Genomic DNA, 133,386 nt, shown 5'->3' on the forward strand with positions numbered 1-133,386 from the left:
TTTCACATCACCGTAATTAACTACTAATATCTTATAAAAATGACAAATGTTAATATGTGTACAGTATTTGTTTGTTTGTTGGGGTTTAACGTCCGAGCAGCAATATTTCAGCTATATGCAGACGATGAACATGAAATTGATGATAAAATGAACATGAAATGATTATGAAATGAAAAAGGGATGGGACACAAGGAGAATGGGGTCGACAAATTTTGAATGCCACTGAAAATAAGGAGAGGTGGGTAGGGTCGGGCAATTTAGCCTCCTGTGGCGGAGCCCTATGGTTCCTACTCCGGGAGAATACCACAGTAGGGTTCTTTAACGTGCGAGGAACGTGGCATCTTTCCCAACACGGTGCACCACTATGGTTTGCGGTCAGGTTTTCCGTATTATAGCCTGACAACCCCAGCATGTAACACGCCAGGGGTACCCAATTCCACCACCTGGGGCACACATCCCAGTTGCTCTGTGGGCAGAGCGCCTAGCCCCCGGCTAGGTTTCTGAGCACTTTTACGACAAGCTTAGCGCTGCTGCAGGCCTATTCTTTTAACACCCGGACCTGCACGGGGCTTGTGTACAGTATATATACATATATATTAGTACGTCTTACCAGCATAGGCTCTGGAATTTTATTGTCTCCTTAGTGAGAAATGAACATCACCATCATTATCATAAGGTGAAGTTAGATTAGACACGTCTTATGAAAAGAGCAACAAGACCACACTAAAATAGCCCTTTTCTGGACACCAGAGAGGTAAACTGTATACAACATGGCGACGTACCATATGGAGAAGCTTACACAATTGGCCAAAGACAGGCAGACGTGACGTAGACGGAACCTTTGTTGCTGCCCTTCATGCCATTTGGGCGCAATGGTTAGTGAGTAATTGGGTAACATAATAGCTGCAAAATAGTTGAGCCCTAATAGTTGCTGGTGCATGGTTATAAAGGTTTTGACGGATTTGTAGAGGTTCCAATAATTTAATCTTTCAATAATCTAAAACTGAAACATGACAAACTGTTCGAATCGACTTGACATACTTTTTAGAAGATAATAGGGTTCAAGTTACAAGGACAACCAATATATCAGTTTGTTCAATATCTTTTGAAGGATTTGTCTTTCGAACTCTCGTTCAGTTTCGTGTTTGATCTTGAACTATGTGAAATTGTGTTTACTGAAGAACGAGTAACATATTGTCTCACTATTGTAATGCTGAAGTAGGATATCGGTTATTAAATATTCATTGAAAACTTCACCACCATTTGGTAATTTTGAATATATTTAGACGTTTGTGGCGATATAAAGGCAATTATTTCCCACAAAACCAGCACTCAAAACTCACTTAAAATTAAATCTGCATCACAATTCTTACAATAAATTTGTATATTTAATAAAACAAACAGTTGTTGTCCTGTTACATAAGTAAAGTTTTTGTACATTATTTTTTTTAAAAAAAACCTCAAAATGTTTGATCACAGCATCATAGCGAGCCATCCCAAGATGAAAGCCATACCACCATATGGCGTGATCCACCTCACGTTTTGGTTCCCTGTTAAAGCATTCACATAACAACTCCCGGAAAACACTACTATTCCAACCGAAAACAGCGTGCCTACCTAAAATAAGATTTAAAATGATCTTCACTAAAACGTCCATGTGTAAACTTTTACGCAAAGAAAACAAAACCAAACAAACAAAAAATAATAAACAAAAACAAACGAAATATAGAGCATCGCAGAGCGCAGCATGATGCGAATGAAGTGACCGAACCCTGAACAGCTGGGGCAAGTGTGGACACAATATTAGTTACTGACACTCTTAAGTATAAGGACTTACAGTTCATTATGGACACAACAACAATGTTGGACAAAATATAGCACAACATTTGATATTAAAACATATTCAAAATCGGACCAAAAAAAGTTTTTTTTTTGGAGGTTGTGGTCCCTTTGACCCTTAAAACCCGAAAATAATATGAGATATCTGAAATCTGATTGACACACGGAGGCAGGGATTTTCACAAGGAATCAAATTTATAAAAACAGTTTTTGAAATCTGACCAAAAATAATACTAGAGGCTCTAAAGATCCTGAATCAATTGGTTTGATACGCAAATTCTATTTTTTTGTAAAAGCGGCAATATTTTTTTCTTGGATACAGCGAAATATCTAACGATCATACCCAAGGACCAATCATATCAATTTTCATTGAATTCTGTCCAGTGTTTCAAAAGAGAAGATATTTGAAAGTAATAACATTAAAGATAGCGAGAATACGTAAAAAAGAGACAATAACTCCAACATGGCCAGATTTACACGAAAACTTGAAAAAGGAATAGATCTGACCATGTTGAACACTTTTATACAAGTAAGATTTGCGAAACCTAACGATTTTGGATATAAATGCAAAACACGTCTGTCTGAGCCCTATGTTCTATTTTTAGTAACGGTAGCCATGTTTTTCAACGGATCAAAAATCCCCACATCAGTCCTAAGGAACATTCATACTAAATTTGGTTCTAACTGGTCGGGAAGTGTCAGAGGAAAGGATTTTTGACAGAAATACGTTTAAAATAGCGAAAAAGTGTCGATAAAGGGCAGTAACTTCAACATGGCTTAACAGATTGACCACAGAATAATGTCAGATAAATCTCATCACGTTGAACATTTTAAACCTTTTCTCTTTCGTCAATCCAGGACGACTTTTTATGAGCAACTCGGCGGGTGTTTCTAGAAAAGCAGAGGACGCTTACCCTACCGGTGCACCTGGACGTGGTGTATGAGTTGCTCATTTACTTTGTATGTACTATTTTAGTTACTTTATATTTTTAGTTGTGTTTTTCTGTTTTCCATGTCTGGTCTTGGTCCCTGGATTACGTTCTTTTGATTTCCGCCAGCTTCTTGGTTTCCTTGATTACTCTTTTAAACCCATGTCAGAAGTTGGCTAAACGTAACGGTTTTGGAAATATATGCGAAACTTCTGTCTGACCTCTGTGTTCTATTTTTATCAACTGCGGCCAAGTTTTTTCGAGGGATCCAAAATCCCACATTAGTTCTATGAAAAACATCCAAAGAAACATTCACACCAAGTTTGGTTCTAATTGGTCTGGTAGTGTCAGAGGAGGACATTTTTAAGGGATACCAACGACGACAGGCTGATACCATTACACGACCGAAAACAAATTTGCAGTCGTATATAAACGAAAACGAAAAATAACATCAATTCTTGGTCATTTTTTTTTGGTTACATACGACACAAACAGCGTATTTAGAATCGATACTGTCAGCGTTCCGATTTCGTATTATTACATTTTGCCTCAGAATTTCAAGGAAAAAGGTGTATGTTTGACAAAGAGCTTTAACTTCCTACTAAAGGCAAGCTATATAAACCTAGATTGTATGTTATCATTGGTTGGGCATCGGTCTCTGATTTGGATTGCGCAACGCCGCCATTCTTTATCAGACACAAAAAAACATGGTTGGTAATGTCCTTGCTTATAACAATGGGTTATGCAAGCGCGAAACCGAGAACAATTCTACGTCGATTCAAACGGTACCGATATTTTCTCATTTTTACTGGTGCCACTGTAAGGACAATAAGTGCACAATCTATTTCAATTTTGATTTGCCATGTCAACAAGAAACTGATTTTTCGTGTCCGAATGTTAGTCTACCTTGTTCAACTGTTTTTCAAAGTATATTTCAAGATTATTTCTCCTTAGATCTTATTTGAAAAAGATATATCTGAATATATTTTGTTTGTTCGTTGATAATCTTTCTACCGGTCGCAAAAACGAAGGAAAATCTTTACACCCTTTCCGGTTATATTCACTGACTTTTACCGTCTTGGTTGTGGTTGTCTTTTTAATTAATTTTTGGCAATCTGAAACCAGAAATCGAGAGAAGCTAAAAAGGTGGGGCATATAAAAAAACCAAACAAACAAACAAAAACGAAAACAAATCTAAAAAAACAACTACCTATTATCTCGATTAATAAACATCACTATCCGACAAAAACTTTTCGTTGGCATGGTAAATCAAAACCATAAGTCTTCACAACACGACCTTATATTCAATGTTGCAGAAATACACTTCGTCAACAATTACAAGCATCTGCCTGTGTACTTTTTTATGGTTGTAAATGGAATGAACATACAGACTATGCATTTGTCTCGCAAAAAAAAAAAAAATCCATGTTAAATAAATTTAAAATTTTATTAAACAGATATGATTTACAGGAAATATCTTACCAAAACCACTTTGGCGATCGATACTATAATAGTACATGGAATGAAATAACCGCCGTGCAACTATCATTCATCAACCAAAATATGATTTTTAGGTAAACTAATACCTTTCATTTAATAATCGTTTTGTTGCCAAAAAATAACTTTTTATACCGGAGTAAAGCAAAAATCATTTTTAAAATATTTTTTTAATTCTTCAAACTTCTGCGTTCGCTAGAACAATATCTATCCACAAAAGCATCACCATGTAGCAAAATATTTCAGTTTTTGAATGATAGCAAAGAAGTGGCGTTTATTGTTTTCGTTTTTGGGTTTTATACAAAATATATACCCCTCTCCTATCTAAAATTAGCTGAAACACCCCTAAAGCACGTATGTATCACCAAAAATGCATTAATAAGAGTTTCTATTCAAAAAGAACTATATTTGATAACTCTAGAATCATTATAAAGACTTATGTCGATTTCAAGTTCACAACTGTAAATAAATTACCTAAAAATGGACTTTCGACATTATTTTTTTGGACAAATTCAAAGAAAATCCGTATTCTAAGTTACTGCACACTAAAGCCCTATATATTCAAGCATCATTTAAAAGTTAATTCTATTTTCTACTTAATACGATCATAAAATACCTGTTTCTATGCAAAGAAAATTGCAGATAACAGAAACAAGTAGCTCTGAAAAAATGTGGTTAGAATAGATCTAAGTGGTCAATTATTTGCTCTTTAAAAGTGTTACCAGTACTGACAGGAGATACGCAACAAAGATGATAATATATGCTTTGTTCTCATATTGAGGGAAAAGGAAAAAAGGGAAAATGATAAAAATGGGAAATTTCAGATTTTTCAACTTAATTATTGCCGTTGTTGGTCACATTTTTATATGAAACTATTGAAACATGTGGGCTGACTACAGAACTACACTTCTCTTGGTTTAGTCCCTTGCATAAAACAATTATTCAAAATAGTTCGAAAACCCCTCGGATTCTTAGAAGCTGTAGCTGACATTTTTTCCAATCCCTCAAAGGCATTTTTATAAGTTGCTACTTGTTATCATCATTGCCGAGGAACTTCTTCCAATCAGATGTTTTTTGGGGGGTTTTCTCTCCTCTAAGAATCAACACCTCTTCACCTCTAGATTTTCTTTCCTTTCCTTTCACAGAATTTTCGATGTAATATCTGTACTGAAAACTGAGTCCAACTTTTTCACTGCAACATCAAAGATTTTACTACAAATACATGTATCTTTAAATGTAGCAGGAAGTTCTTTAAAATGATAAAATTCATTTTGGTTTATACGATGGTAGCCTTTAAATTTGTAAGTTTTATTGAAAGAACCATCTGCTGTTTCAATACTGTAAGACACAGATGTTTAAGGATAACACATAAGTTCTCTGAGGCATACCTTAATGTATTCACACTGAGATCTGATAAGGAGCTGAAAAGTGATGTTACTCTGTGGTTTTTACTGTCTTTGCTAACTGAAGGACAACTCAGATGTGGTCCATGTAAGAAACCAATAGTTGAGCAGTCTTACCAAGCAACCCATCTCGAGTACACTGTTTGAAATTGAGATAATAAGTGATGTAGCCAGATATTTCATCGTGTCTATCGATGGAAACATAAGATTCTTTAGTCAGTTCATCAACAAAGGTTTTGAAGAAGTCAAATGCATTCTCTGATAGGGTTTCAAGAGGAACTTGTTCATAATGGAATCCATGAACTGACAAAAATAATTCTGTCAAGAGTTATGACAATGAATAGCTCTACTTTTTTTCTTCTAATCACCCAATTTAAGGAATCTGATCCTATCATACCAGCTTCTATAAGAATGTCAGAAAGCCAAAAAACGTCCATTTTCTATCCAATCATTTTAAAATAGACATAAACAATATGAAACGTTCCAATCCAATGATGTGATTTTCGTAATTAATAGTACTTTATAGGGTGATTTCAAATAATAGGAAAATCTTCATGCAGACACCCAAGTTAAACGTTGTTTCCACATATTGTTGTCCAACCTCTTGCTGCTTCCTCGGAAAATCTAAGACGCTCTTGTACCGCTTTGTAATTGGTGTACATGGTAGTAATCAGTAGTTGTTGGTCTCTATGGAACTCTTCCAAGAATAGTTTGAAAACCAATAAATCCGGATTCTTCCTTGGAGACAAACAAACTCAAACGAATTTAAAAGTCTAGCTTTCAACCATACCATGTTCTCTTTCATGGTAGTTTTTTTCATATTCTAATTTAGAACTAGGAACTTCCCATTCAGAGTGTGGTGGACATTTTTCAGGACATAACAATCAAGAAGGGAAGAAGTCTCTCTCTTTTTGAAGAGACCTGCGACCTGTCTTTTCACAAGTTGGAGCAGTTGGTACAAAACGTCCTAATGTGCAGGGCAGTCAAACACCTACAATATAATTCCACGTGATGAATGTACAGATACCATGCCACGTATGTCGTTTAAAAGTGGTCATACTTGTCAAAGTCGGAATGAAAAAATAAATGGAATTTCGGGATGTCGTAAAATTTGAGGAAAAAGTAGGGTTGATGTGCTTTCTACTGTTAAAGCAATGACTGTTTCCAGTTCTAAGTGATTAGAGTAGGTATCACAATGACCTAGTCGGTTACGAAGAGTAGCGAGTTCTGCACTTCGAAACCAATGTCTAAATGCAATAAAAAGAAGAATATGTTCCGGTAGATTCCAATGTTCATTAGTAACAGCTCTGTAAATATCTTGTACAACATAATCAATAAAACGACTGGACTTATTTGACGGGTCTTAGTTTGATTTACCAGTAACAAGGACACTAAAAAACTCGCCTAAATTCTTTGGCATAGCAACTGTTATCTTCTAAACATATTGAGCAGTAGGTGGCCATCGTAATTTCTCATCGGCTTCGAATGCATTGAATATTACTGTGCTGTGTCAACAAATTTGTTTACCTGTCCTAGCTAAAAGGCTATCTAGAGTCGAGCTAAATACTAAATTGGAGAGGATTTTCCCTGACTTTCATGTCAATAAAACAAAGTTCGGTGCCATACTTCTTCTGTGAAGACAATTTCAGGTTTCAGCTCTATAATTTGGATTAGCAAACTTCGTCTTGCTTAGTTCTAAAATATAAATATCACGAAGATAGCTGAGCTTTATGACCTCATTCTTCAAGAAGATGTAACTTTCAATTATTTCCTAAAGTTTGAAAAAAAACTGGATCTATAGACGGCCTCTTACTCAGATTGGTGCTTTCGTCTCTCTTCATCGTGACTCCCCCATCAATCTGGATTGCTAATATACTTACTTCGACAGCTATAATTGAACTGTGATTCACAGGCAAACAAGTCTAAGCCCATTATTCGCTTCAACAAAGCTCTGTCCATCTGCTGTTCAGCTGCCTTTAACACAGTTACTGCACCACCAGAATCAAACCTGGATAGCTTTTCCTTGAACCAAGAACCTTCTCGTCTAACAGACCTCTAAATTTTCCACAGAAAATACAATCCGATGAAAACAGTACACATTCTGGCTCCTTTGAGCACCTCCTTCGCTTTTTCACAGAGCCATCCAAAGATGATCCGACGTCTGTTTTCCAAACCCCCAGTCTATCAATGTGTGCTGTTAACTTTTTGAAACAAAATCTGTGGTAACAACAGTCATCAGAAAATGTTTCAGGAAAGGAATAGCATGCAGCATAATATATATATACAGAGTCAGCATCTTCTAATTTCATAAATAAAAAGCCTCGTCAGAATAAGAAACATCTTCGTGTGGAGACTGAGAAAAATGAATAATACGAACAGGATTCCTTCCTACTTTCTTTAAGTCATCAAAGTTTCTTTTTCTTGACATATTAAACTCAATCACAACATCCAAATATAAACAAAAGGAAGTATTCCTAAACAAATGCAAACACATACAAAATAACGTACGCATCGAATGGCAAGAAATTTGTCTATCTAATGAGACCGAATTAAATACTTTATGTTAATCAACAAGAAAGAAACTTAAACTCATGGCAGTTTAACGGAGAAATGTCACACTGCGGTTTGGTCACATCTTCCAAGAATCCGAGACTATTTTTTGGCGACAAAAAGAAATAAAAAGATGATATATTTAGTGAACGAAAAAAAAAACATGTCTCTATGATGAGTGGAGGGGTAGACAGTGGGTTCTCCCAGCCCATGGACTATAATAATACATTTATCTACGACGGCCAAATATTCTCTTAGATAATATTATCTTTCACCTGATCAAAACACTGCTATAAACTTCGTTACGGTACAACCTTTTAGCAAGCAAACTAAACAATTTATTAACGAATTGACCGTGCATTTCTCTATTTTTTTAAACAGTCTTTTTTCATTCATATCCAATATATTTAGATTTAAAAAACTGTTATTGAAATTTCTTTGATTGAGGAATAGGGGTGGGTCGATGATTTCAGGTAAGGGGGAGTTAATATAATAAAACGCCGAGTGAAGCTAGGCAAAAACATTTTTGGAGGTAGCATTTGTGAAAAATCAAGATTTAACGCACCTCCCTAAATAAAAAAAAATCAGGGGGTGCCGGGTGCATGTCTGATTAATATGTTTATTTTTTATAGTACATGTTTTTTTTTGTTATATTTGTTATGTTCAGTATGGAGAAGATAACATAAATTGGTAAAACTTTTGTCTGATCTATTTGCTTAATTTGCAATAAAATGAATTGTGTTTAAACTATCAATATTAGAACAATCTATAAGTTATCTATACTTACAGCAGTACTATAAATTGGGAAAATGATTACTCGAAAATATCACATTTTCATTTTAACATTCTTTGCATAAACTTTAACCCATTGATATGGACGGGGATATTACGCATACCGTTTGAAGCAGCAAGGAATCTTCTCGATCACATGCGGAAATTCTTCTCGGTTTCGTATTTTCTTAACCCACTGTTATTAGAATATTACCATATCAGCGAATGTTATCAGCAAGGGTGTAAACAATAACATAACAAGACTTACCAGAATAGGCCTACGTGTTAGACGACAACCAAGCAGTGCAAGACTGTGAATGAGATGCATATTGTTTCCAGAATCAAACACCTGAAATAGTGAACAGAAAATTAAATTAAACTTGTTGGCTCAGAACAAAATGTATAAAAAAAACATGTGAAGAGTTGTGCATGTTCCATGTTCAAGTTATTTTAAATAAATCATGAATAACATATGATAATTGGACCAATAAGAAATGGCATGAATTGTGGATAATAAGTTCACAGGGATTCGACTTATGAGCAACCAAATGATTTAAAAACTAGTCATAATTCATGTTTCATTGAAACTTTTCATATTTTATTGGATCATAGTATACAAAAAAAAATTCATGACAGAACAAAAATGATCATTTCAATTTGAAATAAAAAGCTTTGCCAAGCACAGCATACCCTATTATCTCAAAAATAGTAAATTATAGAGTACATTTGCTAAGCATATCTCCTAAATCCCTTGTAAAGAGGCATAATTTCCCCCCCAAAAAATCATTTAAATCAGATGAAAATATTTAAAAAATAGTTTTTCAAAAAATGATCTTTGGCCCCTTTGACCCCTTGAAACTCAAAAATGGTGAGAGATATTTCAATACAGATTGAAAAATACAGGCAGTGATTTCCATGACGAATCCAATAAAAAATCAAAGTCCGATTAAAAAGTTGATATTAAGGGTGTGGGTCCAACTTTGGTCCCCTTAAGACTGAAAATGCTATATGTTAAATCATGACCTAATAAAAAAGAAGTTAAAAAAGAATAGACAAAATTGAATCAGAAATAAAACTTTTATGTCATTTTAAATAAACACCTATTTTACCATTTTTGGCCCTAGGACCCAGCAACTCCACTTTAAATAGCAATTTTTGTAGTCCTATGAAAAAATTGAAGCAAGAGCATTCCAGACCATTTCATGTCCCTGTTGGCTTATTATCATTAGTCTGCATGCTGTTTGTGTACAAATACATGCATTAAATTTCAATACAAAGATGTAATTTATTTGTTAAACTAAATCCTACAGATCATAGTTCCCCTAGCTCTCTCTAAGTATATGAAAAGTTACAACCAATTTGTTTTATGCTCATTCACCATTCTCTTTTAAAAGGTAGATTTAATTTTGAAGGTTTTTTTTCTTATAAATACATGTAGTTACATCTGCATTTCATTGATATACATGCAGTTTTCATGTGATTTATTTTTTTTACTTTCAGAAGTCTGTACAAATGTATATATCATTGTCATATATTTACTGCAGTTAATTCAATTAATATATGACTTGGGCAATGCCTACCTTTTTCAATTTTAATGTTTCTTTGGACCCATCATCCTTAAAACCTGAGAAAGAAAAAGAATAATAATGTGCAACTTAACTTCTACAATATAACTAGTAGATGTCAATCATATATACTTAATACACAAGATTAGCAGCTTTATTTTACAATTGAGTACATGTAACTCTTATAAAACTTATCTAGTAATTTCCCACATCACAGATTCAAGTGTGAAAGTTAGGCAAATAAGGGAATAATACAGTGTTTTAAGCAGTTACACTTCTTTTTTACCGTTCAATGTCTCCCTAGAAAGACATCAGTCTTACTAAAGCCAGTCACTACCATCCACAGAGCACAGTAGGGCTAGCTTTAGTCAGACTGGAAAGACATGAGCATATTTTGGCATTGTTAACAGATTCAAGTGCAGCTGATTCGTAAAAAATTCCCTCTGGAATACTAAGCTGAATTTAAAAGAGAGCTAAAAGTCTTCTTATTTCAGACAAAAAAAAACATATAGTCATTTCAGACTTGTCTAACAAACAGCTATGATACAAACACTAACAAATTTTTCAACATATAGATCAACTGCATTCAGTATATTCAGAAGATTTATGATAACATCCATGAACATTTTACTGCTTTTTCTTATTTCAACAATTTCAAATGTTTTTTTTTAAAGCATATACCAAGATAAAATCAACTACTAGCAACCAAATATTAAAATAAACTAATTCCTTTGATTTATTTAGAAAATATTGTTTTCAATACATTCTTATATTTGTGTAAAATGCTAATGAGTAATTGATTTAGAAAACAGTCACATCAATGTATATATTACTTTATGTAATTTTGTATTTAATATAATATTTTATATACTCATAAAATTTTTTTTCAAGTTATAGAGGGCACTAATGAAAATAAGAGTTATTCTAATTGGGTAACCTTCTTTAAATAAAGAGTTTATTTCCTTAATTTTTTGAAACACTGTACATAAATAATTACAATTTTATTGAAGACATATTTCGGACTCTTTTGGAAGTAGTGAAACTAATACTGTTCTCTTCTTACATTTTTGTTGAAAATTAGAATATTTACTGAAATTTATTTCCAGTTTCAAAGTTCATACTAGTGATAGTTTTTAAAAAGACTAGCCAAAGCTTGTGTGCTACATAAATGTACTATACTTTTACACAAAACTGTTTATACTCAATGGCTAAAAATCAAATGTTTTGTTAAGATGTTCCTTAATTATATTTACTAATGTCAGTCAAAGGTGCCCTTTTTATCATTATCCTTTGATAATATCTCAAATATATCTGAAGGAGGTAGACCTAGAGTAAGGGACACAACTCTTACAAATCATTGGAACATATTCAGCATTTTACATCAATCTAATGTAGCATCATAGTAACTTGGACTGATTTCATTATGTTTCAAATGAAAGCATGAAAAACTTCAGTGCTTTCACCCTTCTAAGCTACTGAAAGGTACCTCCTAAATTTAAGATTTCCTATTATGTTTATAAAAGAAAAGAATGAACACTACCTCCTACAAAACCAAAGGTACCTGCATTGCAAAACACTAATGAAAGCATATGACTGATTTCAAGAGTTACCCTAGGTCTACCTCCTTAAGGCTCTCTTTTTCATTTTTGTTGATGTTTCTTTCACTGCGCAAGTGCCATGTATTAGGACAATAACTAAGAAGGTTGGACAATATAAAAAAAAAAATGGCATAGTGTCATTTTGAGTGTTTTGTTAGATATTATCCAACCCTTTTTATAACAGTAAGTTGTCTACTGGCTTCTTAACCCATGTAAGCTATTGATGTGAGTATTTACGCCCAGTAGTTCAACCTCATTCTTCCAGCTGATGTTGCAATTGTTGAAATTGAAAGTAATATTATGTTTATGGGTTTTAATTATAGCTATGTTCTAACTAAAAACAAGAATATTGCTAGTCTGAGATTGCTTTAATGTCCAACTCTGTGTTTCTAGATAAGCAGAAGACGCTTACCCTATCGGTGCACCTGGTCCATGTTCCCAGTATTTTTGGGGGAGTTCAAGCTGCTATTTGCTTTTTTTAATTTGTATGTATGATTTTCGTTACCTTATGTTCTTTTTCATGTATGTCTGTTTTCCATGTCTGGTCTTTGTCCATGGATTACATTCTTTTGATTACCTAGGTTCCTTTGATTACTCTTTTAAATACTTAGCTTTAGCTTTTCTAGAGCCAAAAAAGTAGTATTGTTAGTCTCAAAGCGAGCATCAAAATTGGTGAGCTAAATCCAGACGAACTCTGACGTCCCACAACCCCAGCTTGTCTGGCAAATCAGCCGTTGGACATCAGAACTATCTCGCCATTCTCGGACTAGAATAATGCAAAACCAACATGTATGAAACAAGACAGTTAATCTGCCATTTATGTGTGATAAACATTTAAAGGGTGTTCATACTAACCATGAGCTCCATAGGCTGCCATAGCGACAGCTACAGCACCAGACAAACCAGCCAGTCTGACAAAATGTCGTGACTGGCTTATAATCATTGTGGATTCTTTAATAATGACCCTTTCGACGGGTACTTCGATGATTTTTTCTGGGATCAAAGATGGCAGTCCGTTGTAAAAGTCTATGATACCACCAATGATGTTAGACATCACCTGCTTTAACGCTGAAAGACTGAAAGTTAAGCAGGATTTGTTCTGGTGAAAACGAAACAAAGATGGGAGATAATTTGACAAAGTGAAAGTAGAAAAAAAAATCCGCCACAGCTGTATTACTTAAAGGTACCAAAAGTTATCTCGATGTGCGTAGAAATGACACTTGGTCTTGACTCGGAAGGTTAAAACATACAAACATGATTAATACATATAGTCGTAGACTTATGGACAACGCAACATTGTAATTCTAACCAGTTTCAATTTTTACAAGCAAACGGTGTAAGCCCCCCTTTTTATAGTTGTTTAACCTAAATCCAGTGTATCACACATTTGATTTTTTTTTTCGTAACAAGAACAGAAACCTGTGCGTGTCGATCACACGTCATCAAGTTCAGGTCAAGAGGTGTTTACTAAGATATTCAAACTGGCAACTCAACATTCCATATATGATATATTATTCTTTAATATTAAACATATTTAAGTATGCTTTATCCCGTCTGTATCATGCACGTGTATAGGTTGTACACTTGTTGAGTTCTAGGTCTAAACAGCATTTTCCCTTCTCGGGAAATATTTGGCTTTCAAAGATTCTAAAAATTGCCAGGTGTTTCTAGAAAAGCAGAGGACGCTTTCCCTACCGATGCACCTGGTCCATGCTCTCAGTTTTTAGTGGAGTCTGAGTTGCTCATTTACTTTTGTTACTTTGTACGTATTATTTTCGTGATTTTATGTTTTTTGTTGTTGTTGTTGTTGTTGTGTGTGTGTGTGTGTGTGTGTCTGTTTCCCCATGTCTGGTCTTTGTCCCTGGATTGCATTCTTTAGATTTCCGCAACAATCTTGGTTTCCTTGGCCACTCTATTCAAGGAGTAAAATATTATAATATAAATCTATATTTTACTCCTTGCTCTATTGTACCAACACATTTACAATAAATGGTCATGACGCAAAATCAAAGAGACACAATGGTTATAAACATGGTTCAGTCCTGGAACTATATTATATATATATTATTCGGTTCGCTCCATTGCGTGTGTAGATCGTCAGTTCGTTTCTTTTTTTTTTTTTTATCTTCTGGCCATTGACGCATTTGAATCAATCAAATTAAAATTGGGTCTTAATTGCTCCCCCTTTTTTCTATATCGCATGAATTGTCCCTTGTTCACGCTTTGATATTTTACCGATATTCACAGCAGAAAACAAAGACACACGTGAATTGCAAAAAGAAGCAGACGGAAGACTACCACATGAAATAAAAATATACAATCCAAAATTCGATTGTATGATTATATAAAGTCATGGAAAATGAATGTCATGTAACTTTCTCGGACTTTAGGTATAGCTTTATTTCAAAGCCAGTGGAATATTTAAAGGTTTTATCAATTTTGAAATAAAGATGATAGTATTAATTTTCTATTTCAGCTAATAGTATAAAACCAAATTTAGCAAAATTGTGTCTCTAGTCATATTGCCCGGATACTATTATTTTGATATTACTGAGAAATGTGTAAATTTTTAAACATGTTTTTGGAATAGAAATTTCGATCATGGATTCAAATGTTGTTTAAAAATGGGATTACTGAAATTCTTAAAAATGAAACATGGGAAAACTCGAGAAATGATATTGTTTTAACTATTACAGATGGGCCACAAATTCAGGATGTAAACAGACGAGTAATATATCTAGAAAACCTTCGACTTTTAACTATTAAAAAATAATCAATAAAAAGCTTATTCCGAAATGTTGGAGCAAATGGAAAACCTTTAACATGAGTGTAATTAGGATTAAATTTGGGAAGCTTGGAAAGGTTTAATAATATATCCAAAAAGAATTTCATTGGAAATTTATACACCGCATATTATACACTGAAACTAGATGGCCAGTAATGGGTATGTCAAATGGCAAATGTAATTTTTGTCACGAAGAAAATAATATTGTATCTATAAAACACTTAATCTATGATTGTAATGTTGTCAATGAAACAGTTAAGGATTTAATTAACATTTTAGTTTATCATGGATTTTTAGATGACGACCATATAACAAGCCAATTGTATTTGCTTTATGCTTGCAGGAATCACGAATGCAGTAACCCCCTAAATTCCATTTTTTTTTTGTATTTCGAAATTTATAATATAGAAAATTCGAAACCAAAATAAATTTTTGAAGAAACTTTCCACCACATTTATTGTGCATAGGAATTGGAAGTTCAGTTTAAAAAATGAACTTCATATATTATCTCTAAGTTACAGAGGAGGACATTATAAACAGTATTATCAGGGATCTTTAAGGCAAAAGAGCGTCTATCACTGGGACTAACTACTGATTAGACAAAGTGGTAGAAAGGTGCAGGAGTACATGTTTTGCTTCATAAATATTGTGGCAAACGAAAATTTTTTTTTTTAATAACTATGCAATAGTCTTGAATGGAAGTGATGACATGCATATGTCAAAGTTTTATAGAACTATAGTTTGCTCAGAAAACACTGCTTTTAAAGTTTGATGAACTATTAATCCGAAAGCGGAAACCAACAGGAAAAGTATCCAGTTGTTTTGATACTCTTTCATTCAAGTATCCAGAAATATGTTGTGAATTTAGGTTTATTTTCTTGGGTAGCAGAATTTTTCTATGAGTCGTTACACATCCTGGCTGCCCCAAGTTGGTAAGTTTTGGGTTCGGTAGTAAAGTCATATTTTCAGTGTTACTGCTACGTAGATGGCGAGAGTAGTCGTTTCCGGTTTCAAATATTTTTGTCGGCGATGGAAGACTCAGATTGACAATTGCTGTTGTAACTTGCTCCCTGGTAACTAACGACTTTAAGGTCTTTAACTTAAGCCATCTTAGCTTGTTTTCTGTAAATTGCCTTTTTATTGTATCTGTGTCACATAAACCATACTTATGGACGTAACAACACTGCTTAGTGGGTTTTGAGTATTTGATTTCATCATTTTGGGAACACATTGGTTTAATTGATAGTTGCTTATCCATACTACAGTGAGCAAATTTATCGTACCCATGACTTAACTTGCTGTTATTGACAGAACACGAAGGGGAAAAGGTTGTCGTTGACTGAAGGATTTTGTCTTTCTTTTTAATCGATTCTCGTTCGGTCCCTTTATTGTTCCTCGAGTTTGCACATATCTGTATCAGTTTCTTTGCCCTTTCATTACGTTTCTTTTTGTGCTTATTATTAGATCCTTTCTTCTTAGATTTGTCTTTTGACGTCATCTCTTCATGATCTGTTGACAAATCGTTTGGATCGGCGGTGTCTACGGGAATGATTATATTTATGCTGTGACGGATGATCATATCTTCGTTCTGAAAAGCCTCTTCTGTTATTTGCTTCACTTGAGGAGTAAGATTGAACGTCTCCCGAGTTTGATCTGAGGGTTGTATTTCATTTGCAAGTCGTCTAAGATCATCCGACATGCAGTTCATTTTCTCCAACCGGCTATTGGTATTCTGTATAAGTGCTTTGGAAGACTCAACAAAGCTCTTGTGTGCTCCGAAGTCGAATCTTGGAGAAACATCTAAAAACAAAGCATTAAAAACTTTGATACTATTAAGACCTCATTTTTCTCTTTTCAAATGTGTAATATTCAAACAAATGCATATAGTTATAGTATTTGTTATATTTGCGATTTTATAACTCCTTAGAAAACTAAAAATACAGAGCAAGGTAATTTATTGACACAATGATTAATGAGGAAAATAATGAATTGTTATAAGAATACTCTTGTGTTTCAATTTATATAATTTAAGTGATGGCCCGGTTCCCTTCATGAAATTGATATTTTCAAAAGATGGTACGTTTTAAAATAGTCTGAAAGAGATATTGCAACGAACAATCGAGCAAGTTATGGTACAACTTAAAAATCCAATTCTAACTTTTATAAGTCGCAATTTCCAAATAGTTTAAACTTTAAATCGATAACCCCGACTTATCAATCGGTAGTTCTAACTTACTAAGTCAATAATTCTAACATTTCAGTCGGTATTAATATCCAACTTTATTTAAGTCGGAATTTCCAATATTGAAATCGACATATTTAACTTTTAAAGTTGATTCCCACTTTCAGCATTTCCTAAATTAAAGACGGAATTTCGAAAATTCCAATTTTCCAGTCGACATTATTAATTTTAAATTTTGAAAGCAGTATGAAACGACTTTTGGGTTATTAAAATATTTTTAAAGTAAATTCTTTACATGATACATGAAAAGAGAACATTTCATGGTTGTCAGTAGTCTTCATTCAAAATAGAAAATGTTTACCTGCAGCGCCAACACTGCATTTTGACCTTTTTCCCTTCCGAACATTTTGTTGTCTCGGAGATTTTTTTTTTTGAAGAATTTATGCTCGTGTTGATATACCCGACAATAGAAACGTAGAAATATTATCATTTACATGTAACAAAATGTAGATAACTCTAGAGACAACGACTGTTTATGCACTTGACCTACTAAAACATTAAACATCGTGAATTGACTTAGTACTTGTCAAGAAAACGGAGACAGATTATAAAGTAACGTGATACAGGCTAAGTAGTCTAAGTACTGTTTATGAAACAGCATCGTTAATACCAGAGTATATGGACTACTCGATTAATCAGATCAATAAAGATATTTGTTGTTGCTATAGACAACGTAATATTTCCTTGGAAACATGTCGTTGTAATTAGTTTTAAATCAAGTATGATATACAAACGTTCGGAAAAAATGTGACAATAACCGTAAAATGTTAATAAGAATTAATCTGGTTATCCCTATTTGAGCCTCACTAGAGGATGATCTCGTTATTTCTAACAGGGCAGTAAAAAGGAAGTTTGCAAGTCGACAAAATTTCCGGTCTGCCCCCTACGGCACTAATTATCTTTGGTCACTGGATGATACTGGTAAATAAAGGACATAAAAAATTTGTTCAGCGGGTTCCCATCACTTTTGGCCGGGAAGAATTTCTTGGCATGATGGTACAATAGATTCGATCATTTTTTCCTCACACTGCTTTCCTTTTTGTTCCAAACTGCACTTTATTGTTAATTTTGAAGGCAAGTCGCACCGATTCTTTAAAAACAAACAAACAAACAAACAAACAAAAAACCTAACAAATGGAAAATAGTTGACCATTTTTTCTTGTTCTGATTTTTTATCAAATAACTCATGACGAGGCTTTACAAATATAACAACAAAAAATGTGATGCCATACTATTTCACATGCAGAAATAAGAAATTATATAATTCATACTATATACATGCAAAATACTATTTAATCAAAATAAAACGCAAATACATGTACATAAAGAAATATCACTTCAAATTCTCAAATCTCAAACATCTTCGCTTAATAATATTTGTGAATATTGGAATTACTTTACTAAGAAAGAAATTGGGTACACTGACGCAGTCCACTTTTCGTCACCAACCAAAGTGAAATACGTTTAATCTTGGTTTACTAGAGTTCCTTGAAATAATAAAATATACTTTGTTTTCGACTCAAACTACATTTTTCACTAATCTGTGAATTATTTTTTAGAAAGCAAGTTTATCACAAAGAAACGTCACGCATTATACTAAGTATTTTAATTGATTAGACTTACCTCCTAAATTACTGTTAGTGGGTGCCATCTGCGAAATATATCGGTACAAATCTATCGCGGACTGAAAATCAACCTCTGTAGCAATTATTGACTTCTCAGCAAGGCACACATGTTTAATTTAGCAGCAACAGCGTACGGTAAAGGTTGTTGATAAATAATAAATAATAGCAATCAAGACCCCAAAACATGTGAATTATTGCTTTTAATTAGGTGTCAACCGACTTCGGACGTGAGACAAACATGATGACGGTTGGGGTTAAGGTGCTACCAGAAACTATCGATACTTCTTTTCTATCAGTTCCCATGTGGGTAACGATAATTGGTTTTGGCTATTGTTGTTGGTAAAAAGAAAACTTTAGGAATTTCAATTAACCGATAACTATTCGATAATTGTATATTTTAATGTGGGTTTATAATAAGTCGAGCTTGTGTGTGTGTATGTGGTTTAAAACAATTGTTAGTTGCAAAAAGAACAGTTTAACGGGGATAGGGCACAAGTTTTTTTTCAACTCAAGCGATCTTCTCTCCTTAAATGCAATTTTACAAAATAACTTGAATATAAATAGAGCATGCAACATTTAAATAGACACAAAAAAAGCAAACAAAACGTGACTAGCGCGCGTGTATGTGTTAATACAATGCATCTATACAGAAATGCATAATTAAATCCGATATCGGCGAAGTCAATTTTACATACGATCTTACCAACAAAATACACAACAAACAATAAAGAAAGAACTAGCATTTTTGGTATTACATTGATTCGCTCATAGGATCTTTACATAGAAACTAACACACTATATTCAAAAGCAGTTTTCGGCATGACATGGATTGTGTCCTTTTTGTATAATCTGTGATGTACCGTATTGTTCTCAACGAATTAGGATTGACATCGAATACGAAGAGGCCATAACTTAATATTTGTAGGTTTAAACTGGTCTGGAGCTGGTAGTCAGTGAACTGCGAGTAGTCCTTTGTGCATATGTGCAACGTATAATCAGTTTATTTATCTCGGTCAGGCTGGAGTAATCAAGCTTAAGAGAACCAAGGTTCTATTGGAAATCAAATGAATGTAATCCAGGGACAACGCCCATACATGAAAAACAGACAAACACAACAAAGAACATAAAGTAACTAAAATAATACAAACATAGTAACAAAATGAGCAACTCCACTCAGGAAATTTATATGAAAAGGGAATTTTTCATGTTTCCTCCTGTAATTTTTGCGGGACCATTTTTATGACTATTTTATGGATAGCTTTAACCAGTACATTTTTTTGACTGATCATTTTATTATTCAAAGGAGAACACATCTTAAAAACATATGTGTCTACTTTGGGTATTTGTTTCATGTTCGCGTATACATACGAATGTTAGACGTTTCGTAACATAGTCGTTTCGTACCAGGTCGATTCGTACCTGGGTAAATTTCAAAGTGGAATGTTTTGTACCGTGGTTAAATTTCATAGTGAGATGTTTCGTACCTGGGCAAACTCTTCCCGACACTGTGAAGACATGGTCATGTTTATTATATATATTGAACCATTTAATCAGCATTATAAGCAAATTTGAACATATATAACAAAATTTCTTAAACAAGGTACCAAACGCGGTAAGCAGAAGCTGTACTCCTCCGATGGGTTTTCATACACAGTAAAACGTCAGAGCAACGACAAAATATGGTGGTGGTGTAGTGTCAGAGGTAAAACCAATCGCTGTCCAGCAACAGTAAACCAGATAGGTGACCAATTTACACCGGTTAGACTACTACATAACCATCCATCAGCACCAGGCCAGGTAGTTGCAGCAACCATTTCAACACAATTAAAAGCAACCAACCAATGCATTCACCAGATCATCAGAGATCGTTAAAACAGTCCTGTCAGCAAATCCAAACACAGACTTGCCTGAGGCCAGCCGCCCCGCAATCAGCAACTTGAAAAGACAATGTAATCGTAGACGCCAGAAAGACCGTCCACCAGAACCCAGAGACCTTGACTTCGAGTTGGCGGAATACTTCATTCCAGAAGGCTTCCTACAAGCAGATGTCAAAAAGAATGGTCAACGGTACGTCATTTTGGCAACAAATCAACAGCTACAGTTACTGTCCTAGTCAAAATGTTGGTATATGGACGGCACGTTCAAAGTCACCAAAAAGCCATTCCAGCAGCTATTCACAATCAAATGCTTTTTGTCAAGTGGAGCTGGGACCAAGTAGGTGCCACTCCTTTATGCCATCATGTCACGTCGCCGCAAAAAAAAAAGATTATGTTGCAGTTTTCCGTACAGTTTTAAATCTCCTACCACGCTCATGTCCAAAAGTTTGTCGCCTATTTCGAAAGGGGTCTATGGAATGCTCTCCGCCAGCTGTTTCCGGGTATACCAGCGAAAGGTTGTGCCTTCCACTGGAGCCAGGCCATCTTCAGGAAAATTCAAAAGTCAGGATTTTCAGCAGCTTATAATGCTAAGGGCAACACCTACAGGTTTCTACGCAAGTTAATGGCGTTACCATTTTTACCAAGGGAACACATTCTTCCTGCTTTCAACAAAAAAGACAGTGCTCTAGGTCGCCTCCAGACAGTTGTACGTTATGTACAAAAACGCTGGATAAACAGTACTATTTGGCCAATTTTCAGCTGGTGCATCTTTATGTTATCAGTCCGTACCAACAACGATGTGGAGGGTTGGCACAACGACCTTAACACACAAGCAGTTATTGGCAACTCTCCATTCTACCTCTTGTGCAGATTTCTTCATAAGGAATCATCCCTGTTACCACTTCAAGTAAAGTTAGTGAGCGAGGGCAAGTTAAAGAGGTACCAACGCAAAAGCACGCGATACAAACAGGACCGCATCTTTTCCTTGTGGAAGCAGTACTCAGAGAACCAGATATCAGCCAGTACTCTGTTAAGGAGATGCTGATCCTGCTTCTTCATAATAGACTTGTCCATACTTATACCAGGATTTTTCAAATGAAAAATCAGGCTTTATGCCAGTATAAGTATGGTATATGGACCACCAGAACCCAGAGACCTTGACTTATACTATGCCAGTATAAGTATGGTATATGGACCACCAGAACCCAGAGACCTTGACTTATACTATGCCAGTATAAGTGTGGTATATGGACCACCAGAACCCAGAGACCTTGACTTATACTATGCCAGTATAAGTATGATCACCATACCAGTCATGACCTGTGAACAAAGAAGAAAATGAGATATTGCATGACATGTATATATTTATATTTATTTATTGAAAAAAAAAATTAACTCCGCCACTGCCGGTCCCCAGCTGATCAACTGATACCAATACCCGATGTAATCAAGACACACCCCAGTAACCAAATTTACCGTATATTCATTAGACTGAACATTTATAATATTACTTCAATATTGAGATCATCTTTAAGCGAATTAAAAAATATCACATGAAAAATATAGCCGTGTTTACATCTCGAAAACTTGAGTACAGATAAACCAGTACAAGGTGAAAACTTTTAAAGGGTAAATGCACCTAGATATATGAAATCTTAATGCATCGGAGGTGAATATCTTTCAGATTTTTCACAACTTTGTTTATTTTGACCACTTTTGTAACTTCGAAAAAAAAATGAATTGCAACAATACGCAAATAATTTCTATTGTCTGAAACATAAAATGTACCTTGCTTTAATATATCAGCTAACCTTTAAAAGTTTTCAAACTGCACTGGCTACGGTCGTATTTTTCAAATCATTTAGATGAATCTTAAAGGTAAGAGATAATTTGACAGAAAATAACTGTGAAGGAGCGAAAATTAACGTAGTAATCTATAAGGACCCTCTAAAAATAACAATGCTGTAAGTTAAACAATAGGTATTACACGTCTCTGTATGAGGTACGAAACATCCCTCTTTGAAATTTACCTCGGTACGAAACGACCTGGTTGATTCAGTTACAATGAAAGTTAGTATGTTACAGGATACTTATTTAGTATTTTACCCTCATCACTTGAGCTTATTTTTAATCAGAAACAGAAATCCGCAAGATTTTAAATTTTGCTCTCTGGTCAAGAAATACAGTTCTCATCAGCAGATAAACATTTTCACTGGGAAGTAAAATTTAAGTGAGCACATTGGTGAAAAGTAATTTTGTAAAGAAAATGGTGACAACTACTCTCTGAACAGTACTTTTATTTATGTAACTGCATGGATAGGTTTACACACTGAATGTAGCCCTAAAATGCAGTTTGATGATTACATAAACGTAATTTTTTGTACATAAAGGTTAAATAAGACTAGTAATTGAGTAGTTTTTTTGTCAACAAACATCATTTAATGGATTATGAATAAGTCATAGAATGAGGTGTAACTCCTCATTAGAGGTACTATTCCCTCAAATGGTGGATACTGCAATTACCTTGTCCACAAATCCATCAATCAGTTCATTACACATTTTTCGTAACAGATTTCTCAACTTCTACTGTAGGGAATGCTTAGATATTTGGTATATTTGTTTCTCATGATGACTTGTCCCATGTCTCCCTTTCCCAGTTTTGACTGAAATGGTTAAGTGGGGGTATTCTTAACATGATATGCAACATCTTGTTTCAACCAGCTTAAAAAATAAATTTTGAAATTGTGAAATATTGTTTTGTAAAGGAAATATTTATTTGGTTAAGAACAACTTTCGCATTGAAGGTACATTTCTATTTTCGTTATTGAAAAAAATTACTGACCCAGGTAAAATGCAATAATTCAGTAACTGTAACTGTTAGAAAATGAAAACAGCAATATGTTTTCTTTAGAAAAGGTGCTAGATATTCAATAAATACTCCTACTTTTAACATATGCTTAATGGAAGAAAAAACCCTATCCAAATAAGGGATAGAACTCCAAAATTATGGTGGAATGGGGTACTCCTAATTTCATGACTTGTTCTTAACTTGCTTAATCTGGATATTTATTATCATTGAACATGTAATTAATGAGGCAAAAATTACACTCAGATAAATTGGATGTCGCACTGGTAAATGCACACCAAAAAGTCTCATCTTGTTAGTTTAAATTTTTCACTTTTCAGATCTTTGAATCTTTTCAATTATCATTGGCATCAAAGTAGGTGGTGTGTAATGAGAGATGAACTCTTTTTCTTTTATACCATGCCACAAGTAGTGGCGAAGTATTATGTGATAAGCTCAGAAAAGTTTTGTGTCATCCATCCTTTTATTTGTTCCCCTGCCAACAATATCCAGGTGTCAACATTAGAAGATATTTAAGGATCATTTTCAAACTTTGTGTAATTATTAAGTATCATAAAATACAGATTTCAGTTTAAGTAGATAATTTACACAAAAGTTAAGGCCATTTCAAGTTGATTTTACCCCTAAAATTTTTGCATTGTGGCATCATTTAATGCCTATTACATGAAGATGCCCTATTTTTCAAGCCTGAATAAATTAGACTTTTGTCTAATTTTCCATTGCTGGTCCTTGATAAATTTTCTTTATTTTTGAGTTTTCTGTAGCTCTACATTTGAATGATTTGGTCAAGACTGGCAATAGAATTGGTCATTAATTCGACCCAAAGCATATTATTCAGTCATAAAACAGCTTTCCTTTATTTTACTGGTATTTTCCTTGTATCTTTTCATTTCTTTTTTTCAGAATCTTGAAGCAATGTAAATTTTAAACCTCAAGTATGAGTGCTACAGACAAAAGTTATGCCCACAGCATAGACCTACCAACTGAAGATGTTTTCAGAAACTTGAAAAATGCTTGTCACTTTGCTGTAGATATAGGTATAAACATTTCTGAAAATCAAACTTTTTAAAAAAATAATTTACCCAAAAACACACAATATATTCTACAAGATCTTATTGTAAAAAAATAATTCCACCAAAAACTGGCAATTTGATAACAATGTAATCTTCTTAAATAAAATACTTTTATTTACTGATAAATAAATGAATTACAAATACCTGGTATATCTTAAGTTGTTGGCCTCATTAAAATATTTGCATCAGAAATCAAGAAACTTCATTGTACAGATAATTCCAATTGTTTTGACAATAAAAATGAAACTAGAAATTTTCTTGCAAAATGATTTTTGATTTCTTTTCTGAAAGTCTGATCTACAAAAAATCAAACTGTTTATACTTTTTATTGTAGGTGGATCATTGGTCAAAGTTGCATACTGCTCTAAACTTCATAGAAGGACTTCTCTAGTAAAAGATGTGAGTACATTTCATTTTTTAATTTTTTTGTGGAATTTTAAAGAGACTATAATAAATAAGATCTTTTTATACCTACCTGTGAACACTTTTTCAATGGCCTTAGTATTTTTCATAGACTTCATACACTGTTATATAATGCCAATTAAAACTGAAGATATTGTATACAAGGGTAAAACCTGGCAATGGACAATAACATACATTGTAGCATCACTTAAAAACGACTCACAACACAATGTCTACCAGTATATAGAGTTTTAGACTGGTAAATTTTTGCTTGCTTTGGATTTATTGCACTTCAACAAGTCAAATAATTATCACTATCAAAATTTGATATATTTTGGTGTGTATTGTGCACACTTTTTTTTTAACCAGGAAACTAATTTCAGAACATGGGGGTGCGTATAATACACCCATACATCGTTTCAACACATTTTTACAGACCTAAGATCGGTAAAAAATTAACGACCTTGAGGGAGTCAACATCGAATCAGAGACCACTTGTGAGCTGCCAAAGCATATTTATGGATTTTCATGATTTTTTTGCTGACTTGTTACCTTCGTAAGCATAGATTGTCAATAAAATCTTCTTGAACAGAATTTGGTTTTAATTTATTTCCTTCCAAAAAGAACATGGCAGATTATGTTTACAAATAAGGTTTTTTTTTATCGTCCTTGACTACCCTGTCGGGTCTCGCACGGACGGCCCAATTTGGTGGGCTTTAACAACCGCAATACTTTCATTTTTGTGTATGATTAACTAATGTTGTCACGTGGTTGCAAAGGGTATTTAGATGTCACTGATATAGTTTCACCTGTTAATTTTACATATAACAAGCAATTGACGTGTTTATTGAGGGGATTATTAATCATGACGAGGACACAAGACAATTAGTTACCGGTATTATCAAAGGAGATTGTAAATTGTTTTGCGATGTGTATATAATTATGTCTTTGCGATGTATACAACTTGTTAACGATTTGAAAGAAGTAATTAAAATACACACAAGTCTAAACAATTTAATTACTGAATAACAAAATCTTGGGCGCATTGGTCATAGAGCCCTAAAATATTTCCATTGGACAAAGTAGTTTGTTTAAAAAAAAACAACAAATAAATATATAAATAAATAAATATCGTTATTTACGCATCGTATTGAACTCTACTTCGTAGTTATTGGATGTTCTACTTTTTGAAAATATTGGCTTCCTTTTTTCAGTGAACAAATATCAAAATCCTTATCCAACATAAAAACTATTAATTTTAAACATAAACCCTTTATGTACCCCCCGATACACATCGGAGAAAATTCCGCATCACATTATCACGCTTGGCCGAGCTATCAACACACACGCTCTGTTTGATGACCGTCTGCATGTTCGCTCAGATCCCTTAATTGATTGTAGTAAAAACAGTCCTTCAAGAATTAGCAATCTTCAGAAATTTATTACTCTCAATAGAAACCTTTCAAAGGTAATCAAAACATATGTCCAAGCTGACAATTTCAGCTATTGTCTACGTTATGCATTTCTTACCCGAATAGTAAATGAATACACATAAACACGGACAAAACAGATAAATACAAAAAAGTAATAAAAGCAATATTCTTTATTGAAATAAATACACAAAACAGACAAAATGGTCCCTTCTATTTACAAATAAATTAAAGCCAGAAATTTTTCTGGTTCAAACAAATACATACATACATCGGTAAAAAAGTTTTTTACATCAACTTTTAATGCACCCTGTGCATTATACACAAATGCGCTCTATACACACCAAAATACAATACGAAGGGAAAAAGTTACCTTAAAAAATATGTTGTCTGTATACTGCATAAACCTGTTTTAGAGGGAAGATGATGATAGTATTTATCAAGTTTCTGAAGAAGATGGATATACAAGACGACTCCACTTCATCAAGTTTGAGACCAAATACATTAATCAGTGCTTAGATTTCATCAGAGATCACCTTGTACAGTCTAAAGAATTTCTCTCAGAGAAAAGAAATATTAAGGCCACAGGTGGAGGAGCTCATAAATACAAAGACCAGATAGTAAACACACTTGGTGTAGAGTAGGTATCTTTCTACATATCTAAATCAACTGAAACAAAGTTCAAACAGTTATACCCACTGCAGTGTACCAAAGCTTATTGTACTTGTATGATACGTTATTGCAGGTCTAAACTCTGCATGTACAAAAAAAGGGGAACTTGTGATATTTGTTTGGTTTGTTTATTATTGATGCACTAAGTATAAACTTAAATCTAGGAATATCAGTGGTCATAATGATAAGAAGGTGAAACTGCAGAAATGAGATTATTGATCAAAGATAAAAGACTAGTCACTAAAATCAGTCACAGATAGATATCAGAGTAATATGAAATGTAGAAGTATACTTTTCTGTTAACCGAAATTTTGTTGTCTTTAAAATTGTAACTTGAAAGTTTTAGACTGAATGCTAGTTATCTATCTATCCAGATGTTTTTACATCCCCACTGAAAGGGTTGGGGTGTATACTGCAATTACCTTTTTCTTTCTTTGTCTGTTCCTTTGTCTAGAAGTTAATTTTTTCTAACCTCTCTGGAAAGAATGGATTTGAATCAGGTTCACTTTTTTAATATGTTTATCTAATTTTAACTCTGTTGTGTCCCAACTTCTTCGCTTATCTGGTCTTATTATTAAACTTAAGGTGTAAATATCATATGTGTAAATATCATATTGAATATAAGAATTTTCACTGCCTCTGTTGTGCAAAAGATTCATACAATTTAAAGAAACTCTTACACAATTTTCAGTTATGTCAAAACCCAATGTCCTGTTTGATAAAATTATAAAAAAATGAAAGAAGTTGAAGGATTCTTAGCATCATATTGTTTGCATACTTATTTATTCAGACTTGACAAAGAGGATGAGATGGAATGTTTGATAAACGGAAGTAATTTTCTACTGAAGAATATCCCAGATGAAGCGTTCATCTACCAGCGACATGACCAGCCAGAATATAAATTCCAGGGGATATCTCATGACATATTCCCATACTTACTTGTAAACATTGGTTCTGGAGTAAGCTTTGTTAAGGTATACTGTAAATTTTAGAATTAAAAAAAAGAAGATGCACTCCTTCCCAAATCACCAGTAGCAAGAGCACAGAATTTGTTTCATTTGAAATATTAAGTGCTTTACAATAAAGAATAACACCCTTTATAAACCAAATCCTTTAATTTATGATTCTGTGAAGAAATACAACACAATTTGACTGCTGTTAATAGTAGCACTATTACACAAATTACTAATTCGAAATGATTAAATGAGTTAAATTCAATAAACTCATTTTTTTCTTGGTATAAGCGAAATCAGTCTCATGTTTAAATAGTTACACAAATCAGATATAAGATTTAGATGTAAGTTTTTGATTTAGTTGACAATTAACTGGATGTCAACCAAAACTAAGTCCACTTGTTTTACAACTTAGACCAAATTTTATTATTTGTTAAGGTAATTGTATCCATATCAATAGATTTAAAAATCATTGAGTCTCACAAAGTTTACAATTTTAAAACAAATTATGTATAAATGATTTATTTGATTTTTTTTAATAGGTTGAATCTGAAACAAAATATGATAGGATAGGTGGGACATCTACAGGAGGTGGTACATTCTGGGGACTTGGATCACTTCTCACTAAAGCTAAGGTATTCTGATATTCTGGTATATTTCATACCTAAACAGTGATTGGGATTAAATTTTTGTGAATTGGCCATTCTTTTACATTATTTTAAGAAAATTTTTGATCTGAAAGAACATTTTCACCTGAAATGTGATCAATAGTGCATGGTCTCCACTAATCCCAATCACTGCCTAAAAAATAAATATGTAGGCGTGTCGGAAATACTATTGTTGTGCTGTTTTATTAAAATTGCAGCAACAGTTTTATAGAATAAATATTTGAAGTAGGTAGAAAGCCAGAGTTGTGGAGGAAAATTAACTTTAGACTTAATGCCCTCTAGACAGTTTGTTGATACCCAATGCATATTGTTAGTATTTGCTATATACATATTTTACAACCTTGTTGGCCTTAGGATATCCTGTTTCAAGTGTAGGATGTCGTTGGTTTGATTCCTAGCTGTGTTACATGTATGAAACAATTGTTAGTCACTAATTTTGGCTCACCTGGCTGAAGGCCATGTGAGCTATTGCCATCACTTGGCATCCGTTGTCGTCGTCAACAATTTTTCAAAACTGTTCTCCTCTGACACTACTTGACCAATTGGAACCAAACTTGGTATGAATGATTTTTGATCCGTTGGAAAACATGGCTGTCATTACTAAAAATAGAACATAGGGGTCAGACAGTAGTTTTTTGCATATATCTCCAAAGCTGTTAGGTTTATCCAGATTCTAACAATGTAAAAGTGTTCAGCATTATGAGATCTATCTGTTGATAAATTTTCATTTTAATCTGTTAAGCCATGTTGGAGTTATTGCCCTTTTTTTGTTGACATTATTTTGCTATTTCTAATGTTATTCTTTCAAAAATCTTCTCCTCTGACACTACTTGACTAATTGGTTCCAAACTTGGTATGAATGTTTCTTGGGATATCCTACATAGAAGTGATATGTGAATTTTTGATCTGTCAAAATACATGGCCACCATTACTAAAAATAGAACAAAGGGGTCAGGCAGTAGTAGTTTATATCTCCAGAACTGTTAGGTTTAGCAAAATTATTTCGAAATGACCCTTATTATAAGGCCTTCAAAAGTCATCAGGGATGAAAGTTGTCAGGCAACTCCTTGTAAGAGTTATTGCCCTTGAAAGATGAAAAATGACGTTTTTTTTTTTTACAGTTTTCAGCCAATATCTTGAAAACTATAATAGATAGAAAGAAACTTTCAATCACTGAAATGATCCTTATGATAGTCCTACTTAAGTCTCCTTGAGTCAAAATTGTTGGATAACTCTTTGTTAAATTCATTGTTTTTGAAAGACAAACTTTAACCAGGTGAGTGATTCAGGCTCCTGGGAGCCTCTTGTTTGCTAAGCATGTGGTATTAAAGGGATAGAGTGATGACTGGATGGCTCTAAGTCAGAATAATATGTCAGAGTGGGATGTCATGCCTACAGGCTGTTGCTTCTGTGAGCTAGCAAAATAAAAATCTGGCTCAGCATGTCAAAGAAGAACTACATATAGTACAAAGTAGGGTCTGTTCAATTGGTCATTCTCATTCTGAAATGCATGAAATATCTGCCATAGCACATTAAATCATGATTAATCAATCCATCAGTATTATACACATACTGCCTGTAGTAGAGGGTGTTACGCTGTAGTATCACACAAGGTAAATATATCACATGAGACGAAGTTGAGGGTGATATATTTATAGTGTGATACGATGTTCACCACCTTCTACTACAGGCAATATGTTTTATATTATACTGAATACAAGAGTGTGATATATCATGACGGCGAGGGTGATATATCCTTCTGAGGGTGATATATCATGACATCGAGGTTGATATATCCTAGAGGAGGGTGATATATCATGTGATATATCGCTGCGGTCGGGGTGATATATCAATCCACCAATCTCTGTTCAGTGGGAGAGGGGCAAGTAAGGATGTGCAGGGAATAAACTAAAATAACTCTTCATCCATTACCCAATCAGAATTCTAGATTTTTGTATGAAATATAATATAGATACATATTTCAGTCTGGCTTATGGTTTTCAAATAAATTTTATAGCACAAAATCTGCAATATTGAGTTAGATTGCCGGAGATCTCCTGCAAAGGGTTCATGAAAGTTAACGCCTGTGTCATTGCTAGCATTGGTCTTGATATATTTTAGACATTTGATGAGTTATTAGAACTAGCAGAGAGAGGGGATCACAGAAATATAGATATGTTGGTCAGAGATATATATGGTGGTGCCTATTCTACAATAGGTCTGACAGGGGATATTATAGCCAGTAGTTTTGGGAAAGCTGCCAGAACAGAAAAAGATAACGGTAATAACTATCATTTGCCATTACAAATACTTCAAAATAGCATTTACCATTTCACACCCAACTGGACTCATTTTGTTTTGCTGAACATTTCTGTATCACTTTAACAATGCTGTTATTTTGTGCTGACCAATAGTGACAAGGATAATTGATTTTGAAAAGAGGCAATATGAGATAATAATTAAATTTGGCTGTTTATTTCTCATCCGGGCAAGATAGGTTATTTTCTATCAACTAACTTAGTACTGTGACTTCATTAGCATCAGTTGGTCTGCAGTCTGCAATTTATATAATTCCAAACTAAATAAGACTTTGATGAAAGGACAAATCTTAGTTTTGACTGGAATCAGTAAGAAGTTAAACTACCGGTTTTAGGATTGTTTTTATTTTTTGACCAAGTTTTGCTTGGGTAACCCAATTTGGGACAGTTTACACTTTGCAGATCATGAAGTGTAAGCTGCCCCGAAGTTGGTTATGCAAGAGTGATGTGGTCAAATATTTTCTAAAATCCTTAAGGAGGCTTTGAGAGTTTTTATGTTATATATTTACTGATAATTTGGAAGTTATTGATGTTTTAATTATTTCAAACAAATGTGTAATTAACATACCAGTACATTTTGTACTTATGCCTGGCTTTCCAGCAAAAATTTCCCCCCCCCCCCCCCCCCCCCCCCCGGAAAAAAAAGGCAAATAAGTAAATGATTTACAAAAAAAAAAAACAGTTGAAACTTTGAATAAGGTAATTATAATTTATTTTGCAGATTTAACAGTAAAAGTATTGCACTGATACACAGGAAAATATTTTTAATATTTTTTTTTATTTAGATGTACATGTACCGGAATGTTTTTCAAATGCTTAGGACTATCATGTAAAACATATGTTTAATATTCCTTAGTAATTTCTTGGAAAACAAGTAAATAAAAATCATGAGATAATTTGTTTTCCTTAGAACTTCATGTATGAAAAGAGTGTGGTTTTAGTATGATTTTGGATTTTGTTTTTAAACCTATGTTTTCATGTATTTAATATATATATATTGACATATATATTGTAATAATGGTTCTATATTACAAATTTAGAGATCTTAATGTGCTGATATGCATCAGATCATCTCACCATGAAATTGAGAAAAACATGATTAAATTATTTTAGTGCCAGTATATAAAGATGAAGATGTTGCCAGGAGTTTACTATTGTCCATTAGTAATGACATAGGACAACTAGCATTCCTTTACTGTAGTCTGCATCAGTTGAAGAAAATCTATTTTGGTGGTTATTTCATCAGGGGACATCACCTCACCATGCATACTATTAGTTTTGCTATCAAATTTTGGTCAAAGGTAAAATATAAATATTATTGGCAGGGGTGGATCCAGACACTTTGAAAAGGAGGATGGCAGTCTGGTTTTCTCAAAATGGGGGTAGGGGGAGGGTGTGCTAGGACATCATTAACTATTTTTTGTCAATTTTACACATGAAATGACAAATTTTCCAATAAAGGAGGGGTGCCAACGTTTGCACCCCTCCATTGGATCTGCAACTGATTAGATAAGTTCTTACTGACGACTTCTATATATTAAAATTGTTCCATTTTTTGAGTACTCAACCTTGCATTTATCGAAAATTTTACTTGAAAAGACATGAACAGTAACTAGTGTAACTATTGATCGTCTTTTAAATATTAGTACATGTATATTTAAATATCAACAAATTATTCTTTACCTTAAAGTTCATACCATGTTACAAACTTCATTAACACTAATGAGATACTATGTGTTGTTCAGGGAGAGATTCAGGCTTTGTTTCTAAGACATGAAGGATATCTTGGTGCTATAGGAGCTTTCTTGAAGGGGGCAAATGAAGAAGGTGAGGGTCAATTATATTTTTTATATTTGATTTTAAAATACTTACAGAAATATGCTATTGGTTTAAATTGTAATACTTTACAAATGTTTTTAGAGCATGAAGTTGTCATTAGTGGATAAAAATCTTTCAAATAATATTCTTTCAATCCTAGACACCTATAAAATACTGTAATTACGTTTTGTCTACCAGAATTTCAAGGTTACCTGTGTTGTGTTGCTGAAAAAGTGCACATCATATCTGTACAAGTTAGCATGTTTTTCATAAGTATTTCTAACTGTCTTTAAAATCGTGGAAAGAGTGATGCACAATAGAAATTCTCTCCAGATATCACAATTTTTACAATTTTCTTCAAAAATAAGTCTAATATGTGATTTTGACCAAATTTTAGGCCTGATGGGTAAAGAAATGTGCATTTTCTGTTAGTAAGTGGTTTATGGCATTTCTAATGGTTCTTTTAATTTTTTGTAATTATATACATTAGTTTAAACAAGTTGAGGAAGACTCTAGGACTCTAGGAAGTATAAGGAGGGAAAATTTGAAAAAAATAGATTTCATATATGTGGATTAGAACGTTTGTCCAGCTCCCATATGAAGTATAAAAATTAAAAATTCTGAAAATTCTTACTCATTAAGCACTTTCTTTTGTGATATTTTAGTGTGAAAATGTGAAAACGTGAATGCCACCAGAAAATCACCCAAAACAAATCCTTCATTTACAAGTTGGTAAAAGTGTTCAAAATATTCTATTGGTTGAACAGAATGAATGCTTTTGTTTTTGAAAGCAAAAAAAAACAACATCTGTTTAGATTACACACCACTTATTCAACCGATGAGTTTTTAGAACATTTGAAAAAATAGTCCTACACAAATTTTAAAGCACTTCTGTCATGTCACTGAAAAAAATGCACATCAAATCTGTACAAGGGAGCCTGTTTTAGCAGAGAAGCACTGATTTTTTTAATTTGTACTGGTACATAAAATGATCACTGTAACTCACTGTATTTAAACATTTTTATGAGGTCTTCATACAGACCCTCATTTTGTGAAATGTAGGAGAATTCCCATTCTATTTTAAGCTCATTGTCTTTTAGGAGCCAGTGTTGCACTGCTAGGTAGAAAACCCCAAATGATATTGTCAAAGCTATTAGTGTATACATACAGCTTTTAGATGATATTTAGTCTTCTTCAGGTTAAACTTAAGTTAGAAGCTCCATAATACATTGAATTTAGTGATTTTAGCATTGGAGCCTATGGGAAGTGACATTAGTGGTCTGTAGCCTTACAAGTTATGTAGTATTTCCTTTTTTTGGAATGCCTCTCATTATCTATGCCTAATAACTTTACAGGTGTGTTTTGTATAAATTCCTTGAATATGTATCAAACCTAAGGGTACTATGACACATGATATAATAAAAATGGCTAATTCATAAATTATCATGTGATGTAAATTGAGATTTTAATTTGGCAAATGTATATAGGCTAAAAACCACTAATTCCACTTTCCATAGGCTTCTATGCTAATTTCACAATATTCAATGGCTTCTCTGGACTTTACCTTAACTTTAACCTGCAGAGGACTATATATCAGCATGATTCTACATATGTCAGCTCACAATCCTCAGAATGGCATGTGGGGTTAGCAGACTTGCAGTGCAGTACTGGTCACCGGAAGTGAAGGGTCTATAAATAGCATGGGAAATCCCAGTGTTTTCACAAGATAGGGGTATACTTAAAAATCATTATGGAGATTAGGCTTCACATCACAAGAAGTAAAATGCACCTATAAAATGTACAGAAATGTTTTTCCTTTCAGAAACCGTTTAAATTTTTTAAATAAGATGAGAACTTTTTTCACAGCACTATGAGGAACAGGGGTAATTTCTGCGTAGGACTATTTTTGCGTACGTTCCAAATGCTCATTGGTTGAATTGGTGGTCTGTAACCTAAAGAGTCACTTTTTGTCTTAGAAAAAATAAATAACTATACAGGTATCTTCCTACACACATACTGAATGCATTTGCAAAGTTTCAGTGAAATGTAACAAGCACTTTTTTAAATATTTGATTTTTAAATATAGGGTAACCAAGTTGTGCGAGCAAAAAAGTGACAATATTCTACCATACTGAAATGCATTAAATATTTGCAAAGAACTTTTTCTGACTTTTCAAATAAAAAGTATCAATCACAACTTGTTTTTTAACAATATTAATGAAGAAATAGTTTTAAAAGTAATCATTTTCTGAGAAATTGGTCTATTTTTAAAAATTTATTTCTGACATGCCTCCCCCTTTTTCTTGATCACATGTCAAAAATCCTAAATCTTTAAATTTTCACAAAAGGTGATATATTTGGCTTTAAATTTGTAAATACAGTGTTTTCACATTAAAACATGACCAGTAAAGGGCACCTAAAGCAAAAAAAGTACTCAATAATGGATTTTCCATGTTGCCATAGGGGAATGCTGATATGGCCTTAACCGCAGTAATGAAAGTGAGTTTTTCCTCATTTCTAACCTAATTTTTGCTCAAATCTACACAAAACTTGATTTCAAGTGCTTATTACCACCGTATTTAAGTAAATATAGCCCTCAAAATTTAATATTTGATATTTTTACTAAATTTTCTACACTTTTTACAAGATAGGACATAAAAATCAGCCAAAAAGACAAATTTTCCATAATTTGGACCTATAACTTAAAAAAATGCATATTTTGAAGGATTTTTGTAGTGTATTCCTCTCATGGCAAAGTTAACAAGATCTTCAAGTAGTTTAAAGCTATTTCAAGAAACTTTTCATTTTGCCATGACTTCAACTTAAGGCTAAAAACCACTAATTCCACTTTCCATAGGCTTCTATGCTAATTTCACAATATTCAATGGCTTCTCTGGACTTTACCTTAACTTTAACCTGCAGAGGACTATATATCAGCATGATTCTACATATGTCAGCTCACAATCCTCAGAATGGCATGTGGGGTTAGCAGACTTGCAGTGCAGTACTGGTCACCGGAAGTGAAGGGTCTATAAATAGCATGGGAAATCCCAGTGTTTTCACAAGATAGGGGTATACTTAAAAATCATTATGGAGATTAGGCTTCACATCACAAGAAGTAAAATGCACCTATAAAATGTACAGAAATGTTTTTCCTTTCAGAAACCGTTTAAATTTTTTAAATAAGATGAGAACTTTTTTCACAGCACTATGAGGAACAGGGGTAATTTCTGCGTAGGACTATTTTTGCGTACGTTCCAAATGCTCATTGGTTGAATTGGTGGTCTGTAACCTATAGTATAGGCATATCTAGTTTTTCAGGTACACATATTTGATAATTTTAACTATATTGTATAGGAGCTGGGAGCTGCTCTTGGGGTGAAAACTTTGCTGGCTGTTCTGGCTTGTCTAGATCACATCCCTTACTGGACAGTCGTGACAGAAGCTCTACTGTAAGTTATGATAGAATCTAAATTAACACTAACAATTTTTTGTTACTAGGGAAAATCATATTCTTAAACATGTTGTAAATGAAGACTTAAAGGAAAAAAAAATTGAGTTAATTTATGGCAACTAATGGGTTTTCTTGTCTAAATATATATCAGCCAATTAGTAGTGTTGTATTTTTAACATAAGTAGTTCATATCACACACAAGAAATTAGAAAGTTAAGAGAAAAGTAAATTTTAATGAATGTATGCAAAACTTATGTCTATTTTACAAATTGAAAACATACATTTCTACCTTGTTTTTTTTTGTAACAGTTTGATACATTAGAGCTTGATAAATCTGAGAAACTACTCCTTCCCTGCCCCCTATTATTGGATGCAAACAGTTATCTCCCAGATACTGTAGATTTAACAGAGGACACTGCAGCCAGGGAATACTGGATTGACTGTTTTTCTAAAGGAGTTGATAAGGTACAGGGTTAGTTATACTTTTAATCTAACCAATTTTATTACAGTTACACACAAATGTGACAACACTGTCCATGAGACATCAACAGCAAATTAAATAAGGGGATATCTAAGCTCTTCCTATCTAGCAATATTGTTAAAAATATCTTTCAAGGTATCAAACCAAAGAAAAAACAACAGTCATAAACCCAAAAACAATTGTTAACCTCAAATAATTTTGTACCCTCTGATTTTTAGATGTATAAAGTGATCACACTGTCCAGCCACACATTTTTTTGTTACATTTGACTCTGCAAACACTTATCACAACCACTTTGTATTTTGACAAAAGCTGAATATAGGTATGCCATGTCATGGGAATCGATAACAAACTTGCTTTGTTATTTCCTCACATTTTGCAATATTAATGATCAATCATCTTTTTATGTGAAAAGACAAGAGACTTAGCAATAAAGAGTCAAACTGGTACTGATGTAACTGAAAGAGCTGAAAACTTCAAACAGAAATATCTACAAAGACTGAAAGAACTACATGATAATCCTTAGTGAGTGATCATATTTAGATAACCCTTTATTCTACATATTTTCTTTCAATTGCTGAAGGTATTATTGACTTCTTAACAAGTATATTTACATCTTGAATTTAGCCAGAAAAACTTGAATTGCAGTCAAATACAATGATGACAATTTAGTTTTAAAAAAGTTAACATTCGACTTACAGACTTGAACTTCACTGGTTGTAATAAACTTTAAAAGACATGGTAGATTCCTGCATTTTATTTTAAGTAGCTGTCTTTGTAAGAATCATGCAAAATCTGAAAAATGTGGTGCACCCTAAAAAAGGCTACATATTTTTGTAATTAAGTTGTTTTATGGGTCTATACTATGAAATGTGTAATTATTCATTCAAATCTGCCTGCTCTTAGAAGATAATCAACATTGAAAATCCAATAGATTCTATTGTATTTGAGTGTCATTTACAGAGTTATCTGCCTTAATTTTGAAATCTACAGTGCATTCTATACAATTTTTATCTCCTAAGAGCACAGGTTATATGAAAAAACCACATGTTAATTTCTGTTTACTATGACATTTCAAACAAAATATCAAAAATAAAAATATGTAGGCTTTTTACTCATGAATCACATTTTGCATGATCCTTAGCTGGAGTTCTACTTAAATTGTAACTCATTTTAGTTTTTACACTTGTAGTGCTTATGGTTCACTTACTGTTAGAAGTATACTGGACACTAGTAGTCATTGCTTGTCTGATTGCCTATTCACAGACCCATATTCACAGGTGAGACTCGAAAGAGGTTGAGTTGATAGATAAACAAAATGTAGGATCGGTATGAAATAAAACTATCAATGTATTTTAATATCCTTATTCAACACATTCACACATGGATGTCCTAACTTATTAACAAAACGTCATATCTCTTGGACTTTTCATCACGTTGACAAACAGCCAAAAATTTCTGTGTGATGAAAATAAAATGATGATTATTTATAAAAGGAAATTGCGAATACATTTTGTATATTGATTTAAATGAATTGTTGACTTCTGTATTAAAAAGATTCAATTGATAAATTAATAATTGCAAACTACATCTGATTCATAGTTTCAGCACCATGTGCTTTTGTTACCAATGAAAGATCAGATGGAAAATGATGTATTTGTCAATTTTTTTCTTTATTGAATCAAGTACTAAATGTATGGTAATTCTCCAAGTCACTTCAATTAATTCGTATACGCAATGGTGCTGCACATGTACTGTTTATTTAATTATGCAATCAACTAATCAGGTACAGGTAATTCACAGTCGCAGGTGGCTGCACATTGGCTGATATTGACACACACCTGTCAATTAATTTCCAATAAACAATGAGGAGACAGGTAAACAGGATGTTTATCAGAATGTAGGACGGAAAGTCACAGGACAAAAATTCACGGACAAAAAGTCATGGACGAAAAGTCACAGTGGAAATTGAGGACAAAAAGTAACAGGACAAACAGTCACAAATCATAAAATGTTGATAATTTTTAAGGCAAATATGAAATAGAAATATTTTTTTTTAATTTTTGGGGGGATTAATTTTTAGTTTTGTATTTTTTTTTCAAATAGTTTTTTTTCAATTATGGTAAAATAATAAGAGTTTTGCTAAAGTTTACAGGCAAATATTTAATTTTTATGAAAAAGGTATTAAGATTGTTTTGAAGTATTATTTTTTTTTCTTTTTTGTTGGATATACATTTGTAGAAGTGAAATTTCCAGTAGTTTTTTTTATGACCAATGAATGTGCTACAAAATCTGTATGACTTTGATAGGAGGTGCATAGTGAAAGTTGTGAGTTTTGTTTGACCAATCAATGTGTGATTTTAAAGATGTATGGCTTCCAAGGAAATGCATGACATCTGGACAGACCTGCATGTACTAATTAAAACCAATCTAATTGCTAAAGAAACAATTTGGGGGTGATAGTTAGTAATTAGTTTTTACAACATTGAACAATTTATAATCAGTGGGATAATTTAGGGCTTCTCTAGAAAGGAAAACAATACAGAGGAGACAGCTAACTTTCATTTTTTCCAAAAATATATCTCTGTCCATGGTAGGGCTTTTATGAGTAAATGTCTGTCTTTTTGCAAAATTGGCATAAAAAGGACAGGCTTTCTTGCCTGGTCATTCAGTTCCAAATGGAGATCCTAAAGAGCAACAAAGGTGGTTCAAAGTTTTGCTTTGAAGGTTACACTTACACAAGACATGCTTTACGCAAGACCAAGCAGTGGTGGAAGTGCACCTTAAAGTCCAGTCAGGGGTGCAGAGGCAGCCTGTCCACAGACCTACATAATGAAAATCCAGTACCAAGTCAACCACATAACCATGCACCACAAGAAGACTCAGCAAATCTCATAAGATGTCGCAACAACATGAACCACAAAGCAGAGTCCACTTTCAACAAGCCCAGCCAGATCTTCGCAGAATGTGTATCAACTACATCCAATGCAGTAAAAGCCATGCTTCATACAGAAAACAACGTTAAAAGATCCATCAGACTTCGCAGACCTCAACTTCCTGTTCCAGCATCTCTACAAGAGCTTACAGTGCCACCTGAGTTATCAGTTACAGTAACTAAATACAGACCAACAACCTCAGCTGACGATGCGCCGTACACCGCCTATGTTCCAGCCTGCTGTTTGGAGTGTCCACAAAGCCACTATGGAATGCAACCGAAGAACCAACAACATCTGCGAAGGTTTGAATAACAAGTTCTACACACTGTTTGGTACGTTTCATCCTAGTATTTGGACCGCCCTCAAGTGGTTTGAGCGTGAGCAGTCTACTGTAACAATGATCGTTCTCCAAGACGCAATCGGTACACAGCCAGCAAAGAGAGTTCTGCAGAAGATAGTTCATCTCCAGAAACGACTCCAGAATCTGTGCCAAGACCGTGTATCAAGCAGAAAGACTGTTCCAGAATTCCTGAATGGTGTCACCTTCATCATTTGCCTGGGTAGACGTACTACAGCTGCAGGTGCAGAGTTAGACGTTTCTAACTAAATAGACTTTCAACAGTGTTTGCTAAAACAGTGACAATAGTGAAAATGAACTTATGTGTTTAAACAAAATGCTCAAAGTGATATTGTGTGTTTAAAGAAAACCTTGCAAAACTTTTTATTTATTGACTTTCTGTGCTTATATTGTTGTTTATTGTTTTGTATAAAATGTCTTATGGTGCAATATAAAGTATTTTGACTTTTTGTCCTGTGACTTTTTGTCCTATTCATGATTTGTGACTTTTGTCCTACCGAAATTGTGACTTTTTGTCCTGTGACTTTCCGTTCATTTACCGTTTATCATGATATTTATACTTTAATAAAACCATGCAGACTGTAATTTTTAAGGGTTGACAATTTTTTATGTCAGATATTGGACAATGGTTGTCGGTCATTAGCAAAATTTGTCGGTAATGACCAGCATTTTTGACCGTTTCTGGACCCTCGTTACAGATATTTTCGCCATATATATGTATCAAGTTTCTGTTAAGTAAAATTTGAAATAGTAATTTCCTTGCAGAAACTGTTGGGATTTATAGACTAAATCTCAGGAAATTACAAGAACTTAATCAAAAACACTGACTTTTTCTGTTCTTTAAGTGTACTGTATACTAATAGATTTCATTTGCTTAATCAAAATACGAAATATGCTTAATTCCTTTTAAATAAATGATTTTGAGTTTAATAATTGTAAAATAAAATTTGAATAATGATTCTAACCCTTTGATGTGACTACTTTGTGTGGTGTTTGTTTTTATCATTATTGATAGAATATTGTTTTTCAGTCAATGTGCCCATTTGTATTCTGTTACATGTGAAGGAAAAAAATTAAAAAACTCAGATGATCAGATACTTTTGGCTTTTTTTTTTTAATAATATGACAAAAAAATAAATACACGTATAGTAAAATATAGCAAAGAGTATAATATAAATCAAGATCACTGGCTCACTACAATATATTCTTGTGTGGAATATCACAGCTTGCAATAATTTTAAATTGACAAATGAAATGTTAAGTCTTTCCTTTTCATATAATGTAGTTGGAAGTTTTTTAAACAATGATGTCCATTCTGTTGTACAAGTGGCTGTATGATTATCAAAGAATCTTCTAAACATAGTAATAGTGGTAGTTATACTTAAGTTTTATAATATAAACCTATGAAGAAAAGACCTATAAATGGTCTTTTACATGTACATGTAGTAGTAAAATAAGAATTATTTCTAAGAATTTTTTCTTTGTAAAAGTAGTTAAAGCAGTTAGAGAATGAACAAGCTCTTAAAGCTCTGCCTGAATTACTGGAGAGGATAGATAACTTGTCATGGGATGAACGACAGCTTTCATTGGCCAAAGGTCTACTAGCTGGCAATGTTTTTGACTGGGGAGCCAGAGAGGTGGTAGATATTATGGAGGCTCAGGACTTTGGCTTTGCAGCAGCTCAGGAAAAATTACAGGGTAAGAGTATAGAGCATACTCCTTATTGAAAACCAATAAAATAAGTTGATGTTCTTTTTTAGTTTTAAACACCATTTGGTGAGTAATTAAAACTAAAAATGAATTTATCATACTTAAGTTGTTAGACAATTTTTTTCAATTAATTGTATTTTTTGGTCTAACATTTTACTTATATTAATGTACCTTCATTTATTTTATACTCTTTTTAAAAAGAGTAATCAAGGGAACCAAAATTCGAGTGGAAATCAAAAAAATATATTCCAAGGATAAAGACTAGACACTGAAAATAGACACACTCAAAGAACAAATAACAAACAATGTATAATAACCAAAATAACACATACTAAGGAGCAACCTGGCAAATGCTTGGCAACCAATCATACCCAATTAACATTGTTATATTACTACTCCTACAACGCAACAGGTTGGAATTCCTTTCCTCCATCCCCCAACCTCTTCTGAGCACCGTATTGTATAACTGCTCATTCTGACGTTCTTTGAAGACGGCAGAATTATAGTAAAATATTTAAAATTTAAAATATTTTATACAGTTTCTTTACCATAACACAGGAGGAAATGACTGAACTGAACAAAACAAATGACCTACCTGATGAGAAAATCCAGAAATCCTGGAAATCCTTTGTAAAAGCATTTTAAATAACTTTGGTTTTCAGCATTTTGAATGGGTACATCCAGTTGATAAAATTATAGTTTTAATTTGTGACACGAAAATGTTAAATTAGCCAGCATATTGCCATTACCAACTTTAAGTTCGTTTTGTCAAAAATATGTTGTATTCCATAAAATTAGTGACCTTATTCAAAATGGCTGGTCACTTTGATAACTGTCTTTATACAAGTGTTTAACTAGGTATTCAACAAAAAATTAGGATTTTTATCACTTGATATTCAGTCAGTTAAACTTCTTTTATGTAAATAAAAGGCTTAAAATATTTGAAAACATATTGTTAACTTATTCACATTTGTGGTGGCTTTCAACATGTCAGATGCTAGAGGTTAGGATGGTACCATTTCAGAAAATAGCTTGCCAGACAACCTCTAGCACTGCTGTAGTATTATATTAACAAAAGTCAGTCATATTTAAACCATTTAAATTGGTTCTATTGTACCCAATCAACTGTTTTGGCACACTTAGGGTCATACATATCAAGTCAACCGCATTGGGCTGGACACTCTCATAAAACTATCCTAAACTTTGGTTCAGGCTGAAAATAATCTTAGTCAAATTGGTATGGATAGTGCATAATGTTTTGTAAAATTGTGCTTTCCTTGCCAAAAAAATCTTTTCAGCAGTTCATTCATGCATAACATGGAAACCTTATTGCAAAATTAAACTTAAGTTTGAAAATTCTGTCAAATTCGGGAAAAAAGCCTTTTTCCTTACAAGAGAATTTAGCTTTAACATACTTTAATATTCAAACATAAAAAGCGTTTTGCATCAGGACAGCTATTGACAAATTAATTCAATTTGTTGAAGCATGTGGCTCAAAAAACTACCTGCAAACCTCTTAATTTTGTAAGAAATTGTTAAAAGTTGCATAGATACTTTGTGTCGTCAGTTTGACATGTTAATGTTGTAACAGCTAGTATTTCATTTTTGGCTATGCTAAGTCATCTTTTAACACAAAAATATTCCAATACATGTTTTTGACATGTTAATATTGTAACAGCTAGTATTTCATTTTTGTCTATACTTTTATGTCTTTTAACACAAAAATATGCCAATAAGTCTTTTTAGTGGGTAAAATAAAACTAGGGAACTATCAGGGCCATAAACCAGTTGAAATGAATATACCCCTATCACATTTTGCTCAACAACATAAAAATCCCTTCAACTTGGCAAGATTGATGAATGGAAGAGCCTGTACAAAAATTTTATAAAGTTTCATTTAATTAAACAAAATAAGTGCCAGAGACTAACCTCTAGGCTTCTGATTGGTTAATTTTCAAAGATCAACTTAGAGGAACCACCAGTGCCAAAAATTTGAGACTAAGTAGGGTTGTTGATCACATTGCCACCTACAAGAGATCCACATTTTGTTTGGCTCAGATGGCTGTAGCTTCTCCAAGTAGCCATTGAAAGTGCTTGATCAATTTTGGATATTTCTTTTCTTATTCTTAACCAATGTATGAATATTTTCGCTGTAAATAAGTAAGGTTTTGTTTAAATGATTTACTTTTTGTTCAACTTTTTTTAATGATATGTACACATGGTAACAATTTTTTATAGGTTCAAGCTCTTGAAAGCCTCTGGTTTCAATAACCACTAGTCAGTTATTCTCAATTAAGCTTGTTCTATTATTACTGATCAGTCATGTCATACTTAATCTTTTTCTATAACCACTAGAGAAAATTCTTTTGAGTGTGCCAAACAATTTTGTTTTCAGGACGCCCCTGGTTATGTGATAATTATGATAATTGGCTTCAAAGGTTACAAGATAAACCACATAAATGTGCTGTGATATTTGTGGATAACAGTGGTGCTGATATTATACTGGGTGTTATGCCATTTGTCAGAGAACTCATTAAAAGAAGGACCAATGTAAGCATTATTATGAAACTACAACAAATTTGCTTTGTTGTCCCCTGCGACACATCAGAGGGACATGGAAATGCCAGGCATCCGTCTGTCCACACTTTTTTTGGTTTTGCTTTTACCAAGTAAGTTTATTTTTGGTATGTGGCCTTATTATGAAGTGTTATAGATTAAGTTTGACTTTGGTTATGGTTGAATGATTTTTACTGAAGTTATGGCCCTTGGACTTCGTCGTAGTCCATCATCTTCCTTAACAATTTTTCAAAACTCTTCTCCTCTGAAACTACTTGACCAATTGGAACCAAACTTGGTATGAATGTTCCTTGGGGTATCCTGTGTAGAATTAATTTGGGGATTTTTTTATCCATCTAAAAACATGGCCGCCATTACTAAAAATAGAAAATAGAAATAGAGAGTTTTTCGCATAAATCTCCAAAACTGTTAAGTTTAGTCCAATTTTGATGGAGTAAAAATGTTCAGCATGATGAGATCTATTTGTGGTCAAATTTTCGTTTTAATCTGTGAAGCCATGTTAAGAGTTATTGCCCTTTTCAATGTTTTTTTTGCTATTTTTAATGTTTTTTCTTTCAAAAATCATCTCCTCTGACACTACATGACCAATTGAAACCAAACTCAGTACGAATGTTCCTTGGGGTATCCTGCATAGAACTGATATGGGGATTTTTGATCCGTCAAAAACATGGCTGGCGTTACTAAAAATAGAACATAGGGACTAGACAGTAGTTTTTAGCATATATCTCCAAAACCGTTAGGTTTAGCCAAAATTCTTTCATTAGCTGAAACGATCCTTATTTTTAGGACTACAAAAGTCTTCTGGCATAAAAGTTGTCAGACGCCGCCTTTTAAGAGTTATTGCCCTTGACAGGGGAAAATGACAGGGTTTTTTTTTAACAGTTTTCAGCCAATGTCTTGAAAGCTATGATAGATTTAAATCTTAATTTGCTGAAATGATCCTTATATTAAGTCCTATCAAAGTTTTCTCGAGTCAAAATTGTTGGACAACTTCTTGTTTAATGTATTGCCCTTGAAAGGCAAAATTCAACCAGGCGAGTGATTCAGGCTCCTGGGAGCCTCTTATTTTGTAATGCTTTTACCAATTGATTTTATATTGTTTGTAGTCTTACTATGAGAAGTTACATATTAAATTTAAAATTTGTTAGGGTTGAATGATTTTTACGGAAGTTATGGCCCTTGGATTTAGAAAATTTCAGTGAATTTACAGTTTTCCACATTTTTTTGTATTGCATTTACCAACTGATTTTATATTTTGTATGTAGTCACTATGAGAAGTTACAGATAAAGTTTAATTTTGGTTACAGTTGAATGATTTTTACGGAAGTTACGGCCCTTGGACTTAGAAAATTTTAGTGAATTTACAGTTTTCTGCACTTTTTTTTGTAATGCTTTTACCAATTTCATCTTTAGCTGTTCTCAAATTTATTCAAGTAGTTGTAATAATAGTGAAGAGCAGCAGAGTTGATATAACCCACTCAATGACTAGATAGTATATTGGAATCATTATTTCTGTTCTTCATGAAGTATCTCATTAATTCCATTCTGTCTGTTACATGTACATATATATCAGCTACTACATATCAAATGATATTAGAATTTGTTATGAAGCTTCATATTGGATTGGATTGGACATATTTTGCTAGCAATTTTGGTTGTTGTGTTGTTCTCAATTCTCTGTTTTCAAGATTAAGACTTTCTCTGTTCAGTGCATGTTAATGAAATTTCTGTCATAAAATTTTGGCTCTTTATAATGGGAATGGCATGAAATGTGGCTCACAGCTCAACTTAAATGATTGGTAAATAAGCAATTTTTGTTACTGCTGTATGTCAGCTTTCTACTTAGCAGTTAGCAGAGTTGGAATATACAAAGCACAATATGCAACGTCAAGTTCTGTTTCTGTATTTGCCTTTATATCGATTTGAGTGGAGTTGTAGTGGTCTTTTTTTTACAAAATAAAGTATGTTTTGTGTCTGCAAGCTGAAAAATCCATATCCAGTAATATAAACATATTTTTCACAAACTTATTGTCTTTGTATTCAATTGGGGCAAAAATGTATTACTCTTTTGATATAATGAAAGATGGTGTTTTCATTATCATCACGTATCTGAAATATTACACATTAACTTCCATATAGATGACATATTATCTTTAAACAATCCTAATTTTGGGAATTTGATACATCGCATCTACCCCAAAGAACTTGAGATAAAGGACACTATAGGCACTGTGAAGTCAGCCTCATATATCTTGACCTACACTTAGAAATTGACGGTAAAGGAAAACTATTGACCAAACTTTACAACAAACATGATGACTTTTCATTCAGAATTGTCAACTTTCCTTTCAGCTGTGGCAACATCCCTTCAGCTGATACGTTATGCCAAAGCTTGCTAAAACTATGCAGACTTTTTGCATCGTGCTAGAACTCTAACAAATAGGCTTCTGGAACAGGGTTATGTTGCTACAAGTCATCACTACAGAAGTTTTATGGTCATCATCATGAACTCGTGGATCGTTATGATGTATCCATCAGCATCATGAAAACTGATTTATTCAACGGGTCATAGTTTACCTTTCCTCGTTTGTCTACCCCGGACTTGACTTTTTATGAGCAACTTGGCGGGTGTTTCTAGAAAAGCAGAGGACACTTACCCTACTGGTGCACCTGGTCCATGCTCCCAGTTTTTAATGGAGTCCGAGTTGCTCATTGCTTTTGTTACTTTGTATGTATGATTTTAGTTACTTGATGTTGTTTGTTGTGTGTCTGTTTTCATGTCAGGTCTTTGTCCCTGAATTACATTCTTTTGATTACCGCTATAACCTTGGTTCCCTTGATTACTCTTCCATAGGTGATATTATGTGCCAATTCACGACCTGCCTTAAATGATGTGATATATAGTGAGTTAGTTATTCTGGTGAAACGTGTTGGACAGATGTGTAGTGATATACAGACTGCATTTGATGAAGGAAGACTGATGGTGAGAGAATCAGGACAGGGATCACCGTGCCTTGATTTAAGGTAATCACTTCTAGACAGGGATCACAGTGCCTTGATTTGAGGTAATTACTTCTAGACAGGGATCACCGTGCCTTGATTTAAGGTAACCACTTCTAGACAGGGATCACCGTGCCTTGATTTAAGGTAATCAATTCTAGACAGGGATCACTGTGCCTTGAATTGAGGTAATCACTTCTAGACAGGGATCACCGTGCCTTGATTTAAGGTAATCACTTCTAGACAGGGATCACCGTGCCTTGATTTAAGGTAATCACTTCTAGACAGGGATCACTGTGCCTTGATTTAAGGTAATCACTTCTAGACAGGGATCACCGTGCCTTGTTTTAAGGTAATCACTTCTAGACAGGGATCACCGTGCCTTGAATTGAGGTAATCACTTCTAGACAGGGATCACCGTGCCTTGATTTAAGGTAATCAATTCTAGACAGGGATCACTGTGCCTTGAATTGAGGTAATCACTTCTAGACAGGGATCACCATGCCTTGATTTAAGGTAATCACTTCTAGATGTGGATCACCAGCCATAATTATGTAGGGGATACAGTGCTGACTTGCTTGCTCAGAGTCAGAATAATTTGTCTAAGTGAGGTGACTTATCCACCCACAGAAGCTTGCTTACACTATCAAATATGAAGCCCAACTAGTATATAAACACTAAAAGGTTGATCCCAGATTTAGGGATGCCTCACTTAAACTCATAAGTAGAATCTAATTAAACACAGGTATTACCATCAAACACTTCTAATTCTATAAAAACAAGGAGTTGTACATTCCAACTCCATATTTCAATAATTGCTTGGACTAACAGTGAAACTACTTTGACCTTGACAGTGCTAATCATTTTGTGATCTACCATGGCCAAGAAAGCGAGGGAAAATTTGTTTTCCTAGTGTTATAGCAAACAACATGATAAGTCGAGTTTGTCTAGTAATGTCAAGGTTGCATTAGTTTCACTTTAGGTTTGATTGATAAAAATTTCTTGTCCTGAAAATTGTATCTTGATCAAAAGATGAGAGAAGAAATAATTCCTGGACTAGAGTCATTAAGAAGGATATCACTTTTTCATTGAAACACCATTTCAGGATTTTTAAGCGTGGTAGGGACTAAAATCCATGCAAGGGTGATTCATCATATCTCATGAGGATGATGAAACTGTTCAAACACATTTGTTATGTCCTAAAAACAACTCTTCCTGCATTCATTTCCTTGGATCTACTTTATATCATGTAATAAGTTTTACATGTCATAGTGTGAAAATTATGTTGGGAAATTTTCATGTACTTTTCTGTAGTAGAAGGTAACCAAAATTTAATATCTGTAGTGTCCAACTTTAATTTGTGCTCTTATTGTCAAATACAGTTGCCATGAGGCCTGCTGAAGAATTTCCAATCAAAAGATTTTTGGGAATAAGATATGTGTGAATCAGTAATCATAAGCTTCTGGCTGGATTTAAGGCTTAGTTGTACTTAAGTAAATCACTCTTGAAGATAGCTGGATAAAATGAAAAACATTCAAGTTGTAACTTTTTTTTATAATTTTGACATAGCATATACATTCATTTTAAGAGGTACTGGTGCCATTTATAAATATGTTTTATTTTTTCTTCGATGAAGGCAGGACATTGTTTCTAAACCTAATTTTTACTTCAATAAATGAATTATCATTATTTCAGACTGATTGATTGTGAGTTGGAGGCATTGATCAAGGAACAAGAGGCTGACTTGATAGTTATAGAGGGAATGGGTAGAGCCATTCATACAAACTTTAATGCTGCATTCAGCTGCGAATCATTAAAAGTAGCTGTAATAAAGAACAGATGGCTGGCCAATAGACTTGGAGGAGATATGTTTAGTGTTGTCTTTAAATATGAAAAACCTCAGAGAATTGTTGCCTCGAAGTCCTAGCACTTGTATGTATATATCTTAGCCACTCAGTTTTAATTGAATGCTGAAAATGTTGTTATGTGGTTGGTAATCCTTGATTACTTTACTTTCTCTTTTGGAACAAACAGTATGCACAGGAAAGTAGCATACACAATTATTTTCAGTTTGCTTTTGTTTCTTTCATATAAGTGGTCCTTGGATAACAAAAATGCTTCTCCTTGATTAACTTTCAGTCCTTGGTAATTTCTGCTTTCAGTCAATGGTAATCTCTACTTTATTCTTAAAAAAAAGTCCGACTGGATTGATGTGCAGTGGCATACCTGCTAGATGTATATGCATAAACTTTTTGTTTGACTTTAAGACAACAAAACACATGAGAGCCTTTAAGCCTTCTTTTAAAAACATGAGCTTTTCTTTTGTTGAAAACTAGAAAGTTTAAGTGAATTGCTGCCACCAACTATGTCACTGATTATAGTTTTTTACTTGAATGTTTAGGTGAACTAGTGATTTAGGCCTCCTCAAGTTTTATTTTTAATTCTTGCTTTAATTTTCTTTATACCAACAATGGTTCAAAAGTTGCTGGCAACATGGCTGATAATAAAATGATTTTTAATACCTCTATTTTTAATGAGTGCTTTTATTTAATAGATGTCTTATTACATGAGTAAGCAGGCCCAATAAGGAAACAAAAAACCCTGATGCCATATCTCTAAAATTAAATGCCTTAAAAAGACCAAAAAAAAAATACTGCAGTGTAAGTTTTTGGCTTTGTGTTTTCTTCACAATTAAGATAAGAACAAATCTTGACAGTCACACTTTTGTCATTTGGCAATTAAAAAAAAAGTTATTTTAAGTGTTTTTATTCGATTCAGATTTTTAAAACCCTGTTTGAAAAGCAGGAGGTATCTAGTGATCATGGTGTCCATTCCATCTCCGTCAGTTCATCTGTTGATTTGATCTAATCTGCAACTCCACTGAAATCCTTGAATGGAATTTGATGAAACTTTCACAGATTCTTCATTACATGATGCCATTGTGCACGTTCTGCTTTGTTTTTCTCACAGTTTTTCTGGTATTTTAATTACAAGCTTCAAGTTTCCATTAATCTATGATCATGAAGACTATATTTATTAGCTACCCATTGATTTTCATGGAGAATTAGGTTAAAAAAGTGTAAAATTGTAATAAAAAAGCAGGACTTAGAATTGCTTAAAAATATTGCAGCAAAATGTTCTGTTTAAAAACAAAAAGTCCAAAACACTAAATTTTCCATAATTTACTAAGTCATCATAGAAAAAAAGTACACAAAAGTGCATTAGCACTAAAATAGTAAGGATGAATAATTATGTAATTAGATGTTAAACTTGGATTTATGAGGGCAAATGGGATTAAGCTTTCTGAGGAAGTGGTTTATCACTCAGTGATCACAAAAATCACAAATATTGTCCACAGTGGACTAATCAGTACAATGAAAGGGATTACTTTAATGTTGCAATAATGACTATTTCTTTCTGGATAAAGTAATGCCAATTGGCCCATCTTGCTAAATTTAGATAATAAAACGGACCATTGCTGTTTTTCCAATTTGAAACTAATAAATAGCCTATGTCTAATTATATGAAATGAAAATATTGTTTGGCCTAGAAACTTACTCTTGGATACATAAAGTTTAGGCCTTTACGTTTAAATAAATTTGGAACACTTATTTTATTCTTTTTCTGTTGTACATATTAGTAGTATGCACAGTACCCATTTCTTTTGTGTATTTCCATTTTGAGGAAGTGATTGAATAAGAACATTTTGTTGCGCCCTTATATATATATATATCCTTCACCATTTCTAACAGTTCATTAATGATTTTATATATCTTGGTTTACTTTTCGCCTTTGAAGTCATCCAGTTAACTTATTTACTCTCCTGTGGTTTTTGCCAAGCATCGTTCGTTGTTAACAGTATGCATAATTATCAGAGGTAGACGTAGGAAATAATATCAGTGATAAGACCTATACTGCTACGACACTCTCCAAAGAAGAGATTGTGGAAAAGCATAAATCTGTGCTATCCTCTTTTGGTCTCTCTACCAAGGATGATGATTGTGATTTACCGTCTATGTACTGGATTCCTAAACTCCTAAAGCACCTGTTCTATGTTCCCAGTTTTAAGTGGAGTCCGAGTTGCTCATTTGCTTTTGTTACTTTGTATGTATGATTTTAGTTACTTTATGTTCTTTGTTGTGTATATCTGTTTTCCATGTCTGGTCTTTGTCCCTGGATTACATTCTTTTGATTACCACCATAACCTTGGTTCCCTTGATTACTCTTTCCTGAACTCAACTTTAATTGAGTTTAAATCCACCCGAGATCTATAGTTTAAGAGATAGCAAACTTGTTAATTAGTCAGTTCAAGGAGTTAAATATATATAAATCCTATGTTAGTTTATCGATAAAATTATCACGCGGTGGAGAACGAGATTCCCTGACCTTACCACTTACTTATTAAATTACTATTTCCCCTTTTGATGAAATGATCTGGAATTAAATGTAGCAGGCGTCAAGAAGACGTAAAAAATAGGAAACCGAAGAATTTATTCAGTTATCTTTAAAGTAAAAAAAAACGTTGTGATAGGTTAATGTGAAAATAAACTTAATCTTGAATTATTTTCATTTTTCATAAAAATCGGGGTAAGTAACTTGTTTTCAATACATAGTAAGTACTTTTTGAGTATAATCCGACTATCATTGTCGATTAAGAGCCAGAACTCGTCAGTTTTTTTAGTTACACAAAAGAAAACCTCGGAGGCACTAGTTGGAAGAATCTGTCCGGAATTTGACCAATGCGATTATAAAATTATAGTTTTACTAGTTGAAGTCGGTAATATTGTTAGCGGCTTCTTGAACTCGTAATTTCAGTTCTTTGCATTCTCATATGATTTGCATGTAATGCTGCAGGTCCCTGCCGTGTTTACCGCCTTAGCATCATAGTTCTACCTTCAAACGAGATAAAAATGTACCTCTTAAATATCATGCACGTGTGTTTCTTGAACGGGAATGATCAAGTAGCATTGAACATTACCCAGCTGGAAATTGCCAGTTGTTTAATCTGGTTCCTAATCTTGTTCCCTGGTCAATATCATAAGTGACCCAAAGATCGCTTTAATGTACCTCTTAAAAATATCATACATCGTCTATTTATGTGTTTTTTTTTATCCGGCGAAAACATGGCCACCGTTACTAAAATAGAACGTAGGGGCCAGACAGTTGTTTTTCGCACATATCTCCAAAATCGTTAGGTTTAGCCAAATTCTGACATAAGGTTAAAGTGTTCAGCATGATCTATCAGTGGTGAAATTTTCGTTTTTAATCTGTGAAACCATATTGGAGTTATTGCCCTTTTTTGATGTTTTTTTTTTTGCTATTGTTAATGTTATTTCTCCTCTGGCACAACTTGACCAATAGAAACCAGACTTGGCATGAATGTTCCTTAGGGTATTTTTCATAGAACTAAAGTAGGGATTTTTGATCTGTGGAAAACCATAGCTGCTGTTACAAAAAATAGAACAAAAGGTTCAGTCAGAAGTTTTTCTCATATATATATATGATATATATAAAGCCATTAAGTCAAATTCTTTCAATTGCTGAAATGATCCTTATTTTAAGACCCACAAAAGTCTCCAAAGAATCAAAGTTGTATGACGGCACCATGTAAGAGTTATTGTCCTTGAAAGGTGAAAAATGACGTTTTTTCATAGTTTTCAGCAAATATCTTGAAAACTATGATAGATAATTGAAACTTTCAGTTGGTAAAATAACCCTTATGATAACGCCAACAAAAGTTTTTAGGGATCAAATTTTTCGGACGACTCCTTGTTAGAGTAATAATTGACCTTGAAGGTAATAAAAATATATTTTATAGCAGTTTTCAGCCAATATCTTGAAAACTATAATAGATAGAATGAAAATATCATTTGATGGAATGATCCTTATGACAAGTCCTACCAAATTCTTTTAAAAATTGTCAGATAATTCCTTGTTACAGTTATTTCCCTTGAAAGGCAAACATTTAACAAAGTGAGCGATTCAAACTCCTGGGAGCCTCTTGTTATTTGAAAATCTGCCTTGTTAAATATTGGGAATATGTAGAATCAATATTTGTTTTCAATAGATGAGTAAAAACAATTCTAAAAAACTTATATATTTTTCTCCCAATCAAATTAAGCTCTCCTCGATAAGTAAATGGTCGATGCCTAATCAAGACTAAAATTTTAAAACGTGCATGTACTGAAAACGAAAGTGCGGAATCAAATGGTGAACAAGTGAGGAAATAACCGACTTGTCACATATACTCTTTCTAATATAGGATTAAACACTGTTATTTAAGATGATGTATATGCACAGTCACAAAAAAAAAAAAAAAAAAAAAAAAAAAAAAAAAAATAAATCTGAAAACGTCTACACTGTTGTTTTTTCTTGTCACGTAGCCCCTGTTTCAATGAAATAGACATTGCATTTAAATGGCTGCATCCATCCTAAAAATCGACAATTTAAAAGATTGTAATATTCGGTTTCAGTATTCGAAGTAAATAGGGTTGCAGTTCTGTCAAAATTGATGTTCTGGATATTAGAAATCGAAAATTAATGGAATAAAAAAAAAAAAAAACCAAGAAAAACCAAACAAACAAACCACACATACACCTTTAATCCGCTCTGTATTCTGTCAAATCGATTGGTATCCATGTGTTTACGATAGCTACAACATGTTTATGGAATATTCATAATTGAAAATAGTAATCATGTACCATATTTACATGCTAATAGAAATATAACACCATAACGTGGACATCAAGTATTGTGGTACAGTTACTCTAATTTAAACAAACTAAGAATAACATCTATAACACAAATCCATGTGGTAAGTAAATTAAAAAAATCACATTGAAACGAGTACTTGTACTCTACGAAATAAATGGTCACTTCCTATTTACTGTCCTTGCGTGGACATTCGGGCCATTGTCATTTCGTATGTAGGATAATTTATTTCCACGTTTCCAATGTAAATATCGTTAATGGTCAATTCTCCTTTGTGCAGCTGAACATATCCTTCCCTGAAATGTTATGACATTGTATGTTAAATGAAAATGATTGTAAATGCCCTATTTTATAAACGTTTTTATAAACGTTATCAACGTTTCTTTAAGAACAAAAATAGTCCCTTGCATCATAAAAAATATAGAACTAAGTCTGCTATTGTAAAAACGCCTTTTATCCCCACGAAGGTCAGAATTTGACGATTTTTGTTCTTTGGTTTTGAAAAGCTAAAAAGATAGAAAAAAAACTTTCAGTGAAATTATTTCATTGGCAAAGTCTTAAAACTTTTCGATAATGTAATGCCAAACCGGGTATATGACTTATTCATCTTGAAAACCCATGTATTTTTTTACGATTTTCATCGTCTTGAAAACAGTACTTGGAGTTATTGAAATGATCCATATGACAAATTCCATTCGTTTCAAGTTGTACTACTCCTCATAAGAGTTTTTGCCCCTGAAGAGGCAAAAGGTTAAAATTTTGCTGTTCTTGCTTTTTACTTGAAAACTGTAATCGATTAATGGAAAGTTAAAAAGAAAAAATAGACTTTTATGACATGGGCTGCAAAAATCTCCATTGAACGAGTAAACCTGTTGGAGTAATTCTCTTAATAACACATATATAGTTACATTTGTCGTTCTTTAAACAATCCTAATTTCGGGGATTTGATACATCGCATCTACCCAAAAGAACTTGAGATAAAGGATACTACAGACACTGTGAAGTCAGCCTCATATCTTGACCTATACTTAGAAATCGATGGTAAAGGAAAACTATTGACCAAACTTTACGACAAACGTGATGACTTTTCATTCAAAATTGTCAACTTTCCTTTCATCTGTGGCAACATCCCTTCGACTCCTGCGTATGGAGTGTTCATATCACAACTCATACGTTATGCCAGAGCTTGCAGAAGCTACGCAGACTTTTTGCATCGCGCTAGAACTCTAACAAATAGGGTTCTATGTTGCTACAAGTCATCACTACAGAAGTTTTATGGTCGTCATCATGAACTCGTGGATCGTTATGATGTATCCATCAGCATCATGAAAACTGATTTATTCAACGGGTCATAGTTTACCTTTCCTCGTTTGTTTACCCCGGACTTGACTTTTTATGAGCAACTCGGCGGGTGTTTCTAGAAAAGCAGAGGACGCTTACCCTACCGGTGCACCTGGTCCATGCTCCCAGTTTTTAGTGGAGTCTGAGTTGCTCATTTGCTTTTGTTACTTTGTATGTATGATTTTAGTTACTTCATGTTCTTTGTTGTGTGTGTCTGTTTTCCGTGTCTGGTCTTTGTCCCTGGATTATATTCTTTTGATTGCCGCTATAACCTTGGTTCCCTTGATTACTCTTCCCCATCTTGAATACCAAGAAGCATTTCTCAAAAGCAGTCTTCATTTTTATAATTTAAAATATTAATATATAATTTCGAAAGTATGTTGCATTGAACCAATAAATTGTCAATGGCAAATGTTCAAGTTCCTGTTTTTATTTGTCTTCATCTGGTTATGAATATTTTACTAGTGTGATATTTTCATTGACACTCACATCTCACCTACTTAGAGAGGCTAGGTGTTGTCGGTCACTGAGAGTCATTGTCTCATAAGGGCTTAACGATTCTCTTATACGGCGGCGACAAAAAATCTTCTTTACTGCCTTCCTAAAACATCCGCTAAGTAAAGCACAAGACAGTGGGCTTAGAACGGTGCTACTCTTAGCAAACATCGTGGGGGCTACCAGTGCCCATGCTGGAGCACGTGGGTTGAACATAACATATACACTTAGTATGGCATAAGGAGTCCAAGCTATCATGAAGGCACAAACCATTCCAATCGAGGCCTTGAAATAAAAGATTTCTTTAAATAAAACAGTACGCATTTTAAAGCATATAGAATAATTTAATACATGTGATATTTTAAATCGGTTATTGGTAACATTCTCTGTTTTTCTTAATGTTTTTTGTTAATTGTATAAATAATGGATAAGGGTTAAACAGAAAAAAAAAACAAAAACAAAAACAAAACAAATAGACATTTTGAATATTTTTTTTTATTTATAAAGTGTATCAAGCAGTAATGAACATACAGGTACATTTTGAACCCAGAAAACTACTTCGTTTCAGAAATGCGTCAACAATGTAATGATGCACATTGATATAAATTGCATTATGCAATGGGATTAACCTTGCAATCGGTATACCTTTTCTATTTTTTTTTGTCGAAATTATTTAAATTTCGTGACAAAATAATTTGTCTCCTGAAAGCAATTTAAAAAAGTTTGTAATGAAAGATCCAGAAAAAATGAAAGAGTAATTAAGCTTTTTGTGTACTACTGCCAAATTGTTTTGAAACAAACCAGACAAAATAAACCGTAATGGAAGCGGGAGGTTTATAAAACCTGGTTTAAATCTCCTTTCCTTTTAGATTTGCCTGTATCAAGTGTGGTTCATGCCATTTCGGTTTTTATCCCGATATTGCTATTTATTATTTGGGCTTTCCCTTTGATTATTACTTTTGGCCATTGCGTAGATTTTATCAGTTAGGTAATTTTGTTATTACACTTCATACCTATCTTGTTATTAAGGCTACAATTTGAAAAAAAATTAGTGTTGCTAGATTTAATCAGTATTACAAATGCAATTGTTTTGTTTTTTTTTGTTGTTGTTCTAAGCGGCATATTGAGGCAAATATTTACATTTCAAACTTTTTCTTGCATTTAAAGTTTTCTGTTTTTTTTTAGAAACAATTGATAAAATGTGTCAACTTGTGCTATTATTCAACATAGTTTTGTATTTTATTTCTTCAACATTTACAATTATTTCGTTGATTAATTTTCTTAAGCTCAACATTATACGTACCATGGTAACCTTCCTGTAAGTCATTGTTTTATGACATTTGAGGATCACTTCTAATTTCTGCGTTTCCGCATCAACTATGACTTCGTCTCTCATTCTGACAATGCATTGCGATGCAACAGTGAATTCTTTTATAACACAGTAATAACAAAATATGAAAATAACAACATGCATGCAGTAACATGTTATTACAATAATGATGTTGTAGGCGAGGATAGGAGGAGAAGTGTCGATCCAGTCTATGGTACAGGAGGTTCCGAAAGCTTCCTGTGTATATCGACTCCATCCAAACAAAGGCAACGATGTGAAAAATATCGTATGCCCCCAAACTGCTACAAATATCAGTGCAACAAACTTATTTCTCTTTAGATAGTACTCTGTAAAGACAACAAGAAAACAGAAAACAAAATCATAAAGTAGACGAAATTTCTGTTTAGCAGATAGTCCGACGCATATTAGAAAAGCGAACCAACATTTAGATGTTCTTCAGATATTTTCAGTTTACACAAGCATTTTGTTTCTTGTTGTCAAGGAGATTTTTTTAAGCCGTAACAGTTATTTGACAACTATAAAAAATCAAAGACTGAAGTTTTTGAAGTCGCTAATCGTCAAATATTCTCTACCACTGATTTTGGCTTACTTTCAACATCCGAAATGGCCCGAATGCGATATGCTCTAAAATCGGATGACTTCCGCTAGAATCTTGGTTCCCTTGATATGATTGCGTACTTTTTCGTGACCGTGATGACCCGAATGTTTTCTGGTTACCCGGAACCAGCTTAATATATAGATATCGAAGTCATGACAACGTTTATGACTTGTATAAGCAGTTGAAGCAAGCCCCTGTGTATGAATCGGAAACTTGGTAATATTACACAAATTTAATGCTAACCGTTCATTCCAACTTTTGATGTAAACTTCCCGTTCTCAAACAAAACAAAAACAAAAACGAAAAAAAAAAAAAAAAAATCCCCCCCCAAAAAAAACAAAACAAAACAAAACAAAAAACAAAAAAAAAAAAAACAAAAAAAAACACATAGACGTGTATGTCATTTTTAAACAAGGTATTTAGCGATCTTTGGGTCTCTTATTGACCAGAGAACCAGATTAGGAACCAGATTAAACAACTGGCAATGCATATTTATAGATATCGGGACCCTGCTAATGTATATGACCTATACAGGCTTGTAACGAGCCCCTGTGCCTAAATCGGAAACTAAACTGGGCAATGTTCAATGCTAAACAATCATTTTATGTAAGCATCCCGTTCTCATACAAGCAAGAAACACGTATATGATATTTAAGAGGCGCATTTTGATGACGTATGAAGCTAGAACTATGACGCTATGACGGTAAACACGGCACAGATCTGCAGCATAACGTGGAGGATAAAAATATAATTATGCAAATCATATGCGAATATAAAGTACTGAAATTACGAGTGCAAGATATCGCTAACAATATTAGTGATATATTAAGAGATGAGACCAGAATCCCTGTTTTTTTTTCTATTTCACTGATATTAAGAATGAAATGATATAATTATAGTGATAAGGTATAATAAAATGGAATATTTCTCGGTAGAAAATGATGGATTTTTGTCGTCGCCAAGTTAACGACTTCATATTATTGTATTTTCCTTACTGTGAAAGCACTTTTATTCTAGGGTACCAATTTTCTTGGTTTAAAGTTCGTAGATTCTTGAAATCGTGGATTTGAAAACTCCATCATACAAATGCATGGGAATTTTCCTTTTCGGTGAGAACCGAATTTCCTCTTTTACTAAACCCACGAAAATTGATACCACACGAACACTGATACTTTCACAGTATATTTGTAGAAAGTGTAAGTACCCATGACACTTTGGATGGGATTGATTTTTACAAATTTTCACGAATGTCCATTGACTAAGAATACTTTTGTTGGATTGACTCGAAAAAAATATTGTCTTTGTGGCACATTCATAATTTATTGGATTTTCTTCAAACTTGGATGATGTGTTGATCAAGCGTTCAATAAAACCGTTAAGGGAGGCTACGTTTTAGGGAGAGGAACTTGGGTATAACTTATTTTTTTGGATGAAATGCTGGTAACACAAAAAACTTAGATTTGGTTGATTAAGGGATCCCAACACATCAAAGATGAATCGCATTTTCGTGTTACACGCATGACAATAATGTTTCTGTTAATGTTAAAACGCGACCAAAGCAACGCAACTGACGTATATATATCGGTTATTGTACAAATCTTAAGTATAACAATACATTTCAATAAATATCACTACATGTCGCTTGTCTGAAAACATGGAGACCTTAACTCTTTTATTCTATTCATCCAGCGTGCATCCATAATGTACGACAGCGACCCAATATATATTCAAATTTAGATATCATGTTTTTTGTTTATACTGATTATATAAGAATCGACTTCAGGGAATTGAGATGTACGTCGGCATCATCCTTAAACGGATCAGGTCGACAGCATTAAAAAATCAACATTTTGTTCATTATATCTACAGGACATGAAAAAGAACTAAAATATTAGTTATGATAAGCATCGGTCGTACCGAAAAGATATCCCTGTCAGAATATCAAGAAAAAAAAATCATTTTGTAAAAGATTAAGTTCTTGATCTTTAGAGAAGTCTTTTTTGTATAGTAAGACATACCATACTGTGGTTTACAAACAATGATGTATCGACAGATTGCTATGGCGGCATGGCTGTTCATATCATTTTGAGCCAAGCAAAATATACAGAACCCAGCAAAAGTACATCCCAGATCTGAAAACAGCCAGCTGAAATAAAAATAGCGACCATATTTTACTACGCAAAATGAACTTTTGGGCTTAGAATATTCGAAACTGTAAATTAACAGTCACAACTGGCCAAATTTTAACCTCCAAAAACCATGATGTCCGGTTTAAACTATCTTCAATGTTTTCTTGACTTGTGCACTTCATGCATCCTACTTGACTATTAAACATTACTTATCAAAATCACTTTCTATAATTTAATTTCTGGACTAATATGCTTCTTGATTGGATTAAAACATTTTTTGCCCATCATTTCAAAGACCAAATTTTGTAATGCGACTCTAATGTGATCTACCTTTCTTAATGATTTACTCGTTAAATTTTGAAAGTAAAACTTATTCATAAGGAACTAGATGAAAAACAAACAGTTAGAAATATTGGTTGTTTATAATCGATGCGCATGCCGGCAGTGTGCTCTTAACCGTGGATAATCCCTTTTGGGATTCAGCGCTTGAGATGTTTTTTTGTTTTGACCAACACCCAGTTGATCACTAGGTCACGGATCGACATTAAATTACGTGTGATGCTTTTAATGAATTTAATGAATGAACGTTGTCACATGACCACTAATTTCCCCGAATACACCATGACCCACATTCACGGGTATGACTATGCCGGGGGACTGTGTGAACGCTTTGATGCTTCACACCGTCCGTGAGGGACCCTAAATGATAGCTAAGGGCTTTAAGTTACCCCTCAGTCCGTCGTGTATTACAAAAAAAAAAAAAAAAACCAAAAAAAACCAAAAAAAAACAGATCAGTGGAAACCGGGTCTAACAGTATTGAGTATATAAGAAAACGACAATTAAACCAAGTATATGAACAGTCAGCTGATCGTCAGCGTCACTCTTATCGTGCAATTGATTGGCTAACACTGTGTTACGAAAGATTTTTGGGATTTTAGTGGCTTATATAAAAAAAGACAGTCAAATTATCTGCTAGAAGCCACGATATTCTAGCTTTCTAACGCACGAAATGAAGGGTGTAATATATAAACGGAAAGTCTTTTTCAACTTTATTATTATAGTGTTATGTAATGAATGATGTATTTTTTTCCGGTCTATTGAAATAATCTCAGTGCCTCTTGTGCACGTTTGAAATTCGGCTGTTACGCAGGCTATTGGGTGGAGAACCATGTATTTGAAGTTATTTCTCCATTGACTTGCAATATAACAGTCATTCCTTAAATATAAAAAATAATTCGTGGATTTAAACATAACATCGAAAAAAATGTGTAAATAAATACTTACCGTCTTGCTACACTGGATGATGCGAACAGTGGAAATGCAATACATGATAACATTAGGTCAGCTACGGCTATGTTTAATAGAAGTTTGTTGTGGATATGATGATAACTCAGCTCTCCTCTCAATAGCACATATATCACGAATGAGTTAGCTGCAAAAGCAGTTATTCCTAAAACAACAAATCGTCATCTGTTCAGTATTTGAAAGTTAATTTTTGAACGTTATATGAATTTCGTGCTTCGATATTTTTTTTAAAACACCAAAGCCAATTAAAAACAAAATATAACTGCACTAATAAACATTCTCATTTAAACACTTGAATTTGTAACTGTATTTAGATAGTAGTTTCATAAACCTGACTGGTGGGAATGCTGAACAGTAAGACTTACGTGGACTTACCCAGTAAAATAAGATAAACAGACATAATTAGATAGTCATGTTCAGACAGTAGCGTTTCCGTTCCGTTAGTCATCCTTGCATTAACTGCTAAAGAGAATAATAAACAATTAAATCTGGTTTCATTTCATGTTAATGCTGAAGCTATGATATAATTATGTTATTGACAGAACAATTTTGTTCCTTTCACCGGAAAAATGACAAGGTTGGATTGCTTGATTTATTGTATAGTTTCACCTTCCTATGACAGACATTTCGTACAATTTATCATATGAATGTGTGATCAGTGGAACATAATTGGACTAGTCCGACATGCTTAGCGGAATTAGAATGTTCTATCTCAAGAGCAACAGCTTGGACAATTTATTTTCACTCCAGTCAAGTAATTATCTTTATCTACTATTTTTCTCGAGCTTGACGGAAGGCGTTACCTACTAATGTAAAAGTTTTTGGTATGACTGGTTGGATGCGAACTGACAACAGGAAAGAACGATAAAAATGAACAAAATCAAAAACAGTAACAAAAAACTAAAAAACAATACAATACAAAACAAGCAAATACGCAAATCAAAAAATAAAGTAAGATGAACGAAAATATCAAGTTTGCTCTCGATACATCTTTGAATAAATACGAATAACATAAAAAACTGACACCTTTTTTGTATATAAATTTTAACTCACTTCGCGCGGATATATTTCGTTATCACAACAACCTGACATCAGTGACCAAGTGCCTCAGAAAGTTTCAGTACTCGATCAGTGCCTTTGTAATTGAAAGAGTAATCAAGGGAATCAAGGTTCTACCGGTAATCCAAAGAATGTAATCCAGGAAGAAAGACCAGACATGGAAAACAGACATACACAATAAAGAACATAAATAATACAAAGTAACAAAAACAAATGAGCAACAACTCGGACTCTACTATAAACTGGAAGCATGGACCAGGTGCACCGGAATGGTTGACAAAAAAAATGAAAACCGATGATTTAAAGTTTGTTTGATTTGTTGAATCATTTTTAATTACAAGTATGGTAGCAGGTACATATGAATTAGTAGTTTTCAAAGCTTATTTTGTAATCTGCCAAACTGATGTTTTTTTCTAACATATTTTTTTAAAAATTTAAACCATGAACAAATTATTCCTACAAACACACATCACCCGAATTATTTTCTATCTGAAATGTTGAATACAACCATTTACACAGGAACAATTGTAGTATATGTTTTTATATGTTTCAAACCATATGGAAACATATGACCGGTATGGACATATACCTATTTCCACGAACTGCACCTTTGGCCGAAGTCAAATAAAAACATAAACATCAAAATCATCTGGAAAACACTTGCTTACCTATTACTATTTTGATGAGAGAGTATCATGTATTTTTATTTTAATTTTCAAAAGGTTTTCACGGTGCTCCTAAACATATGAAAAACACATGAAAAACACGTTTTTTTTTCCATATGTTTCAGAAACATATGAAAAACATATGTTGTATTTTTTCATGTGTATAAAAGTGATAAATATACAACTTACGATTATATGAAATGAAAATGTATGTGAGCTGTCCAATCACAATTTCAAGGCTAGTGTTTAATCCTTAATGTTTGATAATCTATCTAAAACAATTAAAACGATCTTTGCCACTAATGTTTAGCCAATATTCCATTTATATTAGCGAGTCACATTGATTACACTGAAGTTCCTTTGTCCTTTGCGTAAACCAACCCCGTTTTACGTATCAGCAACCACCTGAGGCTTAATGATCTTGTTGTCGACATATTCAATATTTTAACAAATAGATATAATTCCAATACATGGCACTTCCATTAATATGATGAATAGAAAACTAAAGTTCACTATTTAGAAAGTAATAATTGATGAATTTAAAAAAAATAAAAAAATAAAATAACCAAACTGTAATTTACAAAAACAAATCGGAACCGAAAAAAGTTAGAAAGAAATTAAGGTCAAATATATAGGTCACATTTTAAATTATGATGAACAAATAATTTTTATTCAATTGTCAATTTGGCATTATCTGATATGAGCAATGAAAAAGTATCAAATCATGATAATAAATAATCAAAAACATGTCATATTTATGTGAAATCTAAATCTAAAATTGACCTTTTATAAAATACACATCTTAGCTTCAATCGGCCCTTTATGTTATGTTTTGATATTTGCTAAAATAAAACATATTACAATTTGTTTTCGCCAAACCTTATCCCGGGTGTCAATGGAAAGAATTGCGATTGTCAAGTAATTCATTAATCGACAAGAGAAATGGACATCAAGAAAGATATCTATCTCATCAAATCACGCCTTAAAGTACTCTTTATTACGAATACGATGTAAATCGAAATTGTATAGGCACTGGATTATTATCATTTATTTAGAAAGCTATCACTCATGGAATCATAATAAATGCGTGGAGATTAATTGTAGCAATGTTTTTCAAAGGTGCCAAAGCATACAATGCTACGTACCCACATATATAGCAGTAATAAGAAAGAAAATAAAAAAAACCAATTTTAGAATATAATTGAGTCACTTATTGCAAGGTAAATCTTTAATTTGATGGTAAGCAAAAATGCTAATGTAACAATGAAAATAAGACAACGTCAACGAAAACGGATTAGTGACACTTCATTTCAAGTCGAATACAACAAAAGCGACATATATATAACACGTTGCATTCAACAAAAGATCGGCGTTAAAGTATGAGGTATGTTCAGAAATTCAACTTCTGTCTGTGTCGTGGCAGAGTCCTCCTAAAATGTGTTTTGACTAATGAATAAACGCATCAATAATTCATCAATGCTTTGTACAGATTTTTTGTCACTTTTGTTATTCTTATGTATTTGCATAGCAATACGAAAAAGAAGACTTTTTGTTATGAGAGTTATGTTCATGTCAGTTTTAATATTTATATCAACATCTTGAAAGAATATAAAAACAAGGGAAGAAGAAGTATTCCTCGTTTGTCTACCCCGGACTTGGCTTTTTATGAGCAACTCGACGGGTGTTTCTAGAAAAGCAGAGGACGCTTACCCTACCGGTACACCTGGTCCATGCTCCCAGTTTTTAGTGAAGTCTGAGTTGCTAATTTGCTTTGTTACTTTGTATGTATGATTTTATTTACTTCATGTTCTTTGTTGTGTATGTCTGTTTTCCGTGTCTGGTCTTTGTCCCTGGATTGTATTCTTTTGATTACCGCTATAACCTTGGTTCCCTTGATTACTATTGTACACTTTTAAAAATTTACCGTTTGTTTGTACACAACATAACTTTTTGTACAAGTAAAAAAATCATACAGAGGTGCCGGTTTCGAATAAGACAAATTGACTCATTAAAAATCAAATATCACGTGCAATACAAGGAAATCAATTCCATATAGTAAGGCGCCAAAAGTGGGAAATAACCGTCAAATAACAGATCTCACTGTTCCGGCATATAATAGTATAATACAAACAAAACACAGAACAAAACATGATGAAAAAAACAAGTTTTATCTGTAATTAAGTTTTGGTTTTACCTACGCAGGCAAAATTATTTCACGTTTTTCACTCAAATATCAGGCGATGTTCACATGAATGGACCAATTCAGAAATTCAACTGCCGTCTGCGTCGACGCAGCGTCCTCGTAAAATATGTTTTGACTAATGGGGAACGTCATGAACAAAGGCAATCACAGAATGCAGTACAGTTTCTGAATCGGAATGTATAAAATAAGCAGATAAAATTTGTGACTTAGTTCAGGAGAAATTAAGGTGAATCAAAGCCGTCATGTGAAATTCATGTAAAATATTAGGCGAATTTCTTTCATTTGAACAAACTTTCCTTATGTATTGAAAAACCTCAGTACATATTATAGATGGTGAATTTTCATAATATTCTTAGTTTTTACTTGTTTATTATCTTCTTAAACTGGACCTGTTCAACAGTTCAAGACTTATTTTGAAGTTGGTTTCTTCTTGTTTTTTTTCCAATTCAATGGTATTTGGTTCCTTTTGTTTTCATCTATTGGTTGTTTATATCTTCTTTACTTTTTTGACTCCTTGTGAGACCGGTTTTGACTGTAATAATACATATTGCTGAAATTGTTCAGCTTTCGTAGACTGAATTGAAAAAAATAGAGTATGATATGTATTGGTCCTATAGCATATTTTTCATCAAATCGTCTTTTGACCAAACCAATCTCGCAAATGAAATTGTTTTGAGTAGTCTGACACTTTTTTTTAACAATTTTCCTTTCTTACAAAATTGTAAATAAAGGACATCACATCTGGTTTTTATAACTGTATAAATGTAATCCTATTATTTTTGTAAAGTATATAACGACGATGACAAGATAAAACATGGGTTTTACTATTGATCATACGTTTGGACAAAGACTAAAAATAGGGAAATATCATGTAAAAACGTATCAACACAAAAACGGATAACGCAAAATTGATTGCGACCACAAAACGCTGTGCGATCGACTTACAAGTCCCGGTTGTGCAGGGTAAGATGTTCAAACACGTTTTATCGACATATATAACAGGTCAAAGTGGATGAAAAACAGTTGTAACTGTGATGGAAGTTGAGATGCAGACAAGAAGGCGATAAAGAAGATTCTAAAGGAACAGGCGCGAACCACTGTTTCGATGGTGGTTGACACGACGACTAAACTATTATGGAGAATATGACACTCTTTTACTTGAGCTTAGTAGACAGAACTCTAATGATTATAAGAAAGAAGTCATTCTATGTTTTTCCTCTTTTTGAAATAAAATATGTTTCCTTTCATTTTTATCGTTTCTCGACGCTTCCTTTTGATTATGCCAGCTCAGTAATTGTTGTATCCCCTCCTTTCAAATGCGTGTCATTGATTTATTATTTATTTGTTTATTTGTTGGGGTTTAACGTCCGAGCAGCAATATTTCAGCTATATTCAGACGATGAACATGAAATTGATGATAAAATGAACATGAAATGATGATAAAATGAAAAAGGGATGGGACACGAGGACAATGAGGTCGACAAACTTTGATTGCCACTGGAAATAGGGAGAGGTGGGTAGGGTCGGGCAATTTAGCCTCCTGTGGCGGAGCCTTATGGTTCCTACTCCGGGAGAATACCACAGTAGGGTTCTTTACCATGCGAAGAACGTGGCATCTTTCCCAACACGATGCACCACTATGGTTTGCGGTCAGGTTTTCCGTATTATAGCCTGACAACCCCAGCATGTAACACGCCAGGGGTACCCCATTCCACCAACTGGGGCACACATCCCAGTTGCTCTGTGGGCAAAGCGCCCTAGCCCCCGGCTAGGGTTCTGAGCACTGTTTAGTCGCCTTTTACGACAAGCTTAGCGCTGCTGCAGGCCTGCACGGGGGGGGGGCGTGTTATTGATTCAAGGTTAAGTAATCATATTATTTTTTTGTTAATATATGACTCGTGGTGTCCAGATTTCCTAAACAAATTAGTTTTAACTCAATCATGAAATGCTAGTTACGCTGAAGGTTTGCACATCTTTATCAGCTTCATTTATATCTAATGACTGCATTTTGTGATTTGTTTTGTGCTGATGTGACCACTGATTTACCAGTTGTGATACTGTAGCACACAAATGTTATTTAATCACCAGCGGTATGTTTACACCACAGTGGAAGAAGGGGTTTAGCGCTGTTAAACCTTCGTTTAAAATGACTGTACTAAGTTAGGACCATTGCGGTACCAGCTACTCCGATGGTGTAATATCTGTTTTGTCTATGAATATCTATTATGGCATTGGCTTGATTATGGTTGTTATTTTGTTGTTACCCTTATTTGAAGTCTAGAAATATTTCGCTTAATTTAAGTATGTTGTTTACCTAATATATAAGTCTTTATATAGTCCGTTAGAGTTCTATAAGTCTTCGAAAATTATTTATTAAAATTCATTTGTCGAAATAATTCAATTTTTCTATTTCAAATTGTTTTCTTTAGTACATACGAATTCTGGGAAATATTTATAGAATTTTATCTCTACAAACAAAAAAGCATTATTGTTAGACTTATTGTTATTCCAATTTTAAAATATTGAAATTTCCTTTTTGTATATTTCTTTTCTTTTTTGTATGCTTAAGTATTGAAAGAGCTAATTGAATATTCAGGTACATAACTTATCTATGTGCCATCAATTCATTTGAATATCAATCAATCATCACAAAATAAATATTTTTAATGCTGTATTGTCATTTATAGATATTAAAATTACTTGAAGTGACCTTGCTTTATTATGTTGCCCGACCACATGGATGTTTGATTCTGCTAACATCCAATATTCAAATAGCTGATCCAGCATTCAAAATTTAAATATAAATATTTAAAATTTAAATTACATTGGGGCTAATTGGAATTTCTTAAGTCAGTTGAGATAAAAATCTAAAAAAATATTTTTAAGAGTTCGTATGCACTCTAGAAAGTGAAACACAGTTGCATAAAATGAAATATTTTGAAAAAAGAATTGAAAAAAAAAAAGATTTTATAAGAATTTTATTTGAAGATTTATGTAACTCAAGCGGACATCAGCCTAACATTCTTGACTCAATCATTTATTTTCTTTTATGTTTTCTGATGTACATCATTATTAAGAAGTTATACCTGATTGTTTACTAATGTTTGTCATCACCATACACGCAAGACATTTTACTGCCTTTAAATAGTTCAGAAAATGTAAAATGGGGGACCGTTGAAACACTTACTTTGTAGAAAATTTAAGTGTTTCTGAACGTTTAACACTATCTCAAAACACAAAGGTAACTTTACTTTACAATGTACACGTCACCACTGTTCGATACATACATGTTTGAGCAGCGAAAATTGCAATTCAGTATGAATTCTATATAAATGAAATGTTTCGTCAACAACTAGTGTGGTTCCATACGAATGGTATTTTCCGGCAACAACTAGTGTGGTTCCATACGAATGGAATTTTCCGGCAATAACTAGTGTGATTCCACATGAATACAGTGTTCCAGCAAAAAATATTCCATACGGATGAACTGTTTAAGCAAACAACGGAGTTATTCCAAACGGGTAAATGTTATGGAATACCTCTTGTTTACAAAAATATGTCCATAGTTAAAATGCAATCTTATTTTCCATAATGATATGCAAACGAATATTCAATACATGTCTTCCAAATTAATACACTTCTCAGAAAGTATCAGACGTTCTATATATCTTTACTTAATGTTTTAATATTGCCTCCTCCATTCTATCAAAGGAAGGATTTTCTATCCCCGAATCAAAGTTTGAATCAATATAAGGTTCCTCTCGTGATTTTTTCTCAGGAAAGGTAATTCTGTAGAACGTGTCAACTTGATTTTCTTCTGTCAATCGTCTATGGCGAATGGGAATCGAACGGAACCTGAAAAAAAAGAAACCGCTTTAAAAGGAGATACGAGAAAAGAAATGCAGGGAAGAGAGGGTCATTAGAATATTTAACCGAGATAACAATATTCTTAAACCTTAGTTTTTAAACTATAATAATAAATAATAAAATATAATTTAAATGCTATGAAAGTAATTAAGAAAAACCAAGATTCTAGCGTAAATTAAACGAATGTAAGCAAGGACAGAGACCAGACAAGGAAAACTGTAAGTCATTAAATGGTATTAACTTTTTTGTAACTCTTTTTTTAATAATTTTTTTTTCTTATTTGGTATTTGGTTGTTTAGTATGTAATATTAGTTAAGTGGTATTTCGGTTAATTAAGACTGGTCGTAATAATGGGTCTCAAAAATAATAATCTCCACTGAACATTCAACATAGAATGGTCGATGAATAAAAAATAAATGTGATCTTCCATTGACAATTATTTCCTGTTTCTTTCAATTATCACTTTTAGTAAAGTACAAAAAGTAGAATAATTTTATTCATACTCTAAAGGAAAGCTAAGCAGTATTTGTAACAAGTTTGTATAGCCAAGAGCAGTTAAGATAGGAGTATTATCATGTTTGTTAATTCAGCTAAAACCAACGGGAAATAAACAGAAACTCCATCCAGTCATTTTCTGTTTGAAAACAGGAGTGAGACAGACCTTGACTATTACAGAACAATAGTTCTTACCATACCAAGTTAAAATGATATCCAAAGTGTAGTATTAAACAGTCTGTAAAATATAAATCTTTGAAAAAGATTGAACAAATTAAGGTATTTTGCATTCAATACAAAATTCTAGAGTCACTATAAAAAAGAAGAATCTGATCTTAAACGACTATATACATCGTCGGAGATGACAGCAATATAAAAAAAAGTTACTGTTTTGAATTACAAACACTTACTCTAAATATAATGTTTTGCAGAGTTAAGTATAGTTCCATATGAAAATAAAACAAGTATATGGGATTGGGTGGCACATGATGATCTACAATTTAATTTGAATTGCTTATTGATATGTTAATACAAACAGGATTTACTTAAAAATAAACAACGATCTGAAAAACAACTAGTTAAACTTGAATAACAAAATAAAATTATAGTCTACTCTTTGTAAATATTTATGAATTACTCTCTTTTCAACATAGTAACCTTTGTAAAAAAATTCCGAAAAGAGCAGAACGGTATGAATCAAAGGAAGATAGCATTCATTATAGTAAGACAAATCCAACTAGGCAAAAATTTGAAATAATTGATGTACTTTTCAGAAGTTCTACTACAAAAACGTTTTGCAAAGATTATTCACAAATCATTGATTTGATAAGAGTTATCTCCCTTTCTGCGTTCTAAGTAAAAACTCTAATAGAATAGAGTGAATAGAGTCGTCACATTCCGAGACGTTTGTATATATATATATATATATAATTAATGGATATAATGGCCTGAACTGTCATGTGCCATACATCTTCTAATTTCATATGCAACTGTATTTAATTTGTGTTGGCTGGAACGATTGTTCAACTTAAGTCTGATTTCATTGCCTTGTGATTAAGAAGACTTCTGTAGAGCAAACGGTATGTAAAATACCTTCTATAAATATATATTGCAGCAACTGATCCACAAGCGAATATAACGAAACAGGCACACACAACAGCAACAATGCCTGACACTGATAAATTTGAATTGTTCCTGACATCTACAAAAGTAAGTTAAGAAATTAATTCATCAATATTCAATGGAAGTTTCTTCCATTGTCAGCTATACAACTTTTAATTTGCAATGTAGTTAAACTTGTCATTTTAATATCTCACATGTGGTGCATGTACCGTTTCTAAAGGAATGATAAAACATTTACTTTACTTTTCTTTTTACAAGTTTTCCAAAGGAAATTAAGCTTTTTCTTATAATATAATAATAATAATAATAATAAAATTAAAAAAACAGTTTTGACACGTCCCCAAATGTAAAACTTTGAAGTTATTTTTTTTTAAAACATGACACTATATAAATGCACAGCAAAATGACTTGACATTGAATTGGGGATATGAAGACACTCTTATTAATCCATAAAAAGTTAATAAAATTACTTACTCATAAGGCTAGAAGAAGGGGTAGGTTTGTTATATCCTGAAGTATCGATATGAACAAAAATATTAAAGCAAACTGCACAATAAGATGAGTGTTATGAATCGCAAATAAATATCATATTCTTATAACTGATATCAATAAGCAATAGGACAATATTCTACCAGTCTATTTTGTTCCAAAAACTCTTACTGAATGAAGCGTCTAGTCCAACACGGTTTACAGTACTACATAGCCGAAAACGGTATTTTCTGTACAGTATATGAAATTGTTTTTCACCTTTTGTAACTAAGGTATGGTACACTAACAATTGTAAATCACCAGAGTTTATGGATTAGAGATCAACAAATGTAATTTATTAGTTTTTCATTTGCTAAAAGCACTGTTTAATAGCATCTCGATATTTCGAAAAAAAAGTTAATTTTATACTATACGGAAAAATATAAAATAACATCGTTACATCACTGACGAATTATTTGCATTAGGTTTATCTCATCGAGTCATCAATGGATATCGTGTCTGATAATTCCACATATTGTATGTAAAATCTTTAAAAGGTATTGTACCATACATTTTGTTCTCGAGCATAGATAAGTCACAGTAGCCCAAAACCTGTCCACACCTGACAAATAGGTGCAGAAGACGTTAATCGTAAAGACAGTATTTTCCAATTTTACATTCATTCTTCAAATGATTTGGAAATAAAATTAGAAATTGAATCAACTTTTTTACATTTTCGTTTAATCACTTAAATTATGTGTTTGCAAGAAATGTTGAAAAGATATTACCTATTGAATTATTTGGATCAATTTCTCCTATAATATAATAAGAGGAAAAATTTATTGAAATATCAGATATTGCATTGGTCGCCCTAAATGCTTCTACACATCATATTTCGTTCTTTTTTTAACACTAACAAATAATGTGATATATCTATGGAGAGAGTAATAACAACAGCTTCTTTTTCGCCTTAATGTCACAAACTAAGAATTTCAATTTAAATTTCGATTTGACCATAGTCATAGACGGAAAGAGATTAGAAAACAAAAAAAAAAAAAAAAAAAAAGAAAAAAAGAAAAAAAGATACCAAACAGTTAAAAAGTGTATTGTTAGGAATTCATGTAATTGTAAGTGCATGTCACCACATTGTCTTTTTTTGTTTTTTGTTTTTTTGTTTTTGTTGTTTTTTATATAAATATCCCTTCTCTCTAAGGATGTTTACCACAACCTCAAAATACTAACCTGCAGTATCTGTACTGTTACTATCTGCAAGAAAAGAGAAGTTACGTAGATTTGAGTGTATCGTGCTTCCGTACGAAAAGAAAATAAATGACGCTTTTAATATTCAGAATCCATAAAAACATATTCACTTTCTATCTTTTTTTTCAAATATCATAATATAAATAGTTCACGACATTTCTGCAAAAAATGTAGCAACTTAAAGAATTACGTCAAAGGAAGATATTTTAATTTTGAGGTTCATAAAACCTTAGTCTGTTGGCGATGTCACATATAAATACATATCTTTTTTTTTTAAAAAAACCTGTATAGATTATGGAATGAATTTATTGAGATTTTATTGGAAAAGGTCAGTTAAATTACTAGACTGAAAAAGGGCACGGATTTTCCCAACAATCGCTTTATTCCATCTGTAAATGTTTACCTGGGAGTCTACATAATCTACCACGTAATACATAACCATCTGCGCATGTACATTTGTATGATGATTTAGATAATGGTAGGCAAATAAATATCATATTCTTATAACTGATATCAATAAGCAATAGGACAATATTCTACCAGTCTATTTTGTTCCAAAAACTCTTACTGAATTAAGCGTCTAGTCCAACACGGTTTACAGTACTACATAGCCGAAAACGGTATTTTCTGTACAGTATATGAAATTGTTTTTCACCTTTTGTAACTAAGGTATGGTACACTAACAATTGTAAATCACCAGAGTTTATGGATTAGAGATCAACAAATGTAATTTATTAGTTTTTCATTTGCTAAAAGCGCTGTTTAATAGCATCTCGATATTTCGAAAAAAAAAAGTTAATTTTATACTATACGGAAAAATATAAAATAACATCGTTACATCACTGACGAATTATTTGCATTAGGTTTATCTCATCGAGTCATCAATGGATATCGTGTCTGATAATTCCACATATTGTATGTAAAATCTTTAAAAGGTATTGTACCATACATTTTGTTCTCGAGCATAGATAAGTCACAGTAGCCCAAAACCTGTCCACACCTGACAAATAGGTGCAGAAGACGTTAATCGTAAAGACAGTATTTTCCAATTTTACATTCATTCTTCAAATGATTTGGAAATAAAATTAGAAATTGAATCAACTTTTTTACATTTTCGTTTAATCACTTAAATTATGTGTTTGCAAGTAATGTTGAAAAGATATTACCTATTGAATTATTTGGATCAATTTCTCCTATAATATAATAAGAGGAAAAATTTATTGAAATATCAGATATTGCATTGGTCGCCCTAAATGCTTCTACACATCATATTTCGTTCTTTTTTAACACTAACAAATAATGTGATATATCTATGGAGAGAGTAATAACAACAGCTTCTTTTTCGCCTTAATGTCACAAACTAAGAATTTCAATTTAAATTTCGATTTGACCATAGTCATAGACGGAAAGAGATTAGAAAACCAAAAAAAAAAAAAGAAAAAAAGATACCAAACAGTTAAAAAGTGTATTGTTAGGAATTCATGTAATTGTAAGTGCATGTCACCACATTGTCTTTTTTTGTTTTTTTGTTTTTTGTTTTTGTTGTTTTTTTATATAAATATCCCTTCTCTCTAAGGATGTTTACCACAACCTCAAAATACTAACCTGCAGTATCTGTACTGTTACTATCTGCAAGAAAAGAGAAGTTACGTAGATTTGAGTGTATCGTGCTTCCGTACGAAAAGAAAATAAATGACGCTTTTAATATTCAGAATCCATAAAAACATATTCACTTTCTATCTTTTTTTTCAAATATCATAATATAAATAGTTCACGACATTTCTGCAAAAATATAGCAACTTAAAGAATTACGTCAAAGGAAGATATTTTAATTTTGAGGTTCATAAAACCTTAGTCTGTTGGCGATGTCACATATAAATACATATCTTTTTTTTTAAAAAAACCTGTATAGATTATGGAATGAATTTATTGAGATTTTATTGGAAAAGGTCAGTTAAATTACTAGACTGAAAAAGGGCACGGATTTTCCCAACAATCGCTTTATTCCATCTGTAAATGTTTACCTGGGAGTCTACATAATCTACCACGTAATACATAACCATCTGCGCATGTACATTTGTATGATGATTTAGATAATGGTAAGCAAAGGTGGTGACACTGGTCTCTGCATATAGGATTACCTTAAACAAAACAATAAATCTAATTTACATCAATTTAACTTATTTATTTTGATCTCCCCTTGTAAACTACGCATTCTTAAATTGTCACAATCAAGCCGCTTCTAAGAACGTGTTGTCTCAAAACTTCGACGCTTTGCTGGAAACTACTTCTTATACACAGATATTTTCGATAGGGCTCAGCGGCTTATGAATACGCCATTTAAAAATGATATATTGACCCTAGATTACGGTGACTTGGTTGACCTAGATAGAATGTTTGTTACCAATGCCATTAACACATGTTTCCTCCTAACCTAAATTGATCTTTAAAGTGGAAAAATGAGGGTGTCTTTCCTGCCGGATTTCCCACGCTCACTCCGGTTGGGTTCGTATTGTTCGTTTTCCTTTGTGAACATTTTATTTCTTTAGTGCTGCACGTTTTCTTCTTCGTTTATTTTCATTAAGGTAGTCCTTGCATTGTTTTTTCCACGGATTCCCCTCCCCTTATTTGTAATTTCGGTCTTGAATATTGAAATATATTCAGAAATTTTGTACTAAAGAACCTCGTGTTTTTGAAGAATCATTTTTTCTCTTTTTAAATAATAAAACTGTTAACAGTACCTCTAAGAATTTCTGAATATTTATATCCAGTAATTCCATTTAATCTTGAGAATCTCTTTGGTCCTATAACTGTAGAATCTCCTCCATTTTTGGAAATTCGAGATATGTAACTATAATTAAATACAGTAAAATTATTATTTTTAACTACGATCGTTTTATGACAGTATTTGGTTTTAATATTATGCATCTGCCAAACAAATAACCGACTTCAGATGTACATTTTTTTCATTTTGTTACCATTAGTCAACTGCGAGTGTTATTTAGTTTTTGATTAGTCTCCAAACCCTCAAACCCGCTAGGTATGATCAAAGGCTATTCTTGTGTTAGGAATATTATAAATTCAGACTTAATGTTAAAACAAGGCTTTTTACATATTGACTGGAGTGATAATTTAAAGAATACCGAAAGTTCTGCATAGATATTAAAAAGTTATAGTAACTTTTTGCGCATTAGCTTGTCAAATATAAAGATAATTTTTTGTATTTATAGAAAATGATAAGAACTGTGTTTGGTCCATCTACCTAAAAAGTATTCCAGTTCACCTAGTTTGCAAGATTAAGTTACATTATTATGACTACCAAGAATGTACTGCTTACAGTTGTTTAATGCAAGCATTTTCTTTTATAATAATCAAATTTGAGAGGTTAAAAGGAAAGCGTTGCTTCACCGAAATGACCTATTGATTTATTATTTCCAGTGCTCATTACAAAGCCTCATTAAAAACTTAAACACTATGTAACCTATATAAATTTTAGTTTGATGAGAATTTAATGCTAAACTGATTAAATATGTTGAGTATATATCGTTATATTCATTCTAAATCAACAAAATGTGTTATTACAAATGTTGGTATGTCGTGCATTTTATTTCATACTGAGTCCGATTATTTTGGGATACCGGTACTGGTATTTTAAATTTTGTTAGCAAATTTCCAGGTTTTTAACAAAATGCACGAATTAATAAGAAAATGCCTGTACTATTTAAATGCCGTTTGAACAAAAAAACACAGAAATATTTACTTTGACAAGTTTTATAAATTGACTATATATTTTTAGTAAGTCAAGTCTAGACTCAAAAGTTCTCATTTATTTTTTTCTAGAAGCTCTAAATAGTTCATGAAATATCAAAATCGTTGAAAGTTGACGTGCACGAAAAAATTCTGGCATGCCCCCCTTTTTGTATTTTTGCCTGTTTTTACCTAATGTATTTTGTTATTAATTAATTTTATTTTATTTTAATTTATTAATTGTTGTTATATTCTTTGAAATATGACAAAAAATAGATTGATCACACTCAATAATTTGCGTAAAAAGTTATTTTCAATTGTTCACAGCATGCATTGAGGTTATGTCAGATAGACCAAAAATCATTCTTTATAACTTAATTCGTAATTCAAAACTCACTAATAAATCAATATCGATATATGCCGTCACAGTCACGTGGTAAAGTTACGTCTGTGAAATAATACATAAAAATGTCAACCAATCAGATATGTCATTACATCAAAAATTAAAGTACTCACATATAGGAAGGTATTGATGATAATTACTATTTAATATCTGTTCAAGAAGTACAACTTACTTCTTTATCCAACATGTGTAATATAGATAGTCTCCGATGAGTACAATTCCAAAATAGTGTGCTTTTTCTTCCTGTAATAGAACTTGGATCTCAGATGTAGACAAGTCCATAACCTCTATTCTGTCTTGAAACGCATCAACCCAAAATAGTTTGTTTCCTTGAGAAAGGTAAGAAAATACAACATCTAAACCAAACAAACATAAAAAAGAACATAAACAGTAGATTTAGTCAGAACAAAGATTTTTTTCTATAGCATTTTCTATATCTTCAACTGAACATATAGCATCAACTTTGTTCTTCATAAAAAAAAATTATTCCTATCCTAACTGTATCATCATAAACACATATGAGGAGTCTTATTCATTTTATAATTATATACCTTTTGTTTTATTCATAACTACTGTCGCTCTTCAAGTCTCAATTTTCATCTCTTGATTATTGAGATTTTTTTATAGAGTAACTCACAGGTAAAAGAAACTATTCACTTACCATTTACATCTAAGGTCATTCCATTTGGCCAACTTTTTGTAGTGAAATTAACTAAGATATATCTATTGCTCCCATCCATAGCGGAAGTTTCGATTTTAGGTTCACTGCCCCAGTCAGACCAATAAATTCGACTTCAATGAAAAGAAAACCCATATGTTTATACAAAAAAAGGAAACAACTTGTTAAATTGTATCTTAAATAAATGAATTCAATCACTTTGTTTAAAAAAAAACAAAAAACAAAAAACAAAAAAAAACCTTACATTTTTCCATAAAATATGGTATTGTTCCACTCGTTTCCAAGTCTTTCTAGATAAGGCTTTCGCATAGCCTACAGTTCGTTGATATTCTTAACTCAAATATTGACTAATCAAATTGCTGGAAATCAAACATTTACGGAAGTCTTAAGTTTTAAAAAAAAATCTAGATTTATTACATGAAACTAGCAGTATTGTGATCATCAATTACTGTACAACAATATTATTTTTACTTAAGCATAAAAATATTACAAAGGCATTATACCCTTTAATCGGATCTGCAACAATAGCCCTCGGTTGGTCTAAATTGTCACTTATAATGATCTTTTTATATCTTGTTTGTCTGAGACTGAGAACTGTAATCTGATTCAGTCCCGTATCAGTAATGAATAATAATCTGTTGATGTAGTCCACCGCCAAACCATCCAATGTAGAATCTGAAATAACATCAAATAAGGGGTTCAAAATGAGCCCACATTCAAATAAATAATTGGCAAGAATCTGTCTGTTGGTTTATATCTCTATTGAATCTAACGGCTTTAATCCCATCACACAATCAACAAGTCAATAAAAATCTATCGTTAATATTTTTCAAAACTAATTCGAATAGTAAACTTAGAAGTACACAACCTGTCAATAATATTTAGGCTCTTTTAAATGTGCTCAAGGATTGCAAAACAAACTATACTAAATTACCTGTGCGATTAGCTTTAAGAATTACTTTTGGCATTCCAAAGATTGATGTAGATTTGACAACTTTGGCCTCGTTGTCGGTCCAATATACCCTCTGTGGAAGGGGATCGTATCCTATTGCAATAGGTCTGTTTAATTCGGAAGTATGCACTGGGTTTACTTTTTCATTGGTCATTCCAACTTGATATATATGTTGTTGATACGAATCGGCAACTATCAGAAAGTCATCGTCTTGTGTATCTTATAATGCAAGACAACACATAATCGTTTCTGTATTGTATATTTTATGTTATAAAGTACATTCAATAATCCAAACTTTCATTGAAAACTTCATGGTATTTAACGTAGCTCAAACATAAAAAAGAATGACAGAGTAGAGAAAACATCATTACGAAAAAATAAAGTCTTTTCATTTTAGGCCAAAAATATAATTAAAGAAAATTAGGAGACTTAAACTATCATTTTCATGGAAATCTCTCAAGCATTCATTTGAAACCGGACGAAATCAATCTGATACTTAGATGTTTGCGTAAGACTTATGTTAAATGGTGAACACAAACATGTCATGTTTGTAAGTTCTGGTCCTTAACCTAGATATTATTCATTAAATGGCCTTATAATACCTGACATGCATGTTCTCCTATCTTCATCAGATAAGAAGTAACCTAAACCACACTGACATCGATGGTCTCCTGTCTGAGTCTGGAGACATAGCTGTGTACAGCCACCATTGTTAATTGCACATGTTACTAAAATAAAAATGGACATTGAATCAAGATGTTGCAAAATTGTGATGGTTGTGCACATGCGGCTTACACGATGAAAATAAAACGGGATAAAATAGGGTAAAACTTAGAAATGTTGAAACATAAATCCACGGGAATACTTTAAACAACTTCCATTCAAAATTAAATATTTTGACCGAATATGAACAAATTTCATTCAAATCGTTTATGTTGTGAACAGAAAAATAACTGAACAGTCGTTATGTTGTTAATTTACTGCGATAGACTAGTTTGCAATGAGCATCAAACCTGAAAAATTCAGACCGGTAGAAATCAATGATTATTTTTTTTAAAAGAAACATGGTATTCGTCACATTTGGGAAAACCAAACTACTATAAGTAGCAGTAACTTAACAAATATTATATTCAATAAACTAAAACAAATTTTTTATAATTTCTCTTCGATAGGATATGGTAGCAAAAAGTAAAGCAATTCAATACATGCATACTTGTACAATGTACACTTGTGTAATGTCCCCATTGCAAAATTTGTGTTTTATTTGTACAATACAATATAATTATTGGAAGCTCAACTTCTTATTCTTATACTCTAATGAAAACATGTTGTTCAATCCAAATGACTGTTAAGTCATCAAGCATCACAACACAATCCCAACACTGGATAAGCCATTTCAATGAACGATTTCTTTGTGTTAATAGACCAATTTTCAGATGTGTATGGATTGATGTTTGTAAAGAGGGTACTGTTAACAACAAAAGTAAAACAGTTGCATTCAAAATACATTATCATAAGACTGAAGCTTTTTTTTTCATTTTTACATTTATATCTACTTAACCATTCAGCACTGGTTGGTGCGCTTTGTCGTATGATATCACGTCGTTCGCTTGACCGAAAGGAGGATGAAGAATACCACGCATTTTTTTCCCCGATGAAAGGTCAGCGACATGGATACCATTGTTTTCATCTTGGTCGGTCCATATCAGATAATCCTTTGAGAGGCATTAACAAATATTATAGTAGATTAAAGTAGACCTTTGCAAGTTTATTTTATTTTGATATATACATGAGTCATTATATTGTTTTCCCAATACCGAAACAATTAAAAGCCTCTTCTTATCTCTGTTTCGATGAAAGCGTTGTGTTTCTGACCATACCAGTTTACTGTATATTATATTAGTAAAGTTTGTAGTCAACTAATTAGTTCGAGCTCGAGACACTCTACATCTTAAATAAATATCTAAAAATGTTTCTGAAAATGTGATCAAAACTAGATTAAGAACAAAACACAATGCCATAACATATCTGCTTTACAAATAAAAACAATATATACAATCAAAAAATGAATGAATTTATTGCATTAGCACACACAATGTGATAAATTGTAAGTACAGAATATCGGCAAAAATACATCGAAGCGTAATTTTTACTAAGTATCATGATGTATGCGTAATAGATAAATTGACAAACTACATTAAGCTGACGAAAAATCACTATAAAACATACGCCGTTATCATTTTTATTTTAAATTTGAGAAATTGATCTTGATTTTGATATTACAAAGCGATAAATCATTCGATAAAAATAAAACATATGGCCGAAGTACTACTTCAAGATTTCAAAAGAAATAAAACGTATATCTCTCCGAATGCTTTAACACGATTTATTTAGCCGGACCTGCTTATGATATTCCTGCGTATGGATATTTGTGTACCTCGAATATAGGATTATTTAAAGAACATTTCATTTAATTAAATATAGACTAAAACTCAAAATAAAGCGCGTTATCAAAGCCATGGCATTGATTCAAGAGAAAAGTCATCAGCATAATGAAATGTTAAACGATTATTTTTTTTTATATCAAATACAAGTGTGGACACAGACTGGTATTGTCCGAGGAGCAAGTATGGACGCATACTGGTATTGCCCGGAGAGCAAATTTGAACGTACATACATTTTGTCTTGAATGTGTTTGCATTGTCTAGAAAACTCCTCCATTCATTGATATCAATAATTGAATTATGCATATGTTGATAAATATCCATTAACGTATGTTACCAAATATCTACTGACATGAATAAATAAGAAACAAATTCCACAATGGCTTGCCATAACCAAAAAAACACGTCTTATACATATAACAATGCTTCTTTCTTGAAGGAGTACTTGCATGGATGTGTTGAACTTGATATGTCATGTTAAGGATTGAATATTTCATTTTATGTAAGTAAGCTTGGTAAAATTCTGGACTCTCAGTTTTTTAAATTAACAGAAACCAACAGAGTGGTATCTGTCTGTTACATGGATGGTCCTAATTTAAAAACGATAGGGGTCATAAACTCAAAATTAAATAGAAACATTCAGTTGCAGTGAGTAAAATCATATCAAAATTTCATAACAATTGATCAACCATACCTTAAGTCATCGCACGAAAACCAAGTGAATATAGACGACGACGGCACGGACGCCACCGACGATGCGCCGCTTTCAGCAGCATACCAATATACGACCGCATTTTTTTTACATATATAAAGTCTTTGTTTTTACATTAGCCTTAGTTAAACAGTTCTCTATCAAAAGAGAATAAAACTGCAAAACAGTAAAGTTTTCCCACTTACAGTACAGAAAACATTCAAAATTTTTATGAATAAAAATTACAATATTGGTATACGAAGGACTTTAAGGCTAAATCCATCGATACTGGTCACAGTTAACACTTCAAAATCAATATTTCAACTAAATCTTGTATCAACCAATTTTATCAACTTCTAAATAACCTGAAAAATGTTTTTTATACTATAGTTCTTGTTTTGCAGCTGTATAAAATACATCCAGAGGCACTGCCAGTATTATTTGGTTTCAGAATCAACATAACGCGTACATTCAGTACTTCACAACACTGTCATTAACTTTAGAATCTCTATTTCATCAAATCCCGTAAATCTTCTTCACAATTTACCAAAACTAAGTTACTTTTTTCGTGTGTAGTATTAATGTCTTGATAGTTAATAAATTCCCACCCTTTTAACAAATGTTCAAGTATGAATGTGACTAAAATTATATTTTTATGTACATGTGTAAACTTACTTTATTGGCATGAAGTCATAAAGAGAAAAATGGTTTAATTAAAAATCATATTAAGAGCAGTCTGACATATACATATATAGCAAAACTAAAAATCGTTGGAGCTCCTCGGGAATGTACTTACATGTACACTGTACATAATGTCTATATGCATCATGTAGAGTCCCCGAAACTTCATGTTACAGTAATGGGCAACTAATTGGACTACCCCAACTCAACAGATTTCTCAATGCAATGTATTTTGCAACAACCAGACAACCTCTAGCATGCACTGCTGGAGTAATAAATAGACCATTCTATTACGCCGAAAATATGTTTCAGGTCACCCTAACGACCCTCCTTCGGACCCCCTACCCAAAAGTTTTTTATTTGTTATTTTGAAGAAAAAAAATAATTATAAAGTCTGCCGATTGTCTTTCAGAAAAAAAGTAGAAAATAATAATATAGATTTTTTTCTATCCTAGATGGAAAAACAGAGAAATATTGGTTGTTTATATTTAGATTCGATTGTAAACACACATACCGTGAGTGTGCTCTTGGTCGTGGATAATCCCTTTTTGGAATCGACACTTGAATTAAATATTTTTTTTTGTTTTGACTACCACCTTCAGAACAAAAAATATCTCAAGCGCCGATACCCAAATTTGATTAGGCCGCGAACTTAGTCTATTAGTTTTTGCATATTTGGTTCATTGTATTCTAAGTTTTGTGTCACCATGACTTATTTCATTTTAAAAATTTTAAACAAAAATAAATCCTTACCTACCGACCCAACAAAATTTTAGAATGGTGATCGGAAACATAACATTATCTTTTCGGCCTTGGAGATTTCTCATTAATTGACTGGCGTGCACTATTAAGTTGACCTAACTTCCTGTCTTACATGCACTTGGTGTTGATTTTATCCCAAAGATTCAGCAAATGCTGTAGGCTGTACAATATATAGCGTACAGATTACAAATTGGAACACTAGGTCACGGATTCACATTAAATTACGTGATAATTACATATGAGTGCAAACCGGGTCTACCAGTATTGCGTATATATGTTAGCACGAAAACGGAAATTGAACCAAGAACAGAAACAGTCAGCTGATGGTCGGCGTCACTCATATCATGCGAATGTTGGCTAAGACTGTGTTACGAAAGATTTTTTTTGGATTTTAGTGGTTTATTTCCACAAAGACAGTCGAATTACCAGCTCAAAGTTGGTTATGCCAACAGGTCTAAATAGTCTGTGATCCAATATCCAGCTGGCAATGATTTTATATCTGAGCACATGTGGATCAGTTGTATTTCTCTTAAAACGAATGTGATTAAGACAAAATTATGGCGTATAGTATCATGTGAATGTGATGAAAACTTAGCGGTTGATTCATGCATGAGGATGGAGGTTATAACGTCTATGTCCACGACTACGTAGGCGACGTTGACTGCATTGAAAATATTCATCACAATCACAGAAGTACAGACGTGAACTACAGTTCCGATGTTATCATTAACGGTATGGGGTACTTGAAGTTGGACATATATATATATATATATATATATATATATATATATATATATATATATATGTAAGAATCCTAACTTTTAAACTTACAACTGAATTGTCAGCTTGGTTAAGTATACGTATATATGGCGATTTCTGTTGTCATTTATGTCATAGCGATGACCACAAATTATTTTGTTTAAACGGTTCTCTGTTTCACCTACATATACAAATCTACATAGAGTACACTCAAGAGCAAAAATCAGGTTTCTCGAAGTGCAGTCCATGTTGTCATACTTTCTTGTAGTGTATGAGTTGTTAATAAGATTGCTGGTAAAGTTTTTGTCAGTGATCAAAATTCTACAGGTCTTACAATTTTGTTATACCGCATTTTAATTGGTCGCCTGTAAAACTTATAACGTCGTCCAATGACACAGAACGATGTTAGAAAACAAATAAGTATATAAGTTGGTGTTTTCTATGCAGAATTTAACAAATAACAAAATTGTCCGCTGAGCGTTTCAGAGGTAGAATTATTGACATGTAAATTTTCTAGTAGTGGGCCATGTAAAATGGTTTAACTCTTAAAAGATCTGAAAAACAGGGCACTAAAATAGACCCTTTTGTGCCTACTGTAGGATACTCGATGAGCATGCACAGAGCATGCGCAAAGCATGCTCAATTTAGACTTCCGCGAGGACAAATTCTTTTGTTCTACCCAAGCCCTATCTCGCGGAAGTGTATATTGAGCATGCTCATCAACTTACCACAAAAGGATCTATCGTAAATGCATTTCAGTTTCGTCGCAGTTTAGACATTTACATTTACAGAAATGTATACCTTTATTATCATAACGACAAATGTTATGTACCACTACATATCTTCGACAATCGACTTGTATTCACATTAAAACATAAATAATGTTCATGTTCAAAATTGAACGAATACAGCTTATATTGTTGCTGTTTTTCACAATCTCTTACATGAGCTCTTTTGATTCAAAAACACGTTTACAATATCTTAGTTAAGTCATACCTATGACTCGAGAAGCCTTATCATATTTACAACTTATTAACGATCTTTTATTAAGAAAATAAGAGGTTCTCTGGAGCCAGAATCGATCACCTGGTTTAATAGCTTTAAAAAGTTGAATACATGCGAAATCTAAAAATTGTCAAACGGGGCACCTTTGACATAATTAGCACAGATGATATTTGTCATGGTGCTGAACATTTTTGCTAAGCAATAATTATCATTCCATTTTTGTTAACCTAATAATAGGCTAAAAGTACCCAAAAAAAATCGTTAAAAATGCGATCTTTTTCCAAAATTTTCAGCAACTACACATCTTTACTCACTTGATATTTTTACCATTTACATTAATCATCAATCCGCTACCGTTTTATTACCAACAGACAAAAACTAGGAAACTGGTCAAAATACACTTTCCGGCGTCGTAACTAAGATTTTTCTGAAATTTGCTCCAAAAATGGATATTAAAACACCGAACAATTAATCAAATATCATTAATCATCATATCTGATTCCGTTCTCTAAATAATAGGCAAAAAAACTAATGAAAACGTCAAAAAATGTACTTTTAAGGGTCATAACTCCAAGAAGTGTCAACAAATATTTCTTAATTTTGCACCAAAAATAGATATTGAAACACCGAACATTTAATCATTAATCATCAATCTGATTCCGTTCTCTGTATAATAGGCAAAAAAAAACTGATAAAAACGACAAAAATTATAATTTCAATAGCCATAATTCCAAGAAGTGTCAACATATTTTTCTGAAATTTTCTCCAAAAATAGATATTGAAACACCAAACATATAATAAAATTTCATTAATTTCAATCTGCTTTCATTTTCTAATGACTTCAAAATCAGTAGATCGATTATCTTGTAATTTTCAGGGCAGATAGACCTCTTCGAGCCAAAGAGCCTAGGATATATATATCAAATTTCTTCTATCTGTTATGGTTTTTGCAATATAAACATAATGTATGCATGACCCCTATGTTCTATTTTTAGTAAAAGCGGTCATATTTTTCGACGGATCAAAATTCCCCATATCAGTTTTATGCACTAAACCATAAGAAATATTCATATTAAGTTTGTTTCTTATTGATCCAGTAGTTTCAGAGAAAAAGACTTTTAAGTAAATAACATACAAAATAGCACCAACAAAAACGATGAAAAAGGGCAATAACTCTTACATTGCTTAACAGATAAACACAAAAAATTGACCTCGGACAAATATCATCATGCTGAACATTTTTATTGTCCAGAATTTGGCTAAACTGAACGGTTTTGGAGATAACGCATGAAACTTCTGTCTTACCTCTATTTTTAGTAACAGTGGCCATATTTTTCGACGGATCAATTTTATGCAGAATACCCAGTTTGGCAATGATTGGTGTAGTGGTTTCAGAGGAGAATAGTTTTGAAAAATTGCTAAGGACGAAGACGACGACAGACGCCAAGTGATGGCGATAGCTCACATGGCCCTTTGGGCAAGGTGGGCTAAATTGTTTCGGACAATGCTGCCATAAACATTGCTAATTTCCACCGTAAATGTAAAAAAAAATACTTTATGTTTTATCCGATCACATAACAGAAACAGTGTATTACCTGGTATATACTGATTCCAAAGAATGAAGACGATTGTTGCCTAAAGCGTACACTTAATTCTCCTGTCTTCAGATTATAACTTGAGACATGATTGAGTCCAGAATCTGACCAAAATATTCTAAAAGATTAAAAAAAAAATGATCATTTAAAAATTATTAAGGCAGTTATATTGACTCTCTGAGATTCATCATATGGTTAAAGAAAAGTTGCATAAACAAATTGGTACTTCAGTAGATAAGCTCTTTTTGATTAATCAAATTCCCAAATCCCAAATTTAGAGAAAACCATCATGATAGCGGGTATCATCCTTTTGCGCCAATTGGATAAAAATCGTAGTTAAATTTCGCCAATAATATTTTTCCGCCAGAAAAAGACGACCTTTTGCGCCAAGTACAAATAAGGAAATTAAATATCAAAAAGTTAACAATCTAAAGTAAAACGATCATTAAATAAAAAAAATGAGTTAGAAATGAATAAATTAAAAGAAAAGAAACATAAAAGATATTATTTAAAGATGTATCCGGAATAAAAACCAAATATAAATTATTTATTATAATAATTTCTTTTTTTTCTTATTTTCATTTTCATTTTATTATTCTTGAAAAAGATATAAAATTTGTTATCCGAACCTGACCAGACAGATCTGGATACGTATGGTAAGTATTAGTTCAACTTTATAAAATTGCTCATCCGTCCGTCTGTCAAAGTCGCTTATCTCCAAATATTCACTGTCACTGATTTTGGCTTACTTTCAACATCCGAAATGGTACAAATGCGATATGCTCTAAAATCGGGTGACTTCCGCTAAAATCTTGGTTCTCTTGATATTACTGCGTACTCTTTCGTAACCGTTTTAACCCGAATTTTTTCAATCATCCGGAACAATATTAAACAAACTGGCAATGGCTATATATAGATATCAGTGTCCTGATAATATATGACCTTCATACAGTCGATTATAACGAACGCCTGTGTTTGAATCGTAAACTGGGTAATATTACATAAATCATATGCTAACCAATCATTTCATTTTTTAATATAAACTTCCCGTTCTAAAACAAGCAAAAAACACGTATAGACATGTATGATGTGATTTAACAAAGATCTACGACAAACGTGATGACTTTTCATTCAGAATTGTCAACTTTCCTTTCATCTTTGGCAACATACCTTCAGCACCTGCGTATGGAGTTTTCATATCACAACTCATACGTTATGCCAGAGCTTGGCATAACTACGCAGGCTTTTTGCATTAGGCTTCTGGAACAAGGTTATGTTGCTACAAGATTGAAGTCATCACTACAGAAGTTTTATGGCCGTCATCATGAATGCATGGATCGTTACGGTGTATCCATCTGCACCATAAAAACTGATTTGTTCAACGTTTCGTAGTTTTCCTTTCCCCTTTCGTCTACCCCGGACATGACTTTTTATGAGCAACTCGGTAGGTGTTTCTAGAAAGGCAGAGGACGCATACCCTACCATTGCATCGCGTCCATGCTCCCAGTTTTTAGTGGAGTCCGAGTTGCTCATTTACTTTTGTTTCTTTATATGTATAATTTTAGTTACTTAATGTTCTTTGTTGTGTTTGTTTGTTTTCCATATCTGGTTTTTGTCCATGGATTACATTCTTTTGATTTCCGCTAGAATCTTGGTTCCCTTGATTACTCTTTAAAAAAGGTACGTTGCAGCAATCTCTGGGTCGCTTGTGATATTGACCAAGAAAACAGTTTAGGGCCCAGATTAAGCAGCTGGCAATAAATATCCATAAATATCGGAGCGTGCTAATGTATATGACCTATGTAGCATTGCAACGAACCCCAATGCCTGAATCGGAAACTGGGTAATGTTCAAAGCGAACCGATCATTTCATGTAAACCTCCCGTTCTCGTACAAGCAAGAAACACACGTGTATAATACTTAAGAGGTACATTTCGTATGAAAGCTAGAATTGTGATGCTATGGCGGTAAACACGGCGATAATCTGCAGCATTACGTGGCGTATAACTACATATTTATGCAAATCATATGCGAATATTAAGCACTGAAATTACGAGTGCAAAAAGTCACTAACAATATTAGCGACTTAAAGAGAAGGTCATATTCACTCGTTTACGGTTGTAACTTTGTAATGCAATCATTTAAATTGACTTAGAACATACGATGAACAACCAATTATAAATAGAATTTTTTAAATGGTGAATTACATACAATAACCACACCCCGCATCTAATTTAGCAAAAAAAAAAACAATATCGTACAAATGTATTTACCTATATTCTGGTGCAAAAGGATCATTAATTTATTGGCGCAATTTAACTACGAAAATCGAAAAGTAAACTGGCGCAAGAGAGCTGTGGCGCAAAAGGAAAATAGCAGATGAACATTTACATTACATGAAAAAGAGTACAGTTTGTACCTGATAGTTTCTATATAATTCATTATTGGTTTAAGGAAAGTATTATTCGTAGCCCCAATCAAAGCAACTGATTGCAAAGTTTTGAAATATGCCGATCAATATAAAAAGTAACAAAACCTTTTTTTTTTCAATTTAAATATCAGAATTGAAAAATAAGATACAGGATTGTTCACAGAAAGTTTTGCATATGAAGGAGGTAGACGAATGTAACCGATTTTATTGTATACCGAATTCCTTACATATGTCAATACAAAAATGTTAATATTGCATTTTATTATCTGTACTAAAAAGTGTTGTCATGTCCGATGTTTCATTAAACACAATATAAGAAAAAGACATTTCCGTGCTACGTGAACTTACTCGTCAAACCGGAAGTCTATAAAGAGATGATTAGGATGGTCTATGTTCTTAATAGGTAACTTGGTTCTGTTGTTTCCTGACATGTCGGAAAATTCTATCGCCGATTTTCCTGGGTCTGCCCAATAAACAGTCCTAATTACAAACATTTTACTATTATTTCTAATCCAAATAATTCTGCATTGTTCCCATAATTATATATTTCTGATAAGCTTTTCATGATCAACAATACATCATCAGTTCAATACAATAACTGTCTTATATACAGTTCATACTTCTGAGCGACGACCTCTGTATTGTTTGGTCTCGTGTTATTTTTGTTTTTCGAATACACCACGAGTTTTTATTTTGTTGTAAGGATGTATGGAATAACATGATTTCAAAGGCTTGTGAATTCTTCTAGATCTTTCATGCTAGAACAATGTAAGAAGAAAAAATAGATGGATCGGTGTCCTCGGCTGCCAGATATAAGTATTTTAATTTTTGGCAGGAAAATAATTTTTTTCTAGATTTTCTATAGGTTTTGTCTTAGTAGGTTATGAGCAATTCGGCGGGTGTTTCTAGAAAAGCAGAGGACGCTTACCCTGCCGGTGCACCTGGTCCATGCTTCCAGTTTTTAGTGGACTCCGAGTTGCTCATTTGCTTTTGTTACTTTGTATGTATTTTTGTTACTTAATGATCTTTGTTGTGTATGTCTGTTTTCCATGTCTGGTCTTTGCTTTTTTTTCTTTTCCACTAGAACCTTGGTTCCCTTGATTTCTCTCATCTAATAAAATCACTGATGAAATAACCAGAATTTCGTAAAAACTTTCAAGTAACATTTTAAGGTGTGTTAAAAGAAAAGTGGGGTCACTGGGCAAAAGAAAAATTGCTATGAAATGGATAAAACCAGAGGAGTCAGAAAATCTGACAAAAATGGCTGAACATGACCAGCGAACATCTCTAAGGATGATATAATATTTATATATGTTGGTTTGAACTGAACAGGCAACTTGTATCTGGGTTTGCTTTTGTAAAGCAAATGAATACAAAAACAACTTAACGCTTTCCATAAATACTGTATACATAACGTTATATTTTTTTATTAAATATTTTAAAAATTACTGATGATAAGTTTTTGTGTAACGAACTATGTATTCGTAGACTTACCCTCTCTTTGGATGAACAACTATACCAATAGGTGATACAAGATCTTCTACAAGAACTTTCTGGTATTGACCATTAGAAGTGGAAACCATTATCCATTTGTATGTATTGTCTGTCCAGTAGATATTTTGGCTTGACCAATCGTAGGCTAGACCTAGTGTGAGAGAATAACTTACTTATATAACAGTCGTCAAAATACAAAAGATCAGATAGTAATAGATTTACAGTATTTTTAAAAATGAAAAAAAAATCTCTATGTTTAATTTCACATAATGTTGAATAGGTGGAGTTGCAGATGCATAGAATCTACTACAGTACGGAAAATTAATTTCTATGTATAGCATAAGAATGAAAAGATATCGTCCTGTTTCTCCCACTTCGAATTAAATACCAAAATAAACATTGGGGCATTTGTCGTTTTAGCAATTATAGTTTATTTCTGAATTATTGCTAAAATTTTACCTGTAATTTACCTGTGATTCACAGTTAAAATATGTAAAAATACAATAAAGTTTATTTATGACTTTGATTAATTTCATTCAAAAAGTACAAGAATATAATTATTTTACATAAAAATTCCATTCTTAGACGTTAAACGTGTAAAAAAATAAATAATTTAAATACATTACTGCGACAAAACAACTGTAAAAAAACCCAAAATGACCAGTATTAGAATCTTTGTTTTCACTGAGTATTGTTATGCTTAATACAATTTATGAAAAACTTGATATTTTTGCATTATTATTGCAGTTTATTAATTATCTGTTGTTTTTTTTTCTATTTGTAACTGTTTAGTACTCAAGCTTACGTACTGATAGTTACTAACATGCAGTCTGTATCCAAGCTAAACTATTTAACTGATTTAAACATTTGTAGTAAAGGAGTTGCAGCTTACCCAAGCTGCAATAATGTCAAAGTTGAATATTTCTCACCAAATATTATTATAAAAATGGTGCTGTTTTCATTTCGAAATAATTCAATCCAAGTATGGCAAACGTTCAAGTTCAGTGTTTTCAAAACAAGTTTGGTAAAGAAAATTTAGTCCTGGAAGGTCATCAATACATTGTCAAAATCAAAAGCAACAATAGAGGTTACTGGCGTTGTGCCATCACAGCATGTCCAGTACCAGTAAACACACGCCAGGGACATATAGTAAAATTGGGTCCACTGCACAACCATCAACATAATCAATCTAAGGGTGAGGTCATGAAAATTATTCAGACAATGAAGCAACGAGCTAAGGTAGAGGTCATGAAAATAATACAGACAATGAAGCAACGAGCTAAGACAGAGGTCATTCCAATACCAACAATTTATGAAGAGGAACTTGTTAAACTCAGAACTCCAGAATGGAATGATGACACGAGACAAGTTGTTGAGCAACTTCTTATTTACTACTCCTGCAAGACATCATTGTACAAGCAAAGGTCACACAACATACAAACATGTTCAAAAAGTCTTTAGAAACTGGTGAACTGCCTGAAGTTTGGAAAACCGCCAACATCACAACAATACGTAAGAAGGGTCCAAAACATCAAGCCTCCAACTATAGAGCAATGAGCTTCGTACTCAATGGTGAACTCAGGTCAAAAGTGGCGTTTCAGAGGGAAGTGTGATCGGGCTTATTCTGTCTACGATCTACATTAATGACCTCCCACATGCAATCGAAAATATGGCAAAGCTATTTGCGGACGATACAACAATTTACGCAAAAGTGAATATAAACGACTCTCAGAACAGCTTGCAAAGGGATATTGATAGCCTAATGGACTGGTCAGATAAATGGCTTCTCAAATCCAACAAATCAAAATGTAAACATCTCCACCTAGGTCAAGATAACGGAGCACAATACACAATGAACCAAGAAATAACTGAAACTACTACACAAGAAAAAAACCTTGGCATAACTATAGACAGCATTAAATTTAAATTTCAAGGATCATATTAACATACAAGCAAACCAAAAAATAGGAATGATCAACAGAACATCCAAGTATAGTATATAGATAAAAGTATGTTTCTTGTGCTTTACAAGAGTATGGTGCGTCCCCAGCTAGAGTATGGGAGCTCAGCATGGTCGGTCATAAACAAAAAAGAAGCGGTACAAATAGAAAACGTTAAGAGAAGAGCTACAAGACTACTCAAATACATCCAAAATCTAAGTTATGGGAGAGACTGGTGTATCTAGGATTACCAACACTACAGTTTAGAAGGGAGAGATCAGACCTAGTAGAAACATATAAGATCATCAATAACATTGACAATGTTGAATGCGAAAACCTATTTCCAATGCGTGAATCAAACACCAGAGGTCACCAGCAAAAATATATAGGCAACACTGTCGAACAAATAAAAGGAAGGCAAGCTTCTCACAAAGAGTGGTTGATAATTGGAACGGATTACCAGACAATGTTATAAAATCCAAAAACTGTAAATAGTTTTAAAAGTTCCATGCACGCTCATTGGAAAAAAATATCCAGTAAAATTTGTGCCGAGCTTCCATGGGCCGGAAGTAGGCATTAGAAGAGAAAACCTAATCAATATGGATCTGAGACGCGATGAAGCGTAGTTACCAGTCAACCGATCTCGGGACCAGATGAACCAGATGATACCCCGCCTTCCAAAGACAACTGCCGACATCGACTTACATGACAAATGGTGCCTAACTACTGCCGGAAATCAGTTCCTTTTTCCCTCTGACAACATCTACCTAATACTCAATATTGAACTGAATGATCTGATATTATGATGATAGAAAATAAATATTTAATCTTAACTTAGTATTTAATCATGATTTTTATACGAAAAACAAAAAAAAGGAAATTAGTCTTCATGTACATACATACACTGAAATGGATACATATATTTGAATTGAAAATTTATTTTCACAAAAAACGGAGAGAATATAAGGATATAATCTTGATTTATTTATTAGTTTATATCCATCTGAAAATCCATATAAGAAAATGCTCTGTCTACACACACAAAACATATGTATAATACGTATATTCATGAAACAAACTGTACAATTTTATGGTCAGTAAACCCTTTGTCTTTTTTGTTTACTTAACTAATTGTTAATTGGAAGGATTAGAAGTGGGAGAAACGGGATTAAACCGAATGAAAATTGCATCAAATTATAAAAAATCAATGTATAAATAAAACACAGTATTATAATATTGCAAATTTCGATATGCTGTATACGTGTTTCAAGGAGTAACCTCTCATCAGCGGCATTAAAACGGGTTAAAACATATACGAGCATACTTTGAAGGTATATTCAACAACGGTCGATAAGAAAAGTATTGAAAGAGTAATCAAGGGAATCAAGGCTATAGCGGTAATCTAAAGAATGTAATCCAGGGACAAAGACCAGACATGGAAAACAGACATACACAACAAAGAACATAAAGTAACTAAAATCATACATACAAAATAACAAAAGCAAATGAGCAACTAAAAGCTGGGAGCACGGACTAGGTGCACCGGTAGGGTAAGCGTCCTCTGTTTTTCTAGAAACACCCGCCGAGTTGCTCATAAAAAGTCAAGTCCGGAGTAGACAAACGAGGAAAGGAAAACTATGACCCGTTGAATAAGTCAGTTTTCATGCAGATTCTCGCCGTGTTTACCGCCATAGCGTCGCAGTACTAGCTTTCATACAAGATAAAAATGTACCTCTTAAGTATCATTCACGTGTGTTCTACGTGTGTTTCTTGCTTGTACGAGAACGGAAAGTTTACATGAAATGATCGATTCGCTTTGAACATTACCCAGTTTCCGATTCAGGCATTTGGGCTCGTTACAAGGCTACATAGGTCATATACATTAGCACGCCTTGATATTTATGAATAGTTATTGCCAGCTGCTTAATGTGGTCCCTAAACTGTTTTCCTGGTCAATATCACAAGCGCCCCAGAGATCGCTACAACGTACCTTTTTTAAAGAGTAATCAAGGAAACCCAAGATTCTAGCGGAAGTCAAAAGAATGTAATCCATGGACAAAAACCAGACATGGAAAACAAACAAACACAACAAAGAACATTAAGTAACTAAAATTATACATATAAAGAAACAAAAGTAAATGAGCAACTCGGACTCCACTAAAAACTGGGAGCATGGACGAGATGCACTGGTAGGGTATGCGTCCTCTGCCTTTCTAGAAACACCCACCGAGTTGCTCATAAAAAGTAAAGTCCGTGTAGAAGAAAGAAGAAAGGAAAACCACGACAAGTCAGCCTCATAAGAGTGAAGGAATAGGTCAGCAAATAAAGGAGCACAATTTGTTCCCATTGGAATGCCGACCGTCTGGACAAAAATGTTGTCGATTAAAAATTCCAGCATTTTGAAAACATCTTCCTCTGTATATTTGGAAGATGATTTTGAATTATTTCTTACAAAGTATGAGGAATCTCTACCAAGAACTATATATTAGTATCTTGGTGTACACTCTTTTTTGAAAAACAACGATGTATAATAAGTCAGGATTTTAACTGAGTATGGGGAATAGAAGTATTCAGTGTTGAAAAATCCACATTGAATTAATACCAGTACGGGATTAACAAGTGTTGTGGTAGGACTGCAGACCCTCTTTGACAGCTGTGAGTATAGAAGTTAAGCAGAAAAGCAAAAAAATTCAAATATCTGAAGAAATTTGTCCTGAGTGTTCAAAATTCATGAATTTAAGACTTCTAGAATTACCAATTTGGATGCTACGAATACCGAATGGCCTTTTTTCAGAATAAGTAAAGAAGTCACATTTGGTTAATGGTGTTCATTCAGGTTTAAAGAGTAGTTTTTTTGTTGATAAAAACGTCCAAATATGTTTTTACTAAATACAACTAACGTTATAGTTTAAGATGATAAGATTTATTACTGCAATAACATACACTTCTATTTTTTTAATCTATGTGACTAATGAAACTCAAAACCAATTCAAAAAAGGAATTTGATAAACCAAATTGAACTTTGTCTGTAAAAGAAATAGTAGAAAGAGTCAAACGTGGGAAAAGTCTGGTACAGAACATAGTAGGGAAGATTAATAGACACCAAACAAAGGAAAGTCATACAAAACTAAAACAAAAACAATTGAACTATTGGTCAAGTTTGTTTGAACACTAGAAGGTTGTTTAAGTAGAGTCTAGGATAAAGTTCGAATGGCAAAAAAAATACTGATCTCTACAGAGCAATGATGAACCTTAAACAAAGCAACTACGTTGAAACTGTCGAAAGTCAATTGAAATGTTTTGCTGTTTTTTTATTCAAGGACAAAATATACAGAAATTCACAGGGAAACCAACCACTATCAACAATCGACAAACGTCAAAAAATGAACATAAGTATCTATAGGTTATTAAGCTAAAGTATTGAGTCATAATAAGGACCTAAATTACAATTTTAAGTGTTAAACTGAGAGGTACTTCGACAATTTTGTTGGTTTCAATAGTTATTTGATTACAGTACGACAATTGTTATAATCCTGTGGAACAATAAAGAATCAATTTTAGGATTGTGTCACTCGTTCAAACGCACGAGCAAATGTCAAATTAAGATGAAGCTCTGGTCAGTCGAACGATAGCAACTATATCACTATAGACAGGTGTGAGCCTGTAAAGTAAACCATCTCTCTATAATAGAATACGATCATCACACTTCGGGTTATTACAGGAACATAGATAAAATCATTTTTGACAATTATTGGATCACATTAATTCTAGACCCATTTCTATAATAAAATAATCTTCGTACCCCTTATTTCTCCAACACCACGTATAACTGTGTCTGTGAAAGACCCTCGTCTGAGCTGCACTCTTCCAATACTTTTGGTTTTATTTTCTGAGTAGTACAATACTCCATTGTCACTATCGTATGTCAATGCTAGATAGCCTTTGTTGATCTTAATGAAGCATTGTGATTCCAGTGTGATATTCACCAATGACATATCAGCAAGATTAGCTGGGTACTGACAAATCGCATCGCGGATGGCATAAATATGTGATGGCTGTACAAATTCCTGTATTTCTAACAAAAATAATAAAAAAAAGTATGAAAAATGCAGAAAAAAAGGGTATCAATATCATACCTTAAGAATTTTTAGGCGTTCTAAAAATTTCTTCGTATATCAAACGAGAAGCAAGTTACCGGATTCATTTTATAATGTGTAAATATATTAGTAGTAGTACAGACTTGTATACAACTTACCAAACAAACAGACAACAAATTTAATCAATATTTGGCTTACTTGGTTAAGATTCCATTTCTTAATTCGGCGATTTAATGATAATAGGCAATTGAAGAAATCATTAAAACTCAACCATAATATTAAAGTTGATAAATTGAAAGCCTACAAATAGGCTAATATTTCCAAAAAAAAAAAAACCCAAAACAAAACAAAACATGCTCATAAGCACTTAATATTTGTATTAAATAAAGTTAAACAAATTATCATTAGAATTTAAAGAGGATATTTTGTATCGAAATGGATAGTGAGATTATTTTTGGCATACCTTTGCACGTTTTCTTGTCTGCATTTAGTTGAAAACCCTCTCCACAAAGACATACGGCGTCATATCCCGGTTTGTCTACACAAATCTGTTCACACCCCAAGTCAGTACAATCAGCTACAACAGAGACATCAAAATTACACAATAAACTGAGTATAAAAGGCAAAAGAATAGCTTAAAAGTAACACATATACAGCTATCTTAATATTTAGTCAAACGAAGAGTTTATATTTATCATTTGTATTTATGTTTAAGATTATTTTGGTATCTTTTTACATTTATTACACGCGCACCTGTCTTTTTGTACATAATTATGCCATTTTAATATTGGAAATTTCTTTAATGTTTCCTGTTACTAGTTCAGTTTTTTTTTCAGTTAGATAGAACAAGTTAGGTTTTATGGGGACTGATCTGTTTATAATATTCTGTTTCATTCAAATTCAAAATCTGTATTGAAAAGGACACCTAAAATATAGTATATCAACCACAATTGAACGTTCTAAAATATGTATCATAATCATGCAAAATATAGCTTGAAGTTGAATGCATTACTCTACTTAAAACAAAATTCACAAGTGGGTCTTTAGAGTGAAATAAACTATGGACAACCATGTGTTGCCAAAATTTGTTGCTTTTTTTTTGCTCGAAAAAGAGATATGCAGAAAAAGCACACTTTCAATCGTTTTTAGAAAATTTAGTCATTTTCTATACAAATGATTGTAATCGGAATCCCAGCATGAGCTTTAATTAACATGAAACCTTGTGGTACCATTGTTGATAGGTTCATATTGTAATACGTCAACCACCTATTTCCTGATCAGAATCAACATCTGTCTGCTTCTGTTCAACGTAAAAACTAATGAAATGTTATGATTATTTTGTAGCACATGTTTGTTCAAATCAGACGTCAAATTAATCAGATTGATTTTTAAAGTTCTTAATAGACGTCTGGGCTGCGTTCGGAAGCTGCGTAAATTTCCATTGTAGACATTTAATCATTGTCACTTATGTATCAGTCTTGGTAAGAATCATGCACATTCTATAACATGTGACACGCTCCAAAAAATTTTACACATTTTTATTTTTGTTATTAGGTTGATTTATATGTCTATATGATGAAATGTATGATAATTCATTTCAATCTGTCTGCTCTAAGGAGATAATTCACATTTAAAAATCCAGCGGTTACTACTGTAACTTAGTGCTATTTACAGAGTTATATCCCTTAATGTTGAATTCTATAGTACATTCTACATCATTTACTTCTCTCATGAACACGGGTTCTATGAACATCCACATGCTATTTTCTATTAAATTAGGCATTTTAACCAAAATATCAAAATAAAAATATGTAGGCTTTCCAACTATGTATCACATTTTGCATGATTCTTAGCCGGAGAACTACTTATAGATATATAACGGGGATTGTTATGTGGAATAATGTTCAAAGAGATAACCCAAACGTACCATTAATGTCTTCTATGGGCCAGCTATACATTGCTAAATGTACCTTTAATGTCTCCTGTAAGCTAGCTATACATTGTTAAATGTACCTTTAATGTCTTCTATGGGCCAGCTATACATTGCTAAATGTACCTTTAATGTCTTCTGTAAGCTAGCTATACATTGCTAAATGTACCTTTAATGTCTTCTGTAAGCTAGCTATACATTGCTAAATGTACCTTTAATGTCTTTTATGGGCAATCTAGACATTGTTTAATGTTTTTGATTTTGCTACATTTGGTTAATTTTAGGGGGAAATGATTGTATGATTTTCTAAATAGTGCCGATCTGGATGAAGAAAAGCTTGTAGTTAGGTGAAAGTATATTAGCATATGTAGACTGGAAAAAAAACCATCCTTTGCTTGGTGGGGTTTTCTTCACCATGCATCAATTTACCATTGGTAGTGTCTGAATTTTATATGGATTGGTGCTTAAGTGTTCATTACGTTGCAGTATAACCTACAGAAATGTTCACTCAATCGATAGTTAAGTGTCTATTACTTTGCAGTATAATTGACGAATGTTCAGATATCCTATAGTTAAGTATCCATAACTATGCAGCATAAGTTACAAGAATGCTGGCTCAGTTGATAGTTAAGTGTCTATTTAGTTGCAATATAACTGACAAATGTTCACTAAATCTATAGTTAAGTGTCCATCACTATGCAGTATAACTTATAGGACTGTTCTCTCAGTCTATAATTATTACTTTGTATTACAACTTAGAGGAATGTTTACTCAGTATATATTCAAGTCTTACTTTCCATAATACAGGAATGTTAACTCGGTCTATCATTAAAGTGAACATTACTTGTAAGTGTAGCATACGGGAATGATTCCTCAACTTGCAGTTACTTATACAGTACTCAAGTACGTAATTACAATTTTTTTCTTCAATATATGCTTAGGCATCAATTACTTTGCATTGTAACATACGGGAATGTTTCGCCAATCTACTTAGTTGTACTGCTTACAGGAATTTTTCGCCAATCTGCATAGCTAAACTACTTATAGAAATGTTTCGTCAATCTAGTTAGGTGAACTACTTACATGAATGTTTCGCCAATCTACATAACTGAACAACTTACAGAAATGTTTCGTCAATCTAGTTAGCCGAACTACTTACAGAGATGTTTCGCCAATCTACTTAGCTGAACCACTTACAGAAATGTTTCTCCAGTCTACTAAGCCATACTGCTTACAGTAATATTTTTCCAATCTACTAAGCTGTACTGCTTACAGAAATGTTTCGCCAATCTACTTAGCTGAACTACTTACAGGAATATTCACCAGCTTGCATTTCTTCATCATACATCATTATAGCAAATGGAGTATAACCCAACTTATAGTTTGTGTATCCTTTCCCAGTTATTTTGTCATAAATCTTCAAATGACCTTCTTCTTGTTCTGTCATGAACAAATATTTCTAAAGTAAAAATGACATAAAATTACTTTTTAACCACCGACGCCTGATAAAACCGACAGTTCAGTAAAAGTTTACTTCTGATTGATGCAAGAACTGTCTGCGTTGGTTATGAAAATTTGTAAAAAATACAAAAAAAAGTATGGTAAGTGTTGGCACGGAAAAGATTTTAATTCTGTGATCCGTATATCTTTTTAGGCATTTTTTGCAAAGTGTTTGATTTTTTTTACGAATGAACGCTTCACTGGGAAAAAAAGCAGACATGATGGGAATTTTTTTTCCAGCCGATAGAAAATACGTAAAACAACGAGGGCATAAAGTAACGTTGACACATAAAGAATCGATCATCAATTCTAGAAATTCGCAAGACAATGAAAAAACACACCTCATAAAGTGCAATGCCGAAAAAGTTAGTATTTGGAAGAGATAACACAATTCTTCTATTGTTGCCGTTGAATTCGACTGTCTCAACCGTATCTTTGGCACTATCGACCCAGAAAACAGCATTAGCTTCGTAATCAACTGCTATCCCACGTGGATGAATTATATTTTCACCAACTAGGACTCTTCTGTTACTCCCTAGTAAATCGGACATTTCTATTTTTGGAAACAATCCCCAATCCGTCCAAAACAAGTATCTGCAGAAGAAAAAACAAGGCGAATGCTTTCGTTTGTATCAGTTCGTGCTCCACAAGTGTACAAGAAGACCACTATAATTAAAATTTATCACAGTTTTCAAAATAAACAATTATATGAGATTTGTACATTAATGATCATCTTCTGGCTTCAATAGCACTCATGATACTACAAGATTCTTTGATAAAGCTTTTTAATATCGTCAAAGTCTTGATTGTTAAGCAAAGGTGGGAAGAACTTATTGTAAATTACATATTTGTATTAGAAAAGTTAGACAAATTGATAACAATTTCAACAAATAAACAGTATCATGTGCAATTGACGTAAATGTTTTACCAACAAATCTTCCATTTTAAAATAAAATCATGGAGCACACATCCATGAGCACAAAATCATTTTTGTCGTACAAAACTATGTAACACAGGCTTGTTTTATGATCACTTCAATTTTATAATGACGAAATTCATTTTTTTGAGGCATAATTCATTTTTTAAGGCATAATTCAATTTTCTGAGACAAATTCAATTTTGTGTCACAAAAGTCAGTCTTTGTGCAAATTAGTATACAGAATCCTTTGGATATGCAAATAAATTCTCTCTCATTACGATTTTGGTAAGGAGGCCTCTCATTGGATGTAATAACCGCGGGTCCCGCAGGTTTCCGATTACTTCGAGCAAGGGAATATCATATAGTTGATGCGCTATTCTGCAAAAGTAATACTCTATTAGATATTACTTACTTTTGCAGAATAGCTCATCACCCATGTGATAATAATGTCTTGCTGGAAGAAACGGAGACCCGCGGTTACTAAATTCAATTAGAAGCCTTCTTACAAATCGTGATGAGAGAATTCATTTGCATATCCAAAGGATTCTGTAAACTAATTTGCATACAAAATTGACATTTGTGAATAATTCAATTTTGTTTCACTAAATTGAATATTATGACACAAAATTGAATTTTGTCTCACAAAATTGAATTCTGTGACACAGAATTGAATCTTGAGTACAAAACCACAAGTCCCATTTGGCGCCCCGTAATGAGCAACAGTCAACGATATTTGGCGACAGAAATTCTGCTTTGAGTAGCAAGGCTATTTCTATCGCCAAATGTGTTTCATTATTATGATCCCTGGCTTTATGAAGGTCATTTTGGTTAGATCTGTCCGTATAATTGGTTATACACGTACGCTTTACAAAGATGATGTCTTACAAATATTTTTGTTTTACTCATTTTGCCTTAATTGCAATCCATGACAAGATCACTACATTTGTGGCCAAAAATATACTTGTCATCATAAAATACTCTCAAATAATGACAGTGTACTAACATATTGAATTATATCATATCTCAATAGGTTCGGGGTTTTGTGCATGTGATTCTTCACTATGGAATACCCAAAATGTCATAACTGGTAGGGGTTTGATCAAATAAGACTTCTAGTACTGTGAAAGTGAAAATGTATTTTTTTCACAATGAAAAGGTTTAAAAATGAATGTTTCTGTATGTTATTTGAGCAGTGACGTGACAAAATGTGACATTGTTGAGATGACGCATAACAGGAAAAGGAAATAAAATTATAATTACATCGTTAATGAATAGGGAAGAAGTACTCCACACCTCACATATTATCGGGAACACTTTATATACAAGTGTCAGATATTTAAAAAAAAAAAAAAAAAAAAAAAAACTCGTCTGTCATATTCTGTATAGTACGCACCTGCATTACAAGCCTGTTACCTAAGCACATAACAGACTAAGAATCATATGCTAATGAAATATTCGTAAGGTATACTGTAAGCCAGATCTGTTAATTTAAAAATTTTAAAATCAACAAGATTAACCCTATGTTATTTGGCGTTTATTTGGATACCACACTCACCCTTTCTTTGGATAAATAGCCAATCCATGTGGCTGGTATAAACCAGTCGTGATAACCATTTTATAGAACATTTCTGATGTATTCAATGGCACCATCATAATCCAATTGTACTTATGATCCGAAAAATATAAATTATCCGATATCCAATCGATTACAAGACCATCAACATATCCAGAGGTCTTTGTGAATAAGGATCTAGTCCCAGTGCTTCCATCTAAAGTTAGCTCTTGGATTCTTTTATAACTTTTTTCGCTCCAATAGATTGACTTTGTAACGTAGTGGTACCCAAGAGCACGGAATTGCCATCCGTAATGCGGTGCACTGATATGTCTTACAGTAACATTCCCTGTTCTGACCCAGTCATTTGGGTCCCCCTCTATTCCAACTATCCTGGAAACGCCAAGTCCAGTTGGACTCATTGACCATATCAAGTTTCGTCCGTGACGTACTAGAAAAAAAATTCAAATTTGAGCATTGTTTGTTTTTGTGAAAAATAAATGGACATTTGACTTATATTAGCGATTGAATTATGAACAGATACTAAGAAAAACAATAATAATTCTTCATAAAAAAAACCTAATAATTGTTCTATAAGTATGCTGCAAACCGTATTTCATACGCAGCACGCCCAAGTGAGATTATGAATCAATGGGAAGGGATGAATCAACTCGTAGTTAACCACATCTGGTGTAATAAGATATGTATTTTCAAAACAGTTAAAACTATTTTTCCTTTACATTGAAGACAAACAGGTTAGTCTTTTCAGACAAAAGCGTACGAAAGCAAATCTCATACATTATTTTTATTGTTTAGCATAATGTTCAGTAATTTGTAAAGACAAGAAAAGAAGCTGCTTGATGATAATTTTCCGAATACCATGATTTACACATATAATAATAAAATGTATGCATTTGATTTGAAAAAAATATTTATCTGTAACGTGAAAACTAACTAGAAGGACGGAAACCAGAAATAGTGTAGACAGATAGGATTTAACGTTGTACTTACCGCTATGTGAACATAAAATAAACGAAAAACAAACAGTCATAAAAAGTAGATTCCCCATGTTAGTTACCCGTTTTACGTTCGAATTATGTGTAGCAGAAATAAATATGTAAATCTTGAATGAATCGGAAACCATCTTATGGTGCTCAGTATTAAATGATACAAATTTCCTGCTAAATGGATAATTAGACTAGGTTCAAGAGTTTCAAGTGGTTTTAACCTTAAAGTGGAGTAAGTTATACGATTAGGGCGACTAAGGAGAAATTCTACTAAGATGCTGCAATGTTTTACAAATGCCTAAACCCGGATGCAAACAAGTGTCACATTGTTAACTTAAATGCATAATATAACTGGCTGGCTCACACATTTTTATCGTAACAATGTGACGAGGCGTTACCTCAAGATGTAATGTATCGATAGTTTTAGCCCTTTCTGCTGGGCCCCTTATGCATTGACAAGTATCCTTTTTTACTTTTCACTGTTGCATATCATATAACTTGTATAGAATAATATAGGCTTAATGTTTGTTTGTTTGTTTGTTGGGGTTTAACGCGCGAGCAGCAATATTTCAGCTATATTCAGGCGATGAACATGAAAGAGATGATAAAATGAACATGAAACAATGAATGAAAAAAGGGATGGGACACAAGGATAATGGGGTGGACAAATTTTGATCGCAACAAGATAAAAGGGGGGTGGGTAGGGTTGGGCAATTCAGCCTCCTGTGGCGGAGCGCAAAGGTTCCTACTCCTATCGAATACCACAGCAGGGTTCTTTAACGTACGAGGAACGTGGCATCTTTCCCAACACGATGCACCACTATGGTTTGCGGTCAGGTTTTCCGTATTATATCCTGACAACCCCTGCATGTAACACGCCAGGGTACCCCATTCCACCACCTGGGGCACACATTCCAGTTGCTCTGTGGGCAGAGCGTCTATCCCCATCTAGGTAGCTAAGTGAAAAAAAAAAAAATAAAAAATTAAAAAAAAAAAACAAGAGACAATAAATATAGAATGTGTTTAATTGTAAAAAAAACCTCAAGTCCTTTACAAGGGATATAACAATTTTTGACACATCGAATGTACTACACATTTGTAAGGCAAGTGAGACCTTTAATCTATATGAAAGTACGTTTTTAGTCAGATTAACTCAGTTACAGTTAATTTCATATATGAACGTGATCTTTGTCTAATGCATTCTCATAAACACAGTTGACGGCACAACGACCTGTGTGTAAGGCAGCACTAGGTAAACTGGTTAGTGTAGTTTGTTCAGAAATGATTGTTATGTTTCGTTTGGTTGTAGTATAAGCTTTCCAGGAAATGGCCAATCAAAACTACTACTTAAGAGATTACTGATTTATAAGATTAAAGTAACATTATAAGCGGTAATTTAAATCTGACGCCACTTTTAAAATACGCAATCTGATCGCAAGACAAAACGTAGGCTGATGTTATCATTATAACACATATTTGTAGTGTATCTTTTTTTGACAAGCGTGTGTAAAAACATGAAAAAATCACTTTTCAAGGTACCCAAAAACCATCAAATATAACCATTAGAATTCCAGACAAAGTTCAGTTTTTGAATCACTTTCCTATGATACCGAAGACATCTGCAACTTGTTTCAGAACCCACAAAACAAGGAAATTCCTTACTCTTCCTATAAAACTAAATAACGCTGACGTTTATTATTATTATTTTTATACTTGCTTCATTTTCTGTTAAGGAAGACGTGAAAATGCTTTTAAAGTATAATTTGAGCTTGGTGTAAAAAGCTTCATTCAGCACTCAGCACCCTCATAATCATTATGAGCTAACTAATAATAAAACAATTGTGGTATAACTGTATTTTATTATTTTGTGTTTGTGAACAGTATATTATTGTAAGCAGTCATATATCCCTATATATGATTTATTTGTGTAACTTGTATATGAATAAAAGTTAGTTTTATCAGTTTCAGTGCTTGAACTTGTAATCTTTCACAGTACCTTTGTAGTCTGCTATGTTCTCTTTACTCAGATATTCCTACTCTGTTCTTGTTTCTTATTGGCCAGTTCACTTTTTGTTTTGGCAGGAATTTCTTATCTGGGCAGTTGATTCTAGGTTTTGAGTGTGTGAAGAAGCCATTTTGGTCTTGTTGGAATTTTATACCTTTATGGTATATTTCTATTCATTTTGAGATGTGTTTCTTATTAACAATTTAGTATTTATAACATTCAATCCTTTAACATCTCAGAGTAAGAAATCTTTGTGGAGAAAGTTGGTGATTGAGTTTGAATGCTTTGTATGATTAATTCGAGATTTACATAAATCTTATAAAAACTTGAGATTAAATAATTGTCACTAAATAACTTTATTATAACAGTTAGATTTACATAAATTTGATTTAAAACATCTAAACATTTAAATGCATAATTCCATAGGCACCTAGCATAATTTTGGTGGAATGTATTGGTCAGTGATACGTCATTTACATCTTAATAAACTTAATGCTGCTTGACTTCGTTAAAAAATGTAAATATAAAGGGAGATAACTACTTTCACTACATTTATACAGAGTAATGCATCTAATCTAAATGATCTGAATATTTATGATTATAAATATTGGTACTTCAGGTTTATATAATTTTGATGAACTGGAACTGAGGGTCATAGGAGACACAGCCTTTACACCAACATGTGACGTATGTTATGTCCGTAGTATTTTATGTCTATTTGTTGCTTAACGTGTTGTCTGCTTTACTTGTTACCGCAGAAACATGCCTTTGCCTGCATTCACATGTTGCCATTTTTAGTTATTTGAATAATTCACAGATAAATATTTGTGAGAATTGATTGATATGTGTAATTAACAAATGCATATATTATACATGGTATTATTTACATGATCTACATATTTTGAATTAGAGTTTAAAATGGGATATATATGTACTAGAGACTTACCAGAAATTAGTTTTAGAATACGAGTAAAACATTGTTATTTTTTTGATCATCTTAAATATTTTATAATTCGCGTATTGATCATGCCGTGTATTTACAATGGTTATTTATTATTACAGGGTAATTTCATTGTTTCCTATGGTTCTGATGTATATGATGCTTAATAAACAATCAGAACCTACTACCTGGGATTGTGTTTTATATGGTAACCAAAGCACTATTACACAATGTCAATTGAATTCAACAGATCATCCGCATGATATGTTTTGTATTTCAGGTAATAATATAAAATTTGTGGTCATTTGAATAGAGGAAGTTGATAGTAAATTAACGGTCTAAAATCACAACACCTACTAAATTCTGTATATTTTTATAAAACCTACTGGTGAAACAAAAACTGTTGAGTCCTATGAAGAATTTATTACTAAAGTACAATGACAAGAACTAAAACACCGTGAGAGGCGTTTAAATGGGCATACTGCATATGATAATTTAGAAATGGCGTCTTATGATGTCTCATGGTTACGTTCAGAAGGGCCATGCATGTGTCTATAAGTATTTGTCTTTCACAGTGAGACCTAAAATAATGCTGTGGTCGGTTATACAAGTTACAGGCAATGCCTACCCCATGTGCAGTCCGCAGGACAAAACATTTTGACCCCCTATGGTCTATTTTTAGTAAGGCGGCCATGTTTTTCGACCAATCGAAAATGCAAGCACCTTTTTGCAGAATACCATAGGAAACAAATTTCATTTGATTCTGACTAGTAGTTTCAGAGAAGAAGATTTTTGAAATATTATCATAAAAATTGTCAAAAAGTGCAATAAATCATACATTAGTTGAAAGATTTTCACAAAAATCGGTACACAGTTAGCCTTCATCATGCTTTACAATTTTTCCCTGCCACAATTTGCCAAAAGTTAACGTTTTTTTTTAAATATTTGCGATAGAAAACCTGTTGTTCGACCCTTTTGTTCTATTTTTAGTAAGGGCGGTCATGTTTTTCGACGGATAAAAAATTGAAGCATACAATTCATGTAAGATACTCTAGATAAACAAACATGCAAAATTCAACTCTGCGAGATAAAATTCAATTTTGTGTCACAAAAATCAATTTTGTATGCAAATTAATTTACAGAATCCTTCCGATTTGCGAATGAATTCAAAATGTGCAGTAGCATGTACAAACCTAAAGCATCCACTGCAATACAGTGGATAAGGCACGAATGTGCACAATTATAATAAAGCACATAAGTGAAAGAAATATCGGATATCGTAATCGTATAACCCGATTCAATTTTGAATTTTGTCTCGCAAAATTGACTTTTGTGACACAAAATTGAAAATCCGTAGTGTGTTATAAATTTTGTTAATCATTTTTGTCTGTACAAAATTGAATTTTGAGTGCAAAACCACAAGAGTCCCATTCGGCACCCCGTACTAGTGAGCTTTTTCAGTTTTTTTTTTTATCCATTTCTGTTTTCACCCATGGGAAGCCTGTAGCTGCGAACAACCAGAGAAAAAAATTAATCCACGGCGAGAAATATGACGTGTCTTCAATGAATGGCGGCACCGCCCGAGGATAGTCTCACGACAAAAGACAGCATTGCACGCAGGCCCAGCGAAATACTAATACATGCATTTTCTGCCTACATTAGCATTTTCAGACTATATGAACAACATCCAAGAAGACTGAAGTAGAAAAAAAGACTAACAGAGTGAACAGACACTCCTGAATTGGGGCAGGCGTAAAAAAGTAAATGCACCAGGCTGACGAAACCTAGAACGTGACTCGAAGGTCCTACGAGAAAACATCTTACATGTAATATCTATATCTCATTTACTATACATGTTTCTGTAATGGGCAATGGTCCATTGGTTAGATTTCTCAGTCTAATGAATGAATTAATGGAATCGGGTTGAATATTTATTTCATTTTTATAAGATCGATCCATACCTGGTAGATTATAATGGTGAACTTTTCGCCATTTTTCTGTCATTACACTGTACTTTTCACTAAAAAATTCAGACTTATATATATATAATAAGACAAGGTGGAGAAAACCTTCTTTTTTTACATTTTGAACCTTGTGCAATATATAGCTTAAGGAAAGTAAAGCATGAAATGTACGCTGCTTGAAATCCGTAATTCCGGTTTTAACATTGGATGACTTTACATATGCGAGTTTTTGCAATATAACAGTAATAGAAATTATTGGCAAAGAAAATATCATTATGTGAAAGAAATAACAACCCAACCTAGATGAATTTGTATTAAAGGCACATGTACCACCTTAGACTGGTATTCTAGAGAACATGACGTTCTTTTTTATTTTTGCTGATTTTTTAATGTGTAGGCAAGTGCGTTTTTGCGTATAGGGAGCTACACTCCTGACGAAATGATGGCAATAGCTCACATGGTCTACGGCCAGTTGAGCTAATTAGTTAATAAACACTAACATTCGACAACAGTGACTGAACAAATAATTTGTGAACATACAGCGGAGCCAACAAAGTACACTAGAGGCTCTAGAGAGCCTGAATCACCCGGTTTCAGAAGTTACATTCAATTTCTTGCAAAAGCGGCCATTATATTTTTTTCATACATACTAATTCCCAAGTCTTTTTGTGCAGGATACCCTAAGGAACAATCATACCAACTTCCATTAAATTCTGTACAGTAAAAAAATGACAAAAAAAGGCCAATAACTCTAACATGGGTCAACAGATTTGCACCAAGAATTGTCCTTAGATCTCATCATGCTCAACACTTTTATCCCCATGTCAGAATATGAATAAACCCAACAGTTGGGAGATGCATGTATATGCAAAAACTTCTGTCTGACCCCTATGTTCTATTTTTAGTTACAGTGGCCGTGTTTTTTTCACGGATCAAGAATGGAAATGGTCATTTTATGCATGATTCCATAAGAAACAATCATACCACTTTTCAATGAATTCCGCCCAGTAGTTTCTTAAGAGAAGATTTTTTAAAGTACTAAAATAAAAAAAAATATTCAACCAAAAGAAAACAGTCCAAAAAGGGCAATAACTCCAACACGAGACAACAGATGTTTCACCAAAATTTAACCACAGATAGATCTCATCATGCTGAACACTTGTATCCCCCTGCAAAAATTTGCCTAAACCTAATGATTGTATATATATTTGAGAAAAGCAGTTGTTTGACCCTATGTTCTATTTCTAGTAACGGTGGCTATGTTTTTCGACGGATCAGAAATCGAAGCATCAACTTTGTGCAGGAACAATCATGCTAAGTTTCAACCAAATCCATTCAGTAGTTTCAGAGGTGATGTTTGAAAATTGTTTTACGACTACGACGGCGGACGCCAAATGATGGCAATAGCTCGAATGACCTACGACCAGATGAACTAAAATTGTATTTTTCGACTTAGCACAAAACAATCAGACTTCGAACCCATCATAAACATGTCGACCGACGTTAAGAATTTAAGATTCTCTTCAGGAGTACAAGATATAAGCAAGTTAGTTACCACAAACAATTTATATGTGGGAACATTTCTTATTGATTCATTGATTTAAATTGAGATGTATACAAGAAAAGTCAAACAGAAAAATAATAATAGTAAAAAAACATTTACTGCAAATAAATCATGTATAAATGTTAAGACACAACATAATATATATTATGCGGCTGCTACTACAAAATAATAATCTAGCAAGACGTAAAAGCGTCAGACGTATATTTTTTCCTATAAAATGTACTCCAAACAATAAAAGTAAATTACAAAAAATATAAAATACAAAATAGCTTATAAATTATATTCTCAACAACATCGTAACTTATTGTGTATTTTTCTATTGTAAAAGAATTATGAAGGTATAATCAGAGATATAAGAGATGAATTAAGAAGTTATTTTTCACTAGTACCTGCAGCCTTGAATGCTTTAGAGATTTTAACTGCCTTCATTATTTTGTCTTTTGCATTTGAGAATTTCTCGATAACAATGTTATTATTGGGATTAATATCTAGTTTTGATGGATCTTTTACTAATCTTGCTTTAATGAATCCCCTCATAATAGCTTCACTAATCGGAACTTTCTCTCTTGTTACATTGTTGATGTATTGTCCGTCATCTCGGTCTAATAAACGTCGTGTCAATGCATCGGTAAATGAAACTTTCTTTTTTCTCTTTTGGTCAATGACACCATGCACAGCATAAGTTTTCGTCACTGTTTCTGCGTCGTGGTTTGCATCAGGTCCATCTGTAAACTCGGCCACTACAAGACCACTTTCAATGGCGTCTGGAATAGAAATGACGTCACCATTGTCCATTTTGTATGTGCCTGATTTAGTATCGACAATTCCCCGTTTGACCGCATCGGCAACAGTTAATGTTATATCATCATCATGTGGATCAATTACAGCTTTAACCGTGTAAGGCCTATTCTCTTTGGTTGTTTTAATGGTAATAAGACCATACGACTGATCTTGTCTTCTGATGCGTTTCCGAGATTGGGTTTGCATAATCACAAGTCCTTCATTTTGAGCATCGAGGAGCTTCATAACCTCCTTTGTGGCTGGATTAACATAGGTTCCCTCAACCTGGTCGAGAATTCCTTGATGAACAGCCTCTTGAACTGTTATTAACGAGTTAGTTCTTGTGTCTACAACTGATTTGATGATAAGGACACTAGTTTCTTCCTCGACACTGGAATAAATCTGATCTGTAGTAGTTTCCTCTCTTGTTTCGTAAATATCTTCAGATATTTGGTACTCATCTACTTCTTCTGCAGCTGATTCCTGGACTGCCTGCTGAGTTTTTGTTACGGTTTCCTGGATAATTTCTTCAACTTCATTTGAGTCTTTCTCATCCGGAGTTTTTTTGAACTCACGTGGAGGAAATGGTTCAGATGGGGTTTCAGACAGTGTAATACTTTGGTCTGATATGGAATACTGATCTAGTTGATATTCTGATGTAGCATATTGACCAATTTGAAGGTCTAGGGCCGTGTTCCAAAATCTGAAATGATATATAAAATCTAAGTTATGAAGACAGCAAAACATTTGCTTCAAACAAGCTGAACAAACACTATGTCAAAAAAATTTAATCTTATGAAAAAAATTGCTAAATTTACGATTAAGTTCTCATTTAAATGACAGAATTCAGTTTAATTCTTAAAACAGCTTTACTCGAAGCGTGGCCGAATGTTAAAAAAAAATTAATAAAATCAAGAAAGGAAAAAGTTAAATGTCGAATTCTTACTTGACGAAATGTGCTGTAGTGATATACTTTAATTCTTCCCATTTGTCACAAACCAGTAGATATTTTGGCTGTTGAAGGAGTTCTACAATCATCTTGTATGTTTCCCAATATGCCCAGAAATCCTATTAACAATATAGAAGAAATCAGGACATGTTTACAGTGTGGGTATGATCACTTCGATTAGTGCAATTTTAACCAATCTGAGTTGTTTTTTTTTTTTCAGCGTATATCAAATGTACAAAATGTATTTTGAATCTTTAAACAAAATCCGCCAATAACATAATAAAAGGGTATTATTTTATCAATGTTCGATCAAATGTTACCAGAAGAACAAGAAAAAAGATTTGAGTTGCTATAGAAAACATGTGTTTAGAATTAAAAAAAAAAAGAACTCGAGTTGCCCTGTTAGTTAGTACATTAGAGAAATATAAAACAAAAATATAATAAAACGTGGCGACGCCATACTGATTGAGCCAAACTAAGGTTGATATGACTGTCACGCCTCTGGTGATATAAACCATCTCGTGTAAAGATAGGTTTGACAATTTAATAAGATGTATATTTTATGTAATGTATTTTTTTTTAGAAAAAGGTAGCTCTGTACAGTTACATTGTACTTATATAATGCGTCTCATTCTTATATAATCTATTTATTACTTTGTAATTATTAAGGAGATCTTCCAGCGACCTGACTTGAATTACTACAGTAGTTGATAGCTCAGAGTCTGCAAAAAGGGACAAAAACAAATAAAATCATTGATTATACACTTCTTTTGTTACATAGCAGACTAATAATGTTTGTTTATTTGTTGGGGTTTATAATAATAAAATGACTCCTTTGATCACGTAGAACTTGCTGAACATCTGAATAGGAGACGTTTCATCTATTTTTATGTATTTCTTTTTATTAACCCAACAAAGAACACGCATATAGTTGATGAAGAACTATGTTGACCGAGATATTTCAAATAACATCTATTCTGTGCTGGGGCTTCATTTTCATTTTGTCATTTTTGTACTTCTCTACTAATTATCTCCTTGCAGGAGCATAATGGTATAGAATTTTTTGAGACTGCAGAAGCGATAGTTTGAGTGTGAAAGCATTTATCATACATATTTATATGTAAATACTACTAACTGTACACTTTCTATTAATAGTTCTATTGTTGATGTCCATTTATTTGAAAGACAAAATAACCATAATTATACAATTAACATCCGACTTGCCAAAAATAAAATCAAACTTTTACTTTAATTACCAAATAGTTGTTAAAACTGAACATCTTAGCACTTTCAACCTATATACATATATTCATTTATTATATCATAAATATAAATTCATTTATGGCTGAATATTTATTTTGTGTTTAGCGCTGTATATATATATATGCATGTTTTCGAATGGGAATCTAATTTTATTTTACTCAAACTGCTTTGCCTGACAAAAAATTCTATTTTCTATATTTCTTTTTCATGTTACTTATTTATTCCCTTGAAATAAATACATTACACGTTAAATTCAAGTTATAACAATTTATTCATAACAAGTAAACATTTATTTGGTGAAAATGAATACCTTCTCCTTTTGAATCCCTAGGTTCCTCTAGAATCATTCTAAGCTGAGACATTCGTTCTTGGAGAAGTTTGAAGTCCCCATACTCTGTCCAGTTCTTCATTAAAGCTTCTTCAATGTTGTCAAGTATACTCAAAAGTTCTGTCTTATCCTTTGGGTTCATTGATTGCAATGCTCGAATCTATCAAGAAATAAGTTTTGTTTCTCTCAGTGAGTTAGTAAGGTAATGTTGTCGAGTTGGTAAGGTAATGTTGTCGAGTTGGTAAGGTAATGTTGTTTAGTTTATTTGTTCTTGATTTGTTTTGATCAACAAAAAAGCAACATTCGCCTTGTAAACATTCCCTGTTTAGTGAGGATAATAGAACAGTTTGATTAAGGTACATAATTCTATAGTGTTACGGTTGTGTTTACATTGAATTGCAATCTTAAAATTTCATAAAAGAAAACGTTAGGTAAATACCTCTACTTCGGTCCAGTCTCTGAAGATTATTGTCATAAATGCGATCATCTGGAATCCTAGTCGTTTAGTGCTAGCCGTCCATAGAGACAACAGCTGAACTCTCAATCTGAAGGAAATAGTTACCGATTTTACATCTCATATTTAATTCTTCATTATTTTATATACTTTCCCTTAATTAATTGTGATATTAAGAATAGCATGAAAAGAAGACAGTAAGAGATTTCTGGCTTGAAACCCTTCAAAATGGTCTGTAGACATGGTTTTCAAAAATATAAGCGTCAATACATTTTGGTTGAGTAGATGTTTAGGGGATGACCATTTGAATTTGAAAGGGGTTGGGCTGACAGAGGTAATTGTAGTTGAATTCTACTATGAAGTAGAGTAACTTAAAGAATAGTTCACAAAAGAATTATCCCACAGCGCCATTTCAAGTGTGCACATATACTTTCCATTTGACCACATATATGTAAAACCAAAACCCAAAACATACTAATTCAGAAATAAAGACACAAGATGCACAAAAACATTACTAGAATGGGTACCTTATTGGATTTAATGATAGAGATAAAGGGATTCCAATAAGAAAATAACACCGATAATAACTTTCATAAGGCATACTTTATTGCAGCATCAACTGCACGTCCACATGGAGACGGTAATAACAGTAATACTGCGGGAACCATAGCCGTTTGCCCTTTCTCTGTTTGAACCTAAAACAGATATAAAATATGAACTTGATTTTTACATTATTCTGTACAAATATAATGTATTAACAACAGACTTGTATGTTCAAAGATATGAGATGGATAGTTACTATATAAAAAGAAAAAAAATCAAGTGAACTACGTCTGCGTCTCCTAAATTATGCAGTATATTCACAAATGTCCTGTAACAATCGGGCACATTAACCCGTTCTATAACAATCAGGCACATTAAACCGTTTTGTACAATACAGGATATGGCACGAGGGATTTGGTTTTTTTTAAGCAGATGACGCTTACCCTACCATTACACCTGTTTAAAAATCCAGATATTTTTGCATATTTAATTTTAGAATTGGTTTCTTTATTTCAGTTTCAATTGTGTTAATTCTTCCGCCTTACATTTTCGTTGTCTAGTTTTAATTCAATGACTTTCGAAATTTGACATTGCATTTTACTGTTAATGCCCTTATTTTCATTTTAACGACTTTTAAACCTTTGAAGTAGAATTAAACTATATGATTTGTTTTTAATGGAAAGTAGTACACGTGTGGATTGTAATTCATCTCCCAAGTAGCTTTAGAATAATAAAAATCTAAATTCAAATTAATAAGGAGATGATATTTGACTTGGTTTGAGTACCACTCAAACGAAGTTCTATTTCTGTGCCCGATAACATAAGGTGATTTAAGGGGCCTTATTCTGGAAAATTACAGTTCACATAAAGAAAATCACTTGAAATCAATGAAGTCGGTCCCTTCTTTGACCAGTCAGTGCCCCCCCCCCATCCCTTTATTAATGAGTAGGCTGCTATCCTATTTGTAATGAAGTATGAAAAAAATAATCTTAATAAATATTCTATATTGATGGAAGCGACTATTACTGTACAAGTTTATATACCTTCCATTTGTCTTTCTTGCTGTTGTCTAATAAAGTAAGAGTTTCTCCTTCAGTGAACTGAATCTGTAAATTTTAACATCAGATAGTAATAAAAAAAACTTCATTGGGGCAGATATACTTAGTCAACTTGGTAGGCACAATTACAGTTGATTATAGCAAAAACTATTTTATTCATGAATAAAATGGGTTAAAATGATACATAATTGAAGTTCACACTGTGGTGGTATTATTTCATTATATGACATTTAATATTACTAACTCAGAGGTTTAATAGCATCGTTTATAAAGTAGATTTTTGGTATTTTGGGGGGATTAAATACATGGTTTATCGGTATTTTCTGTAGACCTTTCTTATTTTAATAAAAATAAACCTACTGCTATAATTATGCAATTATCAACTGACAAACGATATATTCGTTTTGAAAAAGAATAGTCCTCAACCGCTGTTGCATTTTCTATTTATGCCACAACTGATTCCAGATTTTTCATGAATCATACTATATCTTTCATACTTCAGAAGTTCTGTAATCTGTCAATGCAATAACAGGTTTGGACCCATCTATCTGTTCTACACGAATATGAACAGGAACGACGTCTCTAGCACGGTCAAACAGTCGGTCAACTTTACTTTGCCATTGCAGGTAGGCTAATAACTGATCCTACAACAGAAGTCCAACAAGGTAAATGATAATAAAACAAGTTACTACAAACTTTGTCAACAAATAACTGATGTGAATCTACCGACACGAAAAATTAAGAAAAAAAAACAAACAAACAAAATCAAAAACAAAAACAAAAAACAAAAAAAAAAACCGTATCATGTGTTGATGAAGCAATAATTCAATGAAGTCTACAAGCGACTTTCTCCGGTGTCCCCCAAACTTGATAAAAGAAGACAAAAATCACTTCCATCTTTTTCGGTACATGTATGAAACTATCTTTTTTTCTAAAAAAAAAAGCATACCTTCATTTCTCCTTGGATCAAGAGAATGTCTGAAGAATCGCCCTTTAATTTTGACCGATCGAAAGTTAGGTGAATTCTTGATAGAGTTGTGTTCATCCAGTATTCTACTTCTTCAACCTCGTAGAAAAACTAAAAGAAAATTCAAGATTAGAATGCTAAGTTTAAAATTATACAAGTTCCATATATTTTTATCTGGTAAACGGTAATGTGGTTACAAATAATGCAAACAGTTATCTTAATTGTTGGTCGAATGTTATAGATCTGTTATTCTGAAGAAAGAAAGATAAGCATTGGACTTTGATGAGATAGCACAAATGAAAGTATATCATCGTTATTGTTGTATCATAGTCTCTTTTAATTTTTCGATATTAACTTAAGAATTCTCCATTTTGTGAAATCCGTATAAAAACAAAATTCCATTAAATGTTTGAAAAATTCCATATGCTTCGTTGATAACTTCCTTAATGATGACATCAAATGGTAAACTAGATTCCAGGAACCCCGAATTGCTAACCAGAGAATATCAGAGACTTATTTTACAATTTAAAAGCACTTGCTCTCTAATGAAAATTTTGTTATACAAAATTCAATGGACCCACCGGGAATGTTAACATATTTAAAAAAGATCAAGGGACAGCAAAAACTGCTTAAAATTACAGATCTACAAGTTTGACTAAAATGAGGACATCTGCAGATCAAAAACCGACCCATTAACTGAAAGTGTTATTCTGTCTGTTATAGTGTTCATGATAGAAGCATAAAACTATAAAAAAAAAATGTAAAATTTCGTCTTCCATTTTCCAACTCCTATCACTTATCATAAGTCATATAACTTCCACACTAACCTGTAGATTTTTAAATTCTTGGTCATAAAGATGATTTCATTGATTAAGTTTCTTCCTGCATACATGTATGTTGTAAATATAAAGTTAGAAGCAAAAAGCAAAAAAAAAAAGGCGATTACAAATATATCTTGGAACAAGTTTGTCAGTATATAGCACGTTTCTGTGTTTCTACATCGATTCCTAACAACCCACAAAGGAATCAATGAAAAATATATGATTGTTTCCATGGCGATAGTGTATTTAGTGAGCTGACCTGGTGATAGGCAGCTGCATTCTGTAGATGTACTTGGGAACACTGGAGAACAGTGTCAATCCATCTCCAGTTGTTCCTAACTCCAACCACACAGTTCTGTAAAGTAAAACATGGGGTATATAATAAAGCATATACGAAAAAAGGATTTTCTCTACCATCCCAAGTAATCACTAAACGGAGATAACTTTGTTCGCAGTCCATTTTATAAATGTGATGTGGTTATTGAAAACTAACACACCCTATCTTCACAGCTAAAAGGTATGCATTTTGTGAAAGCCTGAAATTTCAGGTAATTGTTTTCTTTTGAAAACTACTAATTTTAAAATAAAATGTATCCGGAGGCGCAAGATGAATCATATTCCTCCTATGTTTACAGGACAGATGTAATGCCATGGTCATTATTAAAACTATGTACTAATAGTTCCAAAGCGGTTAGAATTAAAACAAAAATACTTTTCTCAAGTATCATCATCAACAGGTTGAACATTTTGTGAATTACAAACCTGAGCAGTTCTAGCCATGCTCTCGTTGCTCTGTAATGTATTACTGGTTTCCCTGTTATTATACCCTAGGTTTACCAAATGCACTGCTCTTGCGTCAAACTCACTTGATAGAGACTGAAAGGAAACGGACATGAAAACATTCAGTTTATACAGTAAACGTTACAAACATCTGGCTTGGGTTTCATAGAAAGTCTTCATTTTTAAGTGCGAGGGTTTGAGAAAAATCTAAAATCGAGATTCTTTATGAAACTGTGCCCAGGTCACTAAAATAAAACAGTGAATTATCACAACTGTCATAGGATTAGTTCCAGCTTCATTTCGGATATAGTAATTACTTTAATGTGTCTATTAAGAAGCCACGGTGACTAGCTTCCACTATCAAAAGTCATTCGACTAAGAACATTATAAAAGTCATTGTTTCAGTCTGGTATACAGACCTCTATTTCGTCCTCCAATGAAGAAATCCCTGCCATCACCTCCATACACGAAGATCTTTTGGTGGCCACAGCCTAAAGAAAAACATTTTAAAAAGACCATACAGAGGTTGTAGTGAAAGGTTTCTGATTTTAGAGAGTATGAATATGTACGGTGGATTTTCGCATTTCTAATTCTAAATAGTGACTTGTGTGACAAGATATTTGTAGCATACAACAATATATAGAGCTGGCTAGAGCTGGCTAGAGCTGGCTTAGTCCTATCGAATATTAATCTTTATCTCTATTCAAGCCTCAAATATCTATAGTTTCCGACTTAACCATTTTCAGTATGCCACGGGGTTTTTTTTCCAACTCAAAACTTTCTAATGATCAGCACTTAAATTAGAAACTAAAATGTTTCAACAAATAAATTAAGACATATAGTAGTAAGTTGACATTATTTTTATTGAATTATCTAGTTCGACTGAATACACCAGTGTTGCTAGGATAACAGCGATGTTCTGTAACTTACCTTCAAAGATCCGTATGCTTCCGAAAGTTCTTTTGTTTCATCAGGGGACAATTGCTGTAAATTTGAAAAAAAAAATATTAGAACAGGTTAACTTTATGTTATTGTATACTTGGTAGGTTTTATCTTTATCTTTAAAAAGCGTTTGCAGAGTGTTCGTGTATAACGGTTATATGAATGTTTGAATGTTCAGATAGTGATTTTTGTATGATATTCGTTTTTAATAAAGAATGGCGGTATGTAACTATTTCTAATGAAAGTATCAGAAAGATGGCTGAGTAGATGTAGTAAAACCATCCCTACTAATGTGTTTCGCTACAGCACATTAGCCATGGGGTCATTTTATTATCTATTAAACGTGTTTATATTGATACGACTGCAAAAGAGTGCGCAAATTAAAATTTGTAAAATCAAAGTTTACTTAAACTAAAAGTACGTTAAACAGAGAACCCAACAGGGAGATGTAGGTTGATTACTTACGTGCTTAGAGACGACTTTTGATATAGTCTCATTATAATTATTTATATGCTGCAGTTTTAGATTTTGATGTCGAGCTGCGGAGCGTACACCATCTTTTGACAGTCCAAATGACGCTGTCTGTAATTCTCCCTGTAATACATACAATTATATTTTAGGACGGTTTTGTATTTTGTCATCTACATTTGGGGCAAATAAAAGTCATAATACCTAATAATCTTATTTTCAATATAATTACAATTTTTGGTCATTGTTACAGATTCTATGGATTTCATTAGCAAAAGGTTCTGTCAATTAGATTACCTAAGAGCAAAATGATGTCGCTGACACGTACTACTGCTTATTGGAGACTTTAGACACAAGGGATTCACAGGAGCCTGAATCGCCCACCTGGTTCACTTTTCGCCTTTCAATGGCAATATCTCTGACAAGGAGTTATCTGACAACTTTGACCCAATGAAGCCTTTAGAGGGCCTTATCATAAGGATCTATTCATCAATCGAAAGTGGTTTTATCTATAGTTTGTTTTAAGATATTAGTTAATCTCATTTTTCGTCTTCATTTACTCTAACAAGGAGTCGTCCTACAACTTTTAATCATGTAGACTTTTGTAGATATTCAAACATTGTAACGCTCAGCCGAAAACGTTGTTTTTGGCTATGGATAAAATCAATGCTGTTTGTTCAGTATCTTCTCTGTCAGACTATCTAATATTGGTATAAAAATGGTCCTCTATTTCAATTACAAGATCACAAACCCGTTTCAGCATTCTATTTTTACCAACAACTCAATTTTTTTTTATTAGCGATTGGTTTGGACGCGGATTATTATAAAGGACATAGTTATAGAATTGGGGCCTCAACTTCCGCGGCAATAAGAAGTGTACCGTTATCAGTGATTCAAAAAATCAAATGCTTTGCAACATTATATCAGATTGCGCAATTTTTAGTAGACGACAACATGGCTTACTCTACATGGATTAATGTAATCTTTTTAGGTTTTGAGTTAGGGATCAACATGGCTTGCCCTGACATTTTTGCTATTTTGTACATATTGTATTTTCATTCTGCTTTTCATACATACTTCTTGAGGACAACATGGCTTGCTCCACTAATTTTTCTCCGTATTGTTTTAATTCTGGTTTCGCAAGGGATAAACGTGGCTTGCCCTTGCAAGTGTTCATATATATGTACATTATGTGTGAGTATGTATGTATATAGCCCCACCTTTGCATCATATAATGTCATTTATTCATATGGTTATTCATTATTAAGTAATATGTTCTTGAAAGAAATCAAATATTGAATAAATGATCTTTCTCTCACTTTCTAGTCTTTTATTATATACACGAGTTGAATTCGATTTCTCTTCATTTTTTTATTTTCCGGAAACGGCATTTTTCCTTCATCCGTTTCGTTCGTTAGTTTTTTTAGTAGTTTTTGTGTCGTCTGTTGGAAGTACATGTGCTTTTTTCATTTTTGGGATTTGACAATTAAAGAATACATGTATAAACATATACCATTATCATACCTCTCGTTCCCCAAACAACAGATGGTAAAACTTTGTAATGATGCAAACAAAGCTGCGTATCCTCTGCCATCGTAAAATGATTCATGTCAGTATTGAAAATTTTGGCAGACAAAAAGAGACTTTATTTGAAGTTAGCGATGATTATAGGCATCATTTATACAATTATCTATTGAATTAGTCTTTAATTCCAAAATATTTTAGGTTTCGATCGTAGAGTTTTGGTGACTTATTAAGTAATTGGTCACCAGCCACCATTATATACTAGTATAAATGTTGTCTAACTAAACAGAAAATATAAAATTTGTATTTACCAAGAGAAAAAAAACCGCTCATAGTTGTCACTTTTCATGATATTTAGAAGAGGCATAGGAGTACGTACTTCGTATGCGACAATGACAGTCACATGAACATGTTCCTGTCGCCATTACTATATATAGACAGTCAACAAGTCTACAAGTATCTGTCCATGCCCATTTGTCTCAATATTCGGCGTTTCAATATTTTATATGCAAAAAGTGAAAAAAAGAAAAAAGAAAATCTTGCTTACTTGAGTTTAAAAAAGCGACATATAATGTTTCATTTATTTTATTTTCGGTGACCAATTAGTACGTAACTGGGAGGTGTAAGCTTACCTGGATTGAGTTTTATAAATGGAGTGAGCGGAGGTTATCTAAGGGGTCCATATAATCATCTGTGGTTGTTAATGTATTCTTACTTCGTCACTTACGGAACAAAAAGGGGTTTAAGTGTGAGAAGTGATATTCGGCTGCATATTGTTTTGTGATACCTTTCCATTGTTCGTTGCGTCTTAGACATTTTTTGTGATTTCGTATTGATTTTTTAAGTGAAGTTACTACATGTCAACGGTGTTTAATATTATTAACCAATTTTAGAGGGAAAGTCAAAAGTCATACAACTGCAAAGTTTTCTAGGGGTCAATATCCTATTTAAAACAAATGTGACAACAAAAGGTATGTTATTTACATATCATCAAAGATTTACCTGTTCATTCAGCAGCCAATCTAAACAGCTGTGAAGGTCTTCCTGTGACATTTTCTTCTGAAATTATATAAAGTAATGATTAAAATGAGCCCTGACTATGTAAACATTTTTAACTATGCAAAAATGATTTTTAGATATAACATAACTACATAATTATTTAAACATAACAAATGTACTTATTAGAGTGAGTCAGTGCTGAAGACGTCAAGTTCAAATTAATACATAATAGCTAAAATGCATTAAGAAAAAAAATACAACAATAACTAAAAGATTAATATTAGCTAAACCGAGTACAAATGTTTCACCATGCCATGTGAGAGACAGTAAGCTAAAATAAAAAGGCAGGGAAGTCAATATGTAAAATGCTCATACCTTTTACGATACCCCACTCTGACTGAATTGTAACATATACACGTTTAACGCGTTGATAATTCAGCAAAATGCAAATAAACTATTATGGGTTGTTGAATTTTTGAACGGATATCAAAAGATTGTTTGAATATCACTTTACACTTAATATGAACAGAAAAATGAAGGTAAATCTGATAATTCATGGGAATGTAATTTATCTAGACCTACTAATCTTGTATGTTTGCTTGCAGGTGTGTTCATCCATTTATTAAAGTAAATTATATGCACCCTACTCTATACACTCTAAGAACCTTAATATTTCAGAGATAGTACCTTACTTTCTATCATTATTGAAGAGAATTTCTTATTAATGTGCCTCATAAATAATGATATCAGATACGCATGGTAAATTTATGGAAAGGGACATAGCAGCCTTTTCTGGCATTCGTCCATTCAAGTTTAATATAGAAGAACACTGATATAATGATGATGATGATGATGATGATGATGATAAACAAAATATCGACATATCCGTCTACAAATTCCAACTCGAAACGAGTTATATAATCAAAAACCTACCAGAAGTTGATGCAAAGTTATAGTAAGGCATGAAAGCAACACAGGCAAAATAGCAACACGACTAAAAGAAATTCGAAATATTAGTCAAAGGGTGGTAAGTGCTCTCTATATCTAAAAAATGCTACAGGCTGTGATAAAAGCTACGCTGTTTGTTACAGGAAAAGAAGCGCAGCCCACAACACCGAAGTTTTTACATACATTTGTTGATGCCATCACAACTGGCCTATCATAGGTTCGTTTTCTGCAACACATGCAGTAGCATAGGACTAACAGCATCAGCAACCCTAGCAGGAATAATAGCCACCAAGAAAATTCTACCATCAAACCATGAGCAGAAATTATGAGTGGAAATTCCAAGCATTTGAATTCCATTATATAATACGATATTCTGATGAGTTGTATTAATTACTGAAACAAATAAAAATTGAAAAAGAAAGTGAACTTGATGTTCTTCCAAGAGATAAATCAGGACTGTCGTTGTAGGGCTAAAGTCGAGTTGTTATGAAAGGTGAAATATGGTCAAAGTGTTATTGGTCCTGCACTACTTCGATAAAGAAGCACCAGGGTCCCGCTTCGTGTTTTTTTTTTCGACCACTAAAACCGAACTGAAAAGTTTTGTAACTAAATGTAGTATTTTAATTCATCAAAATAAATGTAAGACATCAATACGATTTAAGAATGGACCATTTGCGTGCTTTGAAGCCTATGCAATGCCTAGAATATTAGATAAAACATAACAAGAGGCTTCCAGGAGCCTGAATCGCTCACCTTGTTAAATTCTGCTATCTAGGCAATAAATTTAACAAGTTGTCCAACAAATTAGACTCAAGAAGACTTTGGAAGGACTTATCGTAAGGATTATTTCAGCAATTGAAAATTTCTGTCTATCATAGTATTCAAGATATTGGCTGAAAACTGTAAAAAAAGTCATTTTTACCTTTCAAGGGCATTAACTCTTACAAGGAGTCGTCTGACAACCTCGATCCCTGTAGACTTTTGTAGGCCTTATAAAAAGGATCATTTCAAAATTTGTAAGAATTTAGCTTAACCTTACGGTTTTGGAGATATATGCGAAAAACTTCTGTCTGACCTCTATGTTCTATATTAAGTAATGGCGGCCATGTTTTTCCACGGATCAAAAATCACCATGTCAGTTCTATGCAGGATACCCCAAGGAACATTCATACAAACTTTGTACCCAATTGGTCAAGTAGTGTCAGAGGAGAAGATTTTTGAAAGAAATAACATTAAAAATAGGGAAAAAAAACGTCGAAAAAAGGCAATAAAAGATTAAAACAAAATTTCACCACAGATAGATCTCATTATTCTGAACACTTTCACCCTATCAGAATTTGGTCTAAACCTAACGGTTTTGGAGATATATGCGAAAAACTACTGTCTGACTCCAGTGTTTTATTTTAGTAACAGCGGCCATGTTTTTTTCCACGGATCAAAAATACCCACATCAGTTCTATGCAGGATACCCCAAGGAACATTCATACCAAGTTTGGTTCCAATTGGTCAAGTAGTGTCAGAGGAGAAGATTTTTCAAAAATTGATAACGACGACGACAGACGACGATGACAACGGACGCCAAGTGATGGCAGTAGTTCACATGGCCTTCGACCAGGTGGGCTAAAAATACATGTCGCCAAACTTGCTACCTGTATTTGATAACAAATGCTTTCTGTAAATGTGCAAATATTGATAAGGTAACTGTATGGGACATTTTGAAAGATTTGTGGTTTGATAAATTGGATCAAACGAAGAATGTTGGCGTTTTAACATAAAAGTTTACCAAACCTGTTTGATTTGTGCACCACACCTTTTCATTAGAATTTTGTTATTGAAAATCACTGGGATATTTCGAGTAGTAATGTACTTTTAGCCGCATGTGGTGAGACAAATTTAATCTGATATCTTATAGAAATTTGCGGTTTTTTAAATATATTTAAGTTAAAATACGTTAGGAAAAATTATGCGATAGTTTGCAATTGGTTTTTATATGGGTTGTCTCATATCATTCGTCGTTTACATAAGTTTACATAACACCCTTATTGATAAGAGTAACATCAAGAAAAAAATAAAACAAGAAACACTGATGAATACCCAATGCACTTTGAATTCGGTCATGTCAATTCCTCAAGTTTCATTATCCCCCTGCAGGCTTTGACAACAAACAATACTTACTCCTCGGGAGCCCTTAATTTGTCAAATAAACTTGTATTCTTGTATAATATATAATCTTCCTAAAATTGAACTGTTTCCACTTTATCATATCCCCTTTTAAGCATCCGACAACAATCTGACATGCCTATGAATCAACTCATCGAGTTGCATTTACCATGTAGACAAACGAAAGAATGGATAAATGGACAAACAGAATGATTCCTATAGAATCCCTTAACTTTGAATGCAGAGATAATAAGGAGGGATGTTTTATCTTCGTTACTCAAATATCCCTGTGAAATACTTTTTCCTCTATTTTTTTTTCATTCAGGGTAAAAATATTTCCCAAATTCCAACTGCATATCACCTCCTATAATTTAGACAGACGGTAATACACAATCCAAATCATTGGGTTGAACTGACTATAATGGCATCAACATATGCTATAGTTTAACAATCGATATTAACCTACAGTTAACACTAAGTTTATTATAGAAAATTCATTTATAATAGTACTATCATATAATTGACATCATGTACGGATAAATTAATCGTTAATTTGGCTAGTTGAACTAATTCTCCACTGTGACAGCAGAATTTTTAGTTAGCATTAAGCATAGTTTAGGTGCTGACATTCATAAGCGTCCTTAATTTCAAAAACAATGACATAACTTACAAAAAGCTAAATTGGATCAACTATATTTAGATTTCAATTACTTCTTTAAATGTTCTATTTAAACATTTCTTACCAGAATAAAAGGTAATCCTTAAAACATTTTACAATAACACTGATTACAGCACGTTGTAGGATAAAGACTGATCAAACGAAAAACCGGTGGTATGCTTTACTGGTCATGTAGAAAATCAGGGACCACTCCGATCAGCGACGTTATGTCACAATAAAAAAGGTGATTACAGGGTGTTATACATTTAAATGGCGAGAAAACTTAAATATCTAAACATAGTATTACATGTATTTGAAGGATTAAAGTATAATCATGAACAAGTTGCAAGAATTTTTTTTCTATATTATGAAGTATTCCTCTATGCATTTCATTAAATGAAACACAGGATGTAACGGTGAAAGAAAACCGAGACATTACAACATTCTCGAGGGCAATGTAGGTTCGTTAATAAAACGTTATATTTTAATTCATACATGCATGAAAACACATTTGATCAATACCACTTAATTCTTACTTCAATGGTATATATTAAAAGTTCCACCAACGCAGGCAAGTTTAAATTTCAACTATAAAAAGATTATAAGAACACTTTTAAAGGAATACTTTGGCGTTTTACAGTTCATATGTTAATAACAACAAAACACTTTTGCAAAAATAAACTTCAAACCCATTTCATAAATGTGTTTGCATTGCATTTTTACATCCTTTCTACCTCGAAGAAATAAATGTGGATAGGGGACTACTGCATATGTATGCTTTGCAAACGATGGAGTACATCTTTCTGTGCATTCAAGTTGTACATGTGTAGGCTTAGACTTGTGGTGAGAGTAATTTGACGACCCTTACCTTCTGTCTACGTGCCAAGCAGTTCAGGAACCAGTTAGCATTGTCCCGGAAGTAAAACCAGATGATAATCACAGTCAACATTTTAGAATTGCTTGGAACAAAATGTCTTAATATGGCTTCCCGCAGAAACAAGAGAACCATCCAACTGGAACAACTATCACACGTTCGTGGTTACATTGGAATTTATCTTTATTACATAATCAATGTAACCATTGCAGACGATTCCCTGTGCAAACCATACATGTGTATCCTTCAAAAGTGTTAAACCGGATTAAAATTTGTGTAACCAAGCATTCAGTCTTTACGTCTAAAACATGTCGTAACACTTCATTCATATTTCATACCCACACAACTCCGCCATAGTCATTCATGTTTGAATTTTTATACATAATTTATTATACATGTGTATTGTATGTTTTAATTTGAATACTGAACGTAAAGGTAATGGGTCATTTAAAGCGTGCTCAAATTTTATTTTCATTTACCTACCAAATTTATCGAACGAAAAGATGCATTTTTATCCTAACTGCTTAGGAGTGTTTTCACCTAAACTTTAGAGGTGTTCTAAGAACGGTGATCACCTAAACTTTAGAGGTGTTCTAAGAACGGTGATCTTGGGTTAAGTATTAATGTATTCAATGCTTCTACAGTATAAAACGCTGTGGAAAGAATAACATATCAGATGCACGGTCAGTGAATAATTCATGACCGACAGATATATGAACATAATATGCATATTGATTAACTATTCCGGAGAGTTCAAAACTAGTCATTGGTGTGGTATAAGTATCTACAGACTAGAAAAGAAATTGTTTTCCCATGTCGTGCTGGCATGTTGTCATCAAGTAATTTCGTTTTCCGAACATTGGAGATAATAGTATTAAAACCAAATTGAAGGTCGTTTTGTTGTGAATTGTGATAATTAAGCCCTATTAAATATTGCTACTGGCGATTTTCTCAAGTAAATAATACATTGAAGATGTGATAGACCATTTAAATTGTCACATTAACTTTTTATGTCTGAATGACCCACTTTCCTCGAGGATAAGACTTACATCTTTTGTACATCATCTCATGATGCTTGGTTTTTTATTCACAGTGTATTTCAGGGACCAATACTTAATAAAAATATAAATGAAGGAAGAGTTGATTGTGCTAAATATCGGAAAAGAATTGGCCGCAGTCCAAAAGATAATTTCGTTTGTAAAAGTCACTGAAATCTTCATTTTTAAAATAGAAATGATACATGCATGCAATCGTTTAAAAAAATATGGATAATTTTAATAATTCTTGGTCACCAGAAAAATCTAATTACACACTTTAAACTTGTGAAGGTGATTTGAATCACAACGTCGGTTTTTTAATAGTTTAGACAATCTGATAACTAGAATCTAGGACTTTAGTATGTCGTGGTGCAATGTTGCTCATTTTAGTAATCAAAGGGAGGGGTAGGTTATTCTTACTATGAACGATGAGATGGTGATTTAAGTCAACAAAACAGCGGAGAAGTTCAATTGTGATCATGTTATGTCTGGCTACATGCTGTTATCCCAGTCAATGACAATGCTTTTAGTTAATTTTGTAACTTGATCAGTACATTTAAAGTCTTGCAAATAAGTGTGACTATTACCAAAACCACATAAAACTCTGAATTCGGGTCAATTGTGAAAGAAGTATATAGCTTTAAATTTAATAGTAGTTGTTTCTGAAAACAAGGCAGGTCCTGTAACAACAATTCACTGAAAAAAGATCTTTCGATTTTTGATGCTCCTAATTTATCCAACTTATGGTTCTGTTAAAACGTAAAAATTTAAGTGAATTTTTAAAATGAACAAGGGAGATCATAGATTCTATTTATATACTTTCTATTTCGTTTTTTTAAGAACCCTTCATTTTATAAAATCGTAATACCCTATGACCAGATTGGTATATACAAGAGTAATCAAGGGAACCAAGGTTATAGCGGTAATCAAAAAGAATGTAATCCAGGGGAAAAGACCAGACAAGGAAAACAGACATACACGACAAGGAACATAAGGTAACTAAAATCATACATACAAAATAAAAAAATCAAATGAGCAACTCGGAAAACAACATATATATTTTTAAAGATTTTTTTCCCGGTTTTTGTAAATAGCTCCACTCAAATAATCAATGTTAGTCTTACTAGTGTAACATGGGAAACCAACCAAACGACGACTATAGTTACTGTAACAATATCAGCCTACCTGCACCCAGAAATGAAATACTGTCCTTTTTGCATGATGTGAACACATTTTACATTTATTTACCTCTGGATTATTTTATACATGTACATATGATTAAAAGACAAACTTGTCACACTTGACATAATATTTACACCTTTGGTGTACCATAAAATTTAGTTTAAGTCTACTGACTTCTCTTGCGTTTCAGCAGTTCAATTTTCTTACCTGAACTATGTGCATCATGGAATTTTCAATCATTGCAAGTTACATGTATATTTTTCCTTGTTTCCTTATTACATGTATATGCAAGTGTACTCTTTGTGCAACTATTTGACTACGTTAGTGTCAGTTGGGGTGTTTCGGATAATCCTACTAGTACTTCCACATTTCATTGTAATCTGAAGTAGGCATTAAGGAAGTATAAAGTCACTCAAGACTAAGTTCCGATTTAACAAAATATGCGATATGAAGAAAGATTCCTAAAACAATTTTCAATATTTTTTTTCACGTATCGACTTGAAATCAACTAGAAAGGCTAACACTCATTCAATTCTACTCACAAACTATTTACCGTTGTTAAATATTTTATAAAAAATTTGTATTCTTTCCACGTATTGTTGGACCAGAATTTATGGTTTATGAATGACAAATTGACTGTTTGTAATATGAAATTTTACGCACTGCTTAGCAAAAGATGCTATGTGTATTTAAATCAAGGATTTTAACAGCAGTCTGCTATAAAACTCTGAAAAGATAAACGCAGATGCAAATATTTTTAAAATCTGAATAAATAGGTAGACAGGCCTTTCATTTTCTTGAAATATTTTCCTCGAACTTAAAAAAATTCTTCAAAAGTGACTAGAGTAGTTATAATAAATAACAAGTTTTTTTTTCTGCTGTACATGTATAAGTACACTGAAAGTACATCTGTGGCATTAGTAAAGCGCGATCTTAGTCTAATGACAGTTTTCATGACTAGAATATAATAATAACAAGAGGCTCTCGAAGAACCCGAATCGCTCACCTGACAAACAATGCCCTTTAACTAAGTAAGTTGCCATGTTTGACAAAAAATTACTGAAAAGAGTATAATATTGATGAATGCTGTTAGTTCAAAAGAGTTCCTAAGGCACTGTAAAATGTTGAATGCCTTCAAAGTGTTTTTAGAACCTCTGGGAAAAAATTGAGCAGGGGTCCCCTATGCCCTGTTATTCCACCAGGTCTGAGTGGGAGGGGGGCATTAGCTCAGTATAGATTAGCTGAAAAAGAACATAAAATGAAGTTAAACCACGGCTATCCAAAATTGTCACCATCACTATTCATATCAGGAGACCATAATTACTATATAAACCAATTATCGTTGAAATCAAAACAAGTATAAGAATTAGCGGGAAATGGCCGCCCAGAACAATCTTTCCAATCGGAACTACTCGGACATTTCCGCAACAGTAAAAAATAACCTCGGTTGCAGAAAGGATAATTTCTTCTTGAAAAATTTGCCGGAATTCTAATCATACGCGAATCAAAGTAGTTCTATCCACCATGTGGCGCTAAAAATTTTAGATGGATAGCAATAGAGGTGTAATACGACTATTTCGGAAAACAGTCGCTTGCACATACAAGAAAGTAGTTCGTAATGACACGAAGTAGTCCCAATATTGCACCCTATCACTCTCCTTGTTTAGTAGAGGTATACAAACTTTCTAAATGAATCAGCAATACTCTAAAAACTTCATTTTCTTTATTCAGTGTAGGGTAAAACAGTTCTGAACAAAAACTCTAGGCCCCTTGATATGGCTAAATTTTAAAACGAAAGTAGTGATTTCTGCATCTGTCACTTTCACTTTACCGTTCTTTCTTAGAAGGCACATAAGGTATATTGGTATTTTTATGAGAGTTAAGGAAAGGGTGACCATCATAATGATACCCCTCTAGCACCATCTGTACTGTTGTAAAAAAAAATTGAGCCTTATAAAAAGCTGAATTTAACATAGAAAGTAATGGAGACCAGAAATAGTGGTATGACACCTAGAACAACAACGCTTCCAGAATTTTTGGCGCGAAGCGAGGAGCTAAGAAAATAAGTAATGGTAAAAAAATCAACCAGTTTAACTATAATTTTAAATCGGATCGGTCAAATTCCGGACAGATCCAGATTACAGACCACCAATTCAACCAATGAGCATTTGGAACGTACGCTAAAATAGTCGTACGCAGAAATTACCCCAGTTCCTCATAGTGCTCATCTTATTTAATAAATTTAAACAGTTTCTGAAAGGAAAAACATTTCTGTACATTTTATAGGTGCATTTTGCTTCTTGTGATGTGAAGCCTAATCTCCATAATGATTTCTAAATATAACCCTATCTTGTGAATACACTGGGATTTCCCATGCTATATATTGACCCTTCACTTCCGGTGACCAGTACTGCACTGCAAGTCTGCTAACCCCACATGCCATTCTGAGGATTGTGAGCTGACATATGTAGAATCATGCTGATATATAGTCCTCTGCAGGTTAAGTCCAGAGAAGCCATTGAATATTGTGAAATTAGCATAGAAGCCTATGGGAAGTGGAATTACTGGTTTCTAGCCTCCAGGTTACAGACCACCAATTCAACCAATGAGCATTTGGAACGTACAAAAATAGTCATACGCAGAAATTACCCCGTTCCTCATAGTGCGGTGAAAAAGGTTCTCATCTCGTAAAATGGCCGCCTAAAAATAATTTCAATACTGCCTGTCAACTCAGAATATCATGTTTATCTTATGGGTAGCTTTCATTTTCATTATTCTTCTATAGCTGAGGAAAAAATGACAAAAAAAAAAACATCACTTTGACGCCTATGTTCTATTTTTAGTAAAGGCGGCCATGTTTTTTTTTGCTTGATGAAAAAATTTAAATGATCAGTTTGTGGGGGGAAATCCTTGAAAAATTATACCAACTTATTAAATTTTGTTGGTTTCAGAGAGTTGTACGCGTTAAAACGACAAAAAAATATGTTTCAGGGGACATAAATCCTACAACAGGCAACAAATCACTAAAAATTATGGCAAAAGTCCGTCTTCTGATGGTGAACAATATCAGAAATTTGATAAATTCAACGGTTATTGAATTTTTTGCAAAAAAACTGTATTTCGACCCCCTTTGTTCTATTTTTAGTAACGGCGGCCATGTTTTTTTCATCAATCAAAAATTCAAACGTTCATCTTGTTAAGGATGCCCCAAAACAATAATACTAACTTTCATTGAATTCTGTAGAGTAGTTTCTGAGGAGATTTTTGAAAGTATTACATCAATAACAGCAAAAAAAACCCAAAAAAAACCCAAAAAACAAAAACGTCAAAAACGGGTAATAACTGCAACATTGGTCAACAGATATTCACCAAAATTACATCACAGGTAGATCTTATCATTGTGAACATTTTAACCCAGTCAGAATTTGATTATGGTTTAGGAGATACATGTATATGCAAAAAATTGCTGCCTGACCCCCTATGTTATATTTTTAGTAACGGCGTTTTTTAACAGATCAAATATCCGAACGGTTAGTTTGAACAGGATACTTTAACATATTTCATCCGAATCCATTCAGTAGTTTCAGAGGATGTTTGAAGAATTGTTAACGACGAAGACGGACGCCAAATGATGGTAATAGCTCACATGGCCTATGGCGAGGTGGGCTAAAAGGTAACCCCGAAGAATCTTTCTACACAAGTTATCAAATTCTTCTATGATAAATGTTGTCTACATATTTAAATTCATATGATAATGTCAAATACTTAACGTTTCATCTTGAGTTAACTTGACAATCAATCATAATTTATAAAGCTAACGCCTTCAGTTGTTCATCTATGGTTTTAAATTAAAAAAAAAGTATTCAAATTTTGAGCCCAATCGGCTTCGAAAAAAATGTAAACTAGTTTTTTTCATTCAAACGTTATCGTTTTCTAATACAATTTCTATCAATTAAAAAAATATATATCCGCAATACAGCAGAGATTACAATAAAAAGGAATCATATGAAATCAAAGAACGTTTGCAAAACTATACGAGGTGGAATGCAATTTTTAACAGGAGGAAGAAGAATAAGATGATGATAATGACGATGATGATATGTGAAACTTATCTGTAGAACCAAACAAGGAAAGATAACTATGTTTTTTAAGAATAATATAAAAAAAACTCACGTTAATCAGAACAGATACCAACAAAAGAATATCTAACCATGCACATGTCAACAAATTCCTAGGTCACCCTGTCGCATCCTATTTTATTTTATACACAGTTCACAAATTTGTGATAGGACGACATAAAAAAGTCTCTCTGTATCATCTTTCAAGATATCAAATACAAAACTATTTAAATCCTATTATCCATGACCCGTTAATACAGTTTCAGTCGGAAAATGGGTTAGAATTTTTACAATAAACACAAAGAATGTCGTAGAGGAATATCTAAATCGGCTAGTTGCACTTGGTGATGAAAAAAGGTTTTAAAGACCGCTCCTTTTGAGAGACAGTAGAGTAATATTATTTTACTAGGTGACATTTTTCGGTAACAGATATTAATTTTTCCTTGACTGGAATTACAAATAAATTGATTAGTGATTGGTTTGAGGAGGGTTTCAGATCTGATGGTTCATGATACAGACATTGTAATGAAGAGGAGAGAGAGATTACAACAACATTTACTACAAAAACAGCAACAGCTACAAATTCTAAAAATGACTTATCAAATATTATAAATAAATATCACCGTCAGAAACAAAGTTAAATTTTCAGTCGACATGTTTAATAATAAAATATTATGACCATATATACATGATAGTCTTAACATGCACATTACTATGGCATTTGTAATAACAAGTTATTTATAATGTGTTACCTGTCACCATCGATGTAAACATTGTACCAACAATATGACGAAACAATTGCACTTTAGATTCGTAAATACGGAAGCTTGTGAAGATAACCTGCACAAGGAAACTCCGAATACAAAACCTCAACACCAAGTCATTGAAAATATAAATTAGTATTTACATGTGAATTATACGAGGAAGTTAATCCAAACCCACCTTGTATTTAAGATGACCGATGACCCCTACATCAGCTAAATGAATCCAGTCGAAACATTTTAA

General features: G+C 33.0%; 6 protein-coding genes across 28 annotated transcripts in view; 1 reads left to right on the forward strand and 5 right to left on the reverse strand.

Annotated features, from left to right (window-relative positions):
* Positions 1–1,375: 1,375 nt before the first annotated feature.
* Positions 1,376–13,304, reverse strand: LOC148624585 (transmembrane protein 256 homolog). Its single transcript, XM_088567286.1, has 4 exons — positions 13,008–13,304; positions 10,570–10,613; positions 9,258–9,338; positions 1,376–1,617 (listed from the first exon to the last, which is right to left on the reverse strand). Exons 1-4 carry the CDS (start codon positions 13,204–13,206, stop codon positions 1,474–1,476), a joined length of 468 nt encoding a protein of 155 aa, XP_088423412.1. The 5' UTR covers positions 13,207–13,304; the 3' UTR covers positions 1,376–1,473.
* A 2,101-nt stretch (positions 13,305–15,405) lies between these two features.
* On the reverse strand, positions 15,406–18,950 carry LOC148624586 (uncharacterized). 2 transcript variants are annotated; one of them, XM_088571164.1, is made up of 2 exons: positions 18,803–18,950; positions 15,406–16,737 (listed from the first exon to the last, which is right to left on the reverse strand). In XM_088571164.1, the coding sequence occupies exons 1-2, from the start codon at positions 18,828–18,830 to the stop codon at positions 15,683–15,685; spliced, it is 1,083 nt and encodes a 360-aa protein (XP_088427290.1). In that variant the 5' UTR covers positions 18,831–18,950; the 3' UTR covers positions 15,406–15,682. The 2 variants fall into 2 exon arrangements, with proteins under 2 accessions (XP_088427290.1, XP_088427291.1); XM_088571165.1 differs by lacking the exon at positions 18,803–18,950 and adding an exon at positions 17,481–17,613.
* A 3,683-nt stretch (positions 18,951–22,633) lies between these two features.
* LOC148624587 (4'-phosphopantetheine phosphatase-like) lies at positions 22,634–53,740 on the forward strand. Of its 6 annotated transcripts, none has more exons than XM_088567296.1 (17): positions 22,634–22,751; positions 24,451–24,584; positions 24,955–25,019; positions 26,869–27,092; positions 27,915–28,098; positions 28,620–28,712; positions 30,867–31,026; positions 32,177–32,364; positions 32,809–32,890; positions 36,239–36,333; positions 36,645–36,800; positions 37,232–37,341; positions 38,009–38,096; positions 41,604–41,808; positions 44,216–44,370; positions 47,252–47,421; positions 49,093–53,740. In XM_088567296.1, exons 2-17 carry the CDS (start codon positions 24,485–24,487, stop codon positions 49,322–49,324), a joined length of 2,307 nt encoding a protein of 768 aa, XP_088423422.1. In that variant the 5' UTR covers positions 22,634–22,751; positions 24,451–24,484; the 3' UTR covers positions 49,325–53,740. The 6 variants fall into 6 exon arrangements, with proteins under 6 accessions (XP_088423422.1, XP_088423423.1, XP_088423424.1 ...); XM_088567297.1 differs by lacking the exon at positions 22,634–22,751 and adding an exon at positions 22,758–22,911; XM_088567298.1 differs by lacking the exon at positions 22,634–22,751 and adding an exon at positions 22,927–23,051.
* A 238-nt stretch (positions 53,741–53,978) lies between these two features.
* On the reverse strand, positions 53,979–63,523 carry LOC148624588 (rhodopsin, G0-coupled-like). Its single transcript, XM_088567302.1, has 7 exons — positions 63,242–63,523; positions 61,704–61,790; positions 61,308–61,473; positions 59,912–60,039; positions 57,248–57,621; positions 55,946–56,229; positions 53,979–54,404 (listed from the first exon to the last, which is right to left on the reverse strand). Exons 2-7 carry the CDS (start codon positions 61,774–61,776, stop codon positions 54,281–54,283), a joined length of 1,149 nt encoding a protein of 382 aa, XP_088423428.1. The 5' UTR covers positions 61,777–61,790; positions 63,242–63,523; the 3' UTR covers positions 53,979–54,280.
* A 4,960-nt stretch (positions 63,524–68,483) lies between these two features.
* LOC148624589 (low-density lipoprotein receptor-related protein 5-like) lies at positions 68,484–103,226 on the reverse strand. 8 transcript variants are annotated; one of them, XM_088567295.1, is made up of 25 exons: positions 103,060–103,226; positions 102,052–102,499; positions 99,919–100,171; positions 99,389–99,536; positions 96,611–96,724; positions 95,853–96,125; positions 90,111–90,261; positions 88,965–89,096; positions 86,186–86,303; positions 79,810–79,963; positions 78,851–78,976; positions 78,231–78,467; positions 77,800–77,971; positions 77,279–77,409; positions 76,790–76,946; positions 75,209–75,318; positions 74,492–74,608; positions 74,073–74,096; positions 73,634–73,660; positions 72,450–72,473; positions 71,996–72,022; positions 71,214–71,249; positions 70,710–70,818; positions 69,813–69,855; positions 68,975–69,110 (listed from the first exon to the last, which is right to left on the reverse strand). In XM_088567295.1, the coding sequence occupies exons 1-24, from the start codon at positions 103,190–103,192 to the stop codon at positions 69,822–69,824; spliced, it is 3,255 nt and encodes a 1,084-aa protein (XP_088423421.1). In that variant the 5' UTR covers positions 103,193–103,226; the 3' UTR covers positions 68,975–69,110; positions 69,813–69,821. The 8 variants fall into 8 exon arrangements, with proteins under 8 accessions (XP_088423413.1, XP_088423414.1, XP_088423415.1 ...); XM_088567287.1 differs by lacking the exon at positions 69,813–69,855 and having other exon boundaries at positions 68,484–69,110; positions 103,060–103,225; XM_088567288.1 differs by lacking the exons at positions 69,813–69,855; positions 73,634–73,660 and having other exon boundaries at positions 68,484–69,110; positions 103,060–103,225.
* A 6,380-nt stretch (positions 103,227–109,606) lies between these two features.
* LOC148624590 (uncharacterized) overlaps positions 109,607–133,386 on the reverse strand; it is a 24,108-nt gene continuing 328 nt past the window's right edge. Inside the window, exons 1-18 of one of the 10 annotated variants that reach the window (XM_088567304.1) lie at positions 128,471–128,615; positions 126,039–126,288; positions 122,536–122,745; positions 121,408–121,464; positions 118,879–119,007; positions 118,402–118,455; positions 117,891–117,962; positions 117,454–117,567; positions 116,951–117,046; positions 115,853–115,981; positions 115,401–115,547; positions 114,889–114,951; positions 113,906–113,997; positions 113,288–113,393; positions 112,831–113,008; positions 111,912–111,979; positions 111,255–111,376; positions 109,607–111,011 (exon numbers count right to left, since the gene is read on the reverse strand). In XM_088567304.1, the coding sequence (XP_088423430.1) occupies positions 109,901–111,011; positions 111,255–111,376; positions 111,912–111,979; positions 112,831–113,008; positions 113,288–113,393; positions 113,906–113,997; positions 114,889–114,951; positions 115,401–115,547; positions 115,853–115,981; positions 116,951–117,046; positions 117,454–117,567; positions 117,891–117,962; positions 118,402–118,455; positions 118,879–119,007; positions 121,408–121,464; positions 122,536–122,709 (2,712 nt within the window). In that variant the 5' untranslated portion in view covers positions 122,710–122,745; positions 126,039–126,288; positions 128,471–128,615 and the 3' untranslated portion in view covers positions 109,607–109,900. Of the gene's footprint in view, positions 111,012–111,254; positions 111,377–111,911; positions 111,980–112,830; positions 113,009–113,287; positions 113,394–113,905; positions 113,998–114,888; positions 114,952–115,400; positions 115,548–115,852; positions 115,982–116,950; positions 117,047–117,453; positions 117,568–117,890; positions 117,963–118,401; positions 118,456–118,878; positions 119,008–121,407; positions 121,465–122,535; positions 122,746–125,255; positions 125,407–126,038; positions 126,289–128,266; positions 128,330–128,470; positions 128,622–132,436; positions 132,576–133,386 lie in introns of those variants that run through there. The other 9 variants (XM_088567306.1, XM_088567308.1, XM_088567307.1 and 6 more) reach the window with 9 other exon arrangements.

Source organism: Perna viridis, chromosome 2 (genome assembly GCF_037379345.1).
Source record: "Perna viridis isolate PV_CMFRI_1.1 ecotype Kerala chromosome 2, ASM3737934v1, whole genome shotgun sequence".
NCBI classification, from domain to species: domain Eukaryota; kingdom Metazoa; phylum Mollusca; class Bivalvia; order Mytilida; family Mytilidae; genus Perna; species Perna viridis.

Coding starts and splice junctions, on each gene's coding strand:
- LOC148624585 (XM_088567286.1), bottom strand. CDS start 13,206: ATGTCTAACATCATTGGTGGTATCATAGACTTTTACAACGGACTGCCA. Junction 10,614..13,007: donor GGCAGCCTATGGAGCTCATG/GTTAGTATGAAC, acceptor TTTCTTTCTCAG/GTTTTAAGGATGATGGGTCC. Junction 1,618..9,257: donor TAACACGTAGGCCTATTCTG/GTAAGTCTTGTT, acceptor ATCTTATTTTAG/GTAGGCACGCTGTTTTCGGT.
- LOC148624586 (XM_088571164.1), bottom strand. CDS start 18,830: ATGGCACCCACTAACAGTAATTTAGGAG. Junction 16,738..18,802: donor CACTAACAGTAATTTAGGAG/GTAAGTCTAATC, acceptor CTTTGTTTTTAG/ATGTTTCTCCAAGATTCGAC.
- LOC148624587 (XM_088567296.1), top strand. CDS start 24,485: ATGAGTGCTACAGACAAAAGTTATGCCCACAGCATAGACCTACCAACT. Junction 25,020..26,868: donor GGACTTCTCTAGTAAAAGAT/GTGAGTACATTT, acceptor AACCTGTTTTAG/AGGGAAGATGATGATAGTAT. Junction 47,422..49,092: donor TCACCGTGCCTTGATTTAAG/GTAATCACTTCT, acceptor TCATTATTTCAG/ACTGATTGATTGTGAGTTGG.
- LOC148624588 (XM_088567302.1), bottom strand. CDS start 61,776: ATGACTAACGGAACGGAAACGCTACTGTCTGAACATGACTATCTAATT. Junction 60,040..61,307: donor TCATCCAGTGTAGCAAGACG/GTAAGTATTTAT, acceptor TTTTTATTTCAG/CTGGCTGTTTTCAGATCTGG. Junction 57,622..59,911: donor TGTTTGTAAACCACAGTATG/GTATGTCTTACT, acceptor TTGTCTTTACAG/AGTACTATCTAAAGAGAAAT.
- LOC148624589 (XM_088567287.1), bottom strand. CDS start 103,192: ATGGTTTCCGATTCATTCAAGATTTACATATTTATTTCTGCTACACAT. Junction 89,097..90,110: donor GTTGTTCATCCAAAGAGAGG/GTAAGTCTACGA, acceptor GTTTGTAATTAG/GACTGTTTATTGGGCAGACC. Junction 72,023..72,449: donor TAACAGTACAGATACTGCAG/GTTAGTATTTTG, acceptor ATTATATTATAG/GAGAAATTGATCCAAATAAT.